At 40.6% G+C, this 136153-nt stretch overlaps 5 protein-coding genes across 10 annotated transcripts; 4 read left to right on the top strand and 1 right to left on the bottom strand.

Annotated features, from left to right (window-relative positions):
- Positions 1–27352: 27352 nt before the first annotated feature.
- Positions 27353–44097, top strand: pick1 (protein interacting with prkca 1). Its single transcript, XM_079814665.1, has 13 exons — positions 27353–27537; positions 27705–27812; positions 28020–28131; positions 28211–28339; positions 31871–31937; positions 32176–32265; positions 32541–32594; positions 32680–32742; positions 34359–34492; positions 34615–34707; positions 34794–34844; positions 39812–39956; positions 43698–44097. Exons 2-13 carry the CDS (start codon positions 27772–27774, stop codon positions 43949–43951), a joined length of 1233 nt encoding a protein of 410 aa, XP_079670791.1. The 5' UTR covers positions 27353–27537; positions 27705–27771; the 3' UTR covers positions 43952–44097.
- A 1895-nt stretch (positions 44098–45992) lies between these two features.
- On the top strand, positions 45993–62103 carry plbd1a (phospholipase B domain containing 1a). Of its 6 annotated transcripts, none has more exons than XR_013816300.1 (13): positions 46002–46146; positions 46709–46808; positions 49504–49726; positions 49849–49932; positions 50007–50145; positions 55271–55411; positions 55494–55638; positions 55762–55962; positions 56044–56184; positions 56310–56495; positions 60051–60157; positions 60228–61135; positions 61240–62103. XR_013816300.1 is itself a non-coding variant. In XM_079814356.1 (12 exons), exons 2-12 carry the CDS (start codon positions 46745–46747, stop codon positions 60402–60404), a joined length of 1608 nt encoding a protein of 535 aa, XP_079670482.1. In that variant the 5' UTR covers positions 45993–46628; positions 46709–46744; the 3' UTR covers positions 60405–62103. The 6 variants fall into 6 exon arrangements, 2 of the variants coding, with proteins under 2 accessions (XP_079670482.1, XP_079670483.1); XR_013816303.1 differs by having other exon boundaries at positions 60228–60842; positions 61281–62102; XR_013816301.1 differs by having other exon boundaries at positions 46009–46628.
- Positions 62104–67816: 5713 nt separating this feature from the next.
- Positions 67817–72647, top strand: LOC307125363 (uncharacterized protein). The gene is made up of 3 exons (XM_079815199.1): positions 67817–67919; positions 67995–68171; positions 72190–72647. The coding sequence occupies exons 1-3, from the start codon at positions 67829–67831 to the stop codon at positions 72420–72422; spliced, it is 501 nt and encodes a 166-aa protein (XP_079671325.1). The 5' UTR covers positions 67817–67828; the 3' UTR covers positions 72423–72647.
- Positions 72648–73650: 1003 nt separating this feature from the next.
- gucy2ca (guanylate cyclase 2Ca) lies at positions 73651–104649 on the bottom strand (the record flags this gene model as incomplete). Its single annotated transcript, XM_079814218.1, has 27 exons — positions 73651–73825; positions 76303–76379; positions 79445–79539; positions 79620–79718; positions 80870–81044; positions 81128–81320; positions 82327–82485; positions 82563–82654; positions 83337–83425; positions 83608–83745; positions 83878–84010; positions 85509–85595; positions 85697–85801; positions 87153–87224; positions 87391–87456; positions 87538–87640; positions 88336–88417; positions 88498–88609; positions 89122–89204; positions 92872–93019; positions 94759–94873; positions 94950–95049; positions 95932–96050; positions 96125–96343; positions 102118–102185; positions 102380–102492; positions 104454–104649. The coding sequence occupies 27 exons, from the start codon at positions 104647–104649 to the stop codon at positions 73651–73653; spliced, it is 3213 nt and encodes a 1070-aa protein (XP_079670344.1).
- Positions 104650–108689: 4040 nt separating this feature from the next.
- LOC307124684 (GTPase IMAP family member 8-like) lies at positions 108690–132696 on the top strand. The gene is made up of 6 exons (XM_079814083.1): positions 108690–108722; positions 112113–112178; positions 114561–115205; positions 115300–115371; positions 117572–118240; positions 130052–132696. Exons 1-6 carry the CDS (start codon positions 108707–108709, stop codon positions 131848–131850), a joined length of 3267 nt encoding a protein of 1088 aa, XP_079670209.1. The 5' UTR covers positions 108690–108706; the 3' UTR covers positions 131851–132696.
- The last annotated feature ends 3457 nt before the right edge of the window (positions 132697–136153 follow it).

Genomic DNA, 136153 nt, shown 5'->3' with positions numbered 1-136153 from the left:
TAGAGAGCTTGCGACTGATGTACAGCACCGGCCGTTCCTCACCCTCCACCTCCTGGGACAGGACTGCGCCCAGCCCCCTGTCCGAGGCGTCGGTCTGTAGGGAAAAAGGGAGAGAAAAATTAGGAGCTTGTAAGAGCGGCCCACCACACAGAGCAGCCTTTATCTGGGTAAAAGCCTGCTGGCACCGCTCCGTCCACTGAACTGTATCTGGTACCTCCTTTTTAGTTAGATCAGTCAGCGGGCTAGCGAGGTCCGAATAATTAGGTACAAACCTTCTATAATATCCCGCTAGCCCCAGGAACTGTCTAACCTCCTTTTTGGTCTTGGGCCGTGGGCAGGTTGCAATGGCTGCAGTCTTGTCAATTTGGGGACGCACCTGTCCATGACCCAAGTGGAAGCCCAGATATCTTACTTCCACCCACCCAACTGCACACTTCTTTGGGTTGGCCGTGAGCCCCGCCCTTCTCAGCGACTTCAGGACAGCGCGCAGGTGCTGCATATGCCGCTGCCAGTCCGCACTGTAGATGATAATATCATCCAAGTACGCAGCAGCATATGCAGCATGCGGCCGGAGAATCCTGTCCATCAGACGCTGGAAGGTCGCGGGAGCCCCGAACAAGCCGAAAGGAAGGGTGACAAATTGGTGTAATCCAAACGGCGTGGTGAAAGCGGTCTTTTCTTTGGACATTGGCGACAAGGGGATCTGCCAATATCCCTTGGTTAAGTCCAGCGTCGAATAAAAGCGAGCGGTTCCTAGCCGATCAAGCAATTCGTCCACCCTTGGCATTGGGTACGCATCAAATTTCGACACCGCGTTCACCTTTCTATAGTCCACACAGAACCGAACCGAGCCGTCAGGTTTTGGGACCAAAACTATCGGGCTCGCCCAGTCGCTGCTGGACTCTTCTATCACACCGATATCCAGCATAGCCTCTAATTCCGCCTGAACAACTTTTTTTTTGTGTTCAGGTAAACGGTAGGGCCGGCTGCGAACCACCACGCCCGGCTCTGTCTCAACATGGTGTTGAATGAGGTCCGTGCGACCAGGGAGGGGCGAGAACACGTCAGCAAACTCTGCTTGCAATGTTTTAACGTCAGTGAGCTGCGACGGCGAGAGATGATCCCCCCCCGGGGCCAGAGCGAGTGATTGAGGCTTTTGAACCGCCTCTGGCCCGAGATCATCTTCCCCGCTCACCACCGTCGCAAGCAACACTGACTCCGCCTCCGACCATTTCTTTAAAAGGTTGAGGTGGTATATTTGACATGCTCCGTCCCTATCTGAGCGCACTACCTCATAGTTGAGATCACCGACTCGCCGTGTGACCACAAAGGGTCCTTGCCACTTTGCGAGTAATTTAGAAGTGGAAGTAGGGAGTAATACAAGTACCTTATCTCCCGGTGCAAATTGACGAAGCCTAGCCCCTCTGTTGTACAGCTGTCGTTGTCTGTCCTGAGCCTGTAACAAATTCTCCATTGATAGCCGCCCCAAAGTGTGGAGTTTTGTTCTCAGGTCCAGGACATACTGAATTTCATTCTTACTCGCGGAAGGTCCGTCCTCCCAAGCCTCCCTAAGGACATCCAGCACCCCCCGAGGCTGGCGCCCATAAAGAAGCTCGAAGGGGGAAAACCCCGTGGAGGCTTGCGGGACCTCACGAACAGCAAACAACAGAGGTTCTAGCCACTTATCCCAATTTTTGGCGTCCTCGTGAACGAACTTACGAATCATGGATTTCAACGTGCGATTAAATCGTTCCACCAAACCATCTGTTTGTGGGTGATAGACGCTGGTGCGAATCGATTTAATGCCCAATAACTCGTAAAGTTCGCGAATCGTTCGTGACATGAACGCCGTGCCTTGATCGGTGAGAATCTCTTTCGGGATTCCCACCCGGGAGATTAAGGAAAACAGAGCGCTCGCAACACTTTTCGCCGAAATAGTGCGGAGCGGGTCTGCTTCCAGGTATCGCGTTGCATAGTCCACCAAGACCAATGCAAAGCGATGCCTGCGTGCTGACCGTTCTAATGGCCCGATGAGGTCCATACCAATTCTCTCGAAGGGGACCTGCACTAGTGGGAGTGGGCACAATGGTGCTTTTGGGGTGGCCGGTGGATTCACCAACTGACATTCACGACAAGACGCACACCATCTGCGTACATTCTCGTGAATGCCCAGCCAGAAGAACCGGGCCATTAGACGGTTAAGTGTGGCCGTTTGACCTAAATGCCCGGCCATTGGATTGGAATGAGCCGCCTGGAAAAGCATTTCCCGGCGGCTTTTAGGTATTAACAACTGGGTTGTATTCTGCTTTGTCTGGGCGTCTTGGGTCACCCGATACAACCTATCGTTTAAAACACAAAAATACGGATAAGAGAGCGGCTGGTCAGGGTGGAGGAGGTGGCCGTCGATGGAACGGACCTGCGTGAACGCATTTTTAAGCGACTCATCCTGGGATTGTTCCAGGGGAAAATCATCGCGGTCTGTGAGAACGGGCATCTCAAGACCGCTCTGTTCCCCCGGAACAGCTCCCAGAGGTCCCGAATCCACCTCTCCCACCTGAGCAACCGACTCTTTCCGGTTTACATGTTTACCCCAAGAAGCACCCGCACACAAATGACCCAACAATTAATTAAAGGCTGTCCAATTGGTCCCTAAAATTAGCGGATGCCGGAGGTGCGGATTAACTGCCACCTCCACACTATGCTTTTGACCCCTAAATAGAATATCCACGGGCAGCAACGGATATTTCACCACTTCCCCGTGCACACACCACACCGTAACCGTGCGGCCGGTACCCAATGCCTCAGGGCGAATCAGGCTTTGGTGGATAGAGGTCTGGTTACACCCCGAATCGACCAATGCCTGATACGTACCCCCCTTGATACTCACAGGAATTAGGTACAGCCCAGCTTGATCGGGGGCGGCTTGTGGAGCGTCTGGGACCTGGACCAGTGTCCCGACCTCCTTGACGGGACAGCGGTCGATGAAATGTCCCGGATCCCCGCAGCGCCAGCAAGCCGGCCCAGGCTTCCCCGCCGCCCTAGTGGCTGGAAGTAGATCCAGTGATTGGCGTGGAGAGAGCGCTGAGCCAGAGGGGGAGGCTTGGGATCCGAGACGGTCGCCCCTCCCCTCTGGAGCGGGCGGGGAGGTGCTGCCGGATCGCTGGGACCGCCCGTCCTCCACCTTGGGGCTGGTCTGGGCGGCAAGAGCCCACGCGACCTGGGAAGGGGAACAGGCTTGGGGAGAGAAGGGGAAGAAACAAAAGGGGGGAGAGAGAGAGAGAGAGATGCGGATGGTAAGGGCTCGCCGACCCCGTGGCACGCCACCATGTGGTCCTCCGCCAACTGGATGGCCTGGGTTAGCGACGTCGGGCGGTGGCACTGGACCCACTGCGCGGTCTTCTGGGGAAGCCGCGCGACGAACTGCTCCAGCACCACACGGTCGATGATTCCCTCGACGTCGCCACCGTCGGCCATCAGCCACTTGCGGCACGAGTCCCGGAGCTGGTGCGCGAAGGTGAAGGGTCGGCCGGATTCGCCGAGGGTCAGGGTCCGGAACCGCTGCGGCTGTTGCTCTGGGCTCCGGGCGACCCGCTGCAAGATGGCGCGCTTCAGGTCTTCATAGTCCAGGAGATTCTGGACTAGCAGTTGGTGTGCGGCTACCTGCGCTTCTCCAGACAACAGCGGCAGGAGCCACATTGGCCAGTCCGACCGGGGCCACCCCCGGGACTCGGCGGACCTCTCGAAGAGGTCGATGAATGCCTCCGGATCATCCTCGGAGCCCATCTTCGAGAGGTGGATGGTGGCGGCCGAGTCGGTGGTAGACGGGGGGGTGGCCGGAATCTCCCGGACCATCCAGCTCCGGAACAGCTCGCGGTCTTCATGCTGGGCGTGGATGAGGGCCTCAAAACGTTTGTCCTGTTCGGCCCTCACGGCCAGCAGATCTTCATGGGTCTGTTGGTGAAGACCGGCGAGTGATGACACCAGGTCCGCAAGCGGCGTCTTTGGCAGGGTCTGCATAGCGGCGGCACTCTTCTCCCTTCCCGGGTTTCGGCACCAGTGTGATAAGGTTCGTTCGTGTAGATGCGGGAAGGAAGAAGACGGGGTCAGCGTAACTGGGACTGCACTCTTTATTGATCTCACGATCCTCAAACTGTAACACGCACAAGGGCGTTCAAACTCAAAACATTCAACCACAACAGACAACGTTGCTCTCAAGCTCAATATCTTTCTCTCTTTCTCCAAGCAGTGATATGCAGGCGTTTGCAGTCCCAGTCTCTCTCACTCTCTCCCTCCAAGCAGCGGCTTTTACGGTCTCTCCACGCCAATCACTGGAATGAGACACAGGTGTTAGTGATCTGCACTTGACCTACTTACTCACCGCTCGTCTCCGTAGTTCCTCGCTCCCGCTACAGACTTCGCAGAACCACGCCCCCTCCGCCACAGAGTCCATACCGGAACACAAGGAGAAAAAGAGATGTTGAAAAACAATCTTAACAGAAAGAGAGGTGGTTAAATTGATTCTCAAAAACATAAAACATCACCTGGCCAGTCGGTTACGTAGCTGGAGAAAGACTATGAGCAACAGCTGCAGTAAGGAACTTGTGTATTGACCATCAATTCCAGATGTGCCACAAAAGCCTACAAACAGAACTGCTGGAAAAAAGTATTTTGTACGATGCTGGAGTATATCACACACCTGGAAACTGTCCACATACATTCCTGAGGATCCACAGCATCCACCTGGCAACAAAAGGACTTCAACCCCATAAATATGGAAGCCAACCAAACCAATAATGCTGTAACTGCTACAACCATACCTGCTACAACCATACCTTAAACGAAAACAACCACCAAGAAGTTACCTTCTTCAACTCCTCCTCCAATCATCCCACCATAGGTAATAGTGCTTTCATTGGTGTTTGGAAAGGAAAAGCTATTGTGGACACGGGAGCAAATTAAACCATGGTGCATGAGAACTTGTGGGGAAAAACTTACCCCACATGAAAAACTGCAACCTTGGACTTTGGGACCTTTGAATATGGCAAATGGAGAAGCTGAAGTTCCTTTAGGATGGATAAAATCCACAAATTTGTCTACATGACCATTATATTACTCTACCAATTGCTATCATTTCTTCCAAAGCGCACGCTTATTCAGTAGTCTTGGGATTGGGATCTTAATTTTTTTAGTGGCATGCAAATCAGCGTCATTGATACTTACCAAGTCAAATCCAGAAGAACAACACTTTTTTTCAACCTGGAAATACAACTGTGCCTGCAAGTAGCCCACAACAGTGTTCACTACATGGTCCAGGAATGAAATTTCTTGGAGGAAGAATTTACTTTTCCTTTAGTTGATGGTCAATCCTGCTTCTTGTAGCCTGCAGAAGACCCGTCTCCATTTACCTTTGAAAGGTTGTGGGTGCATTCTCTCAAAAGACAACGTTAATTTGAAAAGTCCTGAAGAGAGTGATGAAGGCAGTTTTTTTATTTACTTTAAGGGTCCATGGCCACTTGCCAATAACCAATGTTGAGGTCTACTGTGGAGAAAATCTCTGCCCCTGAAAGTGATTTGAGGATCATTGCAATGTTCGCCAAGGGGCAAACATCACTATGTGTTCTGGCATTTAACTTCCTGTAATCTATGCAGAATCTCATGCTGCCATCTTTCTTGGAGACTAGAACAACTGGAAAGGCCCAACCCGAGCATGATGGTTCCACAGTTCTTGTTTTAAAGAATATCTTCCAGTTGTTCTTTTACTAGAGCTTGCTTGAAAGGGGACATGCAGTACAGTCCCTGTTTAATGGGCACTTGCTGGCTTGTGTAAATGGAATGTTGCAGAACATCAGTACATCCAAGTTGAAGCGTACATACTTGAGTGTTCATCTAGGATTTCCTGTAATTGATGTTTACTGTCAGGAGGTAAGTGGGCATTTTCAATCAGAGTTTAAGTCTTGTGTTATCAAGGGGTGATAACAAGAGTGTGGATTGAAGTGGAGGTATAGCACTTGGTAAGTACAGACTCTGCAGCTTTCTTGCTGTTTTTTGTTGTTGTCACTGGAAGAGCCAAGCAAAGTTGAGGCCATTCAGTGTTATCCAGAACCCACCAACCTCAAAGAAGCGATTTCTTCGACTAGCTTGATGGTACCATTGATTTGTACGGAACTTTTCAAAAATTGCAGAACCCATTAATGTTCTGAAAAAAAACATTTCTGAAGAAAACATTTAATTGGTCAGATCAATGTCAACAGGCGTTTGAGCAGCTCAAGACATGTCTTGTTAACCCAAAGAAAAGAACAAGGGATGGAAGAAGTCATAGCTTATGCATGCAGAAACCTAAACCCAGCGGAAACAATCTACTCAGTCACAGACAAAGAGTGTCTGGCAGTTGTCTGGACACTTGAGAAATGGCAACATTATCTGGACAATAGAACGTTAATGGTAGTAACGGATCACTCTTCAGTGGTTGATGTCCTAAAACTAAAACACATTCGATGGGTCCCACGATCACGAAAAGTTGACTGTCATCGAATACAGAAAAGGCAAACTAAATGCAGCACTAGATGTCCTTTCCAGAATGTCCAACTTACCTGCATGCAACTTGTTCACAAACCAGAAGAACGAGATTGACTTCCCCCATCACTGCTGTAGACCTACAACATAAAGACCCTGAAATTGAAAAGCAATAACAGAAAAGAGATACCCCCAGAATATGAGATTGTGGAAGACAAATTGTACCTTAAGACTCAACTGTAAAAAGGAAAAAGTTCAATACAGAGTGTACTTACCCAAAAGCCTAATTCCTACAGTTCTTCAACATACCATTCAACTCCTTTGAGTGGACACGGAGGTATCTTAAAAACATACAAACATCTAAAGAATCTTCTGGCCTAGAAAGTGGACGGATGTAAAAAATAATGTTTTATAAACATAGTTCGGGAGGAGCACGTGAGATAATTGACACAGGTGGAGAGCACTCAGCTAAACAACAGTAAGAGGTATATATATACACGCAGCAGTCTTACCTCCATTCATTGACAGTTTCTAGCAAAATGTCACAGCGTCAAAGCCCTCGTTCTAACGATGAAAGCGACATCCCCAGGGATCCGCCGCCGCATTCCGCCGGCACCAATGCCATCAACCCGACGCCGGTCATCCAGCTCGAGCCCCAGGCTTCCGGGCGCGGTCGCACGCCTGCTCGAACGAGCCTGCACTCGCCCCGACGCCGAGGTCAGCCTTCACCACCTCCGGCAAGATTTACAGCTTCCTCCCCAGCCTCTTCCTACCGCTCGACCGTCCCGACAATTCCTCCTATCGGGAAATGGACGGTAGCTGGCTTGAGGCAAGCTCTGGGGGATGCAGACATACAGGCTTCACGTAAGCTAAATAAAGCGGAGCTGTATGAGCTCTATGTAAATCTGCATCCCACTAACCTCTCTCCAAGCTCGTCACCAGCTCCTAGGACGGCCCGTAGGCAAAGCCAACCCAGCATGGCTCAAAGTTCGCCTTTCCCGGTAACACCAATATCTCCATGCACAAGATCCGGCTGGCGCCGCAAATCGAGCCGCATCAACAGGCCTTCAGCGAGCATGGGCCGCGCTCCAGATTCCGCAGGGGCTAGTCCTCTCCCACCGCCAGATGCAGATCGGCCTTTCTCCACGACTCCTGCCGCTGCAGCGCTGAATGCAGCTGGGCCCAGCGGCCTCCCCACCGTTTCACAGTTCTATGCTCCTCTTGTTTCTAACCCTTACTCCTTTCAGGGACCGATGGCTCCCGTTGCAGACGCTAGCGCAATGCTACCTCCGCTAGCACAACAGGCCCAATCAGCTCAACCATTTTTTTCAGCAGGTTATAACCCCGCCCAGGTCCAGTGGTCGGCAGCTCCAGCAGGGCAAACAACCGCGAGCCTACCGCCGCTCGCAGTTCAAGCCCACACCTCATTTCAACCTTTTCCTTTCTGTCCTACAGCTCCCTTTTCAGGCCACGCCACAGAGGGCAATACAAGCGCGAGGCCGCAGCCTCCATTCGCAGCCCCGGCTTACAACATTCCCGGCTCTCTGTTGCAACCTAAAACTCAACATTCTCTGTTTTCAGCAACCCAGATGCCCGTGCCGTCCAACGCCCTTGCCATGGAACCACCTCCAGTGTCACAAAACATCCGCGCACAGATCCTAGCAGGTGCAGACATAGACCTTTCATCTCTCCTCTCCATGCTCCCCGCAGCCGAACCAGTCCGCCAAATAGACTGCGGGGAGTTCTCCGTCACACTTAAATCCACAAACACACAATCATCCCGCGTGCTTTCTTTTCCTGAATTTTCAATGGCTTTTGCTCGCTTCACTGAAATAATTTGTTCAGCTTTTCCCCACAGACGGCGCAAACTAAATGACTACCTGGCCATCATGGCTGAGCTCGCGCTGTCCTATGGGGGAGGGCATTTTTATACATACCACAAACTTTTCTCAGCTAAAAGTGCCGTGCGAATCGCGCAATGGAACCAATGCACCTACTGGGGTGCACTAGATCAGGATCTTCACAGCAGGGTGTTTTTAGGATGTAGAAACATCTCCTGCGCAGTCTGCAGGTCAGTGACGCACGCTACTACATCATGCCCGCAGGTCAGACCCTCCTCTCTACCCTGCCCGGAAACAAAAGCAGACAGATCCACCAGTTACGTGCCTCGTGCAGCAACCACCTCCGCATTCGAGGGAAACAGGCAGCTCTGCAACCATTTTAACAATGGGAAATGTGCCAGACAGCACTGCCGGTACATGCATGTGTGTAAATCCTGTGGTGGCGCTCATGCACGCATTGTATGTCCAGTGCATAAAGCTGTAAATAAAAAATCCAGAAACTACTTATCGACTCCCGTAAATATTTCGCGCATGGAATTCGAACTAGCTCGTCACCCGGACGCTGAGTTTACTAGTTATCTGTTGTCAGGTTTAAAGAACGGCTTTAACCCCGGCGTGGAATGCCCACTTTCCCAAATTACAATATGTAATAATCTCCAATCTGCCCTCATTGAACCTGAAGTTGTAGGAAACCTTATCAAAAAAGAAGTTGAGTCAGGCTTCATGATCGGCCCGTTCGATAATCTCCCGTTTAGTATTTTTCGCATCAGCCCCGTTGGAGTAGCTACAAGAAAATTCTCGGGCAAAAAACGTTTAATAATAGATCTATCATCCCCGCACAATTCCCCGTTCCCAAGCATAAACAGCTTGATCCCTCTCGACGAATTCTCACTCAAATATCACGACATAGACCAGGCAATTGACATGATTAAAATTGCAGGAAGGGGTGCGTGGCTAGCAAAAATAGAAATAACTTCAGCCTTCAAAGTAATGCCCATCCATCCTGATGCGTGGCACCTATTCGGGGTTCGCTGGCTCGAAAAATACTATTTCGCAGTACGCTTAACTTTCGGATGCAAGAGCAGTCCAAAAATATTCGACATGCTGTCAGAAGCCGTTTGCTGGATTCTGTCAAACAACTACGCCATTCCTCACCTCATTCACCTACTAGACGATTTTTTAATAATCTCGCCTCCCGATGCCATCCCGGCCGCGCATATCCTCACAGTCCAAAAAGTTTTTTCCGAGCTTGGAATTCCCATAGCACAGGAAAAAACTATGGGGCCCGCCACTTCCATCGAGTTTCTCGGAATCAATTTAGATTCAATCCATTTCCAGGCATCTCTACCCAAAGAAAAAATCGACAGAATAATTACCGTCACATCTACTCTCCTCGAGAAACACAATTGTTCAAAACGCGAACTTCTATCCCTACTCGGCCATCTAAACTACGCAATACGCATCATTCCACAGGGCCGCCCATTCATATCACATCTCCTCTCGATTGCGTCCTCCGTCCACTCACTAGAAGACCTAATATCCATAAACCAAGCATGTCGCAACGAGCTCAGGCTATGGATTACATTCCTGAACCAATGGAACGGTCTATCCTTCTTTTACAGTAACCTCGTTTCGTCTCCCATCGATATCCAGTTGTTCACAGACGCCGCCCCCTCAATCGGTTTTGGGGGATTTTACCAGGGTCGTTGGTTCGCTTCTCCATGGCCACCGCAGCTCCAAGACATAACACAGTCTTCAGCGCTTTTTGAACTTTACCCCCTAGTAGTAGCAGCATTTCTATGGGGGAAAGAATGGGCCACTAGCAGTATTTTAGTGCATTGTGACAACGACGCAACGGTACAGTGCATAAACAAAGGTCGTTCTCATGCCCCCTCTATGATGCCACTTCTAAGGCGTCTCATCTGGATTTCGGCTTGCGACCAATTTATCTTAAAAGCTAAACACGTCCCTGGAGCAGAAAACCAAATCGCTGATTCCCTGTCTCGCTTTCTGTTTCAGAAATTCAGGACGTTGGCTCCAGAGGCGGACCAATTCCCAACTCCAGTACCTCCCTATTCGGAACTGATATTCCCGTAAACCACCCTTTAAAACATCTCCTTGACGTATCTCGCGACACCATCCTCCAAGCAGTTTCTCCAAGGACACTTCAATCCTACCTGACCGCTTGGAGAAACTTTAGAGCATTCCACATCTCTTATAACATGCAGTTCCCCGATTTTTCTCTCCTTTCCGTCACCTCGTTTATTTCCTACCTTAATACCATTAAGAGTCTTCACGTAGGGTCCATCAAAGGCTACCTAAGCGGTATTCAATTTTCCCACAAACTGATTTACGGTGCTCCTTCTCAGGAGATAAGTAATTCACAAACATCCCTTCTGATCAAAGGTATTCAAAAATCCCAGCCCACCCGTATCGACACCAGACAACCTATAACTCTAGACATCCTCACCAAATGCATCCACGCTCTCCGCTCAGGCTACCAGCCCCCTAATACCGCACGAACACTCGATGCCATGTTTATCCTAGCCTTTTTTGGTTTTCTTAGATGCTCGGAACTCACCACCACTTCCAAATTCGACCCAAAAATCCACCCCACCATTGCAGACCTATCAGTTCTAGACGAGGAAACAATCTCATATCTGATTAAGCAAAGTAAGACCGACCAAACAAAAAAAGGTCATTTTATCTATATTTTCAATCTCCCATCTCCAATCCAGCCATACCAGTCAGTACTGGCTTATCTTCAATGGAGGAAATCTCAGGCTAAATCTTCCCTGGAACCCCTTTTTCTAGACGAATCCAACAAACCCGCGACTCGCTTTTGGTTCCAGAAACACCTCAAATCTGTTCTCCAACTATCAGGGGTCCCAGCAAAGAACTTTTCAAGTCACTCCTTCCGCATTGGGGCAGCAACCTCAGCAGCCCAAAAAGGCCTCTCCCAACAGCAGATCCAAGCTCTCGGGAGATGGTCTTCAGACGCTTTCCAAAGCTACATCAAGACCAATCGGTTCCACATAAAAAAAGCCCACCAAACCCTTATTGACTAGTACACAGTGAGAATATCACGATCAAACACTCACATTTTTCTCTTTATGTTCTCAGGCTCCAGTAAGAAATGGAAAGTTTCCATGGACGCAGTACAGGGGGAAGTTCCTCACAGCTTGAAAGAGTGGAACATTTCCACGCCATCTGTAAGAGAGGAAGTTCCTCACAGCATGAAAGAGTGGAAGTTCCACGCAGTATGTAAGAGAGGAAGTTCCTCGCAGGATGAAAGAGTGGAAAGTTTCCACGCAGTACGAAAGAGTGGAAAGTTTCCACGCAGTATGAAAGAGAGGAAGTTCCTCGCAGTATGAAAGAGTGGAAAGTTTCCACGCAGTATGAAAGAGAGGAAGTTCCTCGCAGTACGAAAGAGTGGAAAGTTTCCACGCAGTATGAAAGAGAGGAAGTTCCTCGCAGTACGAAAGAGTGGAAAGTTTCCACGCAGTATGAAAGAGAGGAAGTTCCTCGCAGTATGAAAGAGTGGAAAGTTTCCACGCAGTATGAAAGAGAGGAAGTTCCTCGCAGTACGAAAGAGTGGAAAGTTTCCACGCAGTATGAAAGAGAGGAAGTTCCTCGCAGTATGAAAGAGTGGAAAGTTTCCACGCAGTATGAAAGAGAGGAAGTTCCTCGCAGTATGAAAGAGTGGAAAGTTTCCACGCAGTATGAAAGAGAGGAAGTTCCTCGCAGTACGAAAGAGTGGAAAGTTTCCACGCAGTATGAAAGAGAGGAAGTTCCTCGCAGTACGAAAGAGTGGAAAGTTTCCACGCAGTATGAAAGAGAGGAAGTTCCTCGCAGTATGAAAGAGTGGAAAGTTTCCACGCAGCATGAAAGAGAGGAAGTTCCTCGCAGTACGAAAGAGTGGAAAGTTTCCACGCAGTATGAAAGAGAGGAAGTTCCTCGCAGTATGAAAGAGTGGAAAGTTTCCACGCAGTATGAAAGAGAGGAAGTTCCTCGCAGTATGAAAGAGAGGAAGTTCCTCGCAGTATGAAAGTGTGGAAAGTTTCCACGCAGTATGAAAGAGAGGAAGTTCCTCGCAGCACGAAAGAGTGGGAAGTTTCCACGCAGTACGAAAGAACGGAAAGTTTCCACGCAGTACGAAAGAGCGGCAAGTTTCCACGCAGTACAAAGAGTTGATGTTTCCATGCAGAGTAAGAAGTTTCCACGCAGCAAGGAAGTGTTTAATAATGTTTTTAATATTGTTGCCTCTCCCATATTTCCCTTTTTCCGTTTTCTCTTGCAGGCAATCCCCCGGCACGATGCGCCACAACCACTCTCAGGGGCCTACCGGTTAAGCAACCAAGCCTTTCTCAAATGCCAGCCCGCCAAGCTCGGTTTTTGGGGGGGTATTTAGTCAGGCGGCTGTCCTATGCTTTAACATTTTTGGGGGGTACTCTGGGTTCGGGCCAAATTCCGAGCTCGAAGCCCTCCCCCGGACAGCACGCCAAATACGCAGTTAAACTTCTCTCCATAAATTATATGTAAGTGTGAACTCGTGAAATAATGTTTTATAAACATAGTTCGGGAGGAGCACGTCAGATAATTGACACAGGTGGAGAGCACTCAGCTAATCAACAGTAAGAGGTATATATATACACGCAGCAGTCTTACCTCCATTCATTGACAGTTTCTAGCATCCCTCCACCACCCCTTCTCCACACTTTTATTTTATCAACCACTTTCATATACGGGGGTACTCTGGGTTCGGGCCAAATTCCGAGCTCGAAGCCCTCCCCCGGACAGCACGCCAAATACGCAGTTAAACTTCTCTCCATAAATTATATGTAAGTGTGAACTCGTGAAACTATGTAAAATATTGCTTGAAGTGTCAAACACTCAAGAAGGACAATCGTAAAACTGCAGGTAAGTCCACACGTCCTAATAAAATGTTAGGAGTGGACATTATGGGACCATTGCCAAGCAGCAGCCCACACCACCACAAATACCTTTAAGTCGGTGTAGACTATTCCTCTCATTGGAATGAAATGTTCCCGATGCATAAAGCAAGTGCAAACCATTGCTAGGATTCTCTGCAAAGAAATTCTTACCCTTTGGGATGTGGCAGACTTCATCTTATCTGATCGAGGAACACAATTTGTCTCATCACTCTTCAAGGAATTGTGTTCAAAATGGAACATTGCATGAAAATTAACGACAGCCTACCATCCACAGAGAGTAAACCACAGCCTATAAATGTATGCTTGCTTGTTACATGGAGGAAGAACACACAAAATGGTACCAGTTTTTCAATTAACTCAGCCATCCAAGAAAGTATTGGAATGTCTCTTGCAGGACTACAACTGGTCCAAAAGCTTCAAGGTCCAAATGGACAAATTGCTTCAGGAAAACAACCTCTCACCATTTGATCCATCTTATGATGTGGTAAACCACAGAGCTCAACTAAGAGAGAAAAAAAAGGGAAAGAGAATTGCACATGAGTGAGAAAAAAAAAACTAAAACTCAGAAACTATAATAAAAACAGACGATAAGTAATCTTCAAGGAAAATATCACGTCTGGTTGAGGAACTTTTCACGATCGACAAAGTTTTAGTCCCAAACTAGCCCCTAAGTGGAAAGGACCTTGTCGTTTAAAAAAAGCAGAGGGGACCAATGATTTACCAAATAGCATTGGAATCCACCGGAGAAGATGTCAGAACCACTCACATTTGTAACCATGCTATCCGATGGCCAATGACTTGGAGTTTCATGGAAAACAAAGACTCCTGGAAATCTTTCAAGAATCGTTGAGGCAGACAACAGTAGAAGCAGCAGAAGTTGAGTCGACAGTCACAGCACAGTCATGAAGAGTAAGCTGAGTGAGTCAAGCAACCTGTGTGGAAGTAATATACAACGCACGCTGGTTTGGGTTGGTACAGTCAACTGAGGGAACGAACCAAAAGGCATTACTTACGCATTTTTGGAAACTTAAGACACCAGCAGCAGAGCGTTGCCAGTTCCCAAAGCCTTACCTCAGGTACTCACTCCAAAATTATTTCTCTTCAAGCTCCCCAAAAGTCTTCCTATGTGGCCTTCTTGCATTCATATCAGTGAAAAACAAACAATTTACTCACTCCCAACGCGCATTCAAGTCACGCTCAGAGCGAGCACTTTTGTTCTGTCCAGATGGAGAGATCTCTGGAGAGATCTGAAAAGGGCTGTGCACCAACTTCCCCATCCAACCTGATGGAGCTTGAGAGTTCCTGCAAAGAAGAATGGGAAAAACTGCCCAAAAATAGGTGTGCCTAAAAAAAGCTTGTAGCATCAAACTCAAAAAGACTTGAGGCTGAAATTGGTGCCAAAGGTGCTTTAACAAAGTATTGAGCAAAGGCTGTGAATACTTACTGTATATACATGTGATTTTTTTTTTATCGTTTTGTATTTTTAATAAATGTGCAAAGATTTCTAACAAAATTCTTTCATGTTGTCATTATGGTGTATTGTTTGTAGAATTTTGAAGAAAATCCATTTTGGAATAATAACATAAAATGTGGAAAAAGTGAAGCGCTGTGAATACTTTCCGAATGCACTGTACACGGATATTTACACAATTCTTTTTTGAGTGAAATGTTTTTTTGTGAATGAGTGATGTGTAACTGGTGGCTTATGAGTTATCCAGGGGCCCGTTCTTCGTACGTTGCTTATTACATCTGAGATGATTTGACAGATCCCAGATCTTTTAATCGTGATAACTGATCTCTGGCTAATTTGGTTCTTCAAACGAATTTGCGGATTGGATTAAAATATCTGGATTAAATGATCTAAGATCACTGCGCGTTCTTGTGTTCCCTGAAGAGGGCAGATGCATCGATACTCGAAACCACGATCAGCAATGCAGCGATTGGCTGGCATCAAGACAGCAACGTAATGACATCATATAATTAAAAAGCCACCTGGCAAAAAACTTGACAAATTATACAATAAAAACCCCACGAATTTCTGGACCTTTATAAGGAAACAGCCAAACCACCACACCAACATAAAAGTTATAATAGATAAATGATAAATGTTTTTTGTTTTTTTATAACATGATTACCAATTATTTATATTCACGATTTTATACAGTATTTGTACACCCTTTACATTTTTATTTCAATGTTGTAATTTCATTTTTAATTCAATTTGAAGCAGATTTGTAACGTGACAGTATTCAAGTTTCTTATGGGTCAAGATCAAATTATCCTCTCTTGCGCTGCATCAAGCCACTCCCATAATATCCGTGATCACTTAATGCACGGCTCAGATTAACTGTACAACATGTGATGTGTGTAAACCAATAAAAATAAAATTATATAAAGTAATTATTCCATCACAAATAAATCGCTCAATCAAGTGGCTGTCTAGTATTATACACAACATTATACATTCTCATATACATATACAATATAAAATTTTTATATTATTATTTAAAATGATTATTATTGCCCCTGGTTCAGAAATGCACTCTTGTAATAAAGTAGCAGTGGCTGGGACAGATTTTAAGTATCACCTCAAGATGCAATCTAATCCTGTTTACATGAAATAAGCCGCTCCCGAGCAGGTTTAAGCTTACGGACCTGTTGCTATGACAGCAAGTTCAGGATGAGCTTCGAAGAACCAAACAATCCAAGATCATGCCAAATCGTCAACAATCAAATCCAGCTAACTGAGTTAGCGAGGTACGAAGAACGGGCCCCTGGTTTCAATTCTTATGTTTTGGTAGACCTAATTCTACCTGCCGCACAAATGTATTGCATTTCAATTGAATTCCTCTTGTTAGGATGTGCCACCGTTACATCGTATACTGTGATAAAAGCGATCAGCAATGCAACATGTTCTCTCTTTAACCATCAGTTAACGTTAGTAATATGTGACTTGTTTTACCTTCTTTGCTACTGACATATCCGACCAAACTACAAACTTTCCAGCGATGTCTGTGAAAAAGGGATGTGCGCTCCACAAGCTCGCGGATCTGTGCCGCTGCACTTAATCCACTCCACGTTTCACTAATCAGCTCGCGCACAGCAGTTATATAGGCGTAAATATTTCATTTGTTTAGCATTCTATTAATTCAATACATATATTTAATAAACACCCCTCTTGTCAGGTTTGCTGAATGACACAAACAGGTAAGTTGAAATGATATTTATTAAACACAACATATAATGGTCACGGCAGACAGGAAGAAGTGATGAGAAAACTGGAGCGGTAACTGATGAAGTGTTCTGAGTGAGTCTCTTATCTGATGCAGGATGGAAGTCGGGATGGTGAAGGTACAAGGCAGGTGATCTGAAGAAGGCAGGCTGGTTGAGGAAGGATCGTCGGATGAAGGAACACAGGTAAGTCTTTAGTAGGTAAGGATCGAGTGAGTGAGTCAATATGGCGATGTAGCATCGACGAGACCTGACAATGACTGGAGAAACTGAAGGTGCTTATAACAGGAAGTGCAGTGATAGGGAATTAGGGACAGGTGATGAACACAGGTGCGATGAATCAGAACTCGGGTGAAGTGGAGCGGATGGGCGGAGTGTAGAGGTCTGACGCTGATGCATCTGTGACAGTACCCCCTCCTCCACGGCCAGCTCCTGAGGGCCGAAAGACCCGACGACGGGGCCGACCTCGACCTCTCGGCGCCGGACGATTGGGATGAGATGAGTGAAAGTCCTGTAGGAGCAGTATGTCATCACGATGAACCCAGCATCTCTCCTCAGGTCCAAAACCCTCCCAGTCCACGAGGTACTCCAGTTGACTGCCCCGTCGCCGGGAATCGAGAATGCCCTGGACCCGGTAGATGTTCTCGTCAGCGGGGTCCACGGGAGGAGGAGGTACCTCATCAGCGCCAGACTCTGAGGAGGGAGGAAACAAAGGATCAGTATAGGGTTTGAGCAGGGAGACATGAAATGAGGGTGAGATGCGGTAGTGTGCAGGGAGTGATAACCGGTAGGTGACGTCGTTGATCTGCCTCTGTATTGCGAATGGACCTATATAATCGGGGACTCAGTTTACGACAGGGCTGACGGAGACGGATGTTCCGGGTGGAGAGCCAGACCTTTTGCCCCGGTTGATACCTCGGAGTCGCAGATCTTCTAGCGTCGGCCTGACTCTTGTGTCTCCGAACAGCCCTTTGGAGATGAACATGAGCTGAGTCCCAGACCCTCTCGCTCTCCTGGAACCAATGATGGACTGCTGGAACATCTGAAGGCTCACCTGACCAGGGAAACAGGGGCGGCTGGAAGCCGAGTATGCACTGAAAAGGCGTGAGACCTGTAGTAGATTGTTGAAGGGAATTCTGTGCATACTCGGCCCAGGGTAGATACCTGCTCCAGCAGTCTTGATGGTCATGGCAGTAGGATCGAAGATACCGTCCGACCTCTTGTATCTTCCGCTCAGTCTGGCCATTGGACTGGGGATGATATCCTGACGTCAAGCTGACTGTGACTCCCAGAAGGTTGAAGAAGGCTCTCCATACCCTGGATATGAACTGAGGTCCGCGATCGGAGACGATATCTTCTGGTAACCCAAAGTGACGAAAAACTTGATTAAATAATGCTTCTGCCGTTTCGAAGGCGGTGGGTAGACCTGGCATAGGGATGAGCTTACAGGCCTTCGAGAAACGGTCAACAACCACCAGTATACATGTTTGAGATTGAGAAGAAGGAAGATCGGTAACAAAATCTATCCCCAGATGGGACCACGGCCTGGTTGGGATAGGCAGGGGTACTAATTTACCTTCTGGGAGCTGACGAGGGACCTTGGCCATGGCACAGACTGAGCAGCCCTTAACGTACTGGGACACATCCTGGCTCATACTGGGCCACCAGTACCGTCGTTGAAGGAGCGAGAGGGTCTGTTGACTGCCTGGGTGTCCAGAGCCCAGCGAAGTATGGACCGAGTCCATGAGGGACGGACGTAGACGCGTGGGAACATAGATCCGTCCCACTGGCCCTCCCGGCGGAGCAGGTTCGGTTCGGGTGGCGTCGGCTATGTGGTCATCTATACCCCACTGGATGGGACTAACAATCAAGGCTGGAGGGAGGATAGGTTCTGGCTTTGGAGTGAAGGTATCGGGTTGGTGTATACGAGATAGTGAATCAGCCTTGACATTTTTGTCCCCTGGACGGTATGTTACCTTGAAGTTGAATCTTGTAAAGAAAAGGGACCAGCGAGCTTGACGAGTGTTGAGTCTTTTGGCCTCTCGAAGGTATTCCAGATTTCGGTGGTCTGTGATGACTACAAAGGGATGTTTCGCTCCCTCCAGCCAGTGTCTCCATTCCTCCAGAGCTAGCTTGATAGCCAGCAGTTCTCGGTTGCCGATATCATAATTCTGCTCCGCCGGGGACATCTTGGAGAAGAAGGCACATGGATGGAGTCGAGGAGGCTTCCCCTGCTGTTGAGAGAGGACCGCTCCTACCCCAGTGTTGGACGCATCCACTTCGACGGTGAAAGGAAGATCTGGATTGGGATGCACAAGGGTAGGAGCGGAACTGAAGGATTGCTTCAACACATCAAACGCTTGGGTGGCTTCGGAGGTCCAGGACAGAGACTTGGCCCCTTTTTTCAGGAGTGAGGTGATAGGAGCACTGATTTGACTGTAACCTTGAATGAATCTACGGTAGAAGTTTGCGAAGCCCAGGAATCGTTGCAGCTCTTTGATGGTGATGGGTAATGGCCAGCTGGCAACGGCATCCACCTTCCTCTGGTCCATGGTGACTCCCTGAGGAGTGATCACATACCCTAGGAAGTGGAGGGTTTCTTGATGGAACTCACACTTCTCGAGTTTTAGATACAGCTGATGATCCCGAAGACGTTGGAGAACTGACTTGACATGATGGCGATGCTCGGACAGGCTGGTAGAATATATAAGTACATCAATGTAGATTATAACGAACTGGTTCAGATAATCTTTAAATATCTCATTCATAAACCCCTGGAAGACCGCTGGAGCATTGGACAACCCGAAGGGCATGACGCGGTATTCATAGTGGCCTGCAGGAGTGATGAATCCGGTCTTCCACTCATCTCCCTTTCTAATTCTAATTAAATTATAAGCGCTACGGAGATCTAGTTTAGTGAATACCTTTGCACCACGGAGCTGTTCCAAGGCGGCTGGGACCAGAGAAAGAGGATACCTATACTTGACAGTGGAATTATTGAGGGTCCGGTAATCTATACAGGGGCGCAAGCCTCCGTCCTTCTTACCGACGAAAAAGAAGCTTGAAGCAGCAGGGGAAGTAGAAGGCCGGATGTATCCTTGATGAAGTGCCTCCTCGATGTACTCCTCCATGGCCTTCTGTTCTGGGATGGACAGTGGGTAGATTTTACCACGCGGTAGAACCGCCCCAGGCAGTAGGTCAATCGCACAGTCCCATGGCCGATGTGGTGGAAGTTTGGTGGCCAGCTGCTTATCGAAGACATCCTGGAACGCCCGGTAACTGTGAGGAATCTCATGATGGTCGTTAATCGCTGGGCTTTCAACGGAGGTGGAACACATGGAAATCTTCTGGACGGGTAATGAGTAATTGTGAGACACCCTTTTAACCTGAACTAAACAGCGTGAAAAGCAGTTACTTCCCCATTGACGAACCTCTCCCGTAGACCAGTTGAAATCTGGAGAATGGAGTTCCAGCCACGGGCGTCCCAGGATGATATCTGCCGTAGAACCCTCCAACACCAGAAAAGACAATTCCTCTTGATGAAGACAACCAACTTTCATTGTTACAGAGGGGCTGCGGTGACATATCCTCCCACGACCGAGCGGTCTGCCGAGGATGGAATGCACTTGAAGAGTCTGCGGGATGGATTCATGGCGGACTTGTAGCTTTTGAAGAGTGGAACGTGAGATGAAGTTACCAGCGGACCCAGTCGATTAGCGCTTGTGCTGGAAGAGAGTGCTGACAATGTGAGATCTGAACAGTAGTGTATTTCAGTTGAGAAATGGGTGATGGAAGATGTACTGTACTCACCGCCGGTCGTGGGGGACGAACTGGACAAGAGGCTAGCAGGTGGCCAGCGGATCCACAGTACAGACACAGGTTGTTAGAAATGCGTCTCTGGCGTTCAACTGATGATAAATGTGCAGAACTGAGGTCCATGGGTTCTGGTGTTAGAGGGTTGACTGTGGTGGAAGGACGAGGAGGAGGCAGTGCAGGTTGAGCGAGCAGACAGGCAGTGCGGCGTTAGTCCACTCTGATGGAACGCTGAATGAGGCTTTCCAAACCAATGGCATCATCATGAATGGTGAGTTGTAACCGGATCTCATGATCTAACCCTTGCCGGTAGGCGGTGATTAAAGCCGGCTCATTCCATCCACTAGAGGCTGCTAGGGTTCGAAACTGAAGTGCATATGAAGAGACAGATGAATTGCCTTGCCGTAGACGAAATAATTGATCATGAACAGATAAAGCATTAGCGACTGGAGAAAACACTACCCGGAAGTGACTAATCAAGTTGTTCAGGGTCTCAGTCACAGCTCCTTTAGCTTCCCAAAGTGATTGTGCCCAAAGCAATGCTCTTCCAGTGAGAAGGGAAATGAAGAAAGCTACCTTTGATCTCTCGGAGGCGAATTGTGATGCGTTCATCTCCATGAACAGCTCGCACTGCAGGAGAAATCCGCTGCACTCCCCCTCCTCGCCTGAGAAGGGCGCTGGCCGGGCCATGAGACTGACAGAGGCAGACGAAGAAGGATTGATGGCGGGTGATGAAGTGACAGGTGAGGATCCGGTGGTGAAGATCGGCGTGGAAGCTTCTCCGTCGCCGTGACCAGATGGTTCGTGCATGTTTGGTCAGGTCTTCTGTCAGGTTTGCTGAATGACACAAACAGGTAAGTTGAAATGATATTTATTAAACACAACATATAATGGTCACGGCAGACAGGAAGAAGTGATGAGAAAACTGGAGCGGTAACTGATGAAGTGTTCTGAGTGAGTCTCTTATCTGATGCAGGATGGAAGTCGGGATGGTGAAGGTACAAGGCAGGTGATCTGAAGAAGGCAGGCTGGTTGAGGAAGGATCGACGGATGAAGGAACACAGGTAAGTCTTTAGTAGGTAAGGATCGAGTGAGTGAGTCAGTATGGCGATGTAGCATCGACGAGACCTGACAATGACTGGAGAAACTGAAGGTGCTTATAACAGGAAGTGCAGTGATAGGGAATTAGGGACAGGTGATGAACACAGGTGCGATGAATCAGAACTCGGGTGAAGCGGAGCGGATGGGCGGAGTGTAGAGGTCTGACGCTGATGCATCTGTGACACCTCTCTATATTTGTACAGTAGTATTGGAGCATTTTAAAGTACAGGAACGCATACTGGTATCATTGCATCCCTAATTATATTTGTCCTGTTGTTGTTTTTTTCTGAGCTGATGTTATCATTGCCTTCTGCAATAAAAAGCGCAATTCAAGGAAAATAATTCAAAATAAATATTATTTACAAAGGTGGATGTGTGATATAGTGCAAGAATAGGGATGTATTACTGCAACAATTTATCTTTTTGTGCAAAAGATAAACATCTTAAGAGTTAGCCATTGGCTAATAAATTCTCAGATTTTACTTGCCAGTTTGTGTGTTAGATGCTAAGAATAAGTTTAGCATAAATATATTTTTACTTGCTGAACACTCTGAGTTTCACTCTCGTCAAGCGATCTATACGATTTCAAATCAGCTCATCTGACGTACAGTGAACTCTAGTGTGAAGAACTCCGTCGATTGTTGAGCGCGTTTGTCACACACACATGCGCACGTGCGAGAGAGAGAGAGAGAGAGAGAGAAAGAGAGTCTTAAATACCACGCAAAATCGACACGCTACATGTTAACAATATTCTTTGTTGCATTTTCTTGTCAAAATAACAGAGTTCATTTGGAATTATTCAGCTTTTAAGAACAAGCAGAAGCTATGCCGTTTTTTTTCGGTAGTGGGCGGAGCTAATGTGCAAACGGCAATCTCATTGGCTGGCGCTCATCTTTTCCTGTCCCTGTTTTGATTTCAGCAAATCAGTTTGAGCGAATGCTGTCAACGTGATTAATATTCATGAACCCAGCAGCTCATCAATCCTTAGTGCGTTGTATATGGTTATTAGTAGTAGAATTAGTGGTAGTATTATTATATTTTAATAATATAATAATTACTATTACCTACTTTCTTCAAAAAACAGAACTGCTCTCATTTTCTGCTCGCTCTCGCAGCGGTGGTGACGTCACATCCGCAGACAGCGCGGGAAAAGACGACCCGCCAGAAAATAGGAAAAATAGGATACAGACTTATAGGTGCACCCACTGTGAGCGGACAAGGTGTCAGTATGCTCATCAGGAGATGTTTGAGTCATAAATGGTAAAATAAAAAGGCTATTGTTACGTTTATTTTGGGGAAAAAGTTGGATATAGCCCCTTTAAGCACCACCACCAGTCCAAAGTTCAGTTAAATGACAAATATGCATTCATACATGCTTTCCAACAGTTTTAGTTCATTACTAAAGTTCTATCATTATATAGTGCTTGATTATAATATCATAACATAGTCTAATGCTGACTGATGTTAAGCGTGTCGTGTACCTTCAGAAATATAAGTATAATATAATATAATAAAGTATATCAGTCTGGCGACTAAACAAAAAAATTTACTAGCCAAAGGCGATTCTATTGCCAAGAGTTGTGCGTAGAGAGTTGGGATCAAACTTGACGGCCATAGGGTCAGCCATCAAACACTGAACTGGACTGAAAACAGTATGAAAACAAAGAGATCTGAGACAGCATTCCTACTAAGTGGACCAAAAAAAGGATCAGAGTTAAAAAAGCGAGATTTAAGACAAATTATAAAATAAAAGTGTCCTTTTATTTCTGAGACAAAATTCTGCATATTTCTTTGTAAAATTTAAACATATAATAAATGTCAGATTCTTTTTAGACAAATCCTCAATAGGTCCCTTCAAGGAGATCTTCCAGTGGTGTTTTCCTGGGAGGAGGGTGTTTCAGCTTCTTCATCCTCATCCTGCACTGAGAAAAGAGCAGAAATAAAAAGACAGTGACAGGAGTTTCACATTGTTATAAAGGCAAGATTTTAATTATAATTTGTATCATTACACTTGCAAGAGTTAGAAAAACAGAACACTAAATAGATAAATATGCCATAATAATTAACAGATTATTGACAAAAAATGTACACATGTACACATTTAGAGAACGAGATAGTAAAATAAATACAACACCTGGTTCTGCAACAGCACAGATTTCTCCTTCAGTCGGTTGAATACATCCTCGCGATGGTGTTTCTCTTGATGAGGAAGAGCCTTGTATCATTCGCAATTGCCCTTGATGCCGCGAGTGACGCTGCAAATCTACCGGTTAGCGTGGTTTGGTCTATTATCTTTCACATGCAGACGGAGGCGACTGGAGCCTCTCACTGTGCTGATTATTAGTCTTCGGAAAGTCAAAATGCCACCAAACCTCAGATTTGAATGAGTCAATGTAAACTATACGTTTGCCGTCGACTTCCATATGAATGAGCTGAAAACATTCGCTTATTTCACTCTTCTTCGCACCAGTCCGCACACAGTCCGTAATGCTAGCTACAACTTGCTCGATGCTATCGCGCCTGTTAAGTGAGGCCGTTTAAAACGTGTACATTCGTTTAACATCTCAACCGACTTGAATCGTCACACATTTGTATCGATTGCCAACCAGCTCTGACAGAATCTCTACATCCCTAATATTAATTAAAAGTAAAGAAATTAAATGATCTTACAGCAGAGGTGGAAAGTAACGAAGCTCATTTACTTGAGTACTGTACTTAAGTACACTTTTTGAGTATCTGTACTTTACTGAAGTATTATTTTTTAGGGGAACTTTTACTTTAACTTCACTACATTTGAAAGACAAATATCGTACTTTTTACTCCACTACATTTCTATCAAGGTCCTCAAAGTCAAAAGTCGTTTCTGTAGCAGCTTTGCAAGTCAGTGGATGATTTTGTTTCTTCTTTAAAAGTTTTTTTTTTTGCAAAATGTAAATGTCTGGGAGAAAGAGAAGCATAGACATATGGATGAATCTGAGAAAGCATGATGGAAGAGCTCAGTTCAGTCTGGGTTTTTTTTGTGTCTCTGAGATGCCAGAGCACGAGAACTGAATAGAGCTTTCTTTTGTGTTTTTTTTTTCGCACTTAGACCAATACACACAAAATGTAAAAAATTTCATTTTGGAAAGTATTCACGTAAACAAAGTTGATTATGTCTTAAGTGAACGTAAACAGTTGGGGGAATATCGGATGTGTATCAGTGTGTAGGATTTGTGCATTCTGCCTTAAAGTGACAGCAGCTTTGTAAAAAGCTTTCTAACTTTTAAGTATTTAAATTAGTTCAAGGTAGTCGTATGGAGCATCACTGACTGGCTTAAACCACAATGGCATAGCACGCATTTATACAAAAATGCAACAATAATAAAATAATGCATTGACATAAAAAAGGAAATTTACTTTTGATACTTAAGTACTTTTAAAAGCAAGTACTATTGTACTTTTACTTAAGTAAAAATTGTTTTTAACAACTTTCACTTGTAACAGAGTAATATTTGACCAGTAATACTTTTACTTTGACTCGAGTAATGGAGTTGTGTAGTTTGTCCACCTCTGTCTTACAGTGCTGATGCCGCGCTCTCTCCTATCGCGGTCTTTGATCTTGAAATTAGCTGATGATTAATAAAATGCAGCTCATATCTGTTGTTTTCGGTGACGTGAACTCCATTAATTCTGCATAAAGCTAGCGCAGGAATTAAAGATCGCATTTATATCCGTTTGGCGGAGACATTTATGTGACCAGGTGTAAAACAGGCCCAGACATTTTAATGTGTTACTCATGGATAATGGATCCTGTAGTGGTTTTCCTTTCTTGGCTGCGGTGTTGCCAGATCGGGTTGACGGCGATTCTCAAAAAGCCGCCCAAATCGTTCACTGCCAAAAGAATGTGACCAGGGTGTATAAGTACCATTTACCTCCTTAAAATTAAATAAGGATAACACAATAAAATTATAAACATGAATCAATTCTGCCAGGAAAACAATACAGCCGGAAAATGGATCGAAACATGGCAAATATAGTAAATGAAAATTAGCAAATGACAAAAATGTTTCTACCCGAACAGGGAGAATCAATTTAAACCACTTATATCCTATAAAAATCCTTCATACTTAAACGAAATGGCTTATAACTGTAAAAAACAAAAAAACAAGATATTTATATATATATATATATATATATATATATACAAGTGCATTGTTTCATTTGATAGAAAACCTTTAAAATTAAAAAAGAAAATAGATTGATCATGTTTGGAGGTGCTTATGTTACAGCACTGCTAAGAAAACCTGACGCAATTTATTGATTTATTTTGTTATTATTGATAATTGACATGACAATTACAAAGGACTAAAGGCGCCTTTGACTTTATTCTCTTTTAAACCACTCGATGGCACAAAATTCAGCTCAGCTTTTGATGATTCACGTGGAAATTTGGCTGATCTTTGAGGTGATTGCGCAAAGTTGATTCTGCGCTAATTTGAAAATTTTTTTTGTAGATTTAACTAACAAATGAGAATCGATACAATTATTGTCTATATTTTGAGACAAATGTCTTTTAATGATTTTCAAGGTAAGCAACAGTTTTTCATTAACTGAAGAATGTGTAAAAGTATGGAGTTTGGGGTAAAATGAGCCGCTGCTGTTGGGGCTAAAGGCACAATAATTAACATGATAAATTACTTTTCCATTCGTTGACATGACATGGTTGGATTCAGATTGTATATCATATATTAAGTTGGGTGTCCATCTTAGAGATATTAATCATTTCATATAATAAAATACCATATTTGTTTGTTAATATTGTAAAGCTTTACCAAGTTAGTATTGGATATCATTCATTGTTTTCAAAAATGTTTTCTGTATTTTTAAAATGGACATATTTAAATGACAGTATTTTTATGGAACAAAATTGATTATTTAATTTGACAAAATAAACCGAAAAGAGAACAAACTTTGCTAAAGTGATTGTTTTAAGTATTAACTTAGAGACATTATTAAAATAATTTTATTTTAGCTAAAGTAGGCTATTTGTGTCTTTTGATGGTTTTACTGTCGGTTTTACCCCACAGACACACGGGGTAAAGGGTAAAACCGACAGTGTTGGCTTTGTACTCTATAAAATACATATATTATACACATTGTACAACCTAACACAGAACTTAGCAGAGTCAAAAATTATTAATTGTTGATTCAAACCTCTTTCAGGCCAATGTCCTCATGAAGATGGACAGGATATTCGATATCGAGAGATATCAGGTCAGCTCCCACCACAGGTGTAATCCACGTTTAGTGGTTTTGTCCACCCACCCAAAACATTTGTTACCTGCACAATCAAATTCACAACCTGCAACTGGCTGGCGAAGAGTCTGACCGTTAGTGACCGTGACGCATCTCATAACCACTACAGAAATGTAGCCAATCACGACGTGCGATTTATAAATAAATTATCTACATCGTTTTTTTTTACATCTCAAATGAATGTTAACTATATAAAACATACTTTTTAACAATTATTAGTATATGTATTATGTATAACTTGGGGGGGCTGTGTGTTATTGAAAAAAAATTGCTTATGTTTTCCATGTAATAATAGTGATTAAGTATATGGATTACAATTTATGAATAATGAAGTAGTGCAACTGCACCTGAATTATATTACTCTATGAAGCAGTTAGGCTACATGGATATGAAAAATACATCGTAAATCAAAATGTGTACGTAATTAAATCATAGTGACTGTGGGAACGGAGGTAGGCCTACTTCAAAACTGAAATGTTTTGGGACTTAACGACATTTCACTCCATATGAAATCAACATTAGTAATATTATATCAATATTATATTATATCCACTCCATAACATATTTGAAAGAATATGTTAACACTCCAGCCCTATAGGAGGCGGAAATGCGCATTTGCGCTGGTTTTTCCAGCCACCATTAAACACCAGCAGAAGAATAAAGCATCCTGCAGACTGGTGATCAGATGAAAAAGCTCAATGTTTATCGAATTATCTTCATAAAACAACACTGAAACATTGTTTCTATAATTTAACGGCATTGTACTTGAAATATTCATCTACGGAGCGGTAAGAGAGACACGTCCGAATTATGTATTTGCGTAAACACCTGTCGCCACCTCATAATAACAACAACAACACATGATAAAGAGCAGCATATTGAATAGATGTCAGTACAGATGATTTAACTTAACTTACACCGTGAGTTGCATTAATACTGTTGTGTTATTATACAGTTTGAGAGCATCTGAATGAATGAAGGGAGTTTGATCACACACTGAACACAGACGATCAGAGCTGATCATGTTCACAGACATGGACTATGAGCTCGAGGAGGACAAACTGTGAGTATCTCAACATAACCAGCATTCATATCGAGCTGCTTACATTATTGGGCTTTCTATCTACTGTGGGGAAGGATATAGAGATATTTCTGCAAGTCATCAAGTGTGTAACTGCAATTGAGGAGGAGAGCTTGTGACATAAGGATAACAGATCTAGTGTATAAAAAAATGAAGATGGATAGTATTTAGTGTTGTGTTTGTGTCCAGGGGGATTCCCACAGTTCCTGGAACAGTGACTCTGAAGAAGGACTCACAGAACCTGATTGGGATCAGCATTGGGGGCGGAGCTCAGTTCTGCCCATGTCTCTACATCGTACAGGTCACATGTTCACGCCTGCATCAGTTCATGTGTTTTGTGGAAGGTTTTCTGTTTCTGAGGATGGCTCATGTGTGCTCAGGTGTTTGATAATACGCCGGCCGCTCTGGATGGGACGGTGGCCGCGGGGGACGAGATCACGGGGGTCAACGGCAGACCGGTGAAAGGAAAGACTAAAGTGGAGGTGGCCAAGATGATCCAGACGGTGCAGGTACAACGGTTAAAACGTCAACTCGGATAATGTTTGAAAAAGATTAATTTTGATTTACTTCAAGCTGCAAGTCTAAAGAAAGATTAGGTACGAAAATGTGCATATCATTTATTTGTGTTTGTGTAATTAATAACAAATCGCTTGTTAACTTACACTCATTCGAGGGCAATCATATGAAAATTGTACGTGTGTACGGGAAAATATCGAATTGCGATTATTCTGGTTAAAAATGCGATTTTTTATTTTTACAAATGAAAAGTGTGTATCTAACATTTTGTGTTTATATATTAAAGGTAAGGTAGGTAGGATTTGGTTAAAAAACTGTTTTTCCAAATTTGTTTAAAGCAGCACTAGGTAACGTTTCAACCATTATAATATATTTTCAAGACTCTTGTGATGATACATGGACTTACAATAGGTTGAATGACACGTCTGCCATAGCCTGACGGGGTCTGTATCGTTTTTAATCGTACTTTTAAACTTCGGGTTTCGGGTAGAAACCCGAGAAAAAAAAGAACTATAAAATTCGACTGCTTTACGGCATATACGTCACTTCCACCATCACCCCCACTTCCTTAAATTCGGACGTGCGAACCAAACTATCATTTGTTTGCCGAATGTTATAGTCATGGCCGAAGCAGCACAGAAAAATAAGAAAGCAAAGGTTTTGTCGGAGGAAAGCAAAAAGAGATCGGATTAAAGGCAGGACGAGGATAAAGTGGAGGTGGCCAAGATGATCCAGACGGTGCAGGTACAACGTTTAAAACGTCAACTCGGATAATGTTTGAAAAAGATTAATTTTGATTCAAGAGTCTAAAGAAAAATTAGGTACGAAAATGTGCATATCATTTATTTGTGTTTGTGTCATTAATAACAAATCACTTGTTAACTTACACTCATTCGAGGGCAATCATATGAAAATTGTACTTGTGTACGGGAAAAAATATCTAATTGCGATTTTTCTGGTTAAAATTGCGATTGCGATTTAAAATGCGATTTTTTTTTTTTTTTAATTTTTACAAATGAAAAGTGTGTATATATGATTTTGTGTTTATATATTAATATGACTAATAATTATTATTATTATTGCTAAATACAAATATTTAACAAAATAAGAAATATTACTATTACAAAAACATTAACATTACTATTACAATAACAAAAATAGTATTTAAGAATAAATATAATAATAATAATAATATTTATATTTTACAGAAAACTTTTTACAAAAAAACTGCTGGACAGCCTATGACTAAAAATCATTAGAAAGGTCTAAGGATTTATTGTAAAAATTATATTATTATTAAAAAAATCTGTGCTTTTTATCTATGATATCAATTTCTTAAAGTCTATGTCTTTAATATGAAATATGAGCCTCTTTTGCATCCACTGCGTGGATAAAATCTCCTGTACATTGAAGAAAAACATATAGATTGTCATATAAATTTATTTAGAGCGAAGTATTATTTGTTGCCAAAAAGTTTTAATTCATACTGGAAGCCAGAGGGCGCCCTCGAGCAGAAACTCCACATTTCCCTCAGAGAAGTAATCGCTGTCAGGAAATCCCTAATGTGTGTGAAGCTAGCGCTGTGTAAATTAGCAGAGCTGAATAAAAAGAAGATAGAAACGCTTTGATTAAATATGATGACAATAAACACACGACTGCGTCAATATATGGTGTATTTGATTTCTTCAGGCCTTCTCGGGTATTTTCATCATAATAAAGTATTCAGTGCTGATTGACATCCTGTGAAGAGAAGCCACATCAGCTCACAAACACTCAACTGACGATATGAAGTGAGTTAAAGCGGGTTATTAAACGTATTTTGTTGGACAACACATTAGTTTGTGAAGATGTTTGACACGTGTTGCTTTTTCAAACGCACATTATAATCGACTCAAACTCGCAGTGCTTTCAGACGGAGCAGCGTTTACTCCTGATCACTGACACGCTGGGCATTTATTTATTTAATTAAAATCGCAGCCTTTGCGCTTTCATAATCGCACATAACCCAAATCGTGATTGCGGTTCGATTTCGATTAATCGTGCAGCCCTAACGTGTAATTAAAAGCATTTTTACAGTGTTAGATGGAGGATATACGTGATTTGAATCATGTGAGCATCACAGGTATTGCCGTAAATAACAAGAGACAACTTCTCACGTTGAGCACATCGTTTAATAAACTGAGGCAGAAAACTCTGAATCAAAATGGTGCTGACAAGCGTCCCGCATCAACACGTGTTAAGCACATTTAAAGGGACCGCGATCCCTGAACAGTCCTGAACAAACACGCTAACAAAGTGCTGCATTTATAATCAACAGTGTATAGAACTCATTTTAACTGAAAGGTGAATTATGTATGCCACATTCACTACGAGAGTATATTTAGATTATTTCTTGTGTTTGTGAATGTGTTAATTTTGACAGCAAATTTTGATTTAGTTTTAGTCATAGTCTTTTGACTAAAATGCAATTTAGTTTTAATCATGTTTTAGTCACTTGAATTGTTTTTAGTTTTAGTCTAGTTTTAGTATCCTAAAATCTAATGAGTTTAGTTAAATTTTAATACATTAAGCATTTAAGCATTACTTAACCGGCTCTCACTTGAACTGACATTTTGACATCATTTGTTTTTGACGTTAAAAATACACGAAAGAGCTCAATTCACTTTTTTGTCTGTTTTTTAAAAACATCTATATAGTTTTTATAACTTTGTATTTCTGTTTTAGTCAGTAGGCCAATCAGGTTAAGCTAAAGCTTCAAATAAGTTTGTTTATTTATTTATTTTTAATTTCAGTTAACATTTATTTAATTTCAAGTAATTCATTTTTTTTAAATGGTTTTAGTGAACTATTATAACCCTGATACTTTATTGAATATGTGTCAAAAACTGGTCTTTCCTCCTGACTATGAATTAAATGGAAAAGAAATTAAATACAGTTTATTGTGTAACCAAAAACGAATATATAATGCGTGACTTTTAATTATAAACCAGCTGGAAATACACCAGGACTCTTATTTTGAAATGTCTGCACATCTGTTGCAGTTGCAGGAGCTCATTCAAGTTCAGATGAGGGAGATAAAATATGCGTTGTTACAACGGTCTAAAACACATTACTATATAAACATTGTAAAGTCAACTGTCATTATTCATCAGCATTAGTTCATAAACAATCGCCTGGCATAAATGTGTGTTATTGATTGATTGAGCCGCTCTGGAGCTGGATTGGGGGTGTGTGAGCCGTGTGTTTTCCAGTGGTTAGATCAGTTCAGATCAAATGTGCGCATCTGTTACACAGGACATCAGTTCTGACCCGATCTCTTCCCTAATCCTCCCTCCCTAACATTTGCGTTTTTAATTGTTGACGAAAATGACAGTTGATTTTCGTCATAGTTTTTGTCATCCAACACTAGTTTTTATTTAGTCATCGTCTCGTTTTCGTCAGTGAAAAAAGGTTGTTAATGAAAATTATGACGAAAATTATTCGTCAACTAAATTAACACTTGTGAATGTGTTTGTGACCTGCAGGGTGAAGTCGTGATCCAGTACAATAAACTACAGGCCGATCCCAAGCAGGGAAAATCTCTGGATATCGGTAAAAAACTCAAACAAATATTCATTGTGTTTGAATGATTGCAGACGCTCATTCGTGTTTTTCTCTATTTGAGCCCTGTGAAAATCCTTTATTATTCTTTTTAGTGGATTAATATATTTTACTCACCGAAAAACATGTTTTCAATTGAATTTATAAAACTTTAACAATGTAATCAATCATAAACCATGTAAAGAGGGTTTTTCATATGGTTTTGTGTGTGTGGGTGTGTGTGTGTCAGTGCTGAAGAAGGTGAAGCATCGTCTGGTGGAGAACATGAGTTCAGGAACCGCAGACGCTCTGGGACTCAGCAGAGCCATTCTGTGCAATGGTCAGTACTTCTCTCTCTCTCTCTCTCTCTCTCTCTCTCTCGCTCACTGTCTGTAAAGGCATTTTAAATCAGTTTTCTGTGCGCGACTCTCTCTCGATGAAACGTGCTGTCGGCATCCTCTTTTAGCAGGTTCATGTGTGGAAACATCTCTGTGACATGAGAAACTGTGTGTGTGTGTGTGTGTGTGTGTGTGTGTGTGTGTGTGTGTGTGTGTGTGTGTGTGTGTGTGTGTGTGTGTGTGTGTGTGTGTGTGTGTGTGTTTGTGTTTGTTTCAGATGGTCTGGTGAAGAGGCTGGAGGAGCTGGAGAAAACGGCTGAACTTTATAAAGGTGGTTCATTCACACTGATGCTGCGTTAAACCAGTGACTGAGAGGGTTTGACAGGGAAATAACCTGAGTGTTTGTGTGTGTTCAGGGCTGATGGAGCACACCAAGAGACTCCTGAGAGCTTTCTATGAGCTCTCTCACACTCACAGAGGTCAGATATCACACACACACACACACACACACCGACAGCCGTTTACAGTGACTGAGAAATCTGTGGTTTAAGTGACTTTAGTGAGTATGTCAAAGCTGAGAAGAATGAAACTCAATGCCTTCACAAGAGTTTAAGCATGATTGAAAATGTTAACACAAATAATGACTGTAAAGTAATACAGTCATATTCACTTTCTCCTGAAGAACGCTCATTTTATAGACAGGAAAATTGGTTTGCTGTAAAAGATTGACATTCAATTTGGGATCATACACACTCACCTAAAGAATTATTAGGAACACCTGTTCAATTCCTCATTAATGCAATTATCTAATCAACCAATCACATGGCAGTTGCTTCAATGCATTTAGGGGTGTGGTCCTGGTCAAGACAATCTCCTGAACTCCACACTGAATGTCGGAATGGGAAAGAAAGGGGATTTAAGCAATTTTGAGCATGGCATGGTTGTTGGTGCCAGACGGGCCGGTCTGAGTATTTCACAATCTGCTCAGTTACTGGGATTTTCACGCACAACCATTTCTAGGGTTTGCAAAGAATGGTGTGAAAAGGGAAAAACATCCAGTATGCGGCAGTCCTGTGGGCGAAAATGCCTTGTTGATGCTAGAGGTCAGAGGTCATGGGCCGACTGATTCAAGCTGATAGAAGAGCAACTTTGACTGAAATAACCACTCGTTACAACCGAGGTCTGCAGCAAAGCATTTGTGAAGCCACAACACGCACAACCTTGAGGCGGATGGGCTACAACAGTAGAAGACCCCACCGGGTACCACTCATCTCCACTACAAATAGGAAAAAGAGGCTACAATTTGCACAAGCTCACCAAAATTGGACAGTTGAAGACTGGAAAAATGTTGCCTGGTCTGATGAGTCTCGATTTCTGTTGAGACATTCAGATGGTAGAGTCAGAATTTGGCGTAAACAGAATGAGAACATGGATCCATCATGCCTTGTTACCACTGTGCAGGCTGGTGGTGGTGGTGTAATGGTGTGGGGGATGTTCTCTTGGCACACTTTAGGCCCCTTAGTGCCAATTGGGCATGGTTTAAATGCCACGGCCTACCTGAGCATTGTTTCTGACCATGTCCATCCCTTTATGAGCACCATGTCCCCATCCTCTGATGGCTACTTCCAGCAGGATAATGCACCGTCACAAAGCTCGAATCATTTCAAAATGGTTTCTTGAACATGACAATGAGTTCACTGGACTAAAATGGCCCCCACAGTCGCCAGATCTCAACCCAATAGAGCATCTTTGGGATGTGGTGTAACGGGAGCTTCGTGCCCTGGATGTGCATCCCACAAATCTCCATCAACTGCAAGATGCTCTCCTATCAATATGGGCCAACATTTCTAAAGAATTCTTTCAGCTCCTTGTTGAATCAATGCCACGTAGAATTAAGGCAGTTCTGAAGGCGAAAGGGGGTCAAACACAGTATTAGTATGTGTTCCTAATAATCCTTTAGGTGAGTGTATACATAAGATGGTCTCTAGTTACACAACGCACCAGTAACTTTAGATCGTCTGGTGGTAATAACCAAACATGACCAACAAACTCCACCCGAGGCGTGATTGTAATGTTTGTTTTCTCGCTCTCTCAGCGTTTGGCGATGTGTTTTCCGTCATTGGCGTCCGTGAGCCTCAGGCCGCCGCCAGCGAAGCCTTCGTGAAGTTTGCCGAAGCTCATCGAAACATGGAGAAGTTCGGCATCCAGCTGCTGAAGACCATCAAACCCGTGAGAGATCAGAAACCACTTCATGTTCTCACTCAGACACTTGACTGTAATAGAGAGGAACTAAATATATGGTGTAGAACAGCTAAAGACACAATGCAAATGTCTGTCCGTCTGTCCGTCAGATGCTGCATGATCTGAACACGTATCTTCACAAAGCCATCCCAGACACCAAACTCACCATCCGCAAATACCTGGACGTCAAGTTCGAGTATCTGGTAAGAGACCGTTCAGCATTTAATGATCGCGAGAGGAGATGCGAGGGATTTTAAGAGTGTTTTATGGTGATGTGTCTGTGTTTCAGTCGTACTGTCTGAAGGTGAAGGAGATGGATGATGAAGAGTACAGCTGTATCGTAAGTTCACGCACTCCGTCCATTAACTAACCAAAACTAAACTTAGCGTGAGGGAAACCATCTGGCGATTATTCAACTCTTACTGTGCGTTCATAGAAGTTAACCTCAAAATAAACCAATTAAAAGCCATTTGTGTGTTTCAACATGCTAATAGCTAATTTCAACAAGCAGTTTATAGGAGAAGTTAACTAGCCTTGGTCTTTAATTAACGCTCACATTAATTTGTGTGCAGCCTACATTACAATTACTGTCCTGGGTGAAGTGCAGCATTAATGCATTTGGCCAAATCGATGTTGTTTTGAGCAAATTAAATGCATTCCCGCTGAAAAACAAGCGTTCTAGAGCGAATGTGTTGCCTATAAATAGTGTCACGCGCCTTCTTATCAAATTCGCCGCCACCGCAATGATCAACCTCTCCTCCATTTTGCTTGGGAACTAATGTGGTGGGAGCCAAAGTTTACAGCACTGCCCTCTCTGGAGTCCTCTCAAGCGGAGCACCTTCTCCCATTGGTTGCCGCCGAACCGCATCATAGCTCATTACCATAAAGTTGACCAGATTTCAACTCTCTTCGATGGCCAAATCAGTTAGTATATTGTTACTGTTTAAACTGCCTTACCCTGTTCACTGATTATAACGCGATTTGGAGTTCAGTTTAATTTAAACTTTGACCCTGACACAGTCACTCTGAACAATTTTTTTTTTTTTAAAGATAAGCAAATTTGATTTTATTACTGATAAATGTGTGAAACTGCTCAAAAATGTTTAAAATCGTTTTTTTTTATAAACACGTTACCGCTAGGGGTGTAACAGTACACAGAACTGACGGTTCGGGTAAGGGCGAGAAAACTAAATATAAAATAGCTTTTTTTTATTCAACAGTGGTTTACTGAACAAATGTCTGTCCTTAATTTAATTCAATTATAACTAAAACACAATGCCGTAATCTATATAAGGAGCCCTTACTCACACATTGCTATTAAAGGTTAACAACAGAGCCCAAACTATTAGCCTAAATTCAGTTGCTATTTATTTTTAGACATAATAATCAACACTCATAAGCTTCACATAAGGCAGGTTTTGCATTAACTTCTAAATCTAATTATAAAATTATGTTTTAACTCCAATTCGTTGTTGAAATTAGACCTGTCGCAATAGTCCATAAATCAATTAATCGTTGACGCCATTTTTACCCTCGGTTCGCGCGGACGCGTCGAGTTTAAACTTTAAGGCTTAAAGCTACACTGAAGTTGGCAGTTTGATAAATGCAAGTTAATTCTTCAGCTTAATCTTTGTGTGCTAAAAAGGCACATAAGTTCCTGTAGAGATAGCAATACATATTCTCCTTTTTTTGCCAAATAAATGAAAAGCATGTCATCAATGTCTTCCCTCTTGCTGTATCAAAATCTCACCTATTGTCATTATTTTAGTTGAAAATAGTCTCAGAACGACAATATTATCGTTTATCGCATTCATTTCTTGGCCAATTTATCGTCCAGCAAAATTTGTTATCATGACAGGCCTAGTTGAAATATAATAATTTATACACAGTGGCAGTGTATAAAGACATCAGTCACAGGTTCAGTAGAATAAAATGTATATTTAATATATAACGGCTAATAAAGGTCATATATTTAGTGAAAGAGTTCATCTCTCTAGTGCAGCCTTTCTCAAACCTTTTTCAGTCAGGGCACCTTTCAAAAGTGCATAAAATTTCAAGGCACCCCAGTTTAAAATATAATTTAAAAACACTGCATAACCCAAATTTAAATGCAAATGTCCTGTTTATTTAGACAGGACAGTAATGAACAGAGCATAATACGAACTGTAAATAACAATAATAATAACAACTTTATAGCACCTTTAAAAACAGGTTTGCAAAGTAATTCACAAAATAATTAATCAGAGACACAAATGCCATAAAACCGTAAGAGGTGGACCGCACAATACAAGAACCCAACAACAAATCCTGACCAGGAGAACTAAACTGAAGTGCAGGATGCAGTTAAAATAAAATAAAAAGTGGCAGACATAACAAAAATAAATAAAATCAGATACAATACGATAAGAAAAAGATCCATGTTCCATGCACCAGAGATAAGCAGGAATGTTTTTCCATATAGTGCTTGTTTTCATCCGTGCCATATGCACATGCACACACACCCACATACACCCATACACACACAAAAAAATAATCCGCAACGAGAGATGGAGAAAGATCTACATGCGCGCACATACGCGCTCACACAAGCCGGGGGTGGGGGTGACCACAATAAATGAGAGACTTTTATGTCATTTTTCCTTTTTTATTCAAAATATTCACACATTTGTTAGATATGGCCTGAAATATCTGATATTCCGATTATCAAATATATACAAGTGGAAGTGTTTTGTCGTTTAAACACCTTTAAAACGATCGCGTTAGTTGAGCTGTATGCGCGATGGGCGCCGCCATCGCCGCCGCAGGCGCAGTTCAGACAATCGGATCTGTTGGATTTAGAACGTGAATTCATCCACTTCTCCCAAAATACATAAAAGTAAGTGGCAGGTGAACTGGGAGAAGAATAGAGTAAACTTTAAAGTTACTTACACAATGTGTATCTGATATGAATAAAACTAATTATAATGGAAAGGATTATTATTGCCTCTTCATTTTTCATCATTGTGCATTTTACAAACTCTAAATGTATTGTTTTTTTAGTACGTATATGTATGAAACCTAAAATAAACATTATGTGGCTGAAAACACTGAAAAGTTGTGATATATGACAAGTCTGAGCGCGCCTGTCTCTGGCTCAGTGCAAGCCAACGCGAAAGCACATTTGAATTTACATTTGAATGAACGTGATGCACTGACCGTTCTAATCACATGTGTGAATGTGTGATCGTACGTCCGAAAGGGTTAAAAAGAAGAAGGATGTATTTATGTAAATTCAAATATATTTTATATATGAAATTTCAGAATTTTTTTTTTATTTATTTTTTTTAGCCTACGAAATTTTTTGGCGGCACCCCAGTGTGCCGCGGCACCCACTTTGAGAAAGGCTGCTCTAGTGAACTAACAGCTGTGGACACTGAATGTGATGCTGCGTGACATTGTTCTCAAGCTGTTTTATTGACGTCTTTCTGCCGTTGAGACACGGACTGAGCGATTACACCACATATGGTACGCTTTAGTAAGTTGTACTGTATCCTCAACACACCTTCAGATGTTGATTCATGTTTATTCTTTGACTTGACGAGATGATCGCGTTCACTTGTGCGCCGCCGCTTGAACTGTACAGTGATCAATCACGTCACATTAAAGAGCGTTAAACAGCATTTATCTTTTGAATTTTGTGATAAAATGGACTGAATACTTACTATGTTTGTGTGGGAACTCGGATTGAAGTGTGTTGGAAGCCCTGTACCGAAACGGTTCAGTACGAACATTACACCCCTAATTACTGTACATACTGTATATGCGTACACACCCAGGGTTTCTTTAAAAAAAAGACCTTGAAAAGGTCTTATATTGGAGCAGAAAGTCTTAAATTCAATAACATGGCTTTAAATCAGGGCCCTGTGGTTTCTGCGATGTGGAAAACGTGGATGGAATTGCAGAATCCATTCATGAAAATGGGATTTATTGTATAATGCAGAATGTCACGGATTTGTCCAATTTTAAATGAATAATTCAAAAGTATGTCAGAACACTTAAAGGGACCGTTCACCCAAAATGGCAATTCGGTCATCCTAATGTCATTCCAAACCTGCAAGACTTTCATTCATCAAATAAAGCCATCGAGCCTCTTCATCCATATGGATTAGTTTTACGATCTCTTTATGAACTTTTTGAAGAGGCAAAGTGTCAATGGAGGGACAGAAATCTTTCCCATTTCATTGAAAATATCTTCATTTGTGTTCCGAAGAAGAACGAAAGCCAGTAAACCTCAATTTAACCATTAAAGCAGAACTTTTAAGGCCCTAATTTACAAATTACATTGCATGCACTGCAAACAATGATGTTCTTCCTTAGGATTTTTGTTTTCCAGAACAATTTCTAAATATATTTACTTGGCATGCAAAATTAGGATATTATGTGTTGTTTTCTGAGTAATTGAACAAAATTGAGCGAGTTTATGCTTAAAACAAGAACAAATATCTGTCATTGGGTATGATTACTTGCATTAGAATTTATGTAATGTAATTTTTCTTGTTTTAATCATAAATTCACTTTCATAAGACTTCCCAAGATTTCTCTCAAACTTTTACGCTATTTTTTGTAAAATTAATTAAAAAGTTATGGAGATCTGTTGGAAATCGTCAACACTTAGAAAGTCAGTAATGCAACTCATTGTGTTTACACATTCACATTTATTGTGAATTTATTACATGAATTGGTCTTAAAAACGTCTTAAATTTACCTTCATAAAACCTGTAGAAACCCTGACACTTAATTTTAAAGATTAAACTAAATAAGGAAATAATTCCATTATTAAAATGCAAGATTTGTAGATTTAAGTTATATAGCATTTTTTCTGTATTGTTGTTGTTAAATAAAGCTAGATTTTTGCCAGTGTGCCTGATTATGTTAAATAAGTATGATTAAAAATCATTTTATTACTGTTAATCATGGAAAAGAGTAAAGTTTTTTACAAAATTGAGATGTAGGGCTTGTTATATATGCATATTTAACTCTTAATATAAATATTTAACCCATTTAATTTGTGATTGCATACAAAACATCACTGTTTTCTACTGTTATTCATGTAAAAATGACGATGCAGAAAGACGAATGCATATTAAAATAGTAAAATACTATATGTATGTTGAAATGCATTAACCATTTTTGACATAAATGCATTTTTATGTTTGTGTATTGTGTCTGTGTATATATATATATTTTACTACATTGAAACAAATAACGAGATTGTGGCTATACATATTTGCATAATGACTTGTTTAACCCTGTGTGTGTGTGTTTCAGGCGCTGGGCGACCCGTTGTACCGCGTCAGCACCGGTAACTACGAGTACCGCTTGATCCTGCGCTGTCGGCAGGAAGCTCGCGCACGATTCGCCAAGATGCGCAAGGACGTTTTGGAGAAAATCGAACTCCTGGACCAGAAACACGGTGTGTTGAGTAGGTCGAGACGCATCGGAGGCCAGCTAGTAGTTGCTGTGCGAGTAAACCTCACTCCTCTGATCTCAAGAGATGCTCTAGCGACTGACGCTATGGGTTGCAGCTTTTAGCCTCCTTGTTAGAGCGTCTGACTCTCATGCAGGTGGACCCGGGTTCGAGTCCCGCTTGGGGCGGTTTGAACAGAAGGGGTTATATTGGTGCCGTGACCCGGATGGGAGTGAGGTTTAGGGGGTGAGTGTAACGGTGGCCAGCTAGTAGTTGCTGTGCAAGTAAACCTCACTCCTCTGATCTCAAGAGACGCTCTAGGGACTGACGCAAGGGGTTGCAGCCTTTAGCCTCCTTGTTGGAGGTCCGACTCTCATGCTGGCGGACCGGGGTTCGAGTCCCGCTTGGAGCGGGTGGTTACATTGGTGCCGTGACCCAGATGGGAGTGAGGTTTAGGGGGTGAGTGTAACGGAGGCCAGCTAGTAGTTGCTGTGCGAGTAAACCTCACTCCTCTGATCTCAAGAGACGCTCTAGCGACTGACGCTAGGGGTTGCAGCCTTTAGCCTCCTTGTTAGAGCATCTGACTCTTATGCTGGTGGACCCGGGTTCGAGTCCCGCTTGAGGCGGTTAGAACAGGAGGGGTTACATTGGTGCCGTGACCCAGATGGGAGTGAGGTTTAGGGGGGTGAGTGTAACGGAGGCCAGTTAGTAGTCGCTATGCAAGTAAACCTCACTCCTCTGATCTCAAGAGACGCTCTATCGACTGACACTAGAGGTTGCAGCCTTTAGCTTCCTTGTTAGAGCGTCTCACTCTCATGCAGGCGGACCCGGGTTCGAGTCCCGCTTGGGGCGGTTTGAACAGGAGGGGTTATATTGGTGCCGTGACTAGGGATGGGTCGCGATTTTCGAATATTCGATTAGTTATTTAATTATAGAATATCGAATAGTATGTGCGATTATCGTCCAAAAAAAAATCCCCATGTTGTCGGTGCTGATGTGGTGCTGACGCGTTCATGTAACCAGAGGCGCTGCCAATAACGCTCCTAAAAGCTGCCAGTCCGCTCTCAGGGTGTTTTATACAGGACACGTTTGCTGCGGTCCGAGTCTGATTCTTCCCTCCGCCTCCGCAGTGTTGGTCTGGTTTCACACTCAACTTGAACCCTGGTGCGTTTGCGTTCATCTTACGTCATCACAAACGTGCACGGGCGTGATAGAAAACAGAACGCGGGTCAATATGGGCTTTTTTAAATTAATTTGGTGCTATTATGTGCAGCTGAGTAAACGACACTTGGGTTAACCGTATGTGTGTCGCTTGAAGGCGGCTTTGCTGCTTGCAAACAGACTCTTTTGAGGAGACGTGAATTGCCATTCATTTGCTGCCCTGATTGCACTCTATAGCGAATACACTGCAGGCTCGCTCTCGCGATCGTATCTCAGCTAAATCATCAACACTATCATCTCTTACGTGTATGTTATTGAACTAATGACATTGTAATCGACTAAAACGCATGTGCTGGTTACTACCCGAGTGCTGTTTGCACATTCACGTGAATCGTGGCACAGCTCCGAGAGCAACCGAACTCCGGTTGTGTGTTCTCGGGTTCGGTACCTCAGTGCACACCAAGCTCTGTAGGTAAGCTTTCACATTAGCAATTTTTCATGCTAACCGTGCCCCATTCCGAACTAAAATGCCAGAGTTAAAACGCCCTGAGACAACAGAAGAATAACACATCGTCTCACGCGCACGCTGTAGACTTGTGGCATTTATCAGGTAACTTGGGGCGATGTCACATTACAGTCATATGTTCAAATCAAATCAAATCAAATCAAATCAAATCAAATCAAATCACTTTATTTGTCACTCTACATATGCACAAGTGCAACAGTAGGTGAAATTCTTAGGTGCAGTTCCGAGCAGCATGGTAGTCATGACATGACATGTACAACATTTAAAGCAGCATCAGATTACACATCTGATGCGCCCACAATTACTCACAGCACAGTAAACTCTACAATAAACAATAAATAATTTACACAATGTGAGTGTAGTTCTCACAGCTTTAAACAATATACACATACTTACAATATACATATACTTTAAACAATATACACTAAACATACACTAAACAATATACATTACGCTATAATAGTAATAATAATATACAATGTACAGTATAAAATATTATTCACAGATTGAAAAATTGAAATCCAAAGTGCAATAGATGCTGTATGATAAATAAATGTGTATATAATGTGTGTTTATCTACAGTGGGTTGTGCTGAGTGATATTCTGTCCAGTGTGTGTTATGATCCTGATGGGTCAAGAGTTAAGGAGTCTAATTGCTTGTGGGAAGAAGCTGTTCTGGAGTCGGCTGGTGCGTGTTCTGATGCTGTGGTACCGTCTGCCTGATGGCAGCAGTGAGAGCAGCCCATGGTTCGGGTGGCTAGAGTCTCTGATCCTCTGAGCTCTCTTCACACACCGCCTGGCGTAAATGTCCTGGAGGGAGGGAAGCTCACCTCCGATGATGCAGCTGGCCGTGCGCACTACCCTTTGCAGGGCTTTGCGGCTGCGGGCGGTACTGTTGCCGTACCAGGTGGTGATGCAGCCAGTCAGCAGGCTCTCTATGGTGCAGGTGTAGAACCGTGTGAGGATGTGGCGGCTCATTCCAAACCTCCTCAGCCGTCGCAGGAAGAAAAGGCGCTGATGAGCCTTCTTCACAACGGCCTCGGTGTGGACGGACCATGAGAGTTCCTCTGTGATGTGGACACCGAGGAACTTGAAGCTGCTGACTCTCTCCACCGGTGCTCCATCGATGGTGATGGGGCGGTGTTCTCTCTCATTCCTCCTGAAGTCGACCACCAGCTCCTTGGTCTTGCTGACGTTGAGGGAGAGGTTGTGCTCCTGACACCATCGTGTCAGAGTGTGCACCTCCTCTCTGTAGGCCGTTTCATCATTGTCAGTGATGAGACCTACCACCGTCGTATCGTCAGCAAACTTGATGATGGTATTGGAGCTGTGGGTTGCCACACAGTCATGTGTGTACAAAGAGTACAGGAGTGGGCTGAGAACACAGCCCTGAGGGGCTCCAGTGTTGAGAGTCAGTGGTGAGGAGATGTTACTGCCCATTCTGACCACCTGGCGTCTGTTTGACAGGAAGTCCAGGATCCAGCTGCATAACAAGCTGTTTAAGCCGAGAGCCCGGAGTTTAATGTCAAGTATGGAGGGCACAATGGTGTTGAAGTTTCAGCATGTTACAATAAATATATGGCTTGAGTTGATATAGCCTATTCCCTAATTAATTAAACAGTTTGTTATCCTACAGATTGAGAGCGTGAATGGTCTCTCTCCCTCTCTCTCTGTTTATACGCGTGTAGCCTTTACATGCGTGCATGCGGGGGAGGAGTTGCGATTTTCGAATAAAAATCGAATAATTCCCAGCGATCGTCGAATATAATTTTTGCTTGAAATGCCCATCCCTAGCCGTGACCCGGATGGGAGTGTGGTTTAGGGGGGTGAGTGTAACGGAGGTCAGCTAGTAGTTGCTGTGTGAGTAAACCTCACTCCTCTGATCTCAAGAGACGCTCTAGCGACTAACACTAGAGGTTACAGCCTTTAGACTCCTTGTTAGAGCGTCCCACTCTCATGCTGGTGGACCCTGGTTCGAGTCCCGCTTAGAGGGGGCCGGTTTGAACAGGAGGGGTTACATCGGCTTTACTGCTCTTTAACCTTTTACTCTCCCCCTTCAGTTCAGGACATCGTGTTCCAGCTGCAGCGATTCGTCTCAGGCATGTCGCGCTATTACGACGACTGCTACGGCGTGCTGAAGGAGGCCGACGTGTTCCCCATCGAGGTGGATCTGTCCCGAACCACCATCAACTACGGCGGACAGAGCCTCTCCTACGAGGATGAGGAGGATGAGGATGAGGAGACGAGCAGAGCAGGAGAGGAAGACGCTCGGCAGACTGAGAACGGAGCCGAGAAACTCGTCGACGATGAGTGAGTGAGTGAGCGAATCAATGAAGGGAAAGCGAATGATCTCACTGTGACCAGAAGAGATATTGTGTGTTCAATGAAAGATTATATTATATATTCATATTTATATATATATATATGATATTTAATATTACATTTCTATAAACTACTCTCATTCAGAAAGGGAATCACTGAATGTTACGTTTGATTATTATGGTGATGGGATTTAAACTTTTAAACATTCTTTGTTTTCAACTCTTTGCACTCTTTCAAAACATTTCAAATGAACGGGACCTAAAGTTCAGATGTGTTTTTGCACAACTTGTGAAACACTGGATGAATGTCTTAAAGCATTGAACATTTCACTGTTTTCTTGTTTGCTTTGGATGTTTGGGTTTATTTTATTTAACTCTTCAACTGTGTACTTGTGGTTTATGTGCGTCCTAGAAAGATTCAAATGTCTTGACGGTAAGAAAAGCAATTATTTAAACCTGTTTGATAAAGCAAAATGCTTGTGAAACCTGTGTGTGAGTAAAAAAAACATCAATCAGAATTGTTTTATGGACTTTTTCTCATTAAACGTCTCAGTTTCAGGAATATTTGGGGTACTTTCCTCTGAAGGATTTGTGTGACGGCTGGCTAAACGTCTGTTAACTGCGTCTGAATCAAAGGTTTTACTGTGAAAATGTGCAAACAAAATCAATTCAACATTTCAGTTACAATCTCTTAGATCACAATTAATTCTTTAAAGCCTTTTTAAAGGGTTAGTTCACCCAAAAATGAAAATTCTGTCATTAATTACTCACCCTCATGTCGTTGGACACCCGTAAGACCTCCGTTCATATTCGGAACACAAATGAAGATATTTTAGTTGAAAGCTGATGGCTGAGAAAGGCTTCACACAGGCCTCCATTGGCATTCAGTACATTGACACTTCCAAGATCCATGAAAGGCACTTAAAACGTCGTTACAAAGTCTATCTCACCACAGTGGCTCTACAATAATCATACAATGCGACGACAATAGTTTTTGTGCGCAAAAAAAAATCAAAATAACACCTTTATCCAACTTGTTCTCGACTTCCGTGTGTGCCTCCACGACGCATGCGCGAGAATATGACGTAGCGCCGGTGTTCGGGAATCGATGAAATACACACTTAAGCCCCATTTTGAGAACTACGCCGAGACCTAAAGCACGATCAATGTAGAATCCAACAGCTTAGACACGCGCGTCTTCCTCTGCTCGTAAACAAATCGCTTCTGGGTCATATGTCCGAACGCCGGATCTGCGTCATATTCTCGCGCATGCGTCGTGGAGGCATACACGGAAGTCGAGAACAAGTTGGATAAAGGTGTTATTTTGATTTTTTTTTGCGCACAAAAACTATTGTCGTCGCATTGTATGATTATTGTAGAGCCACTGTGGTGAGATAGACTTTGTAACGACGTTTTAAGTGCCTTTTATGGGTCTTGTGAGTGTGAATGTACTGAATGCCAATGGAGGCCTATCTGAAGCCTTTCTCAGCCATCAGCTTTCAACTAAAATATCTTCATTTGTGTTCCGAATATGAACGGAGGTCTTACGGGTGTCCAACGACATGAGGGTGAGTAATTAATGACAGAATTTTCATTTTTGGGTGAACTAACCCTTTAACCCTTTTACATTATTGGTAATGTTGTAGAAATGCATGAATCTTATGAGAACTGTTCAGCTGTGAATGCTTTTGATTATCATGTTTGTATTTGAGTTTTTAATTGAGATTCATACAGACACTTTTTTAACTAGTGATTTAAATGTATCAGGTTTGACTTTTTTTCAGCAGGGAGGTTAATAGCTCTTTAACTTCCCAAAAAGTTCATTCAAACGGGTTATCTTCGCATTTATCAAACTAACATAGCTATGTAATGCATTGCCATTTATTAAGGATTAATTAAGACGTTAATCAATAGTTAAATGGAACTAATGTCGCGTTTCAGGCAACCCGTAACCCGTGTTTTTCCCATATAGGTTTTTCCAAACTTTACCCGTGAAAGTGCACTGGAACAACAGTCAAACCCGTGACTTCCGATGCACTCCCAGAGATCTGACGTCACATAGCTCGCGAAACAACAATGACAGCCTCGTACGGATGCGGTGTTTATGAAACATTAACGTTAAATAAAAGATAACAGCTTCCCTTGTCGTATGCGCCGTTTTCCCCCTCCGTTTCCCTCAAATAAGCAAGTAAGTAACGTTAAGCACCTTTGGGGATAGAAATGATTGTACATTTAGCATAAGCCTCATACGGTCCGCCATGCTTTGTTTACATCTAACGTTAAGTTAGCTACCACACGATTCCTTGCGCTCAGGCAGTTTGGCGTGACTTTGCCTGGAAAGCTACAAAGTCGTGGTTTGAAGTTGTAACTTACGGGCTCAAAAACCTGCCTGGAACGCAGAGAATTAGTAGGCGACTTCAGCAACGGTCACATGACGCTTCACTGGAGTGCTATTGGACGCCTTTATATGGGCTTCCACCTCCCGACTGGTATCACGCGCCCCAGTGGCCTAATGGATAAGGCACTGGCCTCCTAAGCCAGGGATTGTGGGTTCGAGTCCCATCTGGGGTGAAGATTGTTTTACTTTTATTTCGGCGTCTTATCGGTGTTCATTGTGTTGTTCAGTGTTTGTCGGACGCGTCCTACCAACTCTTTGTCGGATTATATCGTGTAAGGATCGCGTTCAGATTAATTAATGTTGTTTTGCCACAAGGAACCTGTTTACTGACGATTTCCCACTTTATTCTCAGTTTCTGTGCGGCGACTGACTGAACATCGACGCAAACATGACAACAAACAGCATTTGTGTTTTAATTCTCGCTTGTTTCGCCGCGACAGCGAGAAGCGACAGTAAGTAACTCGCTTTAACCTTGACTTTCATAAAGCTCCATACATTGGGTTTTATGTGTATTGACCATGTGCCCAGTGTCTTGAAAACACCCAGTGCTCTTATCTCACTCTTAAGAGTTCAAGTTAACTGAGTTAAAGAGGAATTGGCTGACGCTGCAAGTTTGTCTAACTGACTGGAGAAACACATGATCAGGAAATCCATCTGAAACCTGAGACGAGTCTCCAGTTACTTTGAGATAGGATAGCAAAAACATAAAATTATAAAGTATGCATTGATCAATAAGATAAGTTAAGGTTTGTTCTTTATTTAAAGTAATGTTTCAACCTGGATATAAGTGTTCAAGTAGCTATAACATGTACATTTTTATAAAACATTTCTGTGGGGAAAAAAGGTATAATATAAGATTGAAAAAATACAAATGTGTTAGGCAATTTACACTGCAAAAAATGCTTTTCTTACTTAGTATTTACGTCTTGTTTTCAGTCCAAATATCTAAAAAATCTTACATTAAGAAGCATTTACTAGACAAGCAAAAGTTTTTGTCTTGTTTTGGGGGAAAATAACTCAAAATTAAGTTTTTGCTTAAAATAAGCAAAATAATCTTGTTTTCTGTTTGAATTAAGATTATTTTTCTTACCCCATTGGCAGATTATTTAGCTAATTTTAAGCAAAAACTCTCTTAATTTTGAGTTATTTTCCCCCAAAACAAGACAATACTTTTTATTTGGCTAGTAAATGCTTCTTGTTTTGAGAGTTTTTAGATGTTTGGACCAGAAACAAGACAAAAATACTAAGCAAGAAAAGCATTTTTTGCAGTGTATCTACTTATTGAAACGTATTAAAGTCCGACTGAAGCATTTTTGACTGTTTTATTTATTGTATATTCACTCTGCAAGGTGTAAATGTTGAGTATTAATAATTTATCATTTCATATCCTCAAATTAAAGTTCCTCTTATGGTTTAAAAATGGCATAAAGTATTTTTAAGGAAGTAGTTGCAGACTCCCACATGACTTTGATTCATGAAGAATCAGAACCTTATTTTGTTGCTTCGTTTTCATACACACACCTATGTATATAAGTGTGTGTGTGTGTGTGTGTGTGTGTGTGTGTGTGTGTGTGTGTGTGTGTGTGTGTGTGTGTGTGTGTGTGTGTGTGTGTGTGTGTGTGTGTGTGTGTGTGTGTGTGTTCCCATAGTGCATCCTGGTGCCATGTGTTCGCCCCATACACAACAAACTGAGATGCGCTGTGTATTCTGACCCCTTTCTATCAGAACCAGCATTAACTTCTTCAGCAGTTTGATGTGGTGTGTGATGTTATTTCGTCCATATTAACGTCATACACTGCAAAAAATGCTTTTCTTACTTAGTATTTTTGTCTTGTTTTCAGTCCAAATATCTAAAAAATCTTACATTTAAGAAGCATTTACTTGACAAGCAAAAGTTTTGTCTTGTTTTGGGGGAAAATAACTCAAAATTAAGGAAGTTTTTGCTTAAAATAAGCAAAATAATCTTAATTCAAACAGAAAACAACATTATTGTGCTTACCCCATTGGTAGATTATTTTGCTTATTTTAAGCAAAAACTCCCTTAATTTTGAGTTATTTTCCCCCGAAAATTCATTTTGTTCAGTGTGTGGTGTCAAAGGTCACATTAGCAATTAACCCTTAAATGCATACCTCAGGTCTTTAGCGACCCGAGACGTCATTCACTACCCTCCTCCTCCTCATTTATTTTGTAAAGTTAGACATCAACCTTCTTAGCATTCATCAGTCAATCCATTATAAACAATATAACAAGAAAAAAAGAATACAATTATAATTGAATGCCTGTTTTTCCACTAGTTTTTTGTGTAATTGTGTAGGGTCGCTAAAGACCCGAGGTGTATAAGATTGTACGTATTTTTTTTTTTCTGCACAATATTAAATTAATCTATAATGAGGAAATAAGTGCAATTCAGCTTTATTCCACAAGGTGGCAATGTCTGATACACACTGATGAAGTGACGTTTCACTCATAGTCACCGCAGGCAGAAAACTAAACAATAATTATAATCTGTAAAACTTGAAATGACTCTGCAGAGCAACTACACTGCAAAAAATGCTTTTCTTACTTAGTATTTTTGTCTTATTTTCAGTCCAAATATCTAAAAAATCTTACATTAAGAAGCATTTACTAGACAAGCAAAAGTTTTTGTCTTATTTTTGGGGGAAATAACTCAAAATTAAGGAAGTTTTTGCTGAAAATAAGCAAAATAATCTTAATTCAAACAGAAAACAAGATTATTTTGCTTAGCCCATTGGCAGATTATTTTGCTTATTTTAAGCTAAAACTCCCTTAATTTTGAGTTATTTCCCCCCAAAACAAGACAAAAACTTTTGCTTGTCTAGTAAATGCTTCTTAATGTAAGATTTTTTAGATATTTGGACTGAAAACAAGACAAAAATACTAAGTACTAATTGAGATGTGGTCCAGTGGTTTAAACCATGGACCTGATACGCAGAAGGTTGCTGGTTCGATCCCAGCGGTCACCATCAGTGTGTCCTTGAGCAAGGCACTTTACTCCATGTTGCTCCAGGGGGATTGTCCCTGTAATTAGGCCACTGTAAGTCGCTTTGGATAAAAGCGTCTGCCAAATGCATAAATGTAAGTAAGAAAAGCATTTTTTGCAGTGTACTCTTTTGTGTGTGTTCCAGAGCTGCTGAATGCCACAGTGTACTGGGATTCGACCCATAAGGCTGTTGTGCTGAAGGAAGGCGTTCTGGACCCTAAGGGCGACGCGTACGGCTACTATAACGACACCTTCTCGTCCACGGGATGGGGTGTGCTGGAGATCCGGGCCGGATACGGACAGACGGCGGACACGGACGGCATCACCATGTTCATAGCCGGATATCTGGAGGGTTTCCTCACCGCACCGTACGTCCTCTTTATTATCTGAAAATATGGATATTGGTTTTGTCGAGGTATGATTTGGGTTTATTTTAGCTGAGATGATATGTGAGATGAATGGGAATGACGTTGTGTTTTGTGTGTTTTAGGCAGATTTTCGATCATTATGCCAACATGTACCCACAGCTGATCCTGGATCCCAAAACACAGGTGGTCGTGAAGCGCTTCATGGCGTGAGTTGCGCTTTTGTTTCTCTCCTGTGTTTGCGTGTGTACGGCTCGTGTTGATTCTGTGTGTGGTTTTGTAGTAAGCAGGACGAGTGGGCTCGGCGTCAGGTGACGCGCAACACCACCGATCCTCTGTGGATCCACACGGGCCTGATTCTGGCACAGCTGGACGGGCTGCAGGCCGGAGTGGCCGACTGGGCCAAACAACAGGGGAGGATGGTGAGAGGAGGGAAAGACGTCTTTTTTTATCTGTGTTTTATTAAATCTCTTCTCGTTTCCTGTATTTGTCCTATTTCCTACTTTAAAAAAAGACTTAAACATCTAAAAAGCTAAAAAATTTTATTAAAAATGTAATTCCTGTAGTTTCCTATTCCTTACTCAAAAGCAGGGCTCTGAACTGGTTCAAGGAACGAAAACGAAAACCGGAAACGAACGAAATTTGAAGAGGAACAGAAACGAAAACGAAATCAAAATCAATTTGAATCGTTCTGAACAGAAACGTTAATTTGAAATGACCATTAACCGGTTAATAACGTTATTTTATCGTTCTTTTAATATTTTAATTTGGCAGTGACCAATAATGAATTGAGTAGTACAGCATGTGACGTTGACGGATCAAGCGTGAGTGAAACGCCCGCGCACCATCGTCTATGAATCTACCGTCAGTGCAGAGCGCGCATTTTCATGCCTCAAGTACATTTCTTTCCCCGCTGAGGTCTACAATGAATGTGCAGGTATTGGTGGACATTCTTTTCGAACGTTTAAATAAGCAGTACGGACTTTAAGCTCAAATAGACTGATTTAGGCTAGTTTATGGATTCCGTTTAAGCCTATCCAAGTAGGTTACTAGCATCTATCAAACATTTTTCCTATAGTCTTTCAGATTGCCAATACAGGACAGGTCAATGTTTTTTATACGGTTGATGCTTCGTATTAAATGGTATGGTATATTGCATTAAATGATCAAGCTTTATTAGCTGAATGAATTTGATTATGTGATGCAAGGACGTGTTGCGCAGAGTTTGCTTTGAAATTAGCAGTTGACGGTGCATTAAAAGAGCAGGTTATCAAGTTTATTTATTCTTTATTCATGCAATTTTTAAAACAAGTCGTGTTGAAAAAAAGTTATGTACAAAGAAATGTTATCACTCTTCTGAAAAGAATTAGGCATAAGAGGGCCACTTTCGATTGTCTAACGCTCCATTAAAACAGGTCCGCTATGCTTTGTAATTAATGCATGTATTTCTGTTGTGGTTTTAAAAATGTTATGAAATAAATATTCAAGTTTAATTACCATGCGTTATATTATTATTGAATGAAAAATAAATCTATTTATACATATTTGTACATATAAGTATAGGCTAAATTAAAATAACGTTATTAACCGGTATTTTTTCAAATCAAACGTTCAAATTAATGTTTAATGAGGAACGCAAAAACGGAAACGCTATAATATCGATTCTGCTCGGAGTGAACCGATTGATATTTTTTTCCATTTTTAAGCCCTGCTCAAAAGTTACGTAAACATGTAAAAATAGTTTTATTTTTGTTTTATTAACATTTATTTTATTAAATTCCTGTATTTTTCTAATTTATTACTTTAAAAAATGATGTAAACATCTAAAGTTTTAATTTTGTGTTATTAAATCTCTTTCCTATGTTTTTCTTTTATTTCCTGTATTTTTTTTTATTTCCTTCTTTTTTTTGTTTGTTTTATTAACTCTATTTCCTGTATTTTTCTCATTTCTTATTAATTTTTTTAGATGTTTCAGTCACTTTTTACATTTTCTTGTATTAAAGCTATATTTCCTGTATTTTCCTATTTCTTACTTTAGAAAATTATTTAAGCATCTAAAAAGTTTAGTATTTTTGCTTTATTAAAGCTCTATTTCCTATATTCGTTCTATTTCCTACTTTTAAACAATTACTTCAACATCTATAGAGTTTTGTATTTGTGCTTTATTGAATCCCTTTTCCTTTCCTGTATTTGTCCTATTTCCTACTTTAAAAAAAGATTTAAACATCTAAAAAGCTACTTTTTTTATTAAAAATTGAATTCCTGTAGTTTCCTATTCCTTACTCAAGTTACGTAAACATCTAAAAAGAGTTTTTATTTTTGTTTTATTAAAGCTCTATAATCTGTATTTTCCTATTTCTTAATTACTTGAACATCTAAAAAGCTTAATTTTTTATTAAAGATTTAATTCCTGTATTTTCCTATTCTTTACTCAAAAATTACATAAACATCTAAAAATAAATTGTTTTATTAACTTAATTTCCTTTATTTTCTAATTTCTTACTTTAAAAAAATGACTGAACATCTAAAAAGGTTTAATTTTGTTTTATTAAATCTTTCCTATGTTTTTCCTATCCCTGTTTCCTGTATTTGCTCTATTTCCTACTTTTAAAAAAATGACTTCAACATCTAGTTTTTATTTGTTTTATTACCTCTATTTCCTGTATTTACTTTATATCTCATTTCTTAGTTTCTTACGTAAAACCTTTTAGATGTTTCAGTCTTCTTTGAATTTCTTTTTTTATTAAAGCCATATTTCCTGTATTTTCCTTTTTCTTACTTTAGAAAATTATTTAAGCGTCTAAAAAGTTTTGTATTTTTTCTTTATTAAAGCTCTATTTCCTTGTATTTTCCTATTCCTTCTTAATAATGATTTAAACATCTAAAACGTTTTTATTTTTGTTTTATTAACTATATTTTTAACTGTATTTTTCTCATTTCTTAACTTTTTTTAGATGTTTTTCCTTTTTTAAATGTTCTTTTATTAACTTTTTCTTGTATTTTCTCTATTCCTTACTCAAAAATGATGTAAACATCTAAAGAGGTTTTATTAAATCTCTTTCTCTTCTTTATGTCCTGTATTTGTCCTATCTCTTACTTTAAAAAAAACAGAAACATCTAAAGTTTTATTTTCTATTAAAGGGGTCATGAACTGGCTTTTTTATACTGTTGTCTGAGGTCAACTTATTGCGTTGGCGTGGTTTTTACATTCAAAAACATCATAATGAATAAGTAATAGGCTATTTTCTGCCCTGGTTTTGAGGCTCTCTCAAGACATACTCAGTTCAGTTTTGATGGGCGTGCCGCACTGAAGACTTGGAAGTAAACGCCCACAGCTAGGATTGGATAAAATTTGCATATTTAATGAGCTTCTTCTCCAAGAGCCATTAAAGACAAATGGTGCTCATTTTACTTACAATGAAGAGAACAAGAACTGGCCTGGAAACTTTGCATAGCAGACATCTGATATCTTTACCTTAAATGTTAAATACAATGTACTTTAAACATAGTCTTAAATTTGTAATCTTACAACTCACATTTAGTGTGTTGCTTCATTCATTCATTCATTCATGTAATCTCATTCTGTCTGCAAATCCAGTCTCTTGTTTACAAACGAATCCGCGGTTAAATGAAGGAACAGACGTGCAATGTCTTCCCCACGTGAGCTGGATATTCATTCAAAATAAAGTTCATCCATGCATTCATAATATTGGAATCAGAATGAAGCTTGTGTGGTATGTTTACTGCTTAGAGGTTCGATGCAGTTTAGCTTCATGTAGGCCAATATCACGAGTCGGTGGGCGGGGCTACAGAATCAGGCGTTGTCCTTCTTCTGTTTCACCACACCATGATGTCAAGGTGTGGCACATTCTGAGCACTCTCATTTGCTGGGGCTGGTGTCAATACAAGGAAGTTTCAGCTCTGAAACTTACAGGATATTCTTATATTACCATGACATTTTATATATCAAAAGCTCAAGGGAAAGTTGATCTCAATTCATGACCCCTTAAATGATTTATTTCCTGTATTTTCCCTATGCCTTACTCAAAAATGATGTAAACATCTAAAAAGATTTCTCTTTCCTATTTCCTGTATTTGTCCTATTTAAAAAAAAAAAATGTAAACATCTAGAGTTTATTTTTGTTTTATTAAAGCGCTATTTCCTGTATTTGTCGTATTTGTAAAAAATGACTTTAAACATCTGTTCATTTTTGTTTTATTAGTTATATTTCCTGTATTTTTCCTATCTCTTACTTTTGAAAAAAAATACTTAAACAACTAAAAAGGTTTTATTTTTGTTTTATTAAATCTCTTTCCTGTGTTTTTCCTGTCTCTATTTCCTGTATTTGTTGTATTTCCTACTTGTAAAAAAAATGACTTAAAACATCTAAAGAGTTTATTTTTGTTTTATTAGTTCTGTTTCCTGTATTTTTTTTATTACTTACTTAAAAATTACTTGAAGATCTAAGTTTTATTTTAGTTTTTTAATGCTCTTTCCCATATTTCCCTATTTCTTACTTTAGAAAATGTAAACGTCTAAAAAGCTTTTATTTTATTAAAGGTCTATTTCCTGTATTTTTTCCTATTTCTTACTTTAAAATATGAATGAAACATCTAAAAAGGTTTAATTTTGTTCTATTAAATGTCTCTCCTATGTTTTTTCTATCTTTATTTCCTACTTTTAAAAAATAACATCTATAGAGTTTTTATTTTTGCTTTATTAAAGCTCTATTTCCTTTTTTTTCCCTCTCGGTTACTTCAAAAACAAACAAAAAAAAACAACTTAAAAATCTAAAGTTTTATTCATTTGTATTAAGTATCTATTTCCTGTATTTTCCTATTCCTTCTTATAAAATGATTTAAAGCGTTTTTATTTTTGTTTTATTAACTTAATTTCCTGTATTTTTCTAATTTCTTACGTAAAACTTTAGATGTTTCTAGATGTTTTTAGATGTCTTTTTTTTTCTTTTTTTTTTTGGATTGAAGCTTGAAGATTTCCTGTATTTTCCTATTTCTTACTCAAAAATGATGTAAACATCTAAAAAGGTTCGATTTCCTGTATTGTTACTATCTCTTACTTTAAAAAAAAAAAACTTTTTTATTAAATCTCTTTCCTGTGTTTTTCCCATCTCTATTTCCTGTATTTGTCGTATTTCCTACTTGTAAAAAATGACTTAAAACATCTAAAGAGTTTATTTTTGTTTTATTAGTTCTGTTTCCTGTATTTTTTTTGTATTACTTACTTAAGAATTACTTGAACATCTTAAGTTTTATTTTAGTTTTTTAATGCTCTTTCCCATATTTTCCTATTTCTTACTTTAGAAAATTAAAACCCCTTTTAGATGTTTTTTCTCATTTTTAGTGTTTAAGGCTCTATTTTCTGTATTTGTATTACTTGTTTTTTATCTGTTGAGGTTGAAGCACAATTTTCTCGTTCTCTCTTATCAGACATTTACGTGTGTGTGTGGTGTGTGTGTGTGTGTGTGTGTGTGTGTGTGTGTGTGTGTGTGTGTGTGTGTCTCTCTCTCTCTCTCTCTCTCTCTCTAGCCTCTGTCCCAGTTTTCCATCCAGTTCCTGAATGCGGTGGGCGATCTGCTGGATCTGATCCCGGCGCTGGTTCCCGGCGGGCCGTCCCGTATGAGTCTCTATAAAGCTCCTCCGATGGGCCACTGCTCCGCGCTCATAAAGGTAACGTCAGTGATGATCGTATGACGTCAGCTGATGTGATGTTTTCTCACAGCCGGTGTGTGTGTGTGTGTGTGTGTTCCAGATGTTGCCCGGCTATGAGAACCTGTTGTTCGCTCACTCCAGCTGGTACACGTACGCCGCCACCATGCGCATCTACAAACACTGGGACTTCAGGCTGAGCGAGCCGCACACGGCCACCGGGAAACTGTCCTTCAGCAGCTACCCTGGTAGAGATTGGTTTATTGATTCGGCATAACATTATGACCGGTGGTGTGTACTATCCAGAGTTTTATACGGTCCAATTTGTATATTTTTTTTGGATAATGTATAGTGTGTTGGACTGTGTTCAGGGTTCCTGGTGTCTCTGGATGATTTCTATCTGCTGGGCAGCGGTTTGATGATGACACAGACCACGAATAACGTCTTCAACACCTCGCTGTACTCCTACATCACTCCTGCCAGTCTGTTCTCCTGGCAGAGGGTTCGACTGGCACACGCGCTGGCACAGACCGGAGAGCAGTGGGCACAGACCTTCTCTAGATACAACTCCGGTCAGAAACATGTGTATAATCAGTAAAGGATCATAATTTTCATCTATCATTTTGTGACCCAGCGCTGAATGTCTCCGTCAGGCACGTATAATAACCAGTATATGGTTGTGGACGTGAGTAAAGTGACTCTGGGCAGCAGTCTGGAGGACGGGGCGCTGACGGTGGTCGAGCAGATCCCGGGACTGGTGGAGTATTCAGACCAGACGCAGACGCTGCGCAGAGGTCCGGCTCACACACACACACACACACACACACACACACACACACACACACACACACACACACCTCACTCTCATGTATTATTTATTTTGTATCAATCCTGCACATGTTGTGTTAACTCCCTGCAGGTTACTGGCCGTCCTACAACGTGCCGTTCCACCGTAAGATCTACGATCTGAGCGGATACGAGCAGATGTGGAAGGAGCACGGCGAGGATTTCTCCTATGACCTTTGCCCTCGCGCCAAGATCTTCCGCCGTGATCAGTCTTCAGTGAACGACCTGTCCACCCTCAAACACATCATGAGATACAACGGTAACCACACCAAACACTGCATACTTTCAGATGAAACCAAACGCGATTCAGACACCAGATGTGATGTTTCACAATAGTTAATTTATATACACTCACCTAAAGGATTATTAGGAACACCTGTTCAATTTCTCATTAATGCAATTATCTAATCAACCAATCACATGGCAGTTGCTTCAATGCATTTAGGGGTGTGGTCCTGGTCAAGACAATCTCCTGAACTCCACACTGAATGTCAGAATGGGAAAGAAAGGTGATTTAAGCAATTTTGAGCATGGCATGGTTGTTGGTGCCAGACGGGCCGGTCTGAGTATTTCACAATCTGCTCAGTTACTGGGATTTTCACGCACAACCATTTCTAGAGTTTACAAAGAATGGCGTGAAAAGGGAAAAACATCCAGTATGCAGCAGTCCTGTGGGAGAAAATGCCTTGTTGATGCTAGAGGTCAGAGGAGAATGGGCCGACTGATTCAAGCTGATAGAAGAGCAACTTTGACTGAAATAACCACTCATTACAACCGAGGTCTGCAGCAAAGCATTTGTGAAGCCACAACACGCACAACCTTGAGGCGGATGGGCTACAACAGCAGAAGACCCCACCGGGTACCACTCATCGCCACTACAAATAAGAAAAAGAGGCTACAATTTGCACGAGCTCACCAAAATTAGACAGTTGAAGACTGGAAAAATGTTGCCTGGTCTGATGAGTCTGGATTTCTGTTGAGACATTCAGATGGTAGAGTCAGAATTTGGCGTAAACAGAATGAGAACATGGATCCATCATGCCTTGTTACCACTGTGCAGGCTGGTGGTGGTGGTGTAATGGTGTGGGGGATGTTTTCTTGGCACACTTTAGGCCCCTTAGTGCCAATTGGGCATCGTTTAAATGCCACGGCCTACCTGAGCATTGTTTCTGACCATGTCCATCCCTTTATGAGCACCATGTCCCCATCCTCTGATGGCTACTTCCAGCAGGATAATGCACAATGTCACAAAGCTCCAATCATTTCAAATTGGTTTCTTGAACATGACAATGAGTTCACTGAACTAAAATGGCCCCCACAGTCACCAGATCTCAACCCAATAGAGCATCTTTGGGATGTGGTGGAACGGGAGCTTCGTGCCCTGGATGTGCATCCCACAAATCTCCATCAACTGCAAGATGCTCTCCTATCAATATGGGCCAACATTTCTAAAGAATGCTTTCAGCACCTTGTTGAATCAATGCCACGTAGAATTAAGGCAGTTCTGAAGGCGAAAGGGGGTCAAACACAGTATTAGTGTGTGTTCCTAATAATCCTTTAGGTGAGTGTAAGTGAGGAGAATAAAGTCAACTGTGACGTATTATACCCCAAAAACTACCAGTAAAACTGATCAAAATGATTCAGACACTGAGCTGAGCATGTTTTGCTGAAGTGTTTGTTCTTTAACCCTTAAATGCATGACTGTTTCGCCAAACATTCTTACATATTGGGGTCTTTAGCGACCCGGATCTATATCTAACATGGATAGATCTATACCTGTCGCGATACTGTATAAAGCTCCTGAGAGTAACAATTACAGAAGAATAAAATAAAGCATATTTCATTACCGTTTGGAGCTTGGAAGGGTTCAGTTTGAGCAGATGTTTTATACCATCACCACTGTCCTCGTCAGAGCTCATTTCCCACTACATTCAGCATCTGGATCATATTCGCCATCTCGCGCTAATTCTCAAAACTCATTTTCAATGTCCTCAAAATCAGTATTTTGATCTCTGACAGCTTCCTTCACCAGATCCATCATCAAGTGATAGTGACACTAATATCTGATTGTGTTCAGTACTTGCTCTGCTGAGCCATTTCAAGTTTTACAGATTATAATTATTATTGTTTAGTTTTCTGCCTGTGGTGACTATGAGTGAAACGTCACTTCATCAGTGTGTATCAGACATTGCCACCTTGTGGAATTAAGCTGAATTGCACTTATTTCGTCATTATAGATTCATTTAATATTGTGCAGAAAAAAAATCTAAGTACACTCTTACACACCTCGGGTCGTTAGCGACCCTATACAATTTTGACAAAAAAACTAGTGGAAAAACAGGCATTCAATTATTTATTTATTTATTTTCTTGTTATATTGTTTATAATGGATTGACTGAGGAATACTAAGAAGGTTGATGTCTAACTTTACAAAATGAATGAGGAGGAGGATAGTGAATGACGTCTCGGGTCGCTAAAGACCTGAGGTATGCATTTAAGGGTTAATTTCTAATGCAACCTTTGACACCACACACTGAACAAAATGAAACGTTGCTTGGTCATTGGTTGAGCTAAATTGGTATTATCTAATTTAACAGCTGATTGGTTGATTATAATCCATTTCGTCCCTTTCTATCAAAGTTATCTGACATTATCAGAATCTGTTCTGACACAGTTCTTGTCATATTTCATCACTGTTTTCTAAACTATTGTGAATAAACTGTGATAATGTGAGGAAATGTCTGAATAAATTTAGTTTTGACTATATTAGTATTGACTTTCATTGAGATGCAGTGTATTGATGTATTATCATTGATATACTATGGTAGTTTTTATTCATTTTTTTGTAATATTTTCATTTAAATTGTAGTTAAATACAAATGATGACAACACAAAATTACTAAAACTTTGTTTTTCTAAATATTGTCTATATAGTTATTAATTTTTATTGCTGTTTTAGTTTATTTTAGTACTTCAATTGAAACTAAATGAGTTGTTTAAGAAACTAGCTGAAATACAATGAGTTCGTTTTTTTATATATATATATATATATATATATATATATATATATATATATATATATATATATATATATATATATATATATATATATATATATATATATATATATATATATATATATATATATAATATTTAAATAGTTTTTATTTTTGTATTTTCTTGTTTTTACCTTAGTTTTTGTCAATTTTACTAATTTTGTTGCGTGTTGTTTTTTTAATGTTTATATAACTTATAAAGTTTATTTTGCTTCATGCATTACATTTTATATATTTAACATTTATTTACATTTATTTTGTTTCAAGTAGCAATTTTTCAATGGTTTTATGTTTGGTTAGCGATAATAACCCCGGTCATATCAACAAAAAATGTAAGTTAAAGGTGCAGTGTGTAATATATATGAGGATCTATTGACAGAAATGCAATATAATACATATAACGATGTTCTCAGTGGAGTATAAAGACCTCACATAATGAAGCGTTATGTTTTTATTACCTTAGAATGAGCCGTTTCTATCTACACACACCGCGAGTACAGTGAATCCGCCATTTTGCGCCGCCATGTTTCTACGGAAGCCCTCAAGGGACAAACTTCTCTACATAGCACTAATCACTCAGTGTTCTCTCAAACGATGATATTTTTGTCCTGTGTCGGCCACTGTAGCTTCTCTATGTGCTTCGAAAGGGAGGGGGCGGCGCAATTCACAACCTCACAGCTAAAACTTACACACTGCACCTTTAAATAAGCGAATGCGTTTTAATTCTAGTATTTTATTGTTAACATATCCCTCCTCAGATTATAAGAACGACCCGTACTCGCGGGGCGACCCGTGCAAGTCCATCTGCTGTCGCAATGACCTGCGCGAGCATCAGGCCAGTCCTGAAGGATGCTACGACACCAAGGTCAGCTGACCCCCTCTCATTAGCCAATGGGGTTGAGTTCTCTGCTCCTGACTCTGTGTTCTCCTGTCAGGTGACGGATCTGCACATGGCCCAGGGCTTCGTGGCGGAGGCTCTGAATGGCCCCTCCACTGAAGGAGGGCTTCCTGTCTTCTCCTGGGAGGCGTTCAACGACACACTACACAAGGGTCTTCCTCTCAAATACAACTTCAGCTTCGTCAGCATGCAGCCGCTGCTCTTCCACCCCTGAGGATCATGGGAGTTCACATCCGGCCTGCTGCTGAACTGATTCTCTCTTCTATGCCTGTCGCCAACACGAATCTGTCGAATCAGCGTTTATTGGGAATGCTAAGCTGCCATTGGACAGTCAGTCCAGGACTCTTTACTTCTCTTTTGATTGAGAGATTGAGGAACATTAATCGTACGGCTTTAGTGCACACTGTAGAAGCACATTTCATGCTTTGATAAATCAGAGTTATCTCAAAAGAGGCAAAATTATGACATTATGATCATGTTTATGAGATAAAAAGTCGAAATGACATGCCATCAAAATTATGACAGTCATGATTTGGACACAAGTTGAAATTATGACATACTAAACCATATTTATGACAATCTAAATTGACATAAATATGGTTTAGTATGATATTAAAAATCAAAATTATGACATTATGACAAATTAGGTTAAGTATGACATTAAAAATCTAAATTATGAAATACTAAACCATATTTGACATTAGAAATCTAAATTGACATAAAAATGGTTTAGTATGACATGAAAAATCACAATTGATATGATAAACCATATTTATGACATTAAAAATCTAAATTATGACATAAATATGGTTTAGTATGACATTAAAAATCTAAATTTTAAAAATCTAAATTGACATACTAAACCATATTTATGACATTAAAAATCTAAATTGACATAATAAATTATGACATAAATATGGTTTAGTATGACATTAAAAATCTAAAGTATGACAAATATGGTTTAGTATGACATTAAAAATCTAAATTATGACATAAATATGGTTTAGTAAGACATTCAAAATCTAAATTAGGACATAAATATGGTTTAGTATGATATTAAAAACTAAATTATGACATAAATATGGTTTAGTATGACATTAAAAATCTAAATTAGGACATAAATATGGTTTAGTATGATATTAAAAACTAAATTATGACAAATATGGTTTAGTTTGACATTAAAAATCTAAATCATGACATTCATATGGTTTAGTATGACATTAAAAATTAAATTATGACAAATATGGTTTAGTATGACTTTAAAAATATAAATTATGATATAAAAATGGTTTAGTATGACATTAAAAATCTAAATTATGACAAACTAAGTCTTTTTTCAGATGAGAAGTCAAAATTATGACAGATTGATGAGTTTGTAAGTCAACAATGATTTAGCATGTCAAATTTCGACACGTCTGTCATAAACGACAGTACATGAATTTCAACTTTGTCATAAAGATGACTTAGCATGTAAATAATCTTATGACGAATATGAGTGAAAAGTCAGAATTTGACATTCATGGCATCACAAATTAGTTTCATTTCAACTTTTGTCATAATTTAGATGTTTTTTTTGTTGTTATAATGTTTTGGTATGTCAAATTTGGACGTTTTGTGTCATAATTCATCTCATAAATATGACTGTTGTCATAATTTTGGCTAGTTATGTGATTGTTGTTTGTCAGATGAGCATCTCTTGGGTTTGTCTGGACTGTTTGTTCTGAATGTATGGTCGCTGTGATGTTTCTCATGTGCAGATGTTTCTCTCAGGGAAGGCGAGTCTAAAGGGCCTTTGTTAGTGTCAATCTTTGAGCTTTGCTGTCACACTCATATCAGGATGTGTGTGTGCTCTGATCTGTGATTGACCAATGAATGCATAAACAAGCCTGATTTCTCAGTGTTGTGTTTGGCTGAAGCTTTTGATCGGTGTGATTCATCAGAGTTTGAAACCAACGAACCAGTAACAGTCCATCCCACCCACTAACAGCTGCCAGTGACTCACTGCACCGGTCATAATGTTATGCCTGATCGGGGTGTATTTACATTATTACACTTCTGAGCTCGACATGACTAGAAAAAAAATACGTTCCTTTTAGAAATTTCCATGACTTTAATATTTGAATCACTTCTAGTGTTTTTAATTTCCATAACTTTTAAATGTTTTATTATATTTTCATGATTATATAAAAAATTCTTAAAATCTTTAAAAGACACACACACGCACACCTACAGACACACACACGCACACCTACAGACACACACACGCACACACCTACAGACACACACACGCACACACCTACAGACACACACACGCACACCTACAGACACACACACGCACACACCTACAGACACACACATGCACACACGCATATGCAACCACACACCTACAGACAGACACACACACACCTACAGACACACACACACACACCTACAGACACACACCTACATGCATATGCAACCACACACCTACAGACACACACACCTACAGACACACACACGCATATGCAACCACACACCTACAGACACACGCACACACACATGCACACACACGCATATGCAACAACACACCTACAGACACACACGCACACACCTACAGACACACACGCACACACCTACAGACACACACACCTACAGACACACACGCACACACCTACAGACACACACACCTACAGACACACACGCACACACCTACAGACACACACACCTACAGACACACACACCTACAGACACACGCACACACCTACAGACACACACACCTACAGACACACACGCACACACCTACAGGCACACACCTACAGACACACACGCACACACCTACAGACACAGATACACACCTATATGCATATGCAACCACACACCTACAGACACACACACACCTACACACACACTCACACACCTACAGACACACACACACACCTACAGATACACACCTACATGCATATGCAACCACACACCTACAGACACACACACACCTACAGACACACACCTACATGCATACACACGCGCACACACACCTACAGACACACACCTACGCACACACACACACCTACAGACACGCACACACCTACAGACACACCTACATGCATATGCAACCACACACCTACAGACACACACGCACACCTACACACACACGCACACACTTACAGACACACACACACCTACAGACACACACCTACATGCATACACACGCGCACACACACCTACAGACACGCACAGACCTACAGACACACACACACCTACCTACATACACACACACGCACCTACAGACACACACACCTACCTACATACACACACACACCTACATGCATACACACACCTGCATACATACATACACACACACACCTACACACACACACACACCTACATACAGACACACACACACACACACCTACACAGATACACACACTCTCATCCTTGTTCTCAGTTCATCTGCTCCTGACAGCATCATCACAGGTCAGTGTGCAGCTCTCTGAGATGATCTCACACACACACACACACACACACATGCCATATGAGATCAGTTCAGGTGTTTCTTTGTGTGTGAGCAGGTTCACCTGAAGACGTCCTGAAGGACACAAAGACCCGAGGAGGAGAATTTCTTCATCATTCCAGACTCTGATACGTGACAGTTACAAACCCAACAATAGAGGCAAAGTGTGTGTGTGTGTGGTGAGGAAACCGCGAGTCGGAGTGTTTTAAAGGGGTGGTTGCATGCGATTTCACTTTTTTAACTTTAGTTAGTGTGTAATGTTGCTGCTTGAGCATAAACAGTATCTGCAAAGTTACAGCGCTGAAAGTTCAATGCGAACTGAGATATTGTCTTTTAAAGTTATGGCGGTTTATTGCCTACAAAAACGGCCGGTTTGGACTAAAACAAGCTTCTTCCCGGGTTGGTGACATTATAAACACCTGCTATTAACATAAACACTTCCCCCGCGAACACGCAACAGAAGTGTGCGAGGCCACGCCGCAGTCATTACGAAAGAGAGAGAGCTGTTGCAGAACTACAAACTACATCTGGCCATCTAACCAATCTAAGACCAGAGGGAGGGGCTTCACAGAAGCAGGAAGCAAACCAGCCGTTCAAAGCATTGACAGCAGTGAACTTTTAACACAGTAGTGAACACACTAACAGTATTTGCATACTTAAAGTCTTATGAAAGTCATTATGAGATCTAAAATATTATAATTTACAGCAAAGAAAGATGCACAAACACAATTTACAACCAAAACAGACTGACGTTTGTTTATTGTACTTGTATCATTTTGACTTTTTGTCAAAATTGGCATTTGGTCAATTTTGACTTCTCTCATATTTCATATTTGTCATTTTATGCCAATTTTGACTTATTTTATGGTTGGCATTTTGTCCATTTTAATATTTGATGTCACAATTTCATCCTTTTCTCATAATTATAACCTTTTATTTCATAATTAAGACATTTTTGTCAGTTTCAACTGTTCTCTCATACTTTGACTATTTCATAGTTGTCAATTTTGACTCTCCTCATAATTTTGATTTATTTTATGGTTGACATTTTGTCCATTTTAATATTTGATGTCATAATTTCACCCTTTTCTCATAATCTCAACTTTTTATATCATAATTAAGACATTTTTGTCAATTTCAAGGGAAGTCTCAAGTCTGATTTATTCATAACGCCCAGTTTCCACTTCAGAGTAGATTTCAAATGTTCATAATTTCATAGTTTTTATATTTTATCTCATAATTTCAACTTTTTCGTATGTCACCCTTTTCTCATAATCTCAATCTTATATCATGAGACATTATTTTGATTCATATTTTGACTTTCATAGTTGTCAGTTTTTGTTGTCAACATTTTATGGTTGACATTTTGTCCATTTTAATATTTTATCACATCATTTCAACTTTTTCGGGTCCTAATTTCACCCTTTTCTCGTTACCTCAAATGTATGTATCATAATTAAGACATTTAGTCAATTTTGACTTCTCTCATATTTCATTTGTCTTTTTTGCCAATTTTTACCAATTTCCATTTTGTCCATTTTAATATTTGATGTCATCATTTCATGCCCTTTTCTCATAATCATATTTCATATTTGTCATTTTTTGCCAATTCTGACTATTTCATGGTTGACATTTTGTCCATTTTAATATTTGGTGTCATAATTTCAACTCTTTTGTGTCATAATTTCAGCCTCATAATCATAACATTTTATATCATAATTAACACATTTTTGTCAGTTTCAACTGTTCTCTCATACTTTGACTATTTCATAGTTGTCAGTTTTGACTCTACTCATAATTTGCATTTTGTCCATTTTAATATTTGATGTCATAATTCCATGCCCTTTTCTCATAATCATAACCTTTTAATATCATAATTAAGACATTTTTGTCAATTTCAAGGGAAGTCTCAAGTCTGATTTATTCATAACGTCCAGTTTCCACTTCAGAGTAGATTTCAAATGTTCATAATTTCACAGTTGTCAATTTTGACTCTTCTTATAACTGTGACTTATTTCATAATTTGCATTTTATCCCTTCTAATATTTTATCTCATAATCTCAACTTTTTATATCATAAGACATTATTATGATTCAATATTTTGACTTTCATAGTTGTCAGTTTTTTGTTGTCAACATTTTACTGTAGACATTTTGTCCATTTTAATATTTTATCTCATATTTTCACTCTTTTCTCATTACCTCAAATTTTTATATCATAATTAAGACATTTAGTCAATTTTGACTTCTCTCATATTTCATATTTGTCATTTTATGCAAATTTTGACTATTTCATGGTTGGCATTTTGTGCATTTTATTATTTGATATCATAATTTCAACTCTTTCATGCCATAATTTTGGCCTTTTCTCATAATCATAACTTTTTATATCATAAGATATCTTGTCAGTCTCAACTTTTCTCTCATATTTTGACTTTCATAGTTGTTAATTTTTTTTTTTCAATATTTTATGGTTGACATTTTGTCCATTTTAATATTTTATCACATAATTTCAACCTTTCCGGGTCCTAATTTCACCCTTTTCTAATCTCCTCAAATCTATGTATCATAATTAAGACATTTAGTCATTTTTGACTTGTCACATATTTCATATTTGTCATTTTTTGCCAATTCTGACTATTTCATGGTTGACATTTTGTCCATTTTAATATTTGGTGTCATAATTTCAACTCTTTTGTGTCATAATTTCAGCCTCATAATCATAACATTTTATATCATAATTAACACATTTTTGTCAGTTTCAACTGTTCTCTCATACTTTGACTATTTCATAGTTGTCAGTTTTGACTCTCCTCATAATTTGCATTTTGTCCATTTTAATATTTGATGTCATAATTCCATGCCCTTTTCTCATCATCATAACCTTTTAATATCATAATTAAGACGTTTTTGTCGATTTCAAGTGAAGTCTCAAGTCTGTTTTATTCATAACGCCCAGTTTCCACTTCAGAGTAGATTTCAAATGTTCATAATCTCACAGTTGTCAATTCTCATAATTGTGACTTATTTCATAATTTGCATTGTATCCCTTTTTATATTTTATCTCATAATCTCACCTTTTTATATCATAAGACATTATTTTGATTCATATTTTGACGTTCATAGTTTTGTTGTCAACATTTATGGTTGGCATTTTGTCCATTTTAATATTTTATCTCATAATTTCAACTTTTTCGAGTCCTAATTTCACCCTTTTCTCATCACCTCAAATTTATGTATCATAATTAAGACATTTAGTCAATTTTGACTTCTCTCATATTTGTCATTTTATGCCAATTTTGACTATTTCATGGTTGGCATTTTGTCCATTTTAATATTTGATGTCATAATTTCAACTCTTTCGTGTCATAATTTCGGCCTTTACTCATAATCAAAACCTTTTATATCATAATTAAGATTTTTTTTTGTCCGTTTCAACTGTTCTCTCATACTTTGACTATTTCATAGTTGTCAGTTTTGACTCTCCTCATAATTTGCATTTTGTCCATTTTAATATTTGGTGTCATAATTTCACCCTTTTCTCATAATCATAACCTTTTATATCATAATTAAGACATTTTTGTCGATTTCAAGTGAAGTCTCTTTAGTCTGATTTATTCATTACGCCCAGTTTCCACTTCAGAGTAGATTTCAAATGTTCATAATTTCACAGTTGTCAATTTTGACTCTTCTCATAATTGTGACTTATTTCATAATGTACATTTTATCCATTTTTATATTTTATCTCATAATCTCACCTTTTTATATCATAAGACATTATTTTGATTCAATATTTTGACTTTCATAGTTATCAGTTTTTTGTTGTCAACATTTTATGGTTGACATTTATTCAATTTCGACTTTTCTCTCTTATATTTTGACTCTTTCATTGTCACGTTATGACACAATTATAGTAATTTTGAGGACCCATAAACAGACCGTTGATCTGAACGGATACTCCGCTGTTTTTATAAAGTGTGTTAGGTTATGAGGAGCTGCAGAACAACACGAAGATGTGTTTAAAAATAAAGTTGTTTCCTCTCCGTCTGTTTGTCTCCAGAGACTCGCTCAGTGATTCATTCTCTCCGCTTTCTCAAATGAAGAAGTGAAACTGTTCTCTGTGTTCTCACCAGTGTGCCGGCGGCCGTGATGGAGAAAGGGTCGTGTGATCCTGGCTCTCGCTGGGACTCTCTGCTCAGACGCTGCATCTCCCACAGGTCTCTGGGACTGGGGTCGTCAGGTGAGCGCATCTGCGGTGTAAGAGCGGGTTCTTCGCCACTGCTGACCGGATGTTGAGTTGCTTTTGTTTGTGCAGCGGTTCCTCCGCCGATGCTGAAGCCCGTGTTGAGCACCAGAGGTCCGGACGAGCCCTGGTCCGCGGTCGGCCCCAGCGTGTGGATCTGCGTCGGGCTGGTGGCGAGCGGCTCGGTTCTGCTGCTGCTGCTGTGGTTCCTCATCTACAGACGGCACGCCAGGACCTCGCAGAACACAGGTGAGACGGACTGCCCAGAGTTCACACCAGGGTCAAGAACTACCACTGACTTTCACTATGAAGCATTAAACACCACAGCCAATCAGAATCCACCTGACTTGATCACAAATGAACCAGTTCAAAAGTTGACATGCCCTTTAGATGATGAATAACTGTGTGTGTGTGGCGGTTAAACTGCTCACTGTAAACTATTTACTGTAAATTTACAATTTTGGTTGCCAGTAAGACTGTAAATTTAAGCATACTGTAAATCCTTACAGTTGTACTGTAAAAATACAGCACACTACTGAATACATACTGCAAAATTGACCCCTTCCCCTTTTTTAACAGTTGTTACTGTAAAATTACAGTAGAAATAATGTGTACACTGTAAAAATGTACTGTACAAAAAAAATCCTGTAAAAAAAGATTGTTAATTGCTGTAAAATGGATTATAGAATAATACTGCAAAGCAATTTACAGTTAATTGTTGTATGTGAAATACAGTAATTTGCAGTTTTTTTTAATGTAGCAAACTTTTAACTCAAATAATATATATATAAAATCAAACCATATTATTTACTTGTAGATGTTTCAAAGTAAAGCTTGCACAAATAAAATCACGGTTTGATTCTATATATATTATTTGAGTTAAAAGTTTGATAATTTTTAGGTAAACTGCACACTGTAAACAATTTACTGTAAATTTACAGCAATTTACTGGCAATTTTGGTTGCCAGTAAGACTGAAAATTTAAGGATACTGTAAATCATTACAGTTGTACTGTAAAAATACAGCACACTACTGAATACATACTGCAAAATTAACCCCCTTCCCCTTTTTTAACAGTTGTTACTGTAAAATTACAGTAGAAATAATGTGTACACTGTAAAAATGTACTGTACAAAAAAATCCTGTTAAATTTTGTTAATTGCTGTAAAATGGATTATAGAATAATACTGCAAAGCAATTTACAGTTAATTGTTGTATGTGAAATACAGTAATTTGCAGTTTTTTTTAATGTAACAAACTTTTAACTCAAATAATATATATATATAGAATCAAACCATATTATTTACTTGTAGATGTTTCAAAGTAAAACTTGCACAAATAAAATCATGGTTTGATTCTATATATATTATTTGAGTTAAAAGTTTGATAATTTTTAGGTAAACTGCACACTGTAAACAATTTACTGTAAATTTACTGGCAATTTTGGTTGCCAGTAAGACTGTAAATTTAAGGAGACTGTAAATCATTACAGTTGTACTGTAAAAATACAGCACACTACTGAATACATACTGCAAAATTGACCCCCTTCCCCTTTTTTAACAGTTGTTACTGTAAAATTACAGTAGAAATAATGTGTACACTGTAAAAATATTAAGATGTAAAAGAGTTAAAAGTTTGTTAGTTTTTAAAAATTATTTCAAATTGTGCATTTCACATACAACAATTTACTGTAAATTGCTTTGCAGTATTATTCTAAAATCAATTTTATTTTAAGTTAATATTTTTAACTTTTTCTCTAATAATGAGGACTTTTAAATCATATTTTTGAATTTTTATCTGATAATGAGGACATTTAAAATCATATTTTCGACTTTTTATCTAATAATGAGCACTTTTAAATCATATTTTCAAAATTGTATCTCTTAATTATGACTTTATGGAAATTGATAATTGCTGATCAGTAATATAGTTGAATATTTAGAGTCCCCGACTGAGCAAGACAAAGCCAAAGGCGAAGAATTATTAATCTGATGTCATCAGCTTGACCTTAAATGCTAAATACAATGTGCTTCCCTTAGTTTTAAACGGATCCTTACATTTGTAATCCTGACCTTCAAGTTCGACTGCGCCCAAACAAAATCTGACAGAAAGCTTCTTTTTTTATGGCTTTGATTTTCTCTCAGTTTTAAAATAAAACGTGTTTTGGAAAATATACATTTCACATAAAATGTAAAATGATATTTTTGTGTATTTTTCATAGCAATAAAAGTATACTTTGTAAAGTTCACTTTTTAAAAAAATTGCCAGGTGTCGTCTTTAAAAAGAGGCCAAACTTCAGTCTGTGCTCCAAAGCGTTCACAATTTATCCAAGGTGCTTTAAAAATATGGCTCTCAAGATAAAAAAAAGTAGAAAAAAATGGAAAAGCTACACGATGCAATGCAAAAACTCGTTCTGTGTGAGCGGCCCAAGAGGCTCAGGCGAGGAGTTTTCACCCAATGAAACCTCAAGCACACACTTTAGTGAGTTTCTGTTCCTCCGCTGGGGTCAGGAGGGGTGGTGAGGGGTCTTCAGGGACCGTCCCATGTCTCACGTCTCCACACACACACACACGCGCGCATGCATCCGTTACCTCAGGACGCAGAGCGCAGCGGAAGAACCCAACGACACTGAGCTAAATCTAACCCCCGAGCGAGAGGTCAGCGGGTTTAGCGTGTGATGATTCAGGGATGTGGGCAAATATTAGAGACTCACACCTGTATAATAACACCACCTCCCATCAGTCCCTATCACTTCAGTTATTCTCTGCGTTATATCATGTCTGCGTTCACACGAAACACGTTTCAACACGCTCGTCTTGCGCATTGCGTTCACACACTGTGATTGTGCATAGCGTTTTTGAACCTGAAAATGTGTTGTGTTTTTCGCTGACGTCAGGTGTGAAGTCTGTTGTGTTTTCTGAATCATAATGGCCCCGTGATTCATAACAACACAACAGTTTTTACCCTGTGACACAGAACCTGTCTGAGCGTTATGCAAACCTTTAGCCCACCGAGAAATAACACTGAAAGATGACACCTATCAACTTCAGTACTGTTTACTTAGTCACCCGTCACTATTACTAGTGTGGATAGAGATGACAACTGCATAGCAACACACTAAAAACACTCGGAACGCCTTAAAGGATTAGTTCACTTTTAAATAAACTTTTGCTGATAATTTACTCACCCCCACGTCATCCAAGATGTCCATGTCTTTCTTTCTAAAGTCGAAAAGAAATTAAGTTTTTTGATGAAAACATTCCAGGGTTTTTCTCCATATAATGGACTTCAATGGGCTCCAAACGGTTCAAATTGCAGTTTCAGTGCAGCTTCAGAGGGCTTTAAATGACACCAGACGATGAATAAGGGTCTTATCTAGACAAACCATCAGTTTCTGAGAGAAACCCAGCAGTATTTATGCTATTATTTTACCTCTTATCAGACGAGCGTGATCATCTCTGAGCTCCGCCATAACTTCCGGCAAGTGAGGTCAAAATACGAGCGTGGTCATAGATATATCGATCGTAGATGCCTCATTAGCACCTGCACGTATCAGTAGAATGAGGCATCTACGATCGATATATCTATGACCACGCTCTAATTTGACCTCACTTGACGGAAGTTATGGCGGAGCTCAGAGATGATCACGTTCGTCTGATAAGAGGTAAAATAACACCTTAAAGCTACACTGTGTAACTTTTTTAGTTCATTCTTAGCTAAAAACAATTAATGTATATTTACTTCTTTCAAGTAATAAAGTATTCTCGTAAGTTTATTGAAAATACATACGGGTGAGGGGTTCGAATGCGGGTCGCCATGTTGCCCCTCCATCTTGAAAGTACATTAGCCAAAGAGGGACATACCCGTAAATTCAAGCTTCGCTTTTGGCGTTTTAACACTCGATGGCACTGTGTCGAATGTGGACGAGGTCGAACTGGAAGCCATGTTAATCTTGGACTAAATCGGCCACTGTAGGAGTTAAAACGAAATCGGAATTGAGAGGAACAGAAACTAATATTCACTGGATGGTCATATACAAGTTCACCACTAGATGGGGGAAAATATCACACAGTGTAGCTTTAACAACTGCTTGACAACACACCAGAAACACTCGGAACGGGTTAGAACTGCATAGCAACACCCAAGCAACCACCCAGTATGGTAACGTGAGGATTTTTCCTGGGGGAAAATCTAGTGGGCATTGGTGGGCATAGTATAAATCAGCTGTTAGCTGTAACTCACTGGTCAGTGTTGTGTATCTGTCCAGCAGGTGAAAAGGACACTACACCTCACCCCCCGACAACCACAGCTCAGGAAGAGGAAGCCCACTCGCCCTGCCTGCATCTCAACGGACACACACAGGAAGTGCCCATCGGCGAGGCATCCTGTGGGCGGAGCCTGTGTAACGGGTGGGCGGAGCACGGGCTGCCACTTCCTGCCACAGAATTGGGAGACTCCGCCCTCGTCACCACCAAAACCGGACAACCTGTTGAAGTCTGAGTGACAGTAGAGTTCACATGGATTCCTCATCACTTTCTTGTGTATTTTTTGGGAGATTTCCAGTCATATTTGTTCATAAACATTATTTGGCTCTGGGACTAAATGCTTATGTTCCTCTATTGTAAGTTGCTTTGATTAAAAGTGTCTGCTAAATGCATGAAAACAGACGTTTTTTTTTTCCCTCTGTTTGTTTATTAATAAGCAAGTTTGGTTAATAAACCATCTAAATAAAACACAGTTTGTTCTCTTATTGTCTATATGAGTAAGAAACAATTGTTATGAAGTCATATTGTACACTACATACGTCATTCATGTCAGAATCAACCGTTGCGGAACGATTAAATGATTGAATACAGGAGTTTTTCGGAACACTGAAACACATATAGTTAAATACATACAGGTATGTGTGTGTGTGTGTGTGTGTGTGTGTGTGTTTTCTACAGGTATGTTGTGGGGTCAGCAGATGCAGGTGTGTGAGTGTGTTTGTGTGTTCTACAGGTATGTCGTGGGGTCAGCCAGGTGCGTGTGTGTGTGTGTGTGTGTGTGTGTGTGTGTTTTTTCTACAGGTATGTCGTGGGGTCAGCCAGGTGCAGGTGTGTGTGTGTGTGTGTGTGTGTGTGTTTTCTACAGGTATGTCGTGGGGTCAGCCAGGTGCAGGTGTGTGTGTGTGTGTGTGTGTGTGTGTGTGTGTGTGTGTGTGTGTGTGTGTGTGTGTGTGTGTGTGTGTGTGTGTGTGTGTGTGTGTGTGTGTGTGTGTGTGTGTGTGTGTGTGTGTGTGTGTGTTTTCTACAGGGATGTCGTGGGGTCAGCCAGGTGCAGGTGTGTGTGTGTGTTTTCTACAGGTATGTCGTGGGGTCAGCCAGGTGCAGGTGTGTGTGAGTGTGTGAGTGTGTGTGTGTGAGTGTGTGTTTTCTACAGGTATGTCGTGGGGTCAGCCAGGTGCAGGTGTGTGTGAGTGTGTGTGTGTGTGTGTGTGTGAGTGTGTGTTTTCTACAGGTATGTTGTGGGGTCAGCCAGGTGCAGGTGTGTGTGTGTGTGTGTGTGTGTGAGTGTGTGTTTTCTACAGGTATGTCGTGGGGTCAGCCAGGTGCAGGTGTGTGTGAGTGTGTGTGTGTGTGTGTGTGTGTGTGTGAGTGTGTGTTTTCTACAGGTATGTCGTGGGGTCAGCCAGGTGCAGGTGTGTGTGAGTGTGTGTGTGTGTGTGTGTGTGTGTGTGAGTGTGTGTTTTCTACAGGTATGTTGTGGGGTCAGCCAGGTGCAGGTACTCAGGCTGCCCGTCGCTGCTGTGTCTCTGTGTTCGCCGCTGGCGCGTGGAGAGAGTTTTCCGGCGCTCATTCCCGCGTGTTTCCAGCGTGGAGACGATCCTCTGGGCCAGATCCTGCTGCAGACGCTGGAAGTTCTCCCTTGGGATCAGAAGACACACACACAGAAAGATTCAACGTGTGTAAGCTTCGATCTTATGGTGCGTTCACACCGGACGCGAATGTGTATAGCCTTCGGCCGATCTTTGCTCTCATGGATCTATAATTTGTTCCCTGGCGAATCGTTTAGGCTGAGGGCAAAGATAAGTTTCATTACTTTTTTATTTTTAGGCTATTTAACTTTATGTTACCGTTGTAGCCGACTAGCACTGACTTTGAATGTTTGACTGAATTGTTTGCTTTATTTCATGTGTAGCTTCTTATACCTTTTACTTATACTTTTGTATTATTGATCAAACATAAACTTGCATTTAACAAAAAGAGACTGGGATGTGTTTCATGTCATTTAATGTTATCACAGTGATAATCATATTGTCTGAACCAGATATTAATATACAGATTTTCTCCTCGTTGTTGTCACTACTAGAGCAAGCTCCTGATTGGTTAACGCGGCACGAATATCCGCCAAAGTTCAGATTTTTCAACTCACGCGAATCACACGTCAAACGCTCAATTCGTGCCGTGTCATTCGTGCCACCGAATGTCTATTCGCGACTTGGGCTAGTCTTGAGTAGCATTTGGATGTGTTTTGGGCTAGTCTTGAGTAGCAATTGGCCGTGTTTTGGGCTAGTCTTGAGTAGCAATTGGGGCGTGTTTTGGGTTAGTCTTGAGTAGCAATTGGGGCATGTTTTGGGCTAGTCTTGAGTAGCAATTGGGGCGTGTTTTGGGCCGGTCTTGAGTAGCAATTGGGGCGTGTTTTGGGCTAGTCTTGAGTAGCAATTGGGGCGTGTTTTGGGTTAGTCTTGAGTAGCAATTGGGGCGTGTTTTGGGTTAGTCTTGAGTAGCAATTGGGGCATGTTTTGGGCTAGTCTTGAGTAGCAATTGGGGCGTGTTTTGGGCCGGTCTTGAGTAGCAATTGGGGCGTGTTTTGGGCTAGTCTTGAGTAGCAATTGGGGCGTGTTTTGGGCCGGTCTTGAGTAGTAATTGGGGCGTGTTTTGGGCTAGTCTTGAGTAGAAATTTGGGCATGTGTTTTTGGCTAGTCTTGAGTAGCAATTGGCCGTGATTTGGGCTAGTCTTGAGTAGCAATTGAGGCGTGTTTTGGGCTGGTCTTGAGTAGCAATTGGGGCGTGTTTTGGGCTAGTCTTGAGTAGCAATTGGCCGTGTTTTGGGCTAGTCTTGAGTAGCAATTGGGGCGTGTTTTGGGCCGGTCTTGAGTAGCAATTGGGGCGTGTTTTGGGTTAGTCTTGAGTAGCAATTGGGGCGTGTTTTGGGTTAGTCTTGAGTAGCAATTGGGGCATGTTTTGGGCTAGTCTTGAGTAGCAATTGGGGCGTGTTTTGGGCTAGTCTTGAGTAGCAATTGGGGCGTGTTTTGGGCTGGTCTTGAGTAGCAATTGGGGCGTGTTTTGGGCTAGTCTTGAGTAGCATTTGGACGTGTTTTAGGCTAGTCTTGAGTAGCAATTGTGGCGTGTTTTGGGCTAGTTTTGAGTAGCAATTGGGGCGTGTTTTGGGCCGGTTTTGAGTAGCAATTGGGGCGTGTTTTGGGTTAGTCTTGAGTAGCAATTGGGGCGTGTTTTGGGCTAGTCTTGAGTAGCAATTGGGGCGTGTTTTGGGCTAGTCTTGAGTAGCATTTGGGGCGTGTTTTGGGCCGGTCTTGAGTAGCAATTGGGGCGTGTTTTGGGCTAGTCTTGAGTAGCAATTGGGGTGTGTTTTGGGCCGGTCTTGAGTAGCATTTGGGGCGTGTTTTGGGCTAGTCTTGAGTAGAAATTTGGGCGTGTGTTTTTGGCTAGTCTTGAGTAGCAATTGGCCGTGGTTTGGGCTAGTCTTGAGTAGCAATTTGTGTGTGTTTTGGGATAGTTTTGAGTAGCAATTGGGGCGTGTTTTGTTCTAGTTTTGAGTAGCAATTGGGGTGTGTTTTGGGCTAGTCTTGAGTAGCAATTTGGGCGTGTTTTGGGCTAGTTTTGAGTAGCAATTTGGGCGCGTTTTGGGCTAGTCTTGAGTAGCAATTGGCGTGTGTTTTGGGCTAGTTTTGAGTAGCAATTTGGGCGCGTTTTGGGCTAGTCTTGAGTAGCAATTGGCGTGTGTTTTGGGCTAGTCTTGAGTAGCAATTGGACGTGTTTTGGGCTAGTTTTGAGCAGCAATTGGACATGTTTTTGGCTAGTCTTGAGTAGCAATTGGGGCGTGTTTTGGGCTAGTTTTGAGTAGCAATTTGGGCATGTTTTGGTTCAGTTCAGCCCTGGAATCTGATTGGTTGATCACTGTCAGTCAGTGGGGAAACGTAAGTAACTCCTCGTCTTATTTACTGAACTGTTGTATAAAAGCAACATCACCCTCACAATTGAAGTTGCAGTGAATTGTGCCCATGTGTCGTTCTGATAATAAATCCAGCATGTGTACATGTTTTACTGCTATATTCTGGGAGCATTTTATGATTACAGGACACAAGTGTAGGTGGTCTTACGCTGTTGGTGGGGTCGGCAGGTTGTATTTCTGCCCAGTGACTCCAGTCAACCAGTAAGTCATCTCCTTCCCTTTACCCTGAAACACAAACATACACGATGTGAGTCTGCAGTTACTATGAACTCTTCTTCAACATACTGTGGATGGCTTAAGGGACTCAAATAAGAGCCTGCGATTGGATGGACGCTGAAATAAGAGCCTAAGATTGGACAGAAGCTGAAATAAGAGCCTACAATTGGACAGAATCTGAAATAAAAGCCTACGATTGAACGGAAGCTGAAATAAGAGCCTACGATTGGACAGAAGCTGAAATAAGAGCCTACAATTGGACGGAAGCTGAAATAAGAGCCTGTGATTGGACAGAATCTGAAATAAGAGCCTATGATTGGACAGAAGTTGAAGTAAGAGCCTACAATTGGACAGAATCTGAAATAAGAGCTTACAATTGGACAGAAGCTGAAATAAGAGCCTATGATTGGACGGAAGCTGAAATAAGAGCCTACGATTGGACAGAAGTTGAAGTAAGAGCCTACAATTGGACAGAAGCTGAAATAAGAGCCTACAATTGGACGGAAGCTGAAATAAGAGCTTGTGATTGGACAGAATCTGAAATAAGAGCCTATGATTGGACAGAAGTTGAAGTAAGAGCCTGCAATTGGACAGAATCTGAAATAAGAGCTTACAATTGGACAGAAGCTGAAATAAGAGCCTACGATTGGACGGAAGCTGAAGTAAGAGCCTACAATTGGACAGAATCTGAAATAAAAGCCTACGATTGGACAGAAGTTGAAGTAAGAGCCTACAATTGGACAGAATCTGAAATAAAAGCCTACGATTGGACAGAAGTTGAAGTAAGAGCCTACAATTGGACAGAATCTGAAATAAGGGCATTCGATTGGATAGAAGTTGAAATAAGAGCCTACAATTAGACGGAAGCTGAAATAAGAGCCTACAATTGGACAGAAGTTGAAGTAAGAGCCTACAATTGGACAGAATCTGAAATAAAAGCTTACGATTGGACAGAAGTTGAAGGAAGAGCCTACAATTGGACAGAATCTGAAGTAAAAGCCTACGATTGGACAGAAGTTGAAGTAAGAGCCTACAATTGGACAGAATCTGAAATAAGAGCCTAGGATTGGACAGAAGTTGACGTAAGAGCCTACAATTGGACATAATCTGAAATAAGGGCATACGATTGGACAGAAGTTGAAATAAGAGCCAACAATTAGACGGAAGCTGAAATAAGAGCCTACGATTGGCCAGAAGTTGAAGTAAGAGCCTACAATTGGACAGAATCTGAAATAAGAGCCTAGGATTGGACAGAAGTTGAAGTAAGAGCCTACAATTGGACGGAAGCTGAAATAAGAGCCTACAATTGGACAGAAGTTGAAGTAAGAGCCTACAATTGGACAGAATCTGAAATAAAAGCCTACGATTGGACAGAAGTTGAAGTAAGAGCCTACAATTGGACAGAATCTGAAATAAAAGCCTACGATTGGACAGAAGTTGAAGTAAGAGCCTACAATTGGACAGAATCTGAAATAAAAGCCTGCGATTGGACAGAAGTTGAAGTAAGAGCCTACAATTGGACAGAATCTGAAATAAGAGCCTAGGATTGGACAGAAGTTGAAGTAAGAGCCTACAATTGGACAGAATCTGAAATAAGGGCATACGATTGGACAGAAGTTGAAGTAAGAGCCTACAATTGGACGGAAGCTGAAATAAGAGCCTACAATTGGACGGAAGCTGAAATAAGAGCCTACAATTGGACAGTAGTTTAAGTAAGAGCCTACAATTGGACAGAAGCTGAAATAAGAGCCTACGATTGGACAGAAGTTGAAGTAAGAGCCTACAATTGGACAGAAGTTGAAGTAAGAGCCTACAATTGGACAGAATTTGAAATAAGAGCCTACGATTAGACAGAAGTTGAAATAAGAGCCTACGATTAGACAGAAGTTGAAATAAGAGCCTACGATTGGACAGAAGTTGAAGTAAGAGCCTACGATTAGACAGAAGTTGAAATAAGAGCCTACGATTAGACAGAAGTTGAAATAAGAGCCTACGATTAGACAGAAGTTGAAATAAGAGCCTATGATTGGACAGAAGTTGAAGTAAGAGCCTACAATTGGACAGAATCTGAAATAAGAGCCTACGATTAGACAGTAGGGCTGTCAAAATTGCTAAAAAATGACGTTCGAATATTCCCTCTAAAAAAAGCACGAATATTCGAACTATTCGAACATCTGGTTGCGCATTTTATCAATGACGCGCATTACGTCAATAACAGGACAAATGAATACAAAGACACATAACTACTTATATAGGTAGTAGCTTGTAGCGCGCGATGCAAAGTAAGGGTGGTCCAGTTTGCACATACAAATTAGTTGCTTATATTTACAAAACGAGCCTACAAAAGCATAAAAAAGCCCGTTTAATAAAGAAAAGTTCACGAAAATAAGTGGAAACTCACTAAAGTGTTAAGTGAAATTAGGAAACATTTAGATATCATAAATTGAGTTGTATAAGTTAACGTTACATTTCTACATAGCCTACATTTTGTTCTCATGTCACAAGTAATATCAAGGTTTATTTTGATCTGTTTTACATGATTCTTCTGTAGTGTGGTTTTCGGTGAAGTGTACTAAAATAAATATCGTCACCTGTGTACATTAGCCCACTTCTTCTCGACGCTTTTCCTGATAGTTTATAGAACAATTACTCCGAGTCGCCATCTGTCGTTTCAAAGAAAAGCACAACGCCGAGCGCGTCAAGTATAAACGCCTCATCCGTTTGGGGAGGAGCGCGCGCAGTCAGCGGGAGCTCGCGCTGCGGAGCCAGGCCAAAGTACACAAGGCTTCAGGCGCGCTAGCGCGCCCACTCGCAAAGCAGACAGCCACGCCTCTACTACCGCGGGCGTTTTTTTCCCCAAATTTTTTTATTTATTCGAATATTAATTTTCACCTTCGAAATTCGTTTTTTAAAAACTATTCGAATATATATTCGAATTTAGAATATTCGTTGACAGCCCTATTAGACAGAAGCTGAAACATGAGCCTACGATTGGACAGAATCTGAAATAAGAGCCTGCGATTGGACAGAAGCTGAAATAAGAGCCTGTGATTGGCTGACATCTCTCCTCTCACCTTCAGGTGTGTTTCTCCTCGGCGCTCGCACTCAAACTGACAGTTGGTTCGCTGAAGGATCTGGATGGTCGACTCGCTCACGTGAATCCTCAGAGCTGGAAAACACATGAGCTGCTTCACTGAAGAGTGTGTATTTGCACATGTGTGTATGTGACTGTGTGTGTTTGTGTCTTACGCAGGCCTGTAGACTCCATACGTGACGCTGTGTTGACCGTATCTCCAAAGAGACAGTAACGCGGCATCTTGTTACCCACCACACCAGCCGCACATGGACCTATACACACACACAGAGTTATGAAGTTACACCAACCCTGCATTATAATCATCTGTCTATTGATTAACATTGTAAGACCGCATGAATTCGCTCCAAGGATCTGTAGCGAACCGCGGTGAAGGCCGCACGCGCGTTCAGTGTTTCAGCTGGAAATGGATTTGATTATAATATTCTTTATCTGACTCCATTTATCAAAGTTGTCGCATTTAGAAGAGAATGCCAACTGGTTGTTTGGTCATTTATATTTGATAGTTAATCATACATTTAAACATTACGTTTTAACCCTTTGTTGCAATTATACCGTTCCGTATTAGAGATAATTAATAATTACAGATTAATTCAGAAAGGATCAAAAATGTAACAATTTATTAACCATCAAGTAAATGTAAAATGTCAATTACATAATAGACAGAAATTCTAATTATGGTTACACTTAAAATAGCTTCAAATAGATGTAAACTTAAACCCTTAATTATACTCAGTAGGCCTATGCCTAGAATGTTACCTGTGAGAGTGAGAGAGAGAGAGAGAGAGAGAGAGAGAGAGAGAGAAACAAAGAAAGAAAGAAAGAAAGAAAGAAAGAAAGAAAGAAAGAAAGAAAGAAAGAAAGAAAGAAAGAAAGAAAGAAAGAAAGAAAGAAAGAAAGAAAGAAAGAAAGAAAGAAAGAAAGAAAGAAAGAAAGAAAGAGCTAAAGAGCAGCTCTCTCTAGAGAAAGCATAGAATCAAAAAGAGGAAGAGCTACAGTTCGGATCTTCTTTTATCCTCTTCCCTGATGTCACCAAACTCAAATATTACTCTTTTAAGACTGACCAATCAGACCAAACCGTGTGACATTTTAAAGTAACCAATCAGACGAAACTTCTCCCACTGTACCAAAGGTGTGAAAAGCATTTGGCCAGTAAGCCATTCTTTTGTCCTTAGAAATCCCAACTGGCCCTTCTGATGGCGTTAAGGGGGGAGGGGGTTGAGTCAATTTCAAATATCTTGGTCACGACGATGGCTGCTAACAGTAAAGCAGATGATTTTGTTCTATTTCAAATATCTTTGATTATTTTCCACCTTACAACATGCATAAGGAAAGGTTAGCAAATTGTGTTTTTTATGGCTGATTTATGCATTTTGACTAGTTTGGCCACAAGGTGTTTCTGTACCTGAATGGATCCCGATACGGATCCACAGTGGGATTCCCGGCAGGTGTCTCAGCTGGTACGTCCCCATGAACTCCAGGATGTCCAGAGCCATGAGGCAAATGTCCACCGCGTGTCTGTTCCCGTTGCGTTTCGGCAGACCGGACGCCACCATGTACGCGTCGCCGATGGTCTCCACCTGAACACCACTATTGTATCACATTCTGCCTTTCGTTTTGTTATATTAAATATCAACATCTGCTAGGTGTTCTGTTGGCGAACCTTGTAGACGTCGTGGTGGTCGAGGATGCTGTCGAAGTTCTTGTAGATGTCGTTGAGCATGTCCACCACCTCCATGGGCGTGCTGTGATGGCACAGGGTGGTGAAGCCCACGATGTCGCTGAAGTAGATGGTGACCTCGTCGTACAGCTCCGGCTCCACGCGGCCCGTCTCCTTCAGAGAGCGCACCACCGGCCTGTAGGAGAGGGGGTCAAATCAGTGTCACTTCTGTTGCTCGCCCATGGTTGCTAGGCAGTTGCTAGGGTGTTCTGGGTGGTTGCTGGGGTGTTGCTAGGCAGCTACTGGTGCATCACTATGAGTTAGCTAGGAAGTTGCGAGGGTATTTCTATGTACTTGCTATGAGGTTTCTAGGACATCGCTATAAGGTTGCTGGCCGGTTTTTAGGACATTGCTATTTTGTTACTAGGCAGTTGCTGGTTGTTAGGGTGTTGCTAGGCAGTTTCTAGGGCATCGCTATGTGATTGCTATGCAGTTGCTAGGATGTCCTGTGTGGTTGCTAGCATGTTTCTATGCAGTTACTTCGGCATCACTATGTGGTTGCTAGGCAGTTACTAGGTCATTGCTATGTGGTTGCTAGGGAGTTACTAGGGGATTGCTATGTGGTTTCTAGGCAGTTACTAGGGTGTTCTGGGTGGTTGCTGTGGTATTGCTAGGCAGTTACAAGAGCATCACTATGAGTTAGCTAGGAAGTTGCGAGGGTATTTCTATGTACTTGCTATGAGGTTTCTAGGACATCACTATGAGGTTGCTGGGCGGTTTTTAGGACATTGCTATTTTGTTGCTAGGCAGTTGCTAGTGTGTCATGGGTGGTTGCTAGGGTGTTTGTTTGGCAGTTTCTAGGGCATTGCTATGTGATTGCTAGTCAAATTCCATGGCATCACTATGCATTTGCAAGGGCATTACTTTGTGGTTTCTAGACAGTTGCTAGAATATCCTGGACAATTGCTAATGTGTTGCTAGGCAGTTGATAGGATCGTCTGGATGGAAGGGTGTTGTTATGCAGTTGCTAGGGCATTGCTATGTGATTGCTATGCAGTTGCTAGAATTTCCTTGTTGATTGCTGGGCAGCTACTAAGGTTTTCAGGTAGTTTGCTAGGGTGTTGCTAAGCAGTTGCTAGGGTGTTCTCAGTGGGAGTTAGCTGTACATGAAGTGTGTGTGTGTGTGTGTGTGTGTATCTGACCCCGGCAGCAGCATGAAGTTGAGCTGATCGGCCCGGTCTCTCTCGGCCTTGTACAGAGCCGTTCTCTCCTCCACCAGGTGCTCCAGGTTCCTGGAGTACATCTGCAGCCGGCGGATCAGGTTGTCCATGTAGCTGGCGTTGGCCTGGTTGTGAAGGTTACTGTGGAAACACACAGCGGCACTTCAGTATGTGCTCATGACTCTGTGAAACGCGAGCGCCCGGCGTCACTCACACACCTGAAGATCTTCCCCAGAGCACCTTCGATCCGCTTGAAGTCCGGACGCTTCTCTGGATCCTCCTCCCAACAGCTCTTGATCAGCACGTACAGCTACAAAAAATGCTGTTTTTTAACATTTATATATGTGTATATTTTGAATCAGCAATACAATCTGACATGAACTATTTCCTAAATGTTGTTTCTTACGCGCAACGCACGTGTGCAGTCCTACAGCTCTGGATATACAAATTAAATCGGAGAACAAACTGACATTTTGAAACAAATCAGGCCAAAACAAAGTTTGTTTGAGGAGTTTGAAACGGCTTGCCAATGTGAACTTTCCAGGCTGGTAAACACATTCGAACTTCCATTGGTCCATAGTGATGATGTAATAGGTGGGTGTGGCTCTGAGGCTCCGCCTTTGAGAAATCATCTTCGGTTAATTTCAGTCCGTCGAGGACAGACACGAATAAGAACACGCTGGAGCGCCGCATTATATCAGAAACTGAAGTTGTAATTCTAACCGAAAGCAACACTGACACTGTTTTTCATGTTTAATACAGTAAAGCCATCTATTGTGTAACGTTCTGTATAAATGAACATGATGTGACATGCTTTGAGCAGCAGCCGCAGTGACACGATTGGCTCTTTTATTTAGAAGGCGGGGCTTCCTTTGCTAGAGCTGCAATATTTGGATGTTTCAGTTTCTCCAATTCTTGGTAACACGAGTGAACCGCTTTGTTTTGTTTTGTTTTGTTTTGTGCACATACTGTACAGTCTGTGGTAAAGGTACCTCTGCTTCAGTTTCTCCAACGGACTCAAAACTCAGATCCGGTCGGAAGACATTCGGCCCCCGCGGACACTGAACGCGATAGATTTTCTCTAGAAGAGAAAAGACGAACGGCACACACAGAGAGAAAGAACACGTGAGAAACAGATGTGCTTTATAGATCAGACAAGCTATTCGTTTTCATGGGTTCAATTCTCAGAATGCACAAACTGCAACATCTGCTAAATGCCTAATATTTAGTATTCACGTGTATATCTCTGATGTGTGTTTGTACCTGCCGTGTCGGAGCAGCAGCTGGTGTGGAACGGGCTCTTCCTGAGGATGATCTCCTGCGAGATGATGGCAAAACTGTAGACGTCGCCCTTCTGAGAAATCCCCTGAACACGCATGTGCTCCGGCGCTGTCCACAGGTCTGACACAGAGGAAGACTTCAGTCATTACTTCCATCTGAACAGCATTACTATCATGAACATGTTAAATGTGACCGTAGTTTTAATTTGAGACATATTTTATATGCGTTTGTATAGGAAGTGTTCTGGCTGACCTTTCCCGGGCGTGAGGATGGTGTTGCAGCCGAAGTCGGTGATCTTCACCACCATGCGATTGTCCACCACACAGTTGGTGGATTTCAGCCGGCCGTGAACGCCGACGTTACTGGAGTGCAGGTACGACATGCCCTGGCCGCACAGACACGTGATGATGTCAGCAGAGGGCAAAGGTCAAAACGGAAGCACAGCAGACAGCGCGCCAGTACATATTTAATTTCTTTTTTTTGCGTCATATCACTTGAATGGTTTAATAGCACTTGAATGACTGATGGCGTGATCATATACTGAAAAAAACTGATGCTGCGTTGATTGCGTTAAATATTCATTACATGTGTTTTGACAGCCCTAATCCCTTGTGTATGTGTGTACGTATACATATATATAGATATAACACTCGGAAGCAGTGTTAGAGTTAATTAGATACTTAAGTGATTAACACCTGATAATAACAAGCATAACTACAACTGACTTCAGCCACAGCCTAAGATGAAATCAACTGAAAAGACATTACATCTCTCTTATTATAAACCAGTAATAATTCTTATTGAGAAGTAACAGAGGTTTAGATGTTGATGTTTTATTGAAAATATATGTCACCATTATGGAGATCAGTGTTTGCTTTAGTTGGGCTTTTGACTCTTGGCTTTTTATGTGACTTTGTGGTTTTTGTAACAGTGTTTACTAAAACACATCATTTGTTACAAATGAAGCCATAAACAAAGATGGTGATATATCTTTCATCATCATGAAAACATATTCACTAATGTCATCAATGACCAAAAGTGATTATTAGTTATTCACAGGTCTGACAAACAATGCTTTCTTACCAGAGATCAAACATTCAGAATTTTGACAAAATACATTGTGAGAAAGCTCTTTAAACACACACAGAGACTTCAAGAATCAACATATACAATGCATGCTGGGAGCCACCATAGTATAAAAACGCATGACTCCCAGCATGCATTACAGCATTAAGTATGTCACCATTGTTGAGATTCATATGCTGATTCTAGATGTCTGAAACCCCCGAATGTATTTAAAAATAAAAAAATCAGAATGTCTTTTCTGTGGGAAAAAGTATTGTTGGTGAAAATCTATTAACAACAAATAACCAGTTTTGGTCAGTGATAAGTTTAGTCTTTATGATGATAAAAACTATATTACCAGATAATTTTTGTTTATGGTTTCCTTTGCAATAAATTATGTGTTTCAGTAAACACTGTAACAAAAACCACAAATTCACATAAAAAATCAAGAGCCAAACTGCCCAACTAAATGAAACACTAATCACCATAATGGTGACCAAACATTTTCAATGTGCTTCTACAGATGTCTGACAGAAATAAAGTCAATCTGGCGAGTAATAAGAGAGATTTAATGTATCTTCAGTTGATTTCATCTAAGGCAGTGGCTGAAGTCAGGTGACAGTTAAATGACCCTTTCTAGGGCTTGATCTGCTCTGGTGTTTACAGCAGATGTCATTCATGACGTGAGGAGGTTTATGTTTCCATCTGTGATCCATTATAAAACCATCAACAAGTTTACAAGTACGTTTTATAGACAGAGCAGTAAAAGCAGCGTCTACTGTGTACATGATGACACACACACACACACACTCACTCACCTTTGCGATGTCGTACATGACAGAGATCTTGAACTCCAGATCCATAAAGCTCTCGTCGGGATACGAGATGTTATCGTTCAGCACGAGCTGGCGAAACAAACAGACACACAAGAGTCATGTGATGATGAGGATGATGATGATGATGATGGGATTGTTTGTGATTTATGAGTGTGATCAGACGCTTTTACCCGCAGCGATCCTCTCTCGCAGAACTCAAACACCCCGAACATGCCACAGTCGAACTTCACTGTCCCGTAGAACTTGGTCAGGTTATAGTAATCGATATGCAACAACTGACCCAGAGAGAGAGAGCGAGAGAGAGAGAAAACAACAACAATCATGACACACTTCACCTTCAAAGAGAAAGATAAAAAGAAAATATATATTACAGATATATTAAAAAATAACTAATAAAAATTACAAAAACAACTAAAAATAGAACATTAAAATAAAATCGATTTAAAAAAAATTACAAACACTGTAATAATTGTATTTATTTGATTTAAATAATTATTAGCTCTTGATCAACTCACAAACCCAAAAGTGTATATATGTATGCAAATAAACCTATTTTTAGCACTTTATATTATAATGATGATTATTTTCATGACACTTTACTCATTATTACTAATTATTATAAAGAGGTAATTTATTTTTATTTGAATTAGCATAAATAAAAAACTGCACCATAATCATTTTAAATAAATTGTAATATTATTGTATATTTAATATATAATTGTATATATATATATATATCATTCTGAATAAATAAGCTTAAGCTTGTTTTTCTCTGGATAATTACATTATTGTAATAGACTAATTTATTTTAATTTAAATCAGCATAAATTTAAATCACTGCAAACAATTTGTACCATGCTGAATAAACACTTTTAAAATGTATACTATATATATATATAATTTATTTTTTTTTGGTCATTTTTATTTTATTTATTTATTTATTTATTTATTTATTTATTTATTTATTTATTTATTTATTTATTTATTTATTTATTTATTTATTTATTTATTTATTTATTTATTTTTATTCCAGTATTGAGAATTTGGGGTAAAGTAAGTGTAATTGTTGTTAATAATAATAATAATAATAATAATAATAATAATAATAATAATAATAATACATATGTTTTTTATACATATGTTTTATATAATTAATAATTAAAATGTATAATTCCAGTATTGAGAATTTGGGGTTAAGCAAGTTTAATAGTTAATAATAATAATAATATTAATAATAATAATAATAATAATAATAATAATAATAATAATAATAATAATAATAATAATAATAATAAATAATAATAATAATAATAAAACATAAATATGATTAATTATTAAAATGTATAATAGTATTATTATGTATTATTTTTATTAGAATAATATTATAAGTATAATTTATTTAGGTTTTTTCAATGTTATATTTCAGTTGAATGTTTACATGATTACTTATATATAATAATAATAATATTATTCTAATTATTTTAGCATTTGGGACTTTTGTTGTGTTAGGAATTATTTATAAATAAGAAGAATGAAAGGCTTTGGAAGTGTTTTTGTCACTGAAGTTTTTGCTTAAATGATAATATAATAAATGTTTTTCTTCTGATTTGAGATGAAGGTTTTTACAGCGTTGAGCTCGATCCGCTGATCCTCAGAGAAGTTTCCGTCTGTGTTTCTCAGCTCCTTCAGAATGACGGGCTGCAGAGACACACACACACACACACACACACACACACACACACACACACACACACACACACACACACACACACACACACACACACACACACACACACACACACACACATGTAAACACTCATAACACACACAATACGAACACACACGTGTGACGGGACACACAGACCTTTTTGTCGTATCGACCTTTGTGTAGTATCTCGACGCTGTTGTCTCCCTTCTTATCCTCATCGATCTACAACACACACACACACAGCGTCACACACTCAGAGAGACAGATCATCTGCACACATAACAGAAGGACGGAGGGTTTTACTCTCAGACTGAAGTAGTTTCTCTCTTTGTCGTCCAGCGGCGTGATGAGCGACGGGTTGATGTGAGACCATTTCTTCTGATTGAAACGCACTCGCCTGTTCTGCCTGAAAACACACACACACACACACACACACGTCTGAACCCGCTAAACTCACATTCGTCTTGATCCTGAGAGATTTTCATTTATCTGGTTGATTTGAACAATAAATCACACTGGAGAGAAACTGTGACTGCAGATCATGTCTCACCCCAAAATCAAAATAAATTATATTTCGTATCAACTAAATTCAGCCTATTTTTATGATCATTAAGATTTTTTAATAATAATAATATGCATTTACATAATGCTTTTTATTACTGTAATGTGATACAAATAATCATATATATACATGTGACAATTGAAATGATCTTGTTGTAAAACTCTTGTGCTTTTGAAATTGGACACGTTCAAATAAATATCCTATAGTCTTTGGTTTACAGTCATGCACATGATTTTCTAGTTACATTCTCATTCGAATGGAAGTTTGTTTCCCGACACAGAATAAAAAATAAAATAATAATCATGAGACTCTTTTATCTCAAGTTACCTCAACCTTTTAAAATTTTTCATTGTGTGGTGGAAACAAGGCTTCCGTACATTCTAGAGCATCCGATTGGACAACCTGATACAAAGCATTATTTTGGTACAGAAATACTGTACGTAAAGCTACAAATTTAAAACTTTACAAAAAAAGTTCAGTTGTCACGTTGATTTTGGGGTGAAATGTGTCCGTGTTTGTGTGTTTCGGTGTCGTTGTACCTGTACAAGATGAAAGCGACGGCTGTGGCCATCACCACACTGATCCCGAGGACGATCATGATGATGTTCGGAATCGGCATACCTGAAAAACACATCCTACCGTGATATCATCTGTCACATGACCTCGTATAATTGAATGTGAGCCGGTTACCGTGCGGTTACCGTGATCAGGTTTGTCGCTGGGCAGCCGCGATCCATCCCAATGCAGGTCGTGATCCGTGCGATTCTTCCGCGTGACGTTCAGAGACGTGTCGAAGACGAACAGCGTCTTATACTGAAGACAAACACCAGATATATATATATAATTAGTAGGTGGTATATATGGATTTTGTTTTAAAACATTTGTAAAAAATTATTTCATTTCATTATATTTTTGTTATTTAATTATTAGCTTTTCATCAATTCATAAACACATATGGAAAAATCCCTTCCATCACAGTCCTCTAGCTTCACCAGTACTTCCTTCGGGGACGCCATTTCTTCATATTTTATATTTATGCCAGTAGGTCATGACAAAAATGAGCATCTTTTGTTTGTTATGAGTGAATCATTGAAAACTAAAAATAATTGATTCATCCTTAGTGACTCGAGTCTTTTGAATCTGTTCACGCAAAAGAATCGCTCGCATTCGTTCAGTGGACATTTCTTCATATTTACGCCAGTATGTGGCACAAATTAGTGTCTTTTATGTGTTAATATGAGTGAGTGAGTCATTGAATCGATTTGTGCCAAATTGCAAGAGCCTTATAATACATCATTCAATCTTCATGACTCCAGAGGGCTCACCTGGTTTGATCTGGATGTGTAAACCACAGACAGATTGAAGTCTCTGTCTCCGGTGGCATCTAATTTATAGTGTCCACCCACACCTGAACACACACACACACACACACACACACACACACACACACACACACACACACACACACACATCAATATCATATCATATCTATCATATTTACTCACAGACAGTGTTGGGGGTAATGCATTACAAGTAACTTGAGTTACGTAATCAGATTACTTTTTCAAGTAACTAGTAAAGTAACGCATTACTTTTCAAATTTACAATAAAATAAAAATTTACAACTTTTTCAAAAAGTAACGCAAGTAACTTCAGCTCTTAAAGCTACACTGTGTGATATTTTCCCCCATCTAGTGGTGAAAAGGTATATGACCATCCAGTGAATTTTAGTTTCTGTTCCTCTCAATTCCGATTTCTTTTCAACTCCTACGGTGGCCGATTTAGTCCAAGATTAACATGGCTTCCAGTTCGACCTCGTCCACATTCGACACGGTGCCTGTGGGATATTCTGTGCGCAGTGGGATGGTTGGAACTCAACTGGCCTAATTATTCGGCTAGAAAGAACTGCAGCTAATCCAGAGTGAACTTTGATGATAGTAATGTTTATTCAGTCATCCAATTGCAAGGCATAAACAGGTTTGCGTGGATATGTACATAAATGTGGTTTCTGTGCGAGAACAAATAAGGATGGTAAATATACATACACAGTTAAGAACTGTATAACTATACTTATAAGTTACATTTGTATAATGTAACCGTAAACCAGAGCTTATTGTACCATATATAGGCGCTAAATGCAGCTGCATTAAAAGGAGCGGAGCTGCCGCAGCTGCTGCTAACAAGCGGTGTCGGGTTACAAAAGTGTGTGCGCCGCTTTAACGTTAGCACTGCAGTGCGCTCTGTATTAGAGGTCTTCACGGAGCCCCCGAGACCCGTGGACCCGGGACCCGACCCGGGACCCGTACGGGTTCGGGTCTATATTTTAAATGATCAGCCGGGTCCGGGTCGGGTCCCAATCTATTACTACGGGTCCCGGGTCTGTTTAACATTGTGTGCAATACCCGAGTCGATCCGGACTCGGAGAACACCTGCCCGTGATCAGAGTCAGTCAGCACTGCTTGTGTGTTTTTTGTAACTTGCAACTGTAAAATTAGGATAAGAAAAGTGTGAGCCGGGAAATAAGGTTTAAAAAAAAGAAAGAAGAAAAACACGAGCGATCTCTCTCTCTCTTGCTCGCTCGCCTCACGCGCTCGCTCTCTCTCTCTCTCTCGCTCGCTCGCTCTCTCTGCAAGCGCACGGTAATAATAATGGTTACCTTCATGAGTGATGTGTGAAAAAAGCTAAAAAACAACGAATATAAAGAAGTTAAACCCACGGCACCTCTTCTGTCCGGGCATCCTTCATGCATATTGTGGACAAACATGAGAAAAAAGTAAGTGCTGTCTACGTGTGACGCACTGTTGAAGTTTGATTTGAAATTATATTTAAATAATATATTTAAAATCAGCAACAAAATCTCAGTTGAACTGTCACAAATGTTTTCTATGATGCTCAAATTGCGTAAAAAAGCTCATATTTCAGGTTGCTCCAGCCACCGCGCATGTGCGCAGTATCAAGCGCGTGTCATTTCTATGGCAACCCGAGCTTCCGCTGTGATTGACTTTAATAATAATATGAATGAACCGTCTTATTTCTTAAAGTTTTGGTGGTCAGGCTCGCTCACAGAGATTATAGCAAATAAATAATGCGGACGTCAGCGGCCACCGAACGAGCAATCGCTATTATAGTTCAAAAAGGCAAACAGTCAAAGTTATTATGCGAGTTAACTCGAGTCGAAATGCAAATCTGCAAAGACGCATTTGTCATCCGTCACCGTGACATAAAGTGGACTTTTAAAGCTGAAATGATGAGTGAATTAAGCATGCTTGGAATAACAAGAGAGGAATAACATGGATTTAACTTTTTGGCAAGGATGTAATGCATCACAAGTAACGTTACAAGGAAGGGAGACGACGGCTAGGTAAGACAAAAAGTTATATTTTTCATAACTTGTTTATTGACTTGTTAATATCAGTTATTGTGGAATATGTGACAAACGGGTCCAGTCGGGTCTGTGTCTTCACGCCGGGTTCGGTTCCAGCTTTTAAATAATAGACGGGTCCAGGTCGGTTCCGGGTACTACGTTTTTGGCATTTCTCGGATCTTCACGGGTCCGGGTCCAGCTTTTGAAATAATAGACGGGTCCGGGTCGGTTCCGTTAAGCACATTACGGGTCTCTTCGGGTTCGGGTATGAATTTTTGGACCCGTGAAGACCTCTACTCTGTATAACAATTGTTAATATGCCGATCAGACCTGATACATATTTCCATCAACATACATTACAAGCAAATATTTTCTATAAACGAATAAACATTGTTGATAACAAAATAACTGAATTAACTGATTCAAATAGGTGAGCATTACGCTATTGTATGTTGACACAAAAATACTTCTGAGGTGACATCAACTGAATTACGCGATGACACACTCTGAAACACATCTACAATGACAATAACTATTATTACTTACGGAGTTATTAACGCACAGAAATACCACACAAGAAAAAACAGACTTTTGAGGAATAAACAAGCCAGGAAAACTCTGTATAACTCTGTTACTGGACGCTGCTGAGATGAAAACTCTCTGCACATGCACCAGACAAGTCTGAACAAGTTGACGCGCACATGCGCGAGGCAGAGAATTTTGTACAGTGCCATCAAAACCGGTTAAAACGCAAAAGGCGAAGCTTGAATTTACGGGTATGTCCCTCTTTGGCTAATGTACTTTCAAGATGGAGGGGCAACATGGCGACCACCGTTAGATCCCATTACCTTATGTATTTTCAATGGCATATTATAAACTTACGAGAATACTTTATTACTTGAAAGAAGTAAATATACATTAATGAGCACATATATTTTTGAAAGAACGAAGTGTTTTTAGCTAAGAATAGACTAAAAAAGTTACACAGTGTAGCTTTAAGTAACGCAAGTTACTTTTTCACATTTATTTGACTGACAGCTCTCCTGTCCCCATGTTGAGAAAAATCGAGAGTAAGTGCAGAGGCGTTGTGTGTAAATGTGTTATTGTAGTTCTAGACTAAATGTCATTTATGACTAAATGAGCATTTATTCATCTCACTTGCACAATAAAGATTCTGTACTCCTCAAAATGAATAAAATCAGTCAAATGCAAAATCAGAGTACTATGCAAACCTCCAATAATTAAATGTTAAATAAAACAAATATTGTTATGCATTTAATCTACCCTTATTGACCAATGTCTTGCTGCTGACCTTTGATGATTCAGTTAAACCATGAGCAAATATTACTAGATTTTTAGTTTTTATTGGAAAACTTTTCTCCTGCGTCCTATTCTTTCATTATCCAGAATGGCAGCACATTTTTACCTCAGCCTGAGGCTTATTATTTCAATTTTGGTATGAAGAGGTCTTTAAATTTGCACATAAAAAAACAAACAAAAAAATAAGCCCAGCCCAGGTGAGAAAAAGTAATGCAAAAGTAACGTAACACATTACTTTTCTTAAAAAGTAACTAAGTAACTCAATTAGTTACTTTTTAAGGGAGTAACGCAATATTGCAATGCATGTTTTTTTTTCTAAGTAACTTTCCCCAACACTGCTCACAGAACCATGAGTGCTGATTCAGTGTGGGGCTGTTTATTCAGCTCTTACCGTCGAACGTCATGTTCCTGAAGGGATGTTCAATTATGACGCTGCTCTCGCCGAACGACTGGTTCTTCATCGCCAGCAGGTTGTCTCTCATCATTTTAGCGAAGAGAACCACGGCATCATGGTAACCCACCACATAATCATTCAGCGCCTGCCGGACAGGAGGAAACTGAGATTTACTGGTATGTCACCAGTAAGAAACCACTGATGTGTCAAACAGATTAATATTGGAAGTGGAAATGTCAGGTTGAACGCATTGCATTGTGGGATATACAGTGGGGAGAACAAGTATTTGATAAACTTGATTGTCCTACTTACAAAGCATCTAGAGGTCTGTAATTTTTATCAAAGGTACTCTTCAACTGTGAGTGACGGAATCTAAATCCAGAAAATCACATTGTATGATTTTTAAATAATGAATTAGTGTTAGTGTTAGTGTTTCTTTAAGAAGTCCTCCTGTTCTCCACTACATTACCTGTATTAACTGCACCTGTTTGAACTCGTTACCTGTATAAAAGACACCGTCCACACAATCAATCAACCAGACTCCAACCTCTCCACAATGGCCAAGCCCAGAGAGCTGTGTAAGGACATCAGGGATAAAATTGTAGACCTGCACAAGGCTGGGATGGGCTACAGGACAATAGGCAAGCAGCTTGGTGAGAAGACAACAACTGTTGGCGCAATTATTAGAAAATAGAAGAAGTTCAAGATGACGGTCAATCTCCCTCGCTCTGGGGCACCATGCAAGATCTCACCTCGTGGGGCATCAATGATCATGAGGAAGGTGAGGGATCAGCCCAGAACTACACGGCAGGACCTGGTCAATGACCTGAAGAGAGCTGGGACCACAGTCTCAAAGAAAACCATTAGTAACACACTACGCCGTCATGGATTAAAATCCCCCTGCTCAAGCCAGTGCATGTCCAGGCCCGTCTGAAGCTTGCCAATGACCATCTGGATGATCCAGTGGAGGAATGGGGGAAGGTCATGTGGTCTGATGAGACAAAAATAGAGGTTTTCAGTCTAAACTCCACTCGCCCTGTTTGGAGGAAGAAGAAGGACGAGTACAACCCCAAGAACACCATCCCAACCGTGAAGCATGGAGGTGGAAACATCATTCTTTGGGGATGATTTCTGCAAAGGGGACAGGACGACTGCACCGTATTGAGGGGAGGATGGATGGGGCCATGTATCGCCAGTTCTTGGCCAACAACCTCCTTCCCTCAGTTAGAGCATTGAAGATGGGTCGTGGCTGGGTCTTCCAGCATGACAACGACCGAAACACACAGCCAGGGCGACTAAGGAGTGGCTCCCTAAGAAGCATCTCTAGGTCCTGGAGTGGCCTAGCCAGTCTCCAGACCTGAACCCAATAGAAAATCTTTGGAGGAGCTGAAAGTCCACATTGCCCAGCGACAGCCCCGAAACCTGAAGGATCTGGAGAAGGTCTGTATGGAGGAGTGGGCCAAAATCCCTGCTGCAGTGTGTGCAAACCTGGTCAAGAACTACAGGAAACGTATGATCTCTGTAATTGGAAACAAAGGTTTCTTTACCAAATATTAAGTTCTGCTTTTCTGATGTATCAAATATTTATGTCATGCAATAAAATGCAAAATAATTATTTAAAAATCATACAATGTGATTTTCTGGATTTTTTTACTTTCTTTGTAAGTGGGCAAACCTGCAAAATCGGCAGTGTATCAAATACTTGTTCTCCCCATTGTAGTTACTACATATTTGGAAATTTTCACACAGTTTATTGTTTGCTTTCTCTCTGTTTCCTGAAGCCTATAATGAACTACATCAAATGACACTTAAACAGGAACCTCTACACAAAGTGAATGAATGAGAGAAAGGCGGACTGAGAGAAGTGTGAAGGTGACGCTCTACCGTTCCGTTGGACTTCCAGGTCGTGTGGTTGGAGTAACTCCTGAAGCCGTGCATGGTGACCACCAGCACGTCCTGCATGTGATTGAAGCTGGACTCATTGGTGTGGTAACCCTCACTGAAAGATATAATCACGGTCAGCACGAGCGACAGACATGTGATCTGAGACGGGATTACGGGAATCACAGACTCACTTGTACAGGTCGATCAGGACGAAGACCACGTCTGGAGGAATTTTGGTGTTGTTGATCTTAATGGCGAGAATGTCGTCTGGAGTCCCACACAGGACAAAAACTGCAAAACAAAACACAGACGTTACTGACAGATGGATGGACAGACAAATAAACAGATAGATAGATAGACAGACAGACAGACAGATAAACAGACAGACAGATGGATAGACAGACAGACAGACAGACAGACAGATAGATAGATAGATAGATAGATAGATAGATAGATAGATAGATAGATAGATAGATAGATAGATAGATAGATAGATAGATAGATAGATAGATAGATAGATAGATAGATAGATAGATAGATAGATGATAGATAGATAGATAGATAGATAGATAGATAGATAGATAGATAGATAGATAGATAGATAGATAGATAGATAGATAGATAGATAGATAGATAGATAGATAGACAGACAGACAGAGAGGTGGACAGACAGACAGACAGACAGACAGACAGACAGACAGACATATAGATAGATAGATAGATAGATAGATAGATAGATAGATAGATAGACAGACAGACAGACAGACAGACAGACAGACAGACAGACAGACAGACAGACAGACAGACAGACAGACAGACAGACAGACAGACAGACAGACAGATAGATAGATAGATAGATAGATAGATAGATAGATAGATAGATAGATAGATAGATAGATAGATAGATAGATAGATAGATAGATAGATAGATAGATGTAGACAGACAGACAGACAGATAGATAGACAGACAGACAGACAGATGTAGACAGACAGACAGACAGACAGATAGATAGACAGACAGACAGACAGACAGACAGAGAGAGAGAGAGAGAGAGAGAGAGAGAGAGAGAGAGAGAGAGAGAGAGAGAGAGAGAGAGAGAGAGAGAGAGAGAGAGAGAGAGAGAGAGAGAGAGACAGACAGACAGACAGACAGGTCATGTGATGTTTACTCACTGTTGCTGTGTCGGTCGTTAGCTTCCAGCTTTTGACTCAGCTCTGCTGGACTCCTCAGCATCTCTCTGGATAAGTTGGTGGCGAAGTAAGCAGACGGAGCCTCCAGAGCATTAATGTACCTGACGGACGCAGAGACGGACATCTCAGAGTGTGTCTGTGTCGTGTTGTCCTTTGTGTATGTTATTGAGCATACCAAAAGCATTCCTCTGTGTAGTTGGGTTTTTTATAGATGTACGCTGTTTTCCACGCCGGTTTCAGATCCTCGAACTCCGCGTGCCAGAAGTGGACAAAGAATTCGGCGATTTTGCGTGCCGGAGGAAGCAGCCGGGTGAGTTTCTCCTTGTAGTCGCAGGACAGACCGAAACTCCCAGCCGAGATGATGGGGATAGTCAGCGTCAGACCGACCTCCTGACTGACAGACAGACAGACAGACTTAATACATAATACTTAAGAACTTGTTCAGAAAATCGGATGGATTTGACTCTAAGTGTTTAATATACAGTTTAATACAGAATTAGCAATAGAGAAACTACATACATTTTGTTGCTATTGAAATCATCACCATCTTTTCAATTTGTTCAGAAATGTTTTATATTATTCTTGGCTCAAAGCATGAAAGTAATGTCTGTAAATAATGCAGTGGTCTTTTATGATATTTGTTAGTTAAAATAGCTCAATTGAACGCACTCAGTTGTCCATTTAAATTAGGCATACAAGATTTCCAAATGTGTTTTATTGGGGTGAAAGAATTCAGTGGTTTTGGGTTAAGGCATGTTCACACCAAGAACGTCAACTACAGTCATGGGAAAATGTTGGGACACCCTATTGAATTCCATGGTTTTCTGTATCAGGACCTAATAAAACATAATCTAGTGAGTGGCAGGTCTTAAAATTTGGACAATAAAACCTCACACATTTATTTATTTAGCAAAAATAAAGTCAAGATGGAAAAACCATGGGTGACAAAGTTAGGACACCCTATCATTCAATTGCCTGTAGATCCACTTTTATCAGCAATAACTTCAAGTAATCATTTCCTGCATAATTTATCAATCTCTCAAATCATTCTGGAGGACTTTTGGTCCACTCTTTACAACATTGCTTCAGTTTGTTGAGGTTTGTGGGCATTATGCACAGCTCTTGCCACAGCATTTCAGTCAGGATGAGGTCTGGACTTCGACTGGGACATTGAAACACCTTCATCTGTTCTTTTTTAGCCGTTCTGTTGTAGATTTGCTGGTGATCTTCGGATCATTGTCCTGTTGCATGATCCAATTTTAGCCAAGCTTTAGCTGTCGGACAGATGGTCTCACATTTGACTCTACTTTAGTATACAGGGGTCGACTCAATGACTGTGAGGTGCCCAGGTCCTGGGGCTACAAAACAAGCACAAAATCACCACCCCTCCTCCAGCATGCTTGACTTTTGGTATGAGATGTTTGTGCTGATCTGCTCTTTTGGTTTTCACCAAACTTGGCGCTGTGCATTATGGCCAAACATCTCCACTTTGGTCTCGTCTGTCCAAAGGACATTGTTCTAGAAGGTTTGTCCAGATGCAACTTTGCAAACCTAAGCTGTGCTGCCATGCTTTGTCCTGGCAACCCTTCCAAAAATGCGATACTTGACCCATCTTTTTCTAATTGTACAGTCATGAACTTTAACATGTTAACTGAGGCCTGTAGAGTCTGGGGTGTAGTTTTTGGGTTGTCTGCAATTATTCTGAGCATTACACAGTCTGATCCTGGGGTGAATTTGCTGGGACGTCCGCTCATGGGAAGATTGGTGTCTGTCTTGAATGTTTTCCACTTGTGGATAATCTTCCTCACTGTAGAATGATGGACTTCAAATTGTTTGGAAATGGCTGTGTAACCCTTCTCAGATTGATGGCAGCAACAATTGCTTCTCTAAGATCATTGCTGATGTCTTTCCTCCTTGGCATTGAGTTAACACACACCTGAATGCTCCAGACCAGCAAACTGTCAGAACTTCAGCTTTTATAGAGGTGATCACACTTGCTGGTGACCAGTTAATGAAAGTTGATCGTTGACCGTTACTTACCCTCTTAATTCATATGTTAACAGTGTGGGTGTCCTAACTTTGTCACCCATGGCTTTTCCATTATGGCTTTATTTTTGCTAAATAAACAATGGCACAGTGTGATATGTCATGTGTTGTTGTTCATCTGAGGTTTTATTTTCCAAATTAAGACCTGCCAAAGACCAGGTTATTTGTTTTATTATGTCCTGATACAGAAAACCATGGAATTCAATTTTCACATGACTGAATAACGATATCTATATTAGCATATTCACTAATGGACAACCCAGCAAACACTGTACGTCAATGTGACGTCAGGAAGACGTTGGACTCCAACTAATCCAACATAAGTCAGATGTGAAAACAAAAATGGAGAAATGCATGGCAGCACATTAAATCTCTGAAGATCTCATCAGAGGAGGATTAAACAACTCCACAAACAGCATTACCAGCTTCACACATTACTAACCAGACTGACTTTATTACTGTCAGACGTCTACAGAAGCTCTTATTGAGAATTAACAGAGGTTTAGATGTTGTTGTTTTAATGAAAATAATAGTTTGGTTTGAAGTCACCAATATGGTGATCGGTGTTTTGGTAGTTTGACTTTAGTATTTAACATTAGTTTTTCTCTGGCTGCTGTAACTGTGTTTGTTACAAAAAGCAAGAGAATAAGTGTTCAGGTGATGTTGTCTTATTGACTATAAAGATATAATCATCATATACTGGTCTATTTAACTCAGGGGTGTCCAAACTTTTTTTTAAAGGGGGCCAGATTCGATGTTGTGGACATACCCGGGGGCCGGTCCCTTTTCTATTTTATATATATATATAGATTTTTTTTTTTGTTTCTTGGAAGAATGACAGATTTTGAGCTGACAGTAGAGTAGCTTGAGATAGGACACAGGAAATGTATAGATATTTCACAATATCTGTAAAACTTTCATCAACTAAAAAGTTTTAATGGGTGAAATTTAAATATCATTACCGAGTTAGAATATTCTTTCTCTATTCTCTATTCTTAGAGAAATGTATTCTCTAATACATTTAGAGAATGTTTATTCTTTATTTAAGAATTCTTAAATGGTTCTATTCTTATTTAAATTTATTTAACAAGTGCTCTATTTGGATCACCACAGGTAAAACCACACTACAAAAAATACTTTTCTTACTTGGTTCCAAACAGAAACATTATTTTTCTTACCCCATTGGCAGATATATTTGCTTGTTTTAACCAAAAACTCACTTCAATTTTATTTATTTTTTCCAGAAAATAAGAAAATATATCTAATGTAATTGAACTTATCTAGTAAATTCATCTTGATTTAAGAATTTTTAGATATATTTATACTAGAAACAAGACAAAAATACTAAATGAGAGCATTTTTTGCAGTGCACACAAGGCAAAGAGTAAAAAAAAATAAAAATTCTATATCTAGAATGGCTTTAAGGTATTTAGTCTATAAACATATAAATACAAATGCACAAAACAGCAAGATTTATGACAAAAATAGTCTGCAATTTGGCTTTTATTACTCATTTAATACATGTCTACATTACAAATCAAATAAAATTAGAAATTAACCTACATTTCTGACAAATTACCACGGTTACAGGTAGTGTTACCACAGTAAATCCATGATAAATGTTAGTGAATTGTTGTTTGTAAAGTATTTAAACTGAATCGGCTCAGCTGATTTGCACGTTAGTGTTGTTGATTAAGTCAGGGCTGTTTAACTGGATTTAAATTAAATTAAATCACAGAGATATTTGCAGCTCGTACCGGAGACCTCTGCGCCGAACTCGAACACTTCTCATTGGCTGTTTAGTGGGCGCGTGATCGAGACACTCAGCAGGTAAACACATTTGTTCAGAGTCAGAGCTCGCGAGTTGCGCAGAGCACAAGCAGCGCTGTTTCGTTCAGCTTTTGGCGCTGTTTCCCTGGCCTAAAATCTAGTACTGCCACCTTGCGGTGACATCGTGAAACTGCACGATTTGTAAATGATCCGTGGCGGGCCACATATAATATATTTTAATAGACACGCTGCGGGCCGTTTGAAATTCATCCCCGGGCCGCATTTGGCCCGCGGGCCGGACTTTGGACACCCCTGATTTAACTCATATCATCCAGAATACAATCTTTTGATATGTGATCATTTTGTATCATTATTATATCAAGCCTGTTGATTAATTGTCCACTAAACATTTTGAACTCCAGCATCTATTAGACTCACTCAGACAACAATACATTCAGGCTATAAATCTCAACACTGGTGACGTGCTTAATGCCCAATGCTTTCTGGGAGCCATAGATGAGTTTTGTATGATGCACCCAGAATGCATTGAGGCATGAAGCATGTCACCATCATTCAGCTTTTTATGCTGATTCTTTAACGTCTGTGTGTATCTTTAAAACTTTTTGGTGCACAATTCCTCTGATAAGTAGTGATGAGAAGTTCGGTTCTTTTCCGCAAACCGGTTCTTTTGGACAGTTCATTTCAATGATCCAGTAAAAAATAAACGGTTCACCGGTTCTTTTACGTTCTCACGTAATGACGTAATTTCTATCATCCCGGTGGATGAAAATACATTAAAACACATTCATATAAAGTAATTTGTAATCATAACTTAGTATAATAATAATTATAAAGTATCGTCATCATCATCTTGGATAAGTTCTTACATTTACGTTTTGCAAAAGCACACAATACAGCCACTGTTGTGCAAACGCGGATGTTTACACAGATTAAATACATTTACATTGACATAACATACACTGTCACAAGTCCTCGGTTCACCCATGCCTATAATATCAGCACAGCATCAGCTGTCCGAGAGAAACAGTTCAGTTCAGACCGTGCTATGCATGCTCACTTTGCTCAGTCTCTCATCGGTTCTCAGTATCGAACATGTCCGAAAGAAAGGGATTCTGTACTGATGATCCGAGAACTGCTGCAACCCGTTCCTGACTCGAGAACCGCTTTGTCAGTGTATAAGTGTGCTGAGCTGAGAACTTCTGCAAGCTGAATATATAGTCTATATCAAAACTACTGTTTTGATTAATACATTTCAAGATTTAATCAACTTAATTAGAAATGAACTAAGCTGTTCCTGAAAATATCATGCATTATTGATAAAACAAATAAATGTTTAGTTTGACCGTTTTACAATCCATGCATTGTTTCCAAACTTAAAAATAATACAGTAATAAGACAGCCATTATGTGATGAACATGTTTCAAACATGATTCATTTTATACACTTGAAACCTGCATTTTGTTCCTCTGAACAAATGACACGCATTATCAGCTCATCGGTTCTCAGTATCGAACGTGTCCGGCAGAAATGGTTCTCGATTCTGTACTGATGATCTGGTAGTACTTTAGTAACTTTAGTAACTTGTGGATCAGCGCAGTTTAGAACGATTCAGTCTGATTTAGTGAACTGGTTCGACCGGTTCACTAAAAAGAACCGGTTAAAAAGAACGATTTGTTCGCGAACCGGACATCACTACAGATTAGAACACTGCTGGACATTCACAGGACTATTACAATCATCTAAACACAATTTATCTTGCCATTCTTGCCACAACAAGCACATTTACAGCAACCAGAGAAAAACTAATGTTAAAAAATCAAGAGTCAAACTGCACAACTAAATGAAACACTGATCACCATAATGGTGACAAACAAAACATTTTCAACTAAACATTAACATCTAAACCTCTGTTGATTCTCAATAAGAGCTTCTGTAGACATCTGACAGAAATAAAGTCAGTCTGGTCAGTAATAAGTGAAGCTGGTAACAAGTGTACTGCCATGCATTTCACCTTTTTTAAAACTTTTTTTGGTGTGATTTCCAACCAAAATTCGATGTCTGCCCAACGTTGGAGCAACGTCAGTGTTTTAATTATTCATTAGCTGAACAAAATAGTTCTGAAAGTAATTCCATCAATGTTGTTCCTTTGTGTCTTTGTTATGGTGGTGTGGCTATTCTCTAAAAGAGTTAACGATTAACCTCTTAAAATGTTATGTTTCTTGGTGACAATGGCCTTTAGTAATGAAAAATACTATTAGCCTACTTTGCAAGATTGTAATCAGATACTGTGTGTAATATTGGGGATAATAGTTTGAGTTTAGTTAAACTTACTCCACCAGTTGAAATGTTGCGTATGTGCAGGACGGACCCAACATCATACATCCGAGTTCACTCTTGTTCTAACAGACAAAACAAATGGTAAACAGCATTACATTTAACCGCTAATCAGCGCTGCAGGGTTTTATCCACACTAGCAGAGCGCTGGTTTAAATCTTCACCATAATGTTTCAGCGTGCCTGAGGACAGACAACGTTAATAAACCTGAACGTCCTTCAAACGTCCTTCGAGCAGATGGCAGTGAAGCAGAACTCACATGCAGTGATTTGAGGATCTCCACGGCTTCACACGTACTGCTGCCGCAACCCCTGCGCCGGTAATGCGTCGTGTTGAAGCCGCTGAACTGCAGCTTGATCTGGAAGTCTAGACCTACAAGAACAAAGTCACTGGCTCAACATCCTCTTGTGTTTGTTTACTTCTCGTTCTAAATGACTTTGTGCCTTTATTAGCAGGGCCTTTAAATAGACTGTATTTCTTTACTGGGCACTTAACTAGTGCACTCTTAAAAATAAAGGTCCTTTATTGGCATTGATGGCTCCATTTAAGAACATTTAACATCCATTTTACTTTTCCATTGCACAAAAGTGGAAAAAAAGATGATGAACAAAATTTATCTTGCCATTCTTGCCATAACAAACACAGTTACAGCAGCCAGACAAAAAGTAATGTTAAAAAATCAAGAGTCAAACTGCACAACTAAAGCAAACACTGATCACCATAATGATGACAAACGACATCTAAAAACATCTAAACCTCTGTTAATTCTCAATAAGAGCTTCTGTAGACGTCTGACAGGAATAAAGTCAGTCTGGTTAGTAATAAGTGAAGCTGGTAACAAGTGTACTGCCATTCAAAATGTTCTTTACACTTTTTTTTTTTAAAGAAATGTTCGCTAAAATGTTGCTTTGGAAAATCGAAATGGTTCTTTTATGGTATTGCTTCAAAAACTCCCCTTTGGAGACTTTAATTTTAAGAATGTATGTTAGGAGAAGTGGTCAAGTTCGTTTCGACTAAATATACCCCATATATATGCTATCATATCAACAAATATTTTAATCAGCAATTTTAATCATCAGCGTCATTTTCATCATGAGGTCAGTATTGGAAGAAGGTCATATCAAGGCTGATATTGTCCAATTTAATAATTTAAATTTTTTTTAAGTATCTTTTAGAGTAAAATTATTGTGATTTTAACGGTAAAAGACTGTAAAAATGCTACGGTTAAAAACAATTAACTGGTTAACAGAAAGTTTCTGTGCTATAAACGGTGAATAACTAATAGATCTAACCTACATTTTACAGTAAAATACCGTTAAATTTACAGTTTTTGGAAGTGAAAAAGAACAAGTAATTGTGTCATTTACAGTGAAAAAACGTAAATTGACATTCCCAGAATTCCCTGCGTTGCATTCGATGTATTTTCGTTGAAATAACTGTTAGTTTCTTTTCTAATCAGTTGTGTACATTAGGAGTTTATGTTACATCTGATGTTGTTAAATTAATGTTTATTGCATTTTTAAGATGTCATGTGTGTTATGATGGTGTTTAGTGTTTGTGTGAATGACACTGTGCACCTTCTATATATGAGTATTGTCCTCCTAAAAGGTTTGATTGATCATGTGACTCTCATCTCCACTGTGATTGGTGGTTGTCAGTATATCAAAAATACATAACAGATATTAGTATTTCAATAGGTTGTTAATTTAACATTATTTCAGTTAATGAAATACGGTTATATAAATCTATAAAACCTAAAATGTTGCTACCATATTTTTTTACGGTAATGTTCTGGCAACCACAGCTGCCGTTTTTTTACCGTACGTTTTACGGTAAAAGCATGTAGGTAAAGCATGTTTTAGATCATTATACAGTTATTGGTTCAACTAACCCAATAACGTTTATTAACAGAGCCTAAAGCTGGGCTACTGAATCACTTGACTATTTTAAGACCTTGTATATTAATGGTCTTGTGCAATAAATGTTTTCTTCTGCTAGTTTCACTTACACTCTTAAAAACAAAGGTTTCAAAAGGGGGTTTTCCCAGTGATGCAAAAGAAGAACAATTTTTGGTTCCCCAAAGAACCTTTAAGTGAACAGTTCTTACAATTCTGGTTTTGGGGAACCATCATCAATGCCAATAAAGAACCTTTATTGTAACCGTAGTCCTTATAGTCTTTGACTATAAAATAACCCCAATGTCTTCTATTCTATTCTATTCTATTCTTTATAAAATGGAAAATTTAATCAAATGATTAATCTGTGACTGTCCCACTTGTAACTTATTAGTAATTTTCAGAACTTAACATTCCTTGAATATACGGCTCCCTCACCTGCGTCCTGGTTTTTTTTATTCTCCTCTTCGACAGCCATTTCCACCACGTCCTTCACAAACTTCAGGCTCCAGGGTGAATCTTCATCCTCCAGCAGAACCACGTTTAGCGTGATGGAGGAGTTTCTGCAACTCAACACGTCAAACCCAGAGACACAGAGCACAGAGCCAAACCAGAACCAGAACAGACCCAACATCCCGTCTGCAGTGAGCGCGAGTGTCCTTCAGAAGACGCCACACTCATTCCTGATTAATTCCATCCGAGAGGTCCGCTCAGCCACATGTACACAGATCACATGATGTCTCTGAACAGACATTATACAGCGACTGCAGCAAGAGTTTTCTGCTTTTGTGTTTTTACAGGAACCTGAAGAGGAAATGCGCGCTCAGGTGTGTCTCTGCGCGTTAATGAACAACCAACAGCAACCTTTTCTGAGGAAAGACCTTCATCGATCCAGTTTCTGCTTTGTGTTTGATAAGAGGCGACGTCTACTGACCATATCAATGAACTTCAAGTAGGTCCATTTCAGTTGAATGAAATCCAAATATCTCAGGAGAAAAGTCCAACCTTTCCTGGTTTCAAACAACCGACAGGTGTTTTCTGTCCAATATATCTCTATTGCTGCGGATCACAGAATGTACTAGAAGGGTCTGAGCGGTTCGTAAATGTTTTGGAGGACCTTGGAGGGGCCAAAGGTCGCTCAGGGCTGTAAAGCACGCAACTAAATGTGGCAGATAGATTGTGTGTTATAAAAGCTGACAGACTGCGGCCTGTAAATCTGCTCATAAAGAAATGTATTTTCAGAACTGGGAACGAGTGTTTACAGAAGAATGGAAGATCTGGGTGTGATGCCCATGGGAAACCAATCCCAAATCAGGATACGTTTTAGTTTTAAGTCAAGGTTTAGTTCCCCTTAAAGTTCGGAGAACCTCTTAAATTCAGTTAGAGATGGTGATTCTTCAGTTAGAGATGGTTTTATTTACTGAAATCATGACAACAGAATATTTAGCAAACTGTCTTTCATCTGTAAGTGGAATAAAGATCTTATGATGCTGCAATGCTTAAAACTAAAAACTAAGGGCCTGTTCTTCAAAAGTAATCTGATTGGATTACTTTTGAACTGGCCCTTAGTTTTTAGTTTTTCTAATTGGATTGGATCAGATCTTGAAAATGGGTTGTTCAAAAGAAAAAAAAAGCATTCTGGAATCAGTTCACAAAATTCATTCTTGGTTTTGATCTGGATCAAATCATCAATTTGTGTTGTTCAAAACTTTATAGTAAGATTGGGATACCTTTGATCCAAAAATTCAGGATTATCCTGATCCCAGTTGAAGGGTGGATTTCAGGAACAAAAAATGTAATACAAGTCTTAAACTGGTCAAAAATACAACATTTGTATCATTTAATATACACACACATTATATTTTGCTCTTGGTTAGTTTAACTGTTAAAGTAATACATTAGAAGTAGACATTATTTGGCGTCTTTCGGTGGCCTACAATAAAGTAAAAAGCACCATAAATATTCCCCAAACAGCTGTAAATATTTTTTATTACTACATTGGCACAATAAGAGATGAACCAGTCAAAAGTTCGCCGTTTCTCGGGTGAGCGCTACGCAAAAATTTTCTGAATGAACGCAAAAGCATTGAAATGTTTCATGGCTCATATTTTCTCCATCAGCATGTCCCTTTAGGGCCTCCGTAGAGCACTGGTAATCCAGATTTGGTCATCTGAAAATGTGTGTATCTGGATCAGGGTGATCCAATCCAATTTTGCTTTGAAAAACCGGCACAAAAGTAAAATGGATTCCCTGATCCTGGATAGAAAAACACGGGATTTCCAAATCCAGATCATTCTGATCCAGATTAAACTTTTTGAACAGCTGGTCCTTACGGATACAGATGACCACATCTGGATTACTAGTGCTCTACGGAGGCCTTAAAGGGACATGGTGATGGAAAAATATGAGATGGGGAAAAAAAAAACATCTCAATGCTTTTGCGTTTACTCACAGATAACTTTTGACTGGAACTTTGTGACTCTTATTGTGGAAAAAAACTCTTTAAATTAAATATAATATTTTAGTTTGATATTTACAGCTGTTTGGGGATTATTTTACGGCGCTAAAATCTCTTTTTTACTGTAGGCCACCGAAAGGCTTAATAGGAAGCCTAATAATGTCTACTTCTAATTTATTACTTTAAACTAATCAAATAAAATGTGTGTGTGTGTATTACATGATACAAATGTCGTATTTTTGACCAGTTTTATTACATTTTTGTTCCTGAAATCCACCCTTCTGCTGGGATCTGGATAATCCCGAGTTTTTGGATCAAACTTTGTGTTGTTCAAAACTTTATTGTAAGATTGGGATACCTTTGATCATCAAAGGTATCCCAATCTTACTATAAAGTTCTGAACAACACAAACTGATGATTTGATCCAGATCAAAACCAAGATTTGTGATCTTATCCCAGATTACTTTTTTTTCTTTTGAACAACTCATTTTCAAGATCTGATCCAGTCCAATCTGATCAAATTACATTTTTTTAACTGGCCCAACGTGATTATTTTCAAGTTGATTTAATGTGAAATTTGATTATTTTTCATCCAAAACAAGAGGACAGAAAATTTCCCCTAACTGAAGAAATACTGCTAAACAGCTTCAAACCTGATGACTGATTACAAGAAATTATCAAAACTAGCCTAATTATTTCACTGTTATTGGTAGTTTTCATCTCCCAAAATTTTCCACTTCAAGCTGAATGTTAAATCAGGACTGACCAAAATAAAAAGTTAATTTCTGGACGTTGACTGACCCAAAATCATCAACTGAAGACCCAAAACAAGTGCGCTCTGCTAGCATTAGCTTGTTTGTTTTCACACACACTCATATGTTCAGCCAGATATATAGAAGTAAGCTGGCAGAGTTTCAGATCCTAGTTCCTGTTTAAACTCAAGAGGATGTTCAACTTCTCTTCCTCTTCTGTGTCTGTCTATAGCGGCGATCCGCCTCAAATCAAACCGCGTGAGGAGGTTTAGCCGAGCCTGAAGGCTGGTAGTCGTTTCAGTGAGTCCGTAACTAATTCAGCTCCAGGAACCGATTAATGTGGGCTATGTAGGCTATTCTTAAATGTTGTCCATTTTACATTTTCTTGTTATCTCTGTATTCAGAATTGTGCCCGGGAAATCAGGAACACGTGGAAACAAAAAACATTTTTTATAATGGCTGTTAATTCAAAACATGAATGCGCTCAGTGATTTGTAGATATCTGAGTAAAACAAGACTGTGTGTAACAACTCATAATGTAGAAACTGCACATAATGTAATACGTATTACATTATTAATAAAATGTTCATAATGTAATAATTTTCTCAAAACGTAATAAAATCTTTTATTACATAATAAAAAAATGTACTCACCAAAACATGTCATATTTTCATTATTTTAATAGCTTATAAAACATAAACATATTAGTATTCCCTTACATTTTTAATAATTTAACACCGGTATTAATCTACCTGCGAAATGCAACATTTAAATATGCAATTATAATTATTATTAATAAACAAAGCATTGGTTTTCCTTTACAGTAAAAATGTTAATCCAGTCTTAACCTGCCTACACAATCCAGTAGTAGTAGTTTAAAGGTGCAAACGTTCTTTAAAATGTATTAAAATGTTCTGTAAAATAATACCAATGCTTTATGTTTAATAAACATATAATAATAATAATAATTGCATGACTATTTAAATGTTGCATTTCACAGGTAGTTTAAGACATTATTGTAAAAAGCTATATACAATAATGAAAATATGACATGTTTTTGGTGAGTTTATAATGTAATAATTGTCTCATAATGTAAAAATTGTTATTGCATTGTGAGCTCGAGATTTTATTACATTTTGAGAAAATCGTTGCATCATGAACATTTTATTATAATAACAATGTAGTACTTATTACATTATGTGCAGTTATTACATTATGAGTTGCTACACTATGTTTGTGTGTGTGTGTAAACTGAAATGTGTAGCAGAATGTGTAGCCTATATTAGTGGTGGGATAAAAATAAATAATACCTGTTATAATCTACATATTGTTCTATGGCATTACGTTAAACAGTGCAGAAAGTATGCACATATTAAACTCCCCTGCTTTACTTGCAATGTTAGGTTTACTGCACCTTTAAGATGCCTCAGAAGAGCAAAATAAAATACTTTCACTTTTATAGTCAAACCTGGAACTATGAAATGGCGGCTCGACGTTGTGAGTATGATCCAACATGTTTTAAATAGTCATTTAAGCAATTTTACTACACTGTAACATGTAACTTTATTGCATGTCTGTTACATGTATAGACAAGGCTCACATTTGGTATTCCAAACAGTGTAAGTTACAACTTCCTTAGCATTGTGCTCCTGCATCTTGTACAAACATTTGTTTGTTTTTTGGTTCCAGTGTATACAGTTTTTGTTATTTAGCCATTAGAAAGAAAATTTAATTTTACAAAGCGAGGCAAATTATAACATGACCATATAGCAGCTTTAAAATAATTAGATTTGGTGCTTGACAATGAACCCACCAAAACATATAATTAAAAATATTAGAAACTAACCCAAACCCACACTCAAATATTTTGTTGTTGTTGTTGTTATATTTGTAGTAAGAAAAATCAACAAATCCCTAAATGTCACCAGTTTATAAATTGTTTTTCTTCAGATTTAGTTGATTTCTAAACATTTGTCTAAAGTATAGCTATGTATACTCAGCAAAAAAAAAAAAACAGTCAACACGTGATGTGGTCACAATGTGAGGACAAAGTGATCTAAAAGTGTAACCTCACAGCTACACATTTAGCCAAACTAATCACTCCTACTTAAACGGGAGACAAATTGATGAGCAAACTCAAAAAAAGGATTTTTCAGTTTTGATCACTTTACCTGAACAATTCATGTTGAATTGATGCCATTTTGGCTATTTTTCATTTCAACATGATTGTGTCATGTTAAACTGACTTAAAACTGTCACTCGTTGGTTAAACATAAAGTTTTCATTTTGAAATAACATGTTTCAATCAAGTAACTCAAAGAAATAAGGCTTTCACTACCATCATGCTTTGCAAAGGGGCTGAATTCGGAGAGTAAATGTTTAAATAAAGTGCAATTTGATGCATTTTTAACAAGATGAGAAAATGGAGAGACTTTTTAATGGTTAATGTTTTGTTATGTTGGTGTTTAAAAGTTTGTGTTATGTTAGTGTTTTTGGAGGTTACCATTGTGGTGAAGTGTAGAGCGTGTGCTTGGGGTGAGGACCTGCTCAATCTAGTAAAGTTGTTTTAATAATATAAAGCAAGTTAATCATGTGGAAATGCTTTCCATGATTTTTTAATGATCATTCAAAGAGTAATTTTTTTGAGTGTATTTGCTGCCTCCGTAGTCATCATTGAATTATGGGGAAAATGGGTGATATTCTTTCATTTATAACATAGTAGTAACTTGACTAAATGGGATTCATTGAAAGTGATGTAAACATATCGGTTTAACATCAAGGATTAAATTTAAGATAGCATGATTAATTGAAGTTCAATAAAAAAACATTAATTCAAGTTAAAAATAAGTATTTAAATCATGTTTAGTGAATGTTATCTGTTCATGTTAAATGAACACAAATATTTCAAGCTGGTTGAACATCATCCATTGTTGTTAAGATAATGTGGTGTAATCACGTGGAACCACTGTCCACGATTAAATCGTGTTCAACCAATGTGCTATTTTTTTGAGTGCAGGTAAGAATACAACATGCACACTTCTTCTGTCTGTCTTTCTTTTACTCATGCACCATCAAACAGGAAATATGTGAATTGTATCTACATGGAACACTAGTTTATCTTCATAGTGAGTTACGTTGTAATGCAGTGTTACAGCATGACTCTCCTGAACTAAGTTTGCCAATTAAAGGTGCACTATGTAACATTTTTGCAGTAAAATATCCAAAAACCACTAGGCCAGAGTTATATATTTTGTTCAGTTGAGTACTTACGATTATCCCAAATTTTTCCAACTATTTGTAAATCGTGAGAAATTGCTATTTTACCCGAGGAACCGGGACGTGTGGGGGCGTGGCCTGTTGATGACATCATATCTGCGTTCCCCTCAGTTTCTGGTTTTATTCTGCAGAAATGCTTCCTCTCTCTGCAGTGTGAACAAGTGTCATACCAGCCGCTGAGAGAACGCACAGAGTAACGCCATCCCATCATCAACACACTCAGATGTGTGTAATATGATCAACAGAGCTGCGCTACCTCACACTCATGAGCGGAGGAGCGGAAATGACGCCGGCGACTGTGGCATGATAAAAGTCCCGCTGTTCGCGAGGCGTGTGTTGCGTTCATCTTATGAACAATCGCTCCAGCGGTTCCTCAGCTCCACAACACTCGGTCCTGCTCTGCTTCAGACTACAGTAACGTTAGTAATCACATCCATCAACATGATTTCTGCCCATAGACCGTAAAAAAATATGGACGACGCGACTTCATTGGCTTCCGCTGACGAGAGTTGAAGCTTTCGGAGGCCCGCATACGGCGCTGTCTTCTTGCGCAGATTTGCGACCGAGTCTGCACAGTAGAGAGCAGGAAGTAGAGGCGCGATTATCAAAAGCCCGTCCACACTCTCACAGATGCAGAACAATTCATTATGATGGTGTGAAATAAACAGTTATGGAAATGTTGAAATTAAAGCTAAAGCTCCAATCTCCTCCCGAAAATCCAGAAAAATTTCAGTGACAACTTCACTCAGAGAAACCGTCAATCTCAGCTGTCAATCATGACGTCACACCCCCCGTTTTTATAGCATCAAATAACTCACTAAAACTAAACTTATTTAAAAAACGAACACTTGAAATGAAATCATCTTGATAAAAACTGCCTAAAATGACAGAAACCATCTTTAGGAAACAATTATTTGAAGTGTAATTTGTTTAGTTTGTCTCGCCTCCATTCTAATACATGGAGAGGTGGAGTTTATGAGCTATACTGGGACCGGCCACTGGGGGGCGATCGATGCGCGGAGGCTTCAGTTTCTGAGAGGAGTGCTGCAGGATTGTTTTGGCGCAAATACCAGTAAATTGACGCGCAAACCTTAGTAAATCACCTTAAGTGACTGATTTAAATACTTTCCTCCATGAAGTTTGTGTCTGAAAGAGAAAACTCCTACAAATGTATACGCAATAAGATCAGCCACACAAATAAATCTGTCCACGCCTTTTCAGCGCTCATGTATCACTGCGTGTCTTTAGTGAATCCTGACAGTATCGCAAAAGAGGGTTTGCACTGGCGCAAGCTGTTAGTAAATCTGGCCCATATCATGTGGAAACCTTCATATCGTGTGTGCTACAATATAAATAAAAAACTTCAGCAAGTTATCAAATAAACGTATTTCAACAGGGTCTTTCAGCTCAGTCATGGAGCCTCAACAGAGCTGCACATATTGGGTCTTTCGCTTATTCGACAAATCAGGTCATGGAGTGCTCTACCAATCAGCTGATGAGTTAATTCATCTGACATCCAAACTGTGCAATGCTGGGAAGGTTCAAAAGGTTGATATTTGTTCAGCACCAATGTAAGCAGTTTTTGAAATTCATCTTGCAATTAATCAACAGATGTATCGGAGAGCAAGGAGAGCAGACCAGGGCGGAGAAGAAACAGCATGAGTGGTCCTCCAACCCGTAAGTGCAAAGACAAAGTCCATAACATGCTTTCTTATAAAACCTTCTTACCATTATGTCTGTTGTTTTGATCAGTGTTGGCGGTAACGCATTACAAGTAACTCAAGTTACGTAATCAGATTATTTTTTCAAGTTACTAAAGTAACGCAGTACTTTTAAATTTACAACAAAATATCTGAGTTACTAAATAAGTAATAAGTAATGCAAGTTACTTTGTTTTCTCATGAATTGACTATTGCTGCGTTCACACCGAACGTGAATTGAGCGTCAAATTCACGTCTAGTTGGACGCATGTTTTGAATCCAGAGCAAATTGGACGCACGTATAAATCGAGCGTTTGAAGCGAAATAGACGAACGTTCGAGGCGAAAGGGGCAAGTGGGAGGGGCAAGTGCTAGGCGGTTGTCTGTTTGCAAGATGGCTGATGCTGATCAAGCGCTCATCGAGAGAGTCACCGCTCTGTATTTGCTCTGGACAGTGGTGTAGGGGTCAGCATCGTCGTACTTGGGTCCAGACCCTCCGGAGGCGAACCCAGTTTGGCGAGCTTCACCTCTTGCTCCAGGAGCTACGCCTGATGATGGCCACTTTCAGCATTACTTTCACCTGTCCCGTGCCCAGTTGGATGACCTGTTGTCCCGCATCGGTGCGAGTATCGAGCAGACAGACGCCAACAGATGCCAAAGTTCAGATTTTTCAACTCGGGCGTCAAACGCAAATTCGCTTCAAATGCACAAAAAGCACCAAATAAAATCACTTGCGCGTAATGCGCAAGACACTCAATTCACTTCTTTCGCACAAAATTGCGTCCATTGCACCGCGCTAAATGCGTCTATCGCGCCGCAGAACCTCCAGACACGCGTCAACGCGTCTTTACATTGACATAACATTGGAATCACTCGCTCCAGACGCTCTATTCGCGTTCGGTGTGAACGCAGCATCAGGCTTATTCGTTTCACTTTTGGTGTGAGCGGGCCTTTACATTTGCCAAAAATAAATCTTTTTTTTTGTTGTTATTAAAAAACAAACAAGCCCAGCCCAAGTGAGAAAAAGTAACGCAAAAGTAGCTTAACGCATTGCTTTCCATAAAATGGAACTAAGTAATGCAATTAGTTACTTTTTTAGGGAGTAACACAATATTGTAATGCATTACTTTATTAACCCCTAAATGCTTAAGCGACCCAGGCCATTTTCACTACCCTCCTCCTCATTCATTTTGTAAAGTTAGACATCAACCTTCTTAGTATTCCTCAATCAATCCATTTTAAACAATATAACAAGAAAAAATTATAAAATTATAATTGAATGCTTGTTTTTCCACTCGTTTTTTTGTCAAAATTGTATAAGGTCGCAAATGACCCGAAGTGTGTAAGATTGTACATACATTTTGTTCTGCACAATAATAAATGAATTTATAATGACGAAATAAGTTAAATTTATCTTTATTCCACAAGGTGGCAATGTCTGATACACAATGATGAAGAGACGTTTCACTCAAAGTTACCTCAGACAGAAAACAAAACAATAATCATTATAATCTGCAAAACTTGAAATGGCTCAGCGATTTACTGCAGATCAAGTGCTGAACACAATCAGATATTAGTGTCACTGTCACTTGATGATGGATCTGGGTAAGGAAGCTGTCAGTGATCAAAATATTGATTTTGAAGACGGTGAAAATTAGTTTTGAGGATATGCGTGAGATGGCGAATATAAGCAGATGCAGAATGTAGTGGGAAATGAGTTCTGATGAGGACAGTGATGATGGTATAAAACATCTGCTCAAACTGAACCCTTCCAAGCTCCAAATGGTAACGAAATATGTTTTATTTTATTCTTCTGTAATTGTTACTCTAATATCAGGAGTTGTATATATTATCGCGACAGGTCGCTAAGGACTCGAATATGTAAGAATGTTTGGCGAAACAGTCATGCATTTAAGGGTTAAAAGTAACTTATTTTCCAACACTGAACACTGATGTTAACATATGAATACTTCTGTCAGTTTGGATGGTTTGGTTTTGGTCTTCCCATTCATGCAACTTAGCATGGATAAAAGCTGTGAGTGCAGAGTTAACGATACATAACCGATATAAATGTATTGCAGGTATCATCAATGTTCTTAATGACAATAATTTAATGTAACAACATAATTCAAGATACTGTAAATGAGTCTGAATCAAGGAGGAATATCAGAAAACCAAGTCCCAACTGTGGATGAGAGGAGGAGCTGGGGATAAAGGAGGGGAATTAGCTCTTGAGCAATGCAATAAAGCAGATGAATAATACTAAATGCACCATATGCGATAGGCATGGATCAGCTGATCCGAGCTTGACTGACATGATCTGGCAGAACTAACACTATGCATGATTTCTTTAATTCTAGTGTCTGAACTAAGAATGTGGATATTGGGAGAGAACTGGGCAGAAAAAAGCTCAATTGGAAATTTTCTCTTAGGAAGAGCAGCATTTGACAGCGAAGTTCCTCCTTGTCTTCAGCAGTGTCCTGAGAGAGCCAGAGGATGCTTTGAGACTCAACGCATATCTGTGATCATCACACCAAATCTCTTTGACAGACAGGTTCCTGTAGCCCAAATTTCTAAGGCACTGAAATGTTGTGTGGAAATGTCCGCTCCAGGTCCACATGTGCTTCTGCCGATTCTGCATCTAGATTTCCCTGAGAAGAACAGTGATATCATGGAGTTTATTAATAACTTGTCAGATGATACTATGAAACATACCATAGTAGCGTTGATGCAATACCACAGTGTTAAGGAGGATAAAGCTGTTAAGAGCTTACTCAAAGGATGGAAGTACTACACATTTAAAGATGGGTGTTCTCAGTTCGAGTTATTTGAAAAAATCAAGTCCTTGGATACAAAGAATAAGGGAAGGCATTTCACCCCGGACATTTACGAGTCACCACCAGATATGCCATCAATATCATTTGAACAGCCATGTGAGAGTAAAAAGATGGAAACAGTGGAACAAAGAGGAAAAAGTCATATGTCAAGTTCCTCAAATAAGAGTGGTAGGTGTTGTGGCAGGGTATTAAATAAAGCTTCATGTTAAATATACATATAAATGCAATATAAACAAAGCTCAAATTCATGTAATTCATGTAGGTAAGCTCAAACAAAAAGTAATTCAGTCAGTGTCATCGAGGAAACCTGCACACCAGAGTGCAACAGAAGACTGTAAGTAATCACTGTCATGCTACCAATCCTTGAATCTCAACACAATATTCATACTATACTAGAGGACTTTGTATCAAACAATTGTTTTGTCTTCACAGCAAAAACCCCAGTGTTAAATTAACTCTCCTCAGAGTTTATTTGACTCCAAACTCAAGAGTGTTAAAGTAACTCTGAAGAAGTGTTAAAGTTAACGAGATAATTAAGAAATTAATTAAGTGATGATTGAGCATTAGTGATGAACACCTGATGATAACAAGAATCACTGAAGGATTGTGGTGATCAGTGTTTGCTTAAAGCCTAGTTCAGACTGCACGATTTTCAAACTCGTCGGATCACTGCTCTTTTCCCACTGCATGACTATCTGGGCCAGCATTCAGTCACTGCTGTGTTCACACTGACCGATGGATCAGCGACAGGGGGTTTCACACTGCATGACTGTACAAGAGGAAGAATCACAGACATCTGTCCTGTCCGCAAACTACGTTTCACAAGCAAACACACGCGAGAAGTGAGAAGGAAACAATGCAAGATCACACGTGCGTCAGACTGGAGTTCTCGCGTGAGACTGGAATTGTTATTAAAAATATAGACGGCAGTGCATATTTGATATAAATTTACATATACTGATATTGTGGTCTATAACTCCTCCCTGAACCTCCCGCTGGCCTGTATCTTGCTCTCTCATTGGCTGTAGTTCATCGCCGTTGTATTTTCAGTCAGAACACATTTCACACAGCTGGAGTTTGAATTCACACTGTTTGATTGTCACTCACGTGCACAAGCACCGATTTGCCTATGATTTCAGGCATTTGTCTGCGATTTCGCAAAACCTGTCGGCGAGTCAAAATCGGGCTAAAATCGGGCAGTCTGAACTTGGCATTAGTTGGGCTCTTGACCCTTGACTGGTTAACATTAGGTTTTTTGAAAGCACATTTATTTATGGCAAAGAAAGCACAAAATCTGTTCATGGGTTGATTATGTTTTGATTAACATTATTAACATAATCATCATTTAGTGACCCGATAAACTTATATTACTGTCTGAGCTTTCCTGTAGCTCAAACAGTAGAGTGTGGCGCTAGCAACTTGTATCTTGAAGTAAATTGCTTTGGATAAAAATGTCTGCCAAATGCATTAATATAATTCTAAGATCAATCTTTAATTATATGGGTGATGTGTTGATTTTACAGCTCTGTGATGTTACAGTATGAGATTCTGCAAAAAGTTTTTAACTACTCTATTGCTTTAGACACACACACACACACACACACACACACACACACACACACACACACACACACACACACACACACACACACACACACACACACACACACACACACACACACACACACACACACACACACACACAGAGACATCAAGAATCAGCAAAGTAATCTCAACAATGGTGACAAATAGCTTATCAGATACACAGATCAAATCTGGACATCACAAAACAAGCTACTTAAAAGTCACATAAAACAGCCAAAATAAAAGAAAATGGTAAGAATAAAAGAAATTACTAAAACAATTCATATTATAATTTATTCATGTCACTATGCATTCTGGGAGCCATGGGTGAGTTTTGAGTGGTTTACCCAGACTGCATGGAAAAAAGCTTTTTGATGGTCACCATTGTTGAGATTCATACGCTGATTCTTGATGTCTCTGTGTGTCTAAATAACAGTGAGGTTCAAACCTCTTTTGAACAGAATAACTTTTAAAAATCCCTCTGATTATACTGAAAACACCAGATCTGATGCTGTAGAATCACAGAGCTGCTGTAATCAATAAAGTAAACCTAACTCAAAGATTAGGCTCTAAAGGACATAAGTGATTCAGCTCATGATGATTATGCCCAAACACAACCATCAACACCTGATCACATTTCTCTGGCCTTGTCTGGGTGCTATAAAGCAGTTACACGAGACAGACAAAAACTATTGTTATAAAACCCCACTCAAATAGAGCCCCACTCAAATAAACACTGATCACATCATTCAGTGATTCTGCTTGTTATCATCAGGTGTCTTCACTAATGCTCAATCATCACTTAATTATCTCATTAACTTTAACTCTGAAGAATGTTCATTTAATGTTGGAGTTTTTGCTGTTTTTCTGCTCCACAGGATTTATTCAGTTAATACATGAATTGAAAAGTGTTTAATTTGGATTATGATTTATTTTACAAACTGTTTCAGTGCAAAGCTATTTTTTTCAAAATCTAAATCTGGTGATGTTTGGAAGGAGCAGCGCTGAAAAGACTTTTACAGCAAATACAATACTGCCACGAGTGCAAACATCTGAAACCATCCGCGAATGTGTGAAGAGAGAGGGTGTATGCTTCACACCTTCATCTGGATATCAGGTCACCCTGGTTGAAATGCCGGAGCTGTACAATACATATCTGCCTCAGAAGGATGTGCTGCGTGAGGCACACTGTGCTCTGTCTCTCTGTTCATTTAACATAGACACATTTCTCCTGGTCCTTCCTGTCAGTCCTCTCACTGATGATGATAAAGGAGAAATTAAGGAAGTCAGTGGCATATTTGACACAGCTGATGGGAAGTTCTGGGATCATCTAATGATCTTGTTCATATGGGAGGGTAACAGAAAGGACAAAGTCATTACTGATTTTATACATGGAAACAGAGATATTCAACGAATTGTTAAAAAATGCGGGAACAGATACCACACACTTAGTGCACACATTGAGCAAAGACTTGAAAGTGAGCAGCTCTCAGAACTGCTCAATGTGATTACTAGCAGGAATACTCGCTACTCATCTGCTATATATCACGAAGCACAGATGGAGAAGAGGATTCAACTGGAGGAAGAAAACATTGAGTTAAAAATGATCAAACAAACAGGTAAGACAAACCTTAATATGCAAATGTCTAAACAATATACAGTATATTTTCTATTTAGTGTTTATATCAATACTCACAAATGATCTTAAATCATGTTGTTTCATGGTGCTGTAAGTTTTTCCATATGTCTGGTTCACAGACTGATTTATAAAGACTTGATTTTCTCTTAGTATAACCAACATATTTTCAAAATGTTATATTTAAATTAATGTTGTCTATCATCAAGTAGCCAAAATCATCTGATCATGTTTTCTCTTGCTGTTCTTGCCATAACAAACATAGCTACAGCAACGAGAGAAAATCTGATGTTAAAAAGTTAAGGGTCAAGAGACCAACTAAAGCAAACACTGATCACCATAATGGCGATTTTCAATAAATCATCAACATCTAAACCTCTGTTGATTCTCAATAAGAACTTCTGTAGACGTCAGACAGAAATAAAGTCAGTCTGGTTAGTAATGTGTGAAGCTGGTAATGCTGTTTGTGGAGTTGTTTAACCCTCCTCTGATGAGATCAGAAAAAGTCCTGCTCTGTATTTTGTTCCAAACCCCTGGATTTGCTAAGTATCAGTTTTTCAGCCAGGAGGTAGAATTAATTAGTGAAATCAGCTGAACTGAGTTCATGAGTGGAATAAACATATGGCAAGACTTTCTCTTACTGACCACTGGACTTTCCACCTCTGCTTTGGATCTTTAACCCGTGTCCATAGGCTACACTAGATAGTCTATGCCAGTGGTTCCCAACCTTTTTTACTCGAAGGCCCCCCTCCTCTCCGAATAAATACTGCAAGGCCCACCGACCCCCACCAATGTTATTTAAAAAATAAAATAAAAAATCACGATATATTAACATTCAGTGTTCTTTTTTGCAAACATAATTTGCAGACATTCTTTACAACTTAGAAGTACTTACTCTGCTCAGTTATACAGTACAATAAGTACAAATAAACAAAAGTCAACCTGCCATACCAAACAAGACCACAGGAAGATGCCAAAGGACCGCAAATAACTACTATACGGGTCCATTCATAATTAATAAACACACTAAAATACAAATGAAAAATAAAAATTTTCTGAATGTGTGGAAACATCAGTGAACAGTTCCTCTATCAGAACAAACAATATGGAGCTGATGCCCGTGTAACACCACTGATACTCACAAACTTCTCCAAAGCACACTTCTTCGGCGAGCATCCGTTATAAAACACTCAAAGTCCATTCATTTTGACAACTACGTGAATATATTGAAATACGATGTTATATCGATCAGTGAGCCGAGAGCGCACGTTTTTGTTTGAGCATCAATAACATACTCGCGCGTGCCCAATGTATGACTCCTAGATGTCACTGTAATCGTCTTTACCTTCATTACAATCGTCACCCAAACAAAACTTTATTCAGTGAGCAGAGAGCGTACATACGCGGTTTGCGCATCAGTTATAATGGACACGCACAATGCCTAATGTATGTCACTGCAATCGTCTTTACCTTCATTACAACCGTCATCCATCAAAACTTTTTAGAGAAACTGGTTTGCTTTATCCATCTGAAATGTGTAATTTGCGTATCCTGTGTTCATGAAACGGTTGGGGGTTTTGAGCCGCCGTTCAGACTATATTTCCCACAGCGTGATTAGAAACGCCTTGAGCTGCGCCGAATCCAAAACAATAACAGAATACGTACGAGAGAGGTGGATTTTGTAGAGGAGTAGAGGAGATTGTTGAAATGTATATTTTTTATTTATATAATTTGTATTTTATTACTTAACGTATCAATAATAAAATGTATGAATTATATTAATATATTCAAATTCATTTTAAGTTATCTCGCAGCCCACCCGGAGCCGCAGCCCACAGGTTGGGAACCGCTGGTCTAGGCTATTACTGTCGAACATTTATATCATAAAACAGTTGTCTAATACTTGCATCTACTTACATCTTTCCACAAACTCGTTGCATTGTGACCATAGATGGTTGTGACAGTATAGCTGCATTTCCATTACAGATTTGCGCAAAACTTTTGCGATATTTTCTAATTGTCAATGAAAAAAACTATTGCGGAAAAACGGTGGCACAATTTTTTTAATGACTTATCACGAGAGGAAAAAAATAAGTTTTAGTCGCAAGACATCGGTTAAAGGGGCTATATGCGTTTTTCTGAAATTTAAACTTGCGACTGACACCTGTGGCCAAAAAACAGAACTGCTCTTATTTTCTGCTCGCTCTCGCAGCGGTGGTGACGTCACATCCGCAGACAGCGCGGGAAAAAACGACCCGCCAGAAAATAGGAAAAATAGGATACAGGCTTATAGGTGCACCCACTGTGAGCGGACAAGGTGTCAGTATGCTCATCAGGAGATGTTTGAGTCATAAATGGTAAAATAAAAAGGCTATTGTTACGTTTATTTTGGGGAAAAAGTTGCATATAGCCCCTTTAAAGAGTAACTTCAGTGATTTAGAATTAGGCTTTGTATCAGTAGAAACCCGGTAGTATATTCAAATTATGGTACTTTCCCCCCTCATATCCCACTGAGATGAGAGAATTATGCATTTTATTTCTGGAAAAATTCCTCCAATGACGCAAATATCGTCATATTAAGTCTTCGGAGGATTTTGTGGCCAGAGGCTAAAGACTACAGCCACTAGATGGAGCTGTTCCTCGTCCGCCCATAGGGGAGAGATCTCACACACAGAATGTAAGACACAGACGGCCGCACGGACAATCATAATGCAGCGCGGTGCAGAGTTAAGTGAGTGTTTCAACTTTTTGATGAATTCCTAGTATAGTTTAGCTTCCATATGCGATCTGAAAACGTGCCTGACTGGCGCTTAACGTTACCTCAGCTCTGCTCAGCTCTTTTCTTGTGAGGAATGAGATCTGACTCCTGCTGCGTCTGTGCCGTGACTTTCGTTCGGCTCACTCACACTTTATTGAAAAGACACGTTCAGTTTTTAATTGTAGTGTTTATTCTCTAACTGAACGAAATGATTGTATTACTATGAAGATCAAAACGACGGTGTACAGAGTGGCCTCGTAGGGCAGCGAAGCAAGTGCATTTTGGGAGTTGTTGTCTTTCATCTACATGAGACAAAAGTACATTTTCTGTCTTTTCTCAGTCTAGAAGGCACCAAATTCAAAAATAATTTCACATTTCTACTGCAAAAATGACCCAGTTTAAGTACAAAGCTTAATGCTAAATCACTGAAGTTACCCTTTAATGGAAATGCCTATTTTGGTAGGTTTGTATATCCCAGCCACCGCACTAGCCATTATTTTTAATGGAAGGAGAAATAGGCATATTACTCAGGCATTCATTCAAATTAAAAGAGCGAAATCGTCTAAGGTTACGTATGTAACCTCTGTTCCCTGAGAACAGGGAACGAGCGCTGCGTCTAGCTGACGCTATGGGGAACGCCCTCGGCGTGACTGGTGTCTGAAGCTACTATCGAATCACGGCAAAGTCTTTGACCGACGTCAGCCCATGATGTCATCAACGTGCGACCCGGAAGTATAAAAGGGCGCCGTGCCAACACATACACATCTTCTCGTCTGAAGGGACTGTATGGCAGATAGGCCCTGAAGCATGGCAACGCGACGCAGCGCTCGTTCCCTGTTCTCAGGGAACAGAGGTTACATACGTAACCTTAGACGTTCCCTTTCGAAAGGGAACTCTCGCTGCGTCTAGCTGACGCTATGGGGAACGATATACCAACGCCGCCATGCTGAGGGGAGTGTCTGCCCATTGGCAGTGACAACTGTCAACTCAAGTAATTCATAGAAAAACCTGAGCGATTCCCCCTCAGGTCCTGGGCTGACAGTGACAGCACTCCGTACGGTCATAGCCCAAGCTATACAACTAAACGGAACCCTAACGCACTGCGTGGAGTTCCATCTAGACAGCTCGAAGGCCCGGGACCACTACTTCCAATGAAGGGGTCCCTTCAAGGGAATGTGGCTAGGGGACCCGAAGGAACCCCAGCCAGTCACTACTCGGAAAAAAGTTCTCCCGAGTGCCACCAGGGAGGCCTGACCTGGTGCCCTAAGTGTTATGGACACTTCGGTTTAGCCAACCCTGTCTGTTCAAAACAGAGCCACTGGATGGTGCCCAAAGGGCGTCCAAGCTAAGGGACTGAAACAAAGGCAGTCTTACTTAGCCCGGAACTCAGAGACGGGTTATCCAAGAGAGCAATACTCAGCGTAGTGCTTTTCAACCCTTGCTATCGAGGGGAGTCTGCCTGCTCAAATCAAGGATCTACCAGGTGCTTGTGTTTCAAAGCAGTAGGGAGGCCGAAAGGGCCTTAATGACTGATCTAACAGGGAGGCCTCATGAGAGGCCTACGACCGTCTGACCAGGCTCAGGCGGCTGAGCACTCATAGACGACCCTCATTGAGGGGAGCAGCTGAGCCTGCCTGGCGAGTAACCTCCAGCTGTAGGCCCAACTACCACAAGTTCTCACAGAGAACTGGTAATCAAAGTGCCTAGCTCAGGAACTTCAACTTCAAGGAGGCCCTGTGGGCCTACTACTTGATAGCGGGTATTTCCAGGGAGGCCTATAGAGGCCTACTACCTAACCGCAAGCCATGCTGGAAAACTCAAGCATCCAGGCTCGGGACTCCGTCCTCAGGGAGGCCTCAGTGAGGCCTACTACCTGACAGCAATACCGCCTGCTGAGGTTACCCTTGTTTTCTCAAGGAGGCCTAATGGAGGCCTACTACTTGACAGTCAAGCTACGCAGGCTAGTCGGGCATCCTGTTTAAGGAACCCGTCCTCAAGGGAGGCCTATTAAGGCCTACTACCTGATAACCAGCCTTTAGGGAGGCCTGGAGAGGCCTACTACCTGATTGCAATACGTGCTAAATGACTGGGTCCCAGGAACACCTTAGGGAGGCCTGATGGGGCCTACTACTTCTTTCGAGTGACCACCTTCTGGGACTCGATAGTCAAGCTACGCAGGCTTTTCGAGCATCCTGAATAAGGAACTCGCCCTCAAGGGAGGCCTATTAAGGCCTACTACCTGATAAGCAGCCTTTAGGGAGGCCTGGAGAGGCCTGCTACCTGTTTGCAATGCGTGCTAACTGTTTCAGATGACTGGACCCCAGGAACACCTTAGGGAGGCCTGATGGGGCCTACTACCTCGTTCGAGTGAAACCATCTGGGACTCGACAGTCAAGCTACGCAGGCTTTTCGAGCATCCTGATTAAGGAACTCGCCCTCAAGGGAGGCCTATTAAGGCCTACTACCTGATAAGCAGCCTTCAGGGAGGCCTGGAGAGGCCTGCTACCTGTTTGCAATGCGTGCTAACTGTTTCAGATGACTGGACCCCAGGAACACCTTAGGGAGGCCTGATGGGGCCTACTACCTTGTTCGAGTCAGGGAGGCCTATTAAGGCCTAGAATTACATTTACATTTACATTTACATTTAGTCATTTAGCAGACGCTTTTATCCAAAGCGACTTACAAATGAGAGCAATAGAAGCAACTACAACAGTCAGAGGCTACAGTATGCAAGTGCTGTAACAAGTCTCAGTTAATCTAACACAGAACACACAGGATTTTTTTTTATTTTTTATTTTTTTTATAAATAAATTAGACAGACAGAAAAATGAATAGAATGTTAAGTGCTATTCTTGATTGGTCAGGTGCTGCTGGAAGAGATGCGTCTTTAGATGTTTTTTGAAAATGGCTACAGACTCGGCTGCTCGAATTGAGATAGGCAGGTCATTCCACCAGGTGGGGGCAGTCCAGGAAAAGGTCCGTGACAGTGATTTCATGCCTCTCTGGTATGGCACCACAAGGCGTCGTTCACTGGTAGAACGCAAACTCCTGGAGGGTGTGTATGTCTGAACAAATGGACTGCATTTATATAGCGCTTTTAACAGACCTACGGCCATCCAAAGCGCTTTACATTTTTGCCTCACATTCACCCATTCACACACCGACGGCGGTGTCAGCCATGCAAGGCGCCATCCAGCTCGTCGGGAGCAGCTGGGGTTAGGTGTCTTGCTCATGGACACCTCGGCACTTGGTCATATGGAACCGGGGATCGAACCACCAACCTTCCGGTTTGTAGACAACCTACATGAACCACTGAGCCACTGCCGCCAACAAGCGAGTTAAGGTAAATTGGTGCAGAGCCAGTGGTTGCTTTGAAGGCGAGTACCAGTGCCTTGAATTTGATGCGAGCGGCTATTGGTAGCCAGTGGAGTCTGATGAAGAGAGGCGTGACGTGCGCTCTCTTCGGCTCGTTAAAGATCACCCTCGCCGCTGCATTCTGGATCAGTTGCAAGGGTTTGATAGTGCATGCCGGAAGGCCTGCTAGAAGAGCATTACAGTAGTCCAGTCTGGAGAGAACAAGAGCTTGGACCAAGAGTTGTGTGGTCTGCTCTGATAGGAAGGCTCTAATCTTCCTAATGTTGTATAATGCAAATCTGCAGGACCGGGTTGTTGCAGTAATGTGGTCAGTGAATTTTAGCTGATCATCGATCACAACTCCAAGATTCCTGGCTGTCCTGGACGGAGTTATGGTTGATGATCCTAGCTGAATGGAGAGATTGTGATGAAGTGCTGGGTTGGCTGAGACCACAAGCAGTTCAGTCTTTGCAAGGTTGAGTTGCAGGTGATGCTCCTTCATCCAGGCAGAAATGTCTGTTAGGCAGGCAGCAATACGAACACCAACCGTGGGATCATCTGGTTGAAATGAGAAGTAGAGTTGAGTGTCGTCTGCATAGCAGTGATAGGAAAAGCCATGTTTCTGAATGACCGATCCCAGTGATGACATGTAGATGGAGAAGAGAAGTGGTCCAAGCACTGAGCCCTGTGGAACTCCAGTGGCTAGATGATGTGACTTAGACACTTCACCTCTCCATGACACCCTGAAGGACCTACCTGAGAGGTAAGACTTGAACCACTGGAGAGCAGTTCCTGAGATGCCCATCTTCATGAGAGTTGACAGGAGGATCTGGTGGTTAACTGTGTCAAAAGCAGCAGACAAATCCAGTAAGATAAGTACTGTGGATCTGGAAGCCGCTCTTGCCTGCCTCAGTGCCTCCGTAACCGAGAGCAGGGCAGTCTCAGTTGAGTGGCCGCTTTTGAAGCCTGATTAGTTGATATCCAGGAGGTTGTTCTGTTCAAGAAACGTAGAGAGCTGGTTAAAAACAACTCGCTCGAGTGTCTTTGCAATGAAAGGCAGAAGGGATACCGGTCTGTAGTTTTCTAAAAGTGCTGGGTTCATAGAGTGTTTCTTAAGCAGTGGGGTTACCCGAGCCTGCTTAAATGCTGTGGAGAAAGTCCCGGTGTGAAGAGAGGTGTTGACAATGTGAGTGAGTGCAGGAGTAACAGAAGAAGAAATGGCCTGAAGGAGGTGAGTGGGGATAGGGTCAAGCGGACAGGTAGTGGGGTGGTTGGAAAGGATGAGTTTGGAGACTTCAGCTTCAGAGAGCAGAGAAAAGGAGGGGAGTGTATGTGTTATGGTTGTTGAGATGTGCGTGTCGGTTTGTGGTGCGGAGAATTGGCTGCTGATGGAGGAGGTTTTTTGTGTGAAAAATGATGCAAAGTCATCAGCTGTAAGAGTTGATGAAGGAGGGGGGGGAGGAGGACAGAGGAGCGAAGAGAACGTTCTGAAGAGTGCACGAGAGTCAGAGCAGTTGTGTATTTTGTTGTGATAGTATGTAGTTTTAGCAGTGGAGACGTTACTAGAGAAAGAAGCGAGAAGAGACTGATACAGGGTCAGGTCAGTAGTGTTTTTAGTTTTGCGCCACTTCCTCTCTGCCGCCCGGAGCCCAGAGCGATGTTCGCGGAGAACATCAGACAGCCAGGGGGCAGAGGGAGTGGTGCGGGCTGGCCTGGATGAAACGGGACAGAAGTTGTCTAAGCAAGATGTAAGAGTGGAGCAAAGAGTGTCAGTAGCACTGTTAGTGTCCAGTGCTGAGAACTGAGCAGGTGGAGGGAGTGAGGAGGAAACCATAGTGGATAGACGGGAGGGAGAGAGTGAGCGTAGATTACGCCGAAAGGTAATCAGCGGAGGAGTGTGTGTTGTGTTAGGAGTTAGTAGGAGGTTAAGAGTGATGAGAAAGTGATCTGAGGTGTGTAAAGGAGTAACTAAAGTGACGTCTGTGGAGCAGTAGCGTGTGTAGATAAGATCAAGATGGTTACCTGATTTATGAGTAGCTGTAGTAGATACTCGCTTAAGATCAAATGAGGTCAGAAGAGTGGTGAAGTCTGCAGCCTGGGGTTTATCAAGGTGAATGTTGAAGTCACCGAGCAGTACCAGAGGAGTGCCATCCTCAGGGAAGTGAGAGAGTAACATATCCAATTCCTCCAGGAAGTTACCCAGTTGACCTGGAGGACGATAAATAACTACAACATGGATTTTAGCAGGGTGAGTGACAGTGATTGAGTGTGATTCAAATGAGCAGTTGCCAGATAGAGAAGGGATGGGCTCAAATATCCAATCCTTTGAGATGAGCAGACCAGTACCTCCGCCCCTCCCAATCTGGCGAGAGGTGTGTGAAAAAGAGAAATTATTTGAGAGGGCCGCAGGAGTGGCAGTGTCAGGAGTGGCAGAATTAACAGCAGGCTTTCAGGGAGGCCTACAACCTGCCTCTGAGAGTGACCACAATCTGGGAACTCACCCTCAGGAAAGCCTAGTAAAGTCTTAGAGTTAACAGCAGGCCTTTCAGGGAGGCCTGATGAGGCCTACAACCTGCTTCTGGTAGTGATCACAACCTGAGAGCTCATCCTCAAGGAGGCCTAGCAAGGCCTTACACCTACCAGCGGGCCTTCGGGGAGGCCTGATGAGGCCTACAACCTGATAGTCTCCAGGCTAGCTGTCCTGATGCGCTCATCGGTACATACCTCCAGTGAGGCCTGTTTGAGGCCTTCCAACTGATAATGGGCCTTGTTCAAGAGGCCTACTGAGGCCTACAATTGACAGCCGACCTTCAGGAGAGCGTATTTACCCCTATTTAACCTGATAGCCAGCTAGGCTAGTAGTACCTGATGCTTAAGCATTGTCACCTGCCTTACTAGAGGCCTGATAAGGCCTACCACTGTCACCGTTTACTCTTGAGAACGGTGCAATCCTTCCTGCTAACTGGGACAGCCATATTTGAAAAATGTGGGTTGTAGTAATAATAGACCCAACGGCTCGTTTTCATGGAGGCCTGCTGAGGCCTAACACATGATAGCTACCCATTACTATGGGGACCCGTTCCAGGGAGGCTTGTAGAAGCCTACAAGCTGTACGAGTTTCGCAAAAACGAGAAATAACTGCCAGACAAACAAACTGACTGCTATTAAAACCAACGACTCTCAATGAGAGGAGGCCTCCGATCTAAGTACAACAAAAAAGGTGACGGTGCCTCAGCAACGCGCCTCCTTCTCCCACATACCAACTGACGCCGTAGCGCTCAGTCGTAACAGAGACAAACTAATCCAACCTGCAGTGGCTTAGGGAACCAAAGACACATAATAACCCTAGGCGGTAGACAAACACTACATTCTAACAGAAAAGTGTGCTACCGCCTAGTAATCCGCAAACATTTCAAAGAAAAGAGCGGCGGCCTAAACACTACTCTCAAAATGAGAGGAGGCCCATCTTCTGATAACCATAAGCGGTGGCCTATCTGGCGCCATCTTGACCAACCAGGGAAAGCCAACACACGCTCACAAACATAGCCCAGATAATGGTGCTGTGTTAAAGCCTAACTAAGCAGGGGAAAGACAGTTCTCTCTGATGAATACCCAACTCTGTACAGGAACCTGGGGTCTGTAAGTAATACATATTTTTAGTATAACACACAAAAATGACCACTCTCACCTGCGGCATGCTGAGCGAAGACTCATTGTGCGGTTCTCACCACCATGTTCTACCGCCCTTGAATGCCTGAAAGGGCGTTCTCACTGAGCAAGTCCGGGCGGGCCATCAGAACATAGTTCTACTCACCATAGGCCCGCCTCAGGCCTGATGTAAGAAGCGCCTGGGTAAAAGTCATAAAAAGAAAAAAGGAAAAAGGAGAGGGCTATGATGTAATCGCCCTCAAGGGAAGTGATCCATCACCAACGCCCTCGTTGAGAATGTCTGTCCTGGATCACCTCCCTTAGATCCTTTTTCCCCGCGGGAATCCCGTCTCCTCTGTACCCTGCTCCTCCAAGGAGGGGGGGGCACGAGAGGAGACGCTAGCACTCTGGTCCTGCCTACGGTCCTCAGACCGTGAAGGACCAGGTCCCGCCTGCCTGGGTGGGGGCGCGGATCTCAGCGGTATGCATGTCTTAAATGCCGCTGAGCGCGCCTTCGCCTCCCTGAACTTTCCAACCACCGCCTCCACGGAGGTGCCGAAAAATTCAGTAGGCGAAACCGGCGAATCGAAGAGAAAACCCTTTTCTTTCTCCCCGATATCAGCCAGGCCCAACCACAGATGCCTCTCCGTAACCACCATAGCCGCCATAGAGCGGCCGATAGCAGCAGCAGTCTGCTTGGTGGCCCGGAGAGACAGATCTGTGGTGCGGCGCAGCTCAGCAACCGCCTCAGGGGACAGCCCGGCCCCCTGGTCGAGATCCTCCAGCAGGTCCGCCTGGTACGCCTGAAACACCGCCATGGTGTGAAAAGCAGCACCAGCCTGACCCGCTGCCGTGTATGCCCCTGCCATTAAAGCACAACGTGATTTAGAGAGGCAGAGTTTGAGCTCTCAGTGTTGATGCCCACGAAATGCGAGAAAAGTTCGCAAACTTTCCTCGCCAGTCGGTAGCCTCAACACATATCCATATTCCCCTATCCCCTCGACATCAGCGAAGTTAAAACGGTGATGTCGATGAACATTGGGTAGAATATGGATTCTTCCATACCCTCTCGATCTCTGTAAGAAGATCAAGAAGGAATGGAAGGCTCATCTGAGCTGATGGTTTATGGCCAAGGAGAAATCGATCATGCAATCTATCACGAGCGATCTCTCCTCTAACGCGCCAACATGGCAGCAGCAGCCTGCCCGCAGCACGTTCCATAACATTCACCAGCTCAGCATACACGGTCAAGGTGGCTGAGAGGATTCATACCACTCTCACCAGCCATCCCTAAGAGCACTTGCTGTTTAGTCTCATTAGCCCCAGATCGTCGCGACGATCGGCGAGCTGCATCTGAGAACCCATGATGTATGCCAACGCTCAGCCTCAGCTTAAGCGGGACAGCATCATCCAGTCCCAGATGCCAAACTTTCTTCCCTCAGGAAAAAAGCCGGACTAGAGTGGAGCGATCTCAGATTGAAAACCGCTCACACTCACACACTAACAACTTCAAATGAACTTGACTGTGCATGCTCTTGATCCCAGGCAGTAAATACACACTCGTGTGTATTAATAATTGAATTTGTTTTACCTTAACTCGTATAGCAGTTCAAACAGACAGTCCCTGAAGACGAGAAAGATGTGTATGTGTTGGCACGGCGCCCTTTTATACTTCCGGGTCGCATGTTGATGACGTCATGGGCTGACGTCGGTCAAAGACTTTGCCATGATTCGATAGTAGCTTCAGACACCAGTCACGCCGAGGGCGTTCCCCATAGCGTCAGCTAGACGCAGCGAGAGTTCCCTTTCGAAAGGGAAGTTTGAATTTACATGGTGGTAACTCAAAGTTCACTTTTTTTTACCATTTTGTTTTATTTTGGCTTGGAATTTCGTTTGTTGGAAATTTGAACTGAATTATGCCCTCAAGTGGTAATCAGGGGTACTCTCACTTGTGATTGTGAAACCTTGATACTAATATTAAGATGTAAACAACAAAATAATAGTAATACTTTTTTTTCCCTCTCTCTTCTTCAGCTGAAAAGGAGCGTCAGAAAAGGAGTACAAACTGTGTAAGGATTGTACTTGTTGGGAAAACTGGAAGTGGGAAAAGTGCAACAGGAAACACTATTCTCAAAAAAGAAGTCTTTAAATCAGGTTGCAGTCTGAAATCAGTGACATCCTCGTGTCAGAAGGAAGAGGGGTTTGTTAATGGATCTCCAGTAACTGTTGTTGATACCCCAGGCCTGTTTGACAAACATGTCCCAAATGAAGTAGTGAAGGAAGAGATTCTGAAGTGCATCAGCCTCCTCTCTCCAGGACCTCATGTGTTCCTGCTGGTGATTCGAATCGGAAGATACACAGAGGAAGAAACAAAAACTCTAAATATGATCAAGGAAACCTTTGGAAAAAATGCTGTGATGTTCAGCATTATAATATTCACCTATGGTGATATGCTAAAAGATCTGACATTTGAGAGTTACCTGGAAGAAGCTGATTCCGATATGAAGATGTTAATCAGAGATTGCGGAGAAAGATATCATGTGATTGACAATACAAATCAAGGTGATTCTAAACAAGTCATTGACTTACTGGAACAAATCAACAGAATGGTTGAAAAGAATGGAGGAGGATGTTACACCAATGATATGTTCAAAGAAGCAGAAGCTGCCATAAAACAGGAAACAGAAAGAATATTAAAAGACAAAGAGATGGAAATGGAGAGAGAGAGAAAACATTTGCATGAAAAGTACACACAGGAGATTGCTGAAATAGAGAGGAAAATGGACAAACAGAGAGAACTCATGGAGAGAGAGAGGGAGAAAAGAGAGGAAGAACTCAGAATCAAGGAAGAGTTCTTGCAAAATGAACTTAAGAGAAGAGATGAACAAGAAGAGAAGGAGAAGAAAGAAAGACAAGAAGCTGAAAAGCAAAGAAGATTTGAGGAGAAGAGGAAACAGGAGCAATGGGAAAGGGATCGGCAAGAAATAGAAGCAAAACGGAAAAAGTTAGAGAGTGAGCAACAAAAGAGAGACCAGGAATACAAAGAGAAGTATGAGAAAGAGAGGAGAGAAATGGAGAAAATGCACAAAGAGAGACTGAAGAGAGAAAATGAGGAAGAATACCAGAAAAGACTTAAAGAGGAGAGGAGTGAATGGGAGCTGAAAGAAAAGAAAATGATTGAAGAATTTGAAGATGAAAAAAGAAAAAGAGAAGAAAAGGAGAATGAGAGGATTGAGAAGGAGCTTAAAGAAAGAGAGAGAATAGAGAAAGAGTATGAGAACAGCAAACTAGAGATGAAAAATCAAAAAAAAGAATGGGAAAAAACATGGAAGGAGGAGTGGGATAAAAGAGTGAAAGAGGAGAAGAAGAGAAGGGAAGAAGAGAGAGAGAAACTGAAAAAGCTTGAAGATGCATTTGAACGAGAGCGTAAAGAAGAGGAGGAGAGGAGAAAGAGAGAAGATAAAGCCAAACGAGAACATGAGGAGAAAGAACGAAAAGAGATGGAGGAACAGTATGAACGGAAATTAAAAGAAATTAAAAGAAAGTACGAAGATGAGGCAAGAAAACAAGCAGAAGAATTCAATGAATTCAGAGCGAAATATATGAAAGACTTTTATGCTCTCATGTCAAAGCATGATCTAGAGATGCAGGCACTGAAGTTACAGCATAAAAAAGAGTGTTTTGAGAATAAAAAAGACTACAGTTTACTAAGTGAACTCTCAAATCAAAAAGAGAAAAATCTGAAAGAAAAAATGAAAGAAATGGAAGAGAAACACCAAAAAGAGATTGATGAGCTGAAAGATAAGTATAAGGATAAATGTGTTTTACTGTAGGGCAGTGGCTCTCAACACGGGGGGAGATCAGAAGGGGGCGAACATTGCTTTCAAGAAGAAAACAGGACAGGGCATCATTTTGGTACTCTGTGTATTTTATTGCTTTTCAAGTAGAATGTATGCCTACATTAATAAATAACAAAACTGTTTCATTTGAAGAAACAGTAATATTGTATGTTGTTCAGAGACAATTGCTACTTCGGTTTTGACTTCATTTGGAAATGAGACAGAGTGTATTTAGGCCACGCCCACACCGGGGGGGGGGGGGGGGGCAATCCAACGCTCTACATTGACTTTGTATTGCGTGAAGCGCCTCCTTGTCATTTTTTACTTATAACAAAAAACAGAACAATGTCTAAAAGCTGATATGTGACAGGGTGTACAGAAAACAAGCTAAAAAACATAGAACTAAGTTTTTATAAGCTGTCGACCCCAAAAAACGAGCGTTTAAGGAGACAAAAGTGGATACAGGCAATAAGACGTGAAGCTTCAGCAGAAGAATGGGTACATTTTAGGATCCTGACACTCAGTATGCATAAATATGAATATTTTCTGTGGATCAAAACAAAAGCATTATTTTTTTTGTGTGTGTAAATATTGCTTGTTAGTGTTGTAGGTCACTTAAATATATATACGGTACCCATAACAATTCTCTGTTTTTCTTGAGTCAGAGATGACTGAAAGTGATGATTTGTGGGTAAGTGAGTCACATGCTCATGCTGCTTCGACTGATTAAGTGATTTATTTATTTTTATTAAAAAGAATATTGAAAAAAATGTATTACAATTTAAGTTGTAGTTCATTTGTAAAGATGTTTATTACATTTCTTTAATAAAATGATCTCTCAATGACTAGAAGGTTGTATATAACATTTAATTTTTTTCTAAAGTAAACATTATCTTTTATCTGTTATACAGAATTTGCAGTGTTTAACCTTAAACAGTCTGTTTAAAGGTCCCATGGCATGGCATTTTTCTATTATTTTATAGTGTTCTCTGAGGTGTACTTATATTATTAGTATGATTTTTACATCATAAAATTTCATAATTTAGAAATAAAAGGCATTTTTTCTATACTGCTGTTTGCCCTGTGGCTGAATGCCCTGCTTCAAGAGGTGTGTCTGCTGTGAGACTTCAGTAAAAACGCCCACTGTTGTGATTGGCTGACATCTTTGCATTTTAAATGAGCGGAGGGGGCGTGGTTTAACGAGGCACGAGCAGGCACGAGTCTGCCAGAGAGACGGATGGACCTGTGTTCACTTCTCATCAGTTCTCTCAGCATGTCTCAGTTCAGGGTGAACTGTTGAAGTTACTAGCATTATTCAGGTTATTAGTTTATTTCTAGTCGGAGGGGCTGTCACTCATGTCAGAAAGTTAGTAACTTTAGTAAATTATGGATCAGCGCTGACTCGAGACGCGAACCGTTTAGAACGATTCAGTCCGATTTGGTGAACTGGTTCGGTTCACTAAAAAGAACCGATTCAAAAGAATGATTCGTTCGCGAACCGGACATCACGGAGACGGAGCGATTGCTAACAAAGTTATTTATAGTAACTACTGAGTTATGAGAGCGCTGTCAGTCAGCGCGAGTTTATTGTGTTTGTATCTGAGAGTTCTGAATAAACACGAGTCCCAGTCACACCGAGTCCTCTTCATCATTATTCTACCAACTTTGTAACACATGCAATGGACCATTACAGCGAGATGAACGAGTAAGTAAGTGTTGAGTATAGCATTATTTCTAGATATGTTCCAATCATATGAATAGCGTCATTGACGCGCATTGAGTAACGTAACACAGCGCAAACAAAGACACAACAGCAGTAATCAAATGTAATCCAGTTTATTTAACCTGTAATCCAGGTTAGCTGGCTAGCCTAGCCGGATACCCTCACGCTTACCCCCCGTCTGCTTAATCTCACGCCGCGTTTGGTGCCTCCGCTGTGGGCCAGATGCAGTACTGGGGGTCGGGGATGTTGGAGGCCGAGCTTCAGCGTGCGTGAAGTTTATCTCTAAAGATGTGACTGCTGATGTTAAACAGAAAAGACTGTATGCACATTTTAGAACAGATAGACGCGACAAGGACGTACAAAAACACTGACTCACAAGATAGAAAACACGAAAACACCGTTCTGTCGGGAGAGAGAGAAGCCGCTGCGTGTCCACAAATAATAAATAATAAGCTACACATAAGAAATCAATGATCACAGATCAGAAGGAACTGAAGAAAGACTTCTGTTTTCATTTGTACATCCAAACACTGAGAAACTGCCAGCGTTCACTCGTTCACAAGTAACGTTTATGATCTCGAGTGTTTGCATGGGCGTGCCAGATTCTCTGGGCGGAGGAAAGGGAGGAAACTGTTCCTGCTTGGACGTCAAACCAGGAGACTTCAGGATTGGCTAGTCGGGCCTGTCATTTTCTCAAGGGCAGAGAGAGACAGCCAGAACTCGGCTTTACACCGATCAAAATTTCTATCCACTTGGGGACAATATTCAGGCTAGGGGAACTCATATTAATGTTGAAATACCTCATAAAATGAAAATTTCATGCCATGGGACCTTTAAGGTCAAGTTTACTCAAATGATTATCTGAATATTTCCACCGTGTCATGGTAATTATGTTTCTTCAGGTATAACTATCTGAATGTTTTTTTAAATAAACAGTCCCTTTCCTTGAAATACTTTGTGTGCATGTGTTTTGTCCTGTCTGGTTTTCGTCCTTTGCATAGACTGCCATGGTAAAAGTTGTCAATCTGTTTCTGGCCGCTGATTCTGGACTCTTAACTAGAGTCCATAAAAACTGCTAGATCTGCTTATTTCTCGACTCTCTTGAAAGAAAACAAACACGACCCGAGGTATTTATTAGATACAGAGGTTAAATTAACCAAAAATAAAGCTTCAACTTCTGATGATTGTAAACAGCACAGCAGTAATGACTTTATGAACTTCTTCACATGTAAGATTGATAATATTAGGAAGAAAATGTTAATCATGCAGCCGTCTACTACAGTATCACATCAGACAGAGCATCGTAGTTAGCCTGGATGCCAGCCGAATTTAGCCCCGCCCACAAAAATGTTTGCTCGGGCAATTCGGTCTGGACTCGCTCCATAGAGGAGTAATTATGCCCGAACAGAAACTGTTCGGACCAATGAAATTGTCAGGGCGGGCTTTAGACGATGATGGACAGATGATCAACAGTAACGTAATCATCCACGTCATCGAAGGCTCTTGGGTTCAATTTGCTCTTATCCTAAACGGAGAACTTGTTCGTATATGCGTTCACCTTCACTATTTCTCTCAGAAACGATGATCGTGTTGGTAAGTACTCTGTGTATCCTTAAATTCTTTTATTACTGGCAAAGATCGTTTACACTCATTTTTTTCTTGTAACGTTACTTAATCCAGCGTGCGTGCAGACAGGGTTGCCAAGTGTTTTTGCAATGTCGCGCACAATTGCTACTCAAAACTATAGCCCAAAACAATAACTTTCCGGGGGGTTCTCCGGAAAAAAATGGCGTTTGGTTGGCAAAATATGTTATTTTTGCAAGGTTGCCTGCTAAAATTCGCATTCCTGGGTTTATATAATCACATAATTGGGGTCGCTTCAACCCGCGGACATGGAGAAAAACACGGACTTGGCAACACAGTGCAGTTGAGTTCTGTTGACATTTGACAACTAACGTTACGCGTCGCTCCGTTGCTCTGATTGGTTGTGGGTCTATCCAATTGAGGTCTTTCCTGGCTCGGTTGAAACACGCCCCATAATCAAAGCTCAATGGAGCGGTACCAGACTCAAATTCTGACTAGAATTGAGTATGGCCACGCCAGGCTACATCGTAGTGTAACTGAGGAAAAATTACACTCATTCACTGCTATAGGAGAAGAAGAATTGGCTAAACTCGTTAAATCATCAAAATCAACAACATGTATGCTTGACCCTGTACCGACTAGGCTATTAAAAGAGATGCTACCAGAGGTCATAGATCCTCTTCTTAATATCATTAATTCATCTTTGTCATGAGGATATGTACCGAAAACTTTTAAGTTGGCCATAATTAAATCACTTATTAAAAAAACGCAACTTGATCCTACAGAATTAGTCAATTACAGGCCAATCTCAAATCTACCCTTTCTGTCAAAAATACTTGAAAAGGCAGTGTCTTCACAATTATGTTCCTTTTTAGAAAAAAATGGTATCTGTGAAGATTTCCAGTCAGGATTTAGACTGTATCTGTTACATGCACGCCAGGCTCCACCCCCTCACTACCACAACGATCCCTGTCACCTGAATACTGAGCA

The sequence above is a fragment of the Gobio gobio genome (assembly GCF_949357685.1).
Source record: "Gobio gobio genome assembly, chromosome: 1".
Classification (NCBI taxonomy): domain Eukaryota; kingdom Metazoa; phylum Chordata; class Actinopteri; order Cypriniformes; family Gobionidae; genus Gobio; species Gobio gobio.
This window is presented reverse-complemented; position numbering and strand designations above follow the sequence as displayed.

What these genes read in the sequence shown, in the direction of transcription:
- pick1 (XM_079814665.1), top strand. Translation starts at nt 27,772, where the DNA reads ATGTTCACAGACATGGACTATGAGCTCGAGGAGGACAAACT. An exon ending in GAGCTCGAGGAGGACAAACT is followed by an intron (nt 27,813 to 28,019) that starts GTGAGTATCTCA and finishes GTTTGTGTCCAG; the next exon opens with GGGGATTCCCACAGTTCCTG. An exon ending in ACTCCTGGACCAGAAACACG is followed by an intron (nt 39,957 to 43,697) that starts GTGTGTTGAGTA and finishes CTCCCCCTTCAG; the next exon opens with TTCAGGACATCGTGTTCCAG.
- plbd1a (XM_079814356.1), top strand. Translation starts at nt 46,745, where the DNA reads ATGACAACAAACAGCATTTGTGTTTTAATTCTCGCTTGTTTCGCCGCG. An exon ending in GAGGGTTTCCTCACCGCACC is followed by an intron (nt 49,727 to 49,848) that starts GTACGTCCTCTT and finishes TGTGTGTTTTAG; the next exon opens with GCAGATTTTCGATCATTATG. An exon ending in GTCGTGAAGCGCTTCATGGC is followed by an intron (nt 49,933 to 50,006) that starts GTGAGTTGCGCT and finishes GTGGTTTTGTAG; the next exon opens with TAAGCAGGACGAGTGGGCTC.
- LOC307125363 (XM_079815199.1), top strand. Translation starts at nt 67,829, where the DNA reads ATGGAGAAAGGGTCGTGTGATCCTGGCTCTCGCTGGGACTCTCTGCTC. An exon ending in TCTGGGACTGGGGTCGTCAG is followed by an intron (nt 67,920 to 67,994) that starts GTGAGCGCATCT and finishes TTGTTTGTGCAG; the next exon opens with CGGTTCCTCCGCCGATGCTG. An exon ending in CAGGACCTCGCAGAACACAG is followed by an intron (nt 68,172 to 72,189) that starts GTGAGACGGACT and finishes GTATCTGTCCAG; the next exon opens with CAGGTGAAAAGGACACTACA.
- LOC307124684 (XM_079814083.1), top strand. An exon ending in CATGAGTGGTCCTCCAACCC is followed by an intron (nt 112,179 to 114,560) that starts GTAAGTGCAAAG and finishes CTTTAATTCTAG; the next exon opens with TGTCTGAACTAAGAATGTGG. An exon ending in AAGTTCCTCAAATAAGAGTG is followed by an intron (nt 115,206 to 115,299) that starts GTAGGTGTTGTG and finishes TAATTCATGTAG; the next exon opens with GTAAGCTCAAACAAAAAGTA.